The sequence below is a fragment of the Larus michahellis genome, chromosome 9, assembly GCF_964199755.1.
Source record: "Larus michahellis chromosome 9, bLarMic1.1, whole genome shotgun sequence".
Taxonomy (NCBI): domain Eukaryota; kingdom Metazoa; phylum Chordata; class Aves; order Charadriiformes; family Laridae; genus Larus; species Larus michahellis.
Genome location: NC_133904.1, coordinates 23,545,005 through 23,649,103, shown reverse-complemented (window position 1 = coordinate 23,649,103; position 104,099 = coordinate 23,545,005). Strand labels below are relative to the sequence as shown.

The following is a 104,099-nucleotide window of genomic DNA, read 5'->3' as shown; positions in this document are numbered from 1 at the left end:
GATGCAGCTTTCCAAACACTGCCACGTGGCCACCTCCTACCCGCTTGCCATCACCCCTAGCACTTTTACCCGGCGTCCCCATACCCATCGTCACTGCATCGTGGGCTCAGTCTCCCAACGGCACCAGACAAATTGCCCATTCACAGAAAAGCAGGCAGGAGCGCAGGGTTTTCTGGTTCAGTTCCAAAGCATGTACTGCATTTTGATCTCCTAGGAAATTAATTCAGTTCAGAGCAGGCTACCTATCTGTAAATATTAGTAAGGTATTTTCTTATCAGAGAAAAGTCACAGGGCTTTTCTTTTCCCTAGCAACACCTCTGCAAGATTACTTTCGCTATGGCTTTCATCAATTCATGATTTAAAAAAAAAAAAAAAAAAAAAAAGAGTTTTATTTCTAAAGCTTTTCCTTAAGGTGTTTTCTTCAATAAACTCAAAACCCCACACTGCAACAATAAGCAAACTCCATGTAGGCAGCACAGCAGCAACAGCTCAGCCAGTATCAAGTGCACACGCAAGGGAAATCAAGCGGAATAAATACCCGGGCGACGCCGAAGTGGAGCTGCAGTACTGCAGGACAGGATCACCATGTCCCAGGGAAAGCGGTGACACCACAGCCCAGCCATGCATAACTTCAAAAGATCTCGCACCAGTGAAGAACAAACCACAGTGAAGAACAAACCGTGCCCGGGCCATTAGGTACTCAACCCGTTTACAGGCAAGATAAGCTGCAAAGGATTCGTGCCGCTCACAATTTGTGTGCACACAAACACCAGGTTTGCCCAAAAGCTGCACAGACTCTTAATGCAAACTCCGAACGGTTGACTCAACACTTTGCAATTTCAAAAGTATGTGAAGTCGGCCAAACCTTATAGCAGGGCGCGACTGAGCTAATGCAAAGCTTTGTGCAATTCCTCCACCAAATAGAACCTTAATCAGCCACGGGGCCGACTTGATGTAAACAGTGGGGAGTCTGAGGCTGCATTAGATACTAATACTAGACCTCAGCTCCTGCCTGGGAGATGCCCACCAGAGACCACGCAGGACCTGGCAGAGGTGCTTGGCAGCCTCCACCACCCGGTCGTCGCTCACCATCTGCCGCGCGAGCTCCTAAGGCAGAGCCCACTGGCAGCCTGCAGATGGACACACAGCCCCGACCCCTCCTGCGTAGCATCCCCACCGCTCCAGCAAAAGCTCCCACAGCACACCAGCATCCCTAAGGGAAAAGGAGCACAACGCCATTAGCATCCCTGCTGTTAGACACACCAAATATCCCTTTTAAGCCCAGTTTCCTTGGGAAACTAAGTGCTGATCACGTTGCTGGCCATCCTTCCTCTCCCCAGGAATGCACTAGCAAACTTTATTTAAGCCTGAACCAAGGTCGAAGCCTAAGGGGTGGTTTGGTTCCTACCAGCTTGGGTTGAAATTCTGCAGAAGAGGGAGTCGGAGCAACACAGGCAGCCTGGGGTGGCAGCAAGCTGCCCATCACCTGCTCCACCCCAGCCATATTCTGTGCCATAGCTGTCCCGAGCAGTCACGGGGGAGGAGGAGTTCTTACAGTGGTGGGACAGGGATGAGCCGAAGGAAAATGAAGCCTTGAGAGGGCATAATCCCCATGCTGCTGCTCCCGGAGCAGCTGATTTTAGAAAGCCGAGCGCTAGTGCACCACATTTCCAGACTCACCCACACATTTTTGGAGCCCACCCTGTGCTGCGCAGAACAGAGCTTTTTCCAAGAAAAGCCCTTCCCAAAGCAGCTCCTCCATCTCAGCACCATCCTCCTCCTCATTCTCCTCTTCCTCTGAGGCAGCTGCCAGCGAGGCAGGGAATATGGCAACTACAGAAGTCACCATGAAGCTTGTCTGTGGCTGATGCTTTAGAGTTATAAATTGCAGCTGTCCCATGGCAAGGTATCAAATGTGTCACACACAAGATGCCACGTTCGCACCATTATCCCCATCGCAGTCCTCCCCATCGCCATCTGTTTGGAGCTGGGCCCCCTCGACAGGTGGCTGGTGGGACGGCAAGAGGAACCGTCAGCTTTTTAGAGGATCTTGTAGCACGGGATACACCGACTTTCTCCCAAATATCCTGCCGCCTGCTCAGCAACAGTCCCACAAGGAGATTCCCACTCACGAAGCCAGGCAAAGACGTTGTCACGACAAACTGAAGATGAGCTCTTTGTTCCCCCACGCTTTCACAGCAGCTTAATGGGCTTTGTGGGAGGTTTGCAGCATGGACCACCTTGTCCCACAGCAGGACCCACCTGGGGATGCGGCCACAGGTCCTACCTGGCCTGCCCAATCCAAGCAAAGCCCCACCAGGAATACAGGTAGCTTCAGGACAGTTATTTGAGCTCGTGCAAACGCATTCCTGTAGCAGCTTTTTGTTTTTTTAACCTTTAGCCTGTGGTTTGTTTGCGCTGTGCTCAAAGTGAGCCTGAGGAAGGGCAGATGTCAGCAAAACCTGAAATAACCACATACCTCTGCACCCTCCTCATCTGCTTTTTCTGGAGACCACGTGGCCTCCAGGACCGAGGCTTATCTGAAGTTTGGAAAACATTCCCTAAGCCCACCAGCATCACAGGGTACAACGCCGCGTGCTGGAGCCTGGTGACCCTGGGGAGGGAATTAAGGGTGAAGAGATGCTCCTGGTCACAGCTGCACAAGCACCCACCTCTGCTCCTTGTACCCCAGCCTTGCTGGAGCACCACCATCCTCCACCACCCACCCAACCACGGTCTTCAAGAGGCAAACCAGCCAGGACTGCTGTCAAGGACCCCCAGAGATGAGATTTCCAGCCTTCCTGCCCCTCTCCAGCCTTTCCCAGACTTACCGCTTGGTCCTGGTGTTGTCCCAAGTTCAGAGCCAGTTCCCTCTCCATGCACACACCCCCCAGGCTCAGCATCTCTCTATATGGTCCCTTTTAACGCATCCTTTGCTCTTCTTTAGGGGTTGCCCAGCCCAGTTTATCATCTTTTTTTCCAAAACTAGTTCTGCTTTCTAAAAGCACATGGGAAGGAGGTTTCAGACTTTCCACTGAAACGGGCTTTTTCCTCTGCCTGTGCTTCCCTAGAACTGTAATTCAAACAACTTTAATTGTACATTATTTTCTTTCTGAATTGCCCCTAGGGATAATTTATCTTCTTTTAGTGTAGCTGTAGGGAGTACAATCTTATCTTTCAGCTCCAGCAATGCTGACAATTTCCTATCTTCTGATGCCTTCTGCTCTTTACTATGTTGGGGCTTTGTTATACAGTTGATTAAAGCAAAATTGCTTTTTGCTGCAATTTTACTGCAATCTAAGCCAGAAATGCCCAAAGAATCATAGTCATCTTTCACAATGCTCATCTGTTCGCTGCTATAAACGTCCTCCCTGCTCAGTCTGGAGCCTCTCTAATTCTATACCAGCCATAACGTTCGCCATCAATTAAACCTCCCCTATTGACACTCCTCGGAGCTTTTGTAGGTGAGATCCTGCAAACACTCAGCTGAGCCCATGGTCACTCACTGCTCTCCCTCATTGTTCATTTCCTCCTAGAGATAAGAAGTTCTTCTGCTCAGAAATTGCTTTTCTTTTTGCTTTGCCCAAGCCCTCTCCACCACAGCTTCCTCAGTAACTTTTGTTTCTCAAAGGTGCAAAAAAGTCTGAAGCGCAGACATTATCACCAATGTAGATGAGAAACCCCTAATTCTCCCGATTTAGCTCATTTCCAGGCCTTAGCAATGCATGGCACTCACTGACCAACACAGCCCCAGCCCCGAACTCAGTTCTTGGGGGTTATAAAATACTTTTTGGGTACTCTAGGTGATTCAGGGAACCTTGGCTATCCTCAGTCACCTGGGAGAAGGCTTCTGGATCTGGATAGTGAATCCCCAGCAGCGTGGCCAGCAGGGTAAGGGGGGGGATTCTGCCCCTCTGCTCCACTCTGGGGAGACCCCCCTGCAGTGCTGCCTCCAGCTCTGGGGCCACCAACAGCAGAAGGACAGGGACCTGTTGGAGTGTGTCCAGAGAAGGCCACATAGATGATGCGAGGGCTGGAGCCCCTCTGCTGTGAGGACAGGCTGGGAGAGTTGGGGTTGTTCAGCCTGGAGAAGAGAAGGCTCCGGGGAGACCTTATAGCAGCCTTCAAGTATGTAAAGGGGGCCTACAAGAAAGATGGGGAAGGCCTCCAGCAATAGGACAAGGGGTAATGGCTTCAAACTGGAAAAGAGGAGATTTAGATTAGATAGCAGGAAGAAATTTTTCACAGTGAGGGTGGTAAGACACTGGCACAGGGAAGCTGTGGCTGCCCCATGCTTGGAGGTGCTCAAGGCCAGGCTTGACGGGGCTTTGAGCAGTCTGGTCTAGCGGGAGATGTCCCTGCCCCGGGCAGGGGGGTTGGAACTAGATGATCTTTAAAGTCCCTTCCAACTCTAACCATTCTATGATCATACCCAACTTTCTGGAAGGTTTTCAGCTGTCCTAGGCTCCATCCCTCCTCTTCCAGCTCCTAAGGAGGGGCAGCCAAATGCATCATGAAAACGGCCCTTTTCATTGCCCTGACAATCCCTTGGAATCCGACTAGGTGAGCCCAACAAGCCCAAGCTTGCTGCAATGGAGAGCCCAAGCTCCCACCTGCAGGGGAAGCGTTATGTCAGGGGGCACAGCTTGCAGACCAAGAGGCACTGCACCAGGGCAGGATGCTAGGAAGACCCTACCTGCTAAGCAGTAACACAAAAAACACCATTTCAGCCACCAGCACGTTACTCCTCACTGCTCAGGCAAAAAGTCAAGTCCAAGGAGTTGCTCCTGTTTCAGACACGGGGTTTGAGGCTACTGACAGCCCCCCAGACCCCACACCAAGGGATGGCCATACAGATGAAAAGCTGGCTTTTGAACAAAACCAGACCCACTGCCTTTCCCAAGTGCCAGTGAGGAACGGGAGTAGGATTGAACTAAGAGCCAAAGGTGACCAGAGCACAGGCAGGGACCTCACCAACAGGGAGCATCCTGCAGGACCCAGGGAAGATGCCTGTGTTGGGGGGATCCAACCAGGAGCAGCAAGACAGGGCTACCTACAACAGATATTGAGAGCCAACCCTAGAAGGGCCAGCCTGGGAGCCCACGCTAGGACAGACTCACCCACACTCCAGCTCAGACCAAGAGCAACTACCTGGCTCTGAGCTTCTATGGAGCAACGGGCAGAGGGTGCATGGGCGGGGGTCCCAGGTGAAGCTGCTCAAGGTCATTAAAGTCTATTAATGCCTGCATGACCAGACCAAATTCTTTCTCATGACTGGCATTTATTTTAGATGTCGCACTCTCAAGGGAGAAGGGAGCCTCAGGTTTCATCAAATCACTTTTATTAAACTATTGCATCATTGGCTAAAATAAATGTGTCCCAGGCCAGCACAGACAGCCCCATCTCAGGAAGCCTGACCAGTGAAAGCCAAGAGACCTGTTAAGGCGAGAAACCCATGTCTAATCCGACCTGCATCGTACAGGATTAGGAAAATAGGTTGAGCTGAGCTAATTGTATCATTTACCATACTGTAAAGGCCAGCTAATACCTTTAATTTTGATTTAGCTATTAAAGGCTGACCTGTAGGGGATGCTGAAAATAAATGTCACGTATGATTTGACAACCAGCATGCGCAACGCGTCCCCCACTGCCCACCATCACGAGCAATTTGAGCTGCCACAGGCTGTTGTTTGTCAGCTCAGTAATGAACTCCTGTTCCCTCTGTTGTTCCCCCCAATGATCCAAGCCTGATTGTCTTCATTTCATTTTAATCATCAGCGTTTAGTCAAATGTATCGGCGTTTCTGCCTGGCTGGCTGCGCGTGGCTGGGACCCAGGGGGAGGCAGCGAGAGGACTGCGGTCGATGTGAAGCCATGATAGCACGGCTGTCATCGACATTCAGGTCACTGGGCTGCTCCAGCCCCTCTAAAAGCAGGCTTGAGCACCCCCTTAGTGATGCCCATATGTGGGTGCTCCTTTAGGAAGAGCCGTACATCATGGGGGAGCTGGGATCGGGAACCACGAGGCCAGGAGGGAAGAGCAGAGAGCCAAATGGCATGGCCAAATACAGACCTAACAAGGAGGTGACTGAGGTGTCCTTTGATGCAAAACCCAGTATGGGTATGGGACAAGCTCTTCTACCTCTTGAGCAACCTATGCCTGTAGGCTAGGTGACAAGTCCTGCGGCCACTAACGGCCCTGAGCAGCCCCACCTGGGACTCACACCTGCCCATGGGCTTGGGAGCCCATTAAAGCTCAGCCCAGGGCCCTCAGCCCTTGTTTGAGCTGTGCCCCTGGGGTGCTGGTGTCTAGTTCAGCCCCAGCTGCATTTGTGTCTAAACTATGGCCCCTGTTAATCTGAACCCTGATCCAGAGTGATTTCCCATCTTGAACTTGGGTCTGTTTTGTCACCTTGGACCTGCCTGGGGGTCACCTGGCTGCGTCTGAGCCTGGCTGCCCTCATCAGGATTGATCCTGACTTGTGGATTGATTTGTCATCTTGATCTCAAGCCTACCTCATTGCTGTGAACATCCCTGATGACTGGACTCTTGGCTGACCCTGGCTGCCTCCTGCTCTCCTTACTCAGGTACCTTGGGGCTGGTCCTTCCCTACCAGCCATGGTGTTCCCATCCCTTAGGGAGTGGTGCCCTTGCTGCTCCCTCCTTGCTGTGGGCACCCCTTGACCAAAGCCAAGCCTGGTCCTCAGGCTAACAAAATGTGATGGGAATAGCCTGAGTGATAAAGTGCCCCAGGCCACCCCACACAGGAGGCAGAAATGTCCCTGCATGCAATCAAAAGAGCCCATTTCCCTGCTCTTCTTCCTCTTCAAGGAGATGAAGCTAAATCCTGGCTGCAGGCATCGCCCAGCCTGCCTTGTGCTCACCCTTAGCAAGCCCTGTGCTAATCCATGGGTGCCACCTGCCGTCTACTTCTGAGGGCATCACCCACATCTTCACCTTTGCATCATGCAAATTGCTCCAGACGTTCAGGTTTTCCCCTGTGCCTTCTCAGAGCTCTTGCTGGGATGCCACAGCCTGCAAGAGTAAATTGGGATGCAAGTGTAGCTGTTCCCATGCATCCTGCCTGTGGCTGGATGGAGCTGCTCCCAATGACAGCAGGAGGATAATATGATCCCTTTCCTCACGATAACGAGGTCAGGGAATAGCTCTTGTGTATCTGTAGCTGGAAACTAAGCTATTGGACCTGGTTCCCTAAAAAATTGGGTGGAGAAAAACATTACTGCACGGCTGAGCTGGATGAAAAATCTGCAACTGAGAGAAATAACTTTGGGGTTGGGTCAGAGAGAGGAAAAAAACAATTTCTTTTTGTCCTTCTTGCTCCTTTCCTGCAGAAAATAAGGTTAGACAAACCTCAGATTTTTGTCATAACAAAGATAAAATCAAATATGCCAATATTTCTCATTGGACTCTTTGTTTACATTACAAATCATCCTGACCAAAAATTACCCTTTCTGTCACAATGATTGTTTTGCGTGAAAAGACATTTCTTTCCAGAAAAAAAAAAATCAGTTAAAACATTTTGACCACTTCTGACAGGAACATTTGAACACGTAGGAGGATGGGAGATTGCTCGAAATAACCAAACTGCCATTACCCAGTGGGGTTGAGATGCGTAAAGCCAGTTTTCTGCAAAATAAGAAAGCACATCTATATTCTCTTCTCATTACTACCCTGGGGTCTTTCTTCCATCCCCCCCCACCCCCCCGCCTTTTTGGTTTGGGGTTTTTTTTTTTTCCCAGAAAACCTATTTCTCTATTATTTTTAGAAGCTTTTCTTTTGCCTCTCATTCCTCGGAGCACTACTTTTTCAGTTCAACCTTCCTCCGACTACTTAGGATGAAAGCTTGTAAGGAGTCCCCTGTAAGAAAAGCCGGGGAGGCTTTCTGGTGACTCACTGGGATGGGTGTCACCTCCATTCTGTTAGCTGATTAGGTTAATGGTGTTCCCCACCTGCCATTATGCCTTTGGAGAGATTAATAGACATTAATCATATGTATAACTGGAAGGGCCAGAGCTGACTCTTGGGATGCCTTCCCTCCCGCTCGCCGCAGATCTCTGAACAGCAAGTAACGACCACCGAGGGCCAGCAGCCGGCGTTTGAGTCTGGTTGGCCTTGTATAACGTATATAAATGCACCCATGGACTGCACTGTGCTTGCTCACTCAGCGCTCCCCGGCACGTACAGAACACAGAGCGTCACCTTCATCATGCACTTCATGCAGTCTCACGACACCAAGGCATCCTGGTTTGCCAGGATGCCGTGTGCATGTGGCTGTCGCCCTCGAAGTATTAACTGATGTTATTTATTCAGCGTTTCTCAGCCCTGAGAACAGCTGCAATAGCCAAGTTTCACTGCTAGACGTCAGCGAGTGTTTCGTGCTCTACCCTACATTCTCAACTTGCCAATAATAGATTCAAAAGAAGGCGACTGCAAGGAAGACTTCTAGAGGCAAAGCTTCCTTCAAGTGCCAAAGTGTATCAATAAACACATTGAAATAACAGGGATCTCTTAAACACTTCCAGTTGCAAGAAGACAGGCTCAAAGATTATACAGGGGGGAAAAAAAAGGATGATGCCTCTTTGCTGTTCTGCAATGTGAGAATTGAAACTCTTTCCTGAATTTGCTGCTGCTGTTTTGTTGTTTTTTGTTTTTTAAATTTCTCTGCTTATTTCAAATCCAAGATTTTCTGTCCTGCTTTTGATGAAGTCCCAGTGAATAATCAGAGAATAATCAAAACTGAGATATCCCACATGAAAAGAAGTTGGGTCTCGATTGAAGGAAAAATGAGTTACAAATGATTGAAGGGAAGATTTTGAGTTACTGTATTTGGAAACTTTGATATGTCTGAGTCCCTGCTGCCACTCAGGAGGTCAGGAATCTCCCTACCCACGCAAGATTCTTACAATCTGCCTTTGTACAAAACCTCTTTCCTCACTGTCGAGCCACTGTGTTGAATCCAGTGCTGGCAAATCCTATTTTTCTCCACAACTCTACTGTAAGAGCAACCTGTTGTAAAAGGATATACTCCTGCACGGTAGAACAGCAGGTTTTTACTCTAAACTAGCTGTGGCTGGATACATGAGTATGTCAGGAATAGATTCTCCTATAAATACTAGGGACCTGTAGGAACCCTGTTTTTTGTGTCCCCCAAAAGACTCTTGAAGGCAACAGCAAGCTTCGGATGAGGTCCATCAGCACAGCCCTCTTCTGGTCATGGCCATCTTCTGCTCTTCTTGTGTTGTATGTTCACAGCACCTCTGTGTCAACCACAAATCCACCGGCCAGCTCAGTCTGCACAGCACCTTCGGTAACCATCTCTGATAAGAGTCTTCGAGGGAAACCTCAGCAGCCATGGCTCCGTGCTCGGGCAGAGCAAAGCTCCCAGTGAGCCTGCGTATCGGGGTGAAACCAGTGGTAAGCAGGGCAGCGTGTCCCAGGGTTGTCCCCAGGATGGAGTCAGAGGAATGCGAACATGACGGGGGAGTTATGCAATTGTGGGGAGAAGATCTCGCAAAACAACAGTGTGCTGAGCTGGTTACGGAGGAATAAAAAAAAAAAAAAAAAAGCCTTCTGATAACTTCGGCCCAGGCCTCTGGCAGCATGAGTCACTGTGAGCTGCCATGGTTACGAAACAAGTATTACTGTGCAGATACAAACCATGCTCAGAGGCAAGTACATCGCTAACTAGTTCCAAACTTGGAAAACAGTCGAGTGTAGGTAAGGCCTAATACCGAGTGGGTGTTTGCAAAGAGGAGAGTGATAGCAAAATCCTCTGGAGCTAACATTCAGCAGGCAAAACAGCATGCAAAAGGCAGAAAGAAGGACACCACCGCGTGAAACCTTGATTTCTGGATCTTTTTGCCTATTCCTTCTGTTTCACAAGTGCTACTGTCAGAATTGTTCCACAGAGAAGGGGAAAAAGAGGATGTTTCTACACCATGGCAGAAAAACAAATAGTAGTGTCACAGATGATTCAGCTGGCATGAACAGTGAGTCATGGAAATGCACCATGGAAGTTCTCCAGCGCAGGATGCATGGCACAGTGGAATATCTGACGCACATCAAATCTAGTACCACGGCATCCTTGGAGAGCAAGAGGCAGCCAGGATTACATACAGCACTAGCACATGCCCAAACATTTCTCACATGTCACTTCAGTCCTGTGAAGCAGCAGTCGTTAAGCTCACGATGATCATTATTCAAGTCCTGAAGCGCTCAAGCAGCTATTTCTTACTCTTGTATCTCCCCGTTTTGGGTGTGCTCCCCATTAGAGCACACCATTAGAACAAGCAGCTTACGTTCAGCAGCAGGCTCCAGCCGTTTGTGTCGTCCTGTGAGAGAGGGCAGCCAGAAACCCGGCTTAAATATCTACATCAGGTTTACCATCAGCTGGGGTCACCAGTGCAGCACAAAGGACTGACCCGGTATCTGCATTTTGCAGGCAGTGAAATAAAGAGAAAACCTGCCCAAAGCTCATCAGTGGCAGTTTTTCATGACGTTTGGCAGGTCCAGTGAACTGGGAGTGAGCTTTTCTGCTTCCTGCCCCCAACTCCAGCACTAACCTGGGGCAAACACCTTCGCTTCTTGAGGCCTTGGTTTCCTACTCGTGCAAAAAGGACAGGACTCTTGAAAAAGCACATTAACTATTTTATTTTTTTTTATATATAAAGGAGTAGTGGTGATTGATAAAATGGTGTTTTAAATAATTTTGGTCTTCCATGGTGCACGGAACTAAAGCTGAGCACTTTGAGATGGATTTTGCATTCCTCCTTCACCCCCCCCGGCCCCTGCAGAATGGCACATAGAACTCCTAAATTACCCTTTTCAGTAAGATTGGAGCAAAACTACTGGCTCTTGGCCTGCCTTCCCCTCTATCTGCCAGTATTTTATGCCCACTGAGGCGCATGGCATTCCTCAGACTGCATCTCTCTGGGCAGCAGGAGGGACTCCGCCATGCCGCCCACAGAGCCTCTGAGGGGACCAGACCCTCAGGTGGGACCCCCATCCTGCCTGCAGGGCCCCTAAAGGGACCACAGCCTCAGGTGGGACCCCCATCCCATCTGCAGGGCCTCTGAGGGGACCAGAGCCTCAAGCAGGGCCCCCATCCCTCCAGCAGCATCCAGGGGGACCCCCATCCCATCTGCAAAGACTCTGAGGGGACCAGAGCCTCAGGTAGGGCCCCCATCCCACCAGCAGCATCCAGGGGACCCCCGTCCCATCTGCAGAGACTCTGAGGGGACCAGAGCCTCAGGTAGGGCCCCCATCCCGTCCTCAGCATCCAGGATCAGGAGTGAGCCCCCATCCCACCCACAGGGCCTCTGAGGGGACCAAAGCTTCACGTGGGGCCCCATCCCGCCTCCAGGGCTTCTGAGGGCTCGACAGCCTGAGGCGGGGCCCCCATCCCGCCAACAGAGCCCCTGAGGGGACCACAGCCCCTCAGGTGGGACACCCACCCTGCCCACAGCATCTCTGAGAAGACCGCACCCTCAGGCAGGTCCCCCATCCAGCCCGCGGGGCCTCTGAGGGGACCGGGGCCTCAGGCGCGGCCCTCAGCGCTGGTGCGAGGCCGGGGCAGTCCCTCCGCCGGCCCGGTACCCCGGTGCCTCAGAACGGGGAAGAACAGCAGCAACATGGCGCCTGAAGGGAGGAGGTGGTGGGGTGTGTGTCACGTGTCACGCCCCACGCCCCTCCCGCTGCCGCCCGCCCTCCCGCCCCCGTCAAATCTCGCGAGAGGCGGCAGCGGCGTCGCGAGAGCGGGCGCTGCGGTAGGAGGTCGGTGGAGAAGGACGGAGCCGGAGCCGCTTCGCTCCCGCCGCCGCCCGCCTCACCCCCTCCCCTCCCCGGCCCCGCCGCCCCCTTCCTGCTCCTTCCCCGGCCGCGGTGAGGAGGATGCCGCGCTCTGGGCCGCTCCCCGCCGCCCTCTCCCTGCTGCTGGTGACCGCCGCGCTCCTGCCCGGACCCGCCGCGGCGCAGAACGGTGAGGGCGGCGGCGGGGGGGGGGGTGCGTTGCTATGGGGGCGGCTGGTTGCTAAGGCGGGGGACGAGGGGCAAGTGAGGGGGCTCCGCGGCCACCCCCCGAGCCCGGAGGTGGGGGGGCTGAGTCGGGTTTTGAGGGGGGGAACCTGTGTTTTCGGGTCCCTCGGGGAAGGTGGGGGGGGCTGGCAGGGCCGCGCCGCGGCTGTTCCGCCCCCCCCCCGGCTTCTCCTGAGGCGTCTCGTGCTGCCGGTAAAATGGAACATCTCCTCCCGCCTACTAAACCTGCATCTGCCGGGGCTGCCTTAAATCATTTATAATGCGATAAAAACCGTAGTTCCTTAGCAACTGAAGAGGTCCTCTGATAGGAGCGTAAAAGAAGAAGGAAAAAAAAAGGAAAAAAAAAAAGAAAAAAAAACCTCTTCTCTCTTCCTTATAGGATAGCATGAGCTAAATGTAGCGCGGCGTGCCGCCTCCCTGATGAGTTTGCAGCCAAGTGCATGACAATTAGTGGCAGAAGGACGTGGGGCCCAGAGTCCAGCCCAGCCCAGGGCGAGCCTCCTGCTCGGAGGAAGGTCCTGCGGCGCTTCTCAACGTGCAGGTCTTGTCCTGACACTCGAAGGCCACAGCAAGCTGTGGAGGCAGGTTTTATCTGCCCCAGAAGCTCCTGAGTGCAGTCCTTGGAGTGGCTTTTTATGCAGCATCATCATAGAATGGTTTGGGTTGGGAGGGACCTTGATGATCATCTCATTCCAAGCCCCCTGCCATGGACAGGGACACCTCCCACTAGACCAGGTTGGTTAAAGCCCTGTCCAGGCTGGCCTTGAACACCTCCAGGGATGGGGCAGCCACAGCCTCCAGTCATGGTGAAGCTAATGTCAGGGATGCTTTGGCGTGCAAATGCTGTGGAGGGCAGGGATCTTGGCTCACCAGAGCCTCCGGTCTATGTGCATTGGGAAAATTTACCTAGAAGGAAGGGATACCTTACTTATCATAGAATCACAGAATGGTTTGGGTTGGAAGGGACCTTAAAGATCATCTAGTTCCAACCCCCTGCCATGAGCAGGGACACCTTCCACTAGACCAGGTTGCTCAAAGCCCTGTCCAACCTGGCCTTGAATACCTCCAGGGAATATATGTATGCACACATCAATCCCACAAAAGTTTCATTGTTTCATCCTTCTTTCTCCTTCCTTTCTGCTCTGCAGATATTGGCCGTAGTGTTTTCCTTCCATTGAGGTAAACTTTGCCTTGCTTCAGCTTCGTTGGCTGTTTGCTCTAGAAGAAATGTTGACGCTTTCTGCATATTTGACAATGATAGGAGAGATGTAGATGAAAGAAATAGTCCCAAAGGTTCCAGATCAGAATTATTGCCTTAAGGTGTGCAGATTTTGCAGTCTGTAACCAGAACTGAGCCTTCTGTCTGTTAACCAAACAGGAGAAGCTTTGGCTTCCACACTATGTGAATGAAAACTGTGGGCTTTCTGCAATATGAGGAACTTTTTGTGGAGCTTAGAAGAGTCTGGGCAAATTCCACTGGAGTTCTGTAGGAATTAGGGATCTGACTTCTGTGAGCTCCCAAGAACGTGCTAGTTGGGTGTAGTTGTGGAAAAAGTCTGGTTCTGTGTTGCAGAGGTGCTGTGTGCTTCCTGTGGTAGCTTTTCCATCTGAGCATCATCGTGGCAGGGTTAATCTGCTGGTGCTGTGTTTTCTCCTTGTATTTGGGTGAAGCGAGGTGAGCTGAGCCGTCTTCTGACATGCAAGTTAAATGGGTGGTATGCCTAAAGCTGTTCCTGTGCAGAGTTAGCAGGCAAGGTGTCAAATGCTGGCAGTTGGTATAACAATTCCAAATAGCTGGTAGGCAGTGCAAGTATTTGGTGTATGACAATAGTTATATGTCTGGAAGTCAACAATAAAATAAATTTTTGGGATAGATGGAAGGCTTCAGCCTCCCTGTGTCTTAATGATGACTTCCATTCCTGACATGAAGCTAACCAAGCAGTAGCAGATCTTGGCACAAGGGAAGACTGCAGAGCCCAGGTGTATCCTGAAAACTCATTTATTTTTATTTGGTTAACTGGGGTCATCCAAGCAACTAAATGGTAAGGGAGACTCTGAGTATCTGTGCTGCTGTAGGAGTTTACACGGGTGAGTGAAAACCTACTTGGAAAGGAGTAGAAAACTTTCAAGCCAAGTGAAAGGTGAAGATCCTTCTGAGTAAGGTTCATTGCTGCTGTTGGATTTTTTTTTTTTACCACAATTTGAATGTTGTTGTAACAGAGGGGGTAAAAAATTAAAGCTTGTAGGCTTTGCTGCAGAGGAACTGTTGTCTTTCAGCAAATAATGTCCAATGAGACACTACATGAAACAGAACAATTCCTCTTTTGCTTTGGCATTGAAGAATAGGTACAGCCATTTCCTGAATTGTGTATGCTCCTTGTAAGTCATTAAAAAAATGACGTTGTGGTTTGAACAGGCATGTGCAAGTATGTCAGTGGCAACTCCTTTAAAAAAAAAAATCCGTATCTAACACACAGGCGTGTGCTTTGAAGGTATACGAAAGGATCCCAATGTGTAAATGCAAGAACCGTGTTATCTATTATTGATGTGAAGCCATCAGTGTAGTGAAAGGTGATAGTCCAAGTGCTGTTGAACGTACAGTAGCACCACGTGAGTTTAGGGTGACAAAGGAATAGTAATGTACGTATTAAAACTGCAGGGCAGGTCACCACTCACCTGGCACAGAAGGTGCCCTGTGGAATCCTGAGTGTCTGTGGGAAGCAGCCTATTTTCTGCTTCTGACATGGGATCACTGTTGAATTGCTGGTGATTTTCCCCGAGTTAATGTAATTCAGAATATTTTGAATCGGGACTCACCTATAGATTTAAGCTTGCTAAAACTGGAAGTAGGTTTTTGACACTTGTATGGATTATTTTTAAAGCTCTTGCATAAACACCTAAAGATCACAGAAGAGATTGCATGTCAGAAATTTCACTTTTCCTGAATATTCTTCTGAGAAACTTGTCAGGCTCTTCAAGGCTGCATTTCTGATGCATGCTAGCTCATCACTTGTATCCAGAGCATAGTTTAGATGAAGTGACAGAAAGGAAGGTTAGAAGAGAGATGAGGAAGCATGAGGAGGAACAGCTGGAAAAAGCCAGTCTGTCAAGAAGATCTGTGTTAAACCTGTTGTTTCCAACTAGTATTTGTTGGAAAATCACTTTAGTGCTTCAAAACAGACAGCATCCTCCTTATGGAATGGTGCTTGACTTGTTGCTTGGTGATGAATAACATGCCTTTTCCAGTTGCTGTTTTTTAACCTTTGCAATATCTGTTTCTCCAGCTGCTTGTTTAAAATTGAAGACTTCAGTGTACTAATACTTTCACCTTAAGAGTGTTTGCATTTAAAGGAGCGTGGGTGTATTTTTACGGTTGCCTAAAATCGATGCTTGGACTACCCCCATGAAATCTGCAGTGTCTCTTCAGCACACCAATGTGTGAGTTGACTTGCTAGCAAATTTTCAAGTTCTTCCCTTTTCAGAGCTTTGGTCTGGCAAAGTGCACTTAAACCCAGACTTTATTGCGTCTTGTGTAAAGGAGGGAATTCTTAAACATCATCACATTTTTAAAACTGAAATTTGACTTTATAAAATTGCTTGGGTTATTCAAAGCTAGACATAAGTGGAAATAAAAACAAATTAAATTAGGTGGTACTTGTTTAGCTCTGTTCTCTTCCATCTTCTGTGTGGATGAATAAGAAGGAACTAACTAGCTGGCTAAATATAGAACGTGGGTTTTCTGTTGGCAGAAACCAGTATAGAAATGACTATAAAATCAGGAAAGAGGAGCTTCTTAAAATGAGCTTCTTACTAAAAGAGCAAGTGAAAAACCTTGCTTTTATCCTTATGCTGTTTCTGACTGCTGATTCTTATCCATTTTGCACTGATTGTATTCTGATATGATTTTAACGGTCCCCAGATAAACCTGAGAAAGTTTCATACAGCATTTATGGAGCGCGAGTGTGGGCTGAGCATCGAGGAAAATGTTCGGAGTTCTGTTCTCTTTCCCACCACTGCTATTCTCCTTCCTCCTACAACTCCCGCATGGGAAACTTAAATACAAGCAATATGACTAATGTGTATACACTCGAAAATTGCACCGAATTCTGACAGATCTCAGCTAACAGGTAGAGAGGCAGTAACTGCTCACGCTGACATTTCAAACAATAGTTTTAATTATGTCAGGGAAACAGTTCAAAGGGAGAAACTCAGTAGAACTACTTTTCAATGCTGAAACACACTGAGAGTGTTAACTGTTCTTACAACATACCGCTGTATGAAGACAACTACTTGTTAAATTCATGAATGAGGTGCATTCTCTCCTTCATAATGAGCCCTTTCTTTTGCTGTAAGTACTACTTTAGAGGAGGCAATTGTAAAAAATTGCATTGTAAAGGACAATGCTAGCCTGTGATTCATCCTTGGGTTGTAAAGCCAGAGTGTTCAAACTCTTTTTAACTTCAAGTGCTGGAGGTGCTGCAGCTCCCACTGGTAAGATCTTCCATCTTTAACAGTTAGTTAAACCGTTCCTGCTTATCTGTTAGCTGGAAAGTTCTGTAAATCTAACCTAAACCTGTTTTCCTGTCGTTTTAGGCTTTTTGTTCTTTTTATCTATGCATTTTAGAGTGGGAGGAGGGTGTTACCTTCTCATCAGCAATTATTCTGTACTTCTCCATGTTAATAATCGTGGTAGTTCTTGGTAAGTTGTATTTTTCTGACTGTTCTGATGCTTTTCTGTGGATTTTCTTCAGTCACGTTTTCTGAAATGTGATGGGTAAAACTGGACATGCTTCCAGTTGGGACCAGACCAAGGTTCAGTGGAGTGGAAGGATCACTCGATGTGTCTTGCATATGGCATTCCCGTTTGCGTCACAAGACAAATGGTTTCTTACAGTAAAAGATTTTTTGACTTGTTTCCAGTGGGATCCTTTATAGTGGTCAGATCTTATATTGCAGGACTGCTACTTTGTGTTCCTTTACTGGCTAAACCAAGTAGTTCTTAGGCGTTCTTATTAAGTGGCATCTCGCTTACTTCTGATGTTTCCCCCCAGTTGTCAAAAGTACTATTTTATCTTCTCGGGCATGCACCCCTACTTTAGCTTGCTTTGGTTTTATCAGCTTAAGAGACCCTCTAGCCCATCATCAGTCTTACTCTGTTTTCCATCTACTTGTTCGTGTATTGTATCTCAAAAAACATGCATGTGGTACACCAAGCTACATTAATGAGATTTTATTTTTGGTTTTGAGGCTCTTGTGTAGGGCAGTATTAAAAGCTTTACTAAAATTAGGAAAACTGTGTCTCCTCTTTCTCCTCTGGGGTCACCATTGGTTTTTATTAACTTTATAGTAGGAGGTCAGATTGTCACGTATCAAACCACAGGAAGGCAACGCAGCTCGGTTCTTCCCTCCCCCAAGCCCTTCTCCTTTTTTGAGCACTTCCAAGCAGATTTCTTCTGTTCTTTATGAAGACTGAAATTGGATCTGCCATTCCAAGTTTTCCATTTTAATGTTTTAAACATGGGCACTGTCTGCCCTTTCCTGTTCACCCATCTTCCATGAGTACTGCAGGAAGAGTGGAGTTAAACCCAGTAGCTTGGCACTCCCAAACTTCCCAAACCAGCCTTTAATTTGGTTTTAGTGCTTCACCCCCCACCCCCCCCAACACACACACACACACCTGGCCCTGAGACTGATTATCTGTGATTATACTTCGTTTGGAATGGCATGTGATGGCAGGATCTCCTTCCAGTCTTTTCCTGAGCTTTCTGCCCATGCCAGAGTTGTGCTGAGGTGGTTCCCAGAAACCCACCAGTGGTACAGGTGCTGCTCCTGCTGTCAAGCTGGGGCCTGAATGTGCAGATTTAGCATCTGATCCTGCACACAGTCCATTTGATGCTTGAGAAAAGCCCTTATGTGTTCAGGCAAACTTCTTAAAAACAAGCTGCTTATCAGTGCTTTGTAACAATTGAAGTGGCTTGTTGTTTTTCCCGGTTAATTCTAGAATATGAAACCTGACTTGTATAAAGTTGGAGGAGGGAGAATGCCTGTTAAAATATAACTCAGGAGTTACAAAGCTCCATCTCGTATATAATATCCAGTTGTTCAAATCACTATAATTATCTGAAACATTATTTGTGTGCCTTTAAAAATCTTATTTGAGATGTTAAATTTGTTTCCACTCTAAGTTAAACACTTTTTGGATGTCTCTTACTGCATGGTCTTTTCTCGGTGTTGAAAGCAGATTGAGTTTAATCTAAATATAATTTCAACCTGGATTTAATGTCTGTATCTGTGTCAAAACTTGAAAGTATGTATCCCCTAGTAAGATAACTACTGCAGACTTTTAAAAATTCATGCCCTGTTGATAAGCTTGAAGCCTATTTGGGTCATCCGTGTGGTTGAAGTCACCACTTAGGCACTGACGCAAACTCATTCACGAAAGAAGACAATAACTTTTGAAGCTGTGAAGGCTTCTTCATCCCATGGCGTCAGAAGCTGTAGATCTCTGCTATAGTTAAGAATGGGAAGTTTTTTGAGAGCAAGATGGGTTGTTTTTTTTCCTCTTGAGAATACAGTGGAAATCGGCACCATTGTGTCAGCGTAATATTTTGGCTGCTGGAAGGTGTGTATGTGTGGGGGTAAGTGTGAACAGTGGGCTCTGATCCTGGAAAGCAGATGTCGAGTAAATATGATCCCAAACAGCACACTGTAAGGAGCTGTAGGATAGGAGAGCCTTTATCATTTTTTAAATGGCTTTAGTGTTGAAATGGGGTAGGATGGCAGAGATATCTCTGCTTTGCAGCTGCTTTTGAAGGAAGGAGGAAGAAGCATCACGTCTGTCTTCAGCTCTTTGGAGGTGTAGTTGGAACTGCAGTGTGTCAGATGGAGTCTCAGGGAGACAATGTTTATCTCAGCTGTGTTAGCTTTTGATATCAGGTTGGAAGCTTTTTGATACCTCAAAAGAAAAAGCAGGGATGTTTTGAAAGAACAAATTTTCCAGATGAGGAGGAGGAGGAAAGTGCCCAAGACAGTAGGTGACTAGCTAAATGGGTTTGCATTGTGAGACCTTTTTGTAGAGGAAAATTAGATCATAATGTCCTGTTCTGGTTTGAATACGGAAAAAAAGAAGGTCTTAGATTGCTCTAATTTGTATAGGCTTGTTTTACATTACATGTTTTAAAATGCCACATTAATGAATCTTTTGAGCCAAAGTGCTACTTAGTGTAGCTAAGTAGGGTAGCTACTCACTTCTTCCCACATTTTGTGGATTATTGCTAGCTTTGGGTGCAGACAGGGATCATGGTGGCTCTCCCTAGAGCTTGTGTGTTTGTTTGGAAACCTAAATTAAATGCATTTTTTTAACAGGCATATTGAAGAGGAAGGGGAATATAATGGACTAGAAAAGGGAAGGCATGAAAAGATGCAATTGGTCCAAAACTTCAGCAGTAAAAGTGTGTGGGGAAAAAAGGATTTAATTCTGGGAAGCTAATAAAACTGACAAAGGCTATATTTTAAATTAGAATAGAGAAAATTGAACTTAAATGCTTAGAAAAGAGCTTGACACGGATTTTGGCAATGCGGTAGGTTCCCAGCAGACATCATGGCAGACCAGAGGCAGACTGAAATAATTCGGTGAAGGCGTACAGCAGGAGTTTGAAAAAACAGATGCTCAAGTGCGTTTTTAAAAACTGAGGAGATACCATATTGACTGCTCAGTCTTGGAATTTTTTTGCCTAATTTGTTAGAAAAGCTTTGTGGTAGTTAACTAGGATAACCTACTCTAGCAGGTTCAAGTTATAAATGTAGAAGTATTTTAATTCCTATTGTATTTGTTCAAAACTCCTAATAATGAATGGTGCTAAACTGGTTTAAATGCAGTTATAAATTGGAGTTTGGCTGCACTGTTTCTGTTAGTCTTGTTAAATTCATGCAAGTGTTGTAATGTTAAGAAGCTCTTGTCTTTCTTTGATGCTGAACATAGCGTATGTAATGACTGACAAAATATTATGTGATACCTTTTTTCTTGAGGAAAACCTGAAATTAACATTACAGTCCAGAACTTAAATGAGAATGATGATTGCTCCAGAAATGGTTGTGTAAGTTAAAGTTGCTTGGGTTGGAAAGGGAAGGAAGGTGCCTTGATACAGGACCTGAGATGGTGAAAGACGTCATGAGAATTGGATACAGGTGGTTTGTTTTGTTTTTTAATTCTCGGTACAGTGAAGGATAACTAATAGAACTGCAGTTGAGAAGGGCAAAATAAACACTACATAGGAATTACTTTGATCTGTGATACGTAGCTTTCCGTGGCACTGTGAAAGCTGGTCTCTTGTCTTGGGCACAAGACTAACAAGATTAGCCAGGCTACTGTGTGTGCAAGGGTCATCTTTTCCCCTGAATTATTGGTGGGTGGGGGTAGCCAGGTGGTGAAAATCCATAGTATTACAGAAGATGGACTGATTTTAATCAGTCCTGTTTGAGCAGGTTAGAATCATTGTTACCAGGAGGTAATGCAGGCTGACAGCAAAGATGAGAAGCTCCATAACATACCGTTCTGCAGTTTGTTGTTGATCTTGTGTTCTGTATATCTTCAAGCAGGGGCAGCAAGTTTCTGTTTGTGATACTTGGGTTTTTATTTTCTGCTTGAGCTCTTCTAACCTGTATATAGAGATAGTTTACCTAAAGCAGCCTTTTGCAGGGAACTTAATATCATTTCATCCTCTTTCCTTTGCCTTAAGCATCCAAGGTGGCAAGCAGCTGACTCCCACTCATGCATTTTATACCATTACATATCTCTCTGATTTTTATAGAAGTGTGATGACATTAATTCACATCTTGGGGTCTAGTTTGAAATGGGAAAAACTTGTATAGAATTGTAGAATAGAATCATAGAATCATTTTGGTTGGAAGAGATCTTTCAGATCATCAAGTCCAACTGTATCACAATACGTAACTTGAAATGTTTCTTAATTCTGCACTGATTCTTACTCTGTGCAGTCCTGTGTAATCTTTATTTAGAAAGAGGAGGGTATAGCAGAAAAAGATTGAAAACTATTCCAGCGAGGTTTGAGGAGAGAGTTAAGAGGTTGAGATCAAACAAAGCCAAGAATATATGACATGGAGTAAAGAAAAAAAAAATATATCTAAAGCGAGTCTGCTGGATTTTGTATAGTAGGAAATATGGTAACGAGGTGTACAAATTGCAGTTTTAAGCCAGGTAGTTGCCAAATAAGCAAACTTTTATTCTGAGTGTGAAGCACTATACTGTTTCTCGAGTTTGTAGCTGAAACTTGCAGTATAGGCTCTGTCAGGCAGCTTAGTTTACACCTGTGATAGATTACCTTAATGACTCTAGGAAATAAATAGGAAGCTCAGAATTTGGAGATAACACTTTATTCGGCATTTGCACATGTTCTGCAGCAAACTTCTTCCTCTTGTTATGACGGCCAGGCTACATAAACAGCGAGTTCAGCAGTTGGTTGCTCACCACGTAACTGGAAGAGGGTTGCCTTGGGGAAGCATTTGCAAAATCCCGAAGTAGCTGAACCTCGAGGTTTTGTGACTCAGAGCCAGTATGCACCTGGTCTTTGGAAGTCTCTGAATGGATTCCTCTTTTCTGTTTATGTATGTTGGGAAGCTAGAGGCTTGGCTGGTCTGGCTTTTTTGGGTTTTTTCCACTGCTTTTTCATGCTGAGGAAGAAAAAGGCTGACAAAGTGAGCAGAGCTGATATTGGTGCTATGCTATATGTGACCACCCCATTAGAAAAAAGTGATTTGTATTTAACCTAATAGTAAAATCTGGGTGTCTGAGGCATATACTGGAGGAGTTGGACTAGATGATCTCTAGAGGTCCCTTCCAACTCTGAAATTCCATTAGTTGATGCAGATACTTCCAAACTGCAGTTGCAAGAATTGTCTTTGGCTGTTGGTTGAACAAATAGATGTTTTTAGTTATACTTGCTGAGCTTTTCCTTTGTACAATTGCTCTGAATCTGCACTAAAAGAGAAACACATTCAGGTTGCTGCTCCCTTTGTGCTTAATTTTGCTTTAAAAAGTAGTATATTTGGTCCCTGTTTGGTCCCCGTAATCTAGAAATTAACACTGCCAGTTATTTCTGTTTATCTTATTTCATTAGGGGTACTTGCCGTCTTGCTCTTACAAGCCTCCCCGCTTTGGGCAGGCCTTGGGATGACCATTGGTCTCTGGTCTGACACCAGTGTTTCCAGAACTGTCAAAATAGTCACGTTTCACAAAACTGTCCTCTCTCCTACTATATTTGGGGTTGTGTTTCTGTTGATGACTGGCACCCATCACAGAATGCTTTAGATCACATTCACCTTTGGATTTCCCTTTCCACTGTAAGTGCTGTCACCTCTGACCCATGTATTTTTGATGTATTTGAGCTTTATCCTAACTGTGACGATTCTTTCTTTAGTCAAAATGGTTGGGAATGATGCTTGAGTACCTGGCTGTAACCGTTTGGTACTGTGAGAGCTTTTTCTGCTTGTTGTCGAGCATGATGTTAGTATAAATGTGGTTTTTTTATTTCCTTCTATGTGTTATTTGTGTTAAGATTGGTTATGGTGCAGGTCTCCCCGTTTTTCCCCCTATAACTTTGAGAGAGGACAGCATGGGGTAATGCAGCATTCCCTTCCTGGCTGTTTCCTTCCAGAAACAAACTGCTTGAAGCAGATGGGACAGTTTGCCTGTCTCCACAGTTTTGAGGGTACTGAACCTAGTATGAGACCTAGATATACAGTATTGATGGTTTGCTTTCAGATTTAATTTGTTCAATTTTTAACTGACAGGTTTTTCAGCACTTTGCTGCAAGTTCTATAATGTTCAGTAGCAACGTATGGTCTCACTTAAGGGTACAAGATAGATTTAAGCAAAGCTGCATGTTTTGGGTCTCAGACTCCCAAAGCTCCTATTTTTAGCAATACAAGGATCAATTTAGTGACCCCAATCTTAAGCCATATGGAGTAAGAAAAAAAAAAAAGTTGGATTTAGTTTCTGAGAAGGGAACTAGTTGGGAGAATGGAGCAAAAATGACAGGACAGAGAGAAATAGCTTTTAAGGGGCTATAAATAACGGCCGAGGCAGGAACTGTAAAAGGGCATGGATGAATACAGTACTGCTTAGAGTATTCTCTTTCCCTGTACAACTCCATCTTCAGCTTCTCAAATCTTGCTTTAAATAAATACAGTAAGGTTTAAGTAAATACAGTAAGGTTTTTGAGTAGACAGTAAGTGTCCAGGAGTTATAGCTGTTTGTCAGTGGCCTAATTCAGACTTTTCAGCAAAACGTTCTTTTTGTTGTCCCTTTATTTATGCCTCTTCTAGGCAGCAAATTAACTGCAGAGATGATTTATCCTTTTAACAGCACCTACCAAAAGTTAACCTGGCATTGGCTGCCTAGTCAGTACCAGTAAGAACATGCCTTGTCCTGCATTGCTGCTCTCCTGTTTTGGGGCCTCAGTGTGACAAAAAGTAGTGGATTTATAGTTCCCAAAGGGTTTTCCAAGTATTACACCGTTGTCCTCTTTTTTGTGAACAGAACCAGAGCTCTTGCCTCTGAAAAATGGAAAATTACTAAATAAAGCTTTTCAGTTTCTTTGTGGAAATGTAAACTTGCTCTGAGATGGCAATGAAAACATTACCTCTGGTTTAGGAAAACCAAACTTGAGGTTGGCAGAAGATCACTGTGTTTGCCCTGTTGTATTCTTGCCGTGACCACTACTGTTAAAGACCTGGTACAGGATAAATTCTTTCACTGGTGTCTGGTAAAGTATTTAAAAAACACCTTTTAATGCTGTCATAAAATGACAGCACAATTGAACGTGGTCTTAGGTTCTAGAGCATGTGAAAGACTTCTTGGTGTCATCATCACATTAAGTATGACAGTTCTTCAACAGTCCTGTGATATAAAGTAGATGAAGTACCTTTTTTATTTGAGTTCAGGGAGATGATTCAAATTAGATTTTAACCACATTGTTTAGGGCACCAGTTATGTTTTTCTCAAACACCAAAAAATCTCGGAGATTTAGTTAAGCACTCAGTTAACTCTCTCAGCTGTGAGTCTGGATCCTCTGGTACCTTGAATAGGCTGAAGTTGAGTTCCTCTAATGGTATCAGTTTTATAGTGAAGACATCTCAAACCCTTGCCTTTCAAGCTTCTAGTTTTTACTCCCATCAAGCTATCTGTGTAATACATTGTATTGGTGATGTGGTGGTACTGTTGCTGATTTCAAAGAATGAGAAGATTTTCCGAATTAGTGTTTAAAGACTGCTTAGTGAACTGCTAGGGGGTTCACTTCTTTCATTCTTGCAGAAGCCTTACAGCAGATACAGTTTTTGGATTCCCCTACTCTATAGTTAGTATTGGTAACACAGTGGTGGTGTTTTGTAAATTTTCTTCTTTATACCGAACAAAGGAACAGTTTTCTGTCAGTATTTTGTGTCAGCTCCCTATTGTGCTGCCTACTTGAAGAGTCCAAATCTGCTTGGCCGTTAATTGGATTGCTGCTTTTGCTGCAAAAGAAACAGGAGTGGGAGAGCCTTTGGGCAATCAGCACAAGAGGGCTTCGAGTTGTGATTAAAGCTCTTAGCTAGAAATCTCAGAACCTCAAAAATGGCCCCCTTTAGCCGTAACTGCCATTTTGGGGGGTTTTGTTGCCCTCAGCATGTAACTGGTGTGGGGACCAAGTCAGGAGATGTCGGTGGCTCAGCTCCTTGTGGTGAGGAGCCCTTGGCTGCAAGAAGGTGGCTTCGGCCTGTGGATTAGGATGTGCAGTGGGGGTGATCACCATTTAGACTCACATTAATCTTGGCTGATACCAAACTTGAATTTCATCTCATAAATAGCGACATTTGATGCTGTAGAGAAGCTCTAATCAGAAGTTTATTTTTGTACTAATAATCTAAGCGGTGTCAGTAGGCCATGCGAGATTAAACCCTCAGTCCAAGGAAGGATCCGATTTATGACACAACCCTGATGCAGCTGCGTGTACTGGCACAAAGTGGTGGGAAGGGCAAGGCTATTTCTCTTGGCATGTCCTATGTATGACCGATGGGTGTTGGTAGACGACTTGATGTGGATGGCTGAGTTAGCAAAGCCTTCCTGTGGTCAAAGGCATGTTTTTAGACATGTCAGGGAGAAGCTAAACTGCACTGTAGAAATGGCTTGCGGGGGAAAAAATATTACTCAAATGCAACTTGGAACAACATCTCTCAATTTGCAAAGGAGCGTAAATCTGGCAAACAAATTGTGGCATCTCAGCTGCTTTTTAATACATCTTCTTCCTCTTCCCTGTAACTGGAATATAATCGTGTTCTCCTGGAGAATAGCCTGTCTGTGGGCTGTCTGCTGCTGGTTGTGTACACTGCGGGGCACATCTGACCAAGGAGATGAAGACCTCACCTGCTAGAGATGTGTTTACTCTGAAATTAGCAGTCCGTAGGCAGTAGTTCTCTCCGTAAGAGAGCATAAACTGTTAAAGCACATAAAGCATCCTTCCTCTAACTCCATCTCCTGCAGTGGGACCACTATTTTACATGTTATTAGGCAAATCTTGCTTTGTTAAAAGTTGAACTCTGATTTACATTTTTAATTTTTCTGCTAATAGCATTTCTTGTGCATATAGAGGGATTTTTTTTTTTTTTTTGCTGGATGGCTTGTTCTCAGCCCTGCCTGGGATTGTGTGACCTCTTGCATAATCCGACAATTCTGTAAAGGGCATTTCTTTTAAAAGGTCGGTGTATTAAAATGTCTGGCTTCTTCATCATGGATGACAACAAGCAGCTCGTACTTCTGCAGAATGCATAAAAGGGGAAAAAAAGAGGTTTGCCATTCAGCATGTGCTTCCTTCATGCTCGAGAGAAATGTAATCTGTTTCCTTTCAAACAGAGGTTTGTTGGATCCAAAAAGGTCAAAGCAAAACCTTTAGCCCTCTAATGGCATAGTCTGATGATTTTAAAGAACTGATGTGAACACCAGATATTTTTTTGTTATCCTCACCAACATTTCTGTAGTGTTTTTGATAACTTTAGGGTGCAAATCTGGTGGTCTTAAATTTTTTTTTGAGATCTTTAGCTTGAAGGTGTTGGTTGCTGTGTTACATGTGTACACTGGACAAATTTTAATTGCTGTCTACTGTAACTCAGCGTTTCTGCGTTGTGAAGCTGAATCCCTTCCCACTTATTTCCAAGGAGTGGGTTCATACTTGTTAACAATTACTTTTTTTGTCAACGTACAGGAGCTTTTCTGCTCCTGAGTCTTTCTGTTTTAGAGAGATTTTTGTATATTCCTTAGCTGCAGTAGTAATATTTCTGTAGTGACTTAAAAAAAGGAATTAAAACTAATAAATGCTGGCTTATTTAACTTTTTTTTTCCTCCCTGCATGGGTGATTGTAAGTCTTTTTGTCCCCAAGTTCTGCCACGGAGAAGCATAAATGCTAACAGGAGAATAATGCTTGCCTTTTCTGAGGATGATGCAAGCTTAATCTTTGGAAAAACCTTTGAGAAACTAGTCTACAAATTCTCTGTGGAAGAAAATCTCTTGTGGTAAATGCTTCTTGATGTGTTCAAACCAGCTTCCTGACAGCGTATGCTCTTTTGAGCAGCCAGGCACGCGAAAGCAGCATTTGCCACGCAATTAGATGGCTTTAAAAAGGCTTGGTGTAGCATCCTGTGCTATGCCAGCATCAGGCAAGCACCACTCCCAGCTCCTTCAGGTGATTAGGTTGGGTGCCTGCTACCAACAGCCAGTTTGAGTGTTTGTTCTGTAGATAAAGGGATTTTTTTCTTTTTTTTTTGCCTTCGGATTAGAATACTTTCTAGCTCAAGGCCTTACTAGAGGGAGAGCGTGGATACTTAGTGAACCTGATTACCGCTTTTCTGTCTGCTTTGAATCCTTAATCAGTTGAGTAGAGAATGAAGACTGTCTGAAGTCACTTGACTCTTGCATCAGTCCTCCAACAGCAAGCCCTTCAGTCTGTAGTCAGCCCAGGGGAACATCTTCTGGTCACGTGTGTAGCATTCAGGAACGTGATAAGGACAAGCCTCTTTGGTATTTTAAGATATTTTAATATTAAGACCGGCTTGTGTTCTGCTGGTGTTGCCCTGAATTGAGATGGGTGTCCTCTGTGAGGAACAACTTGCCACTTTCCTGGAATTGCTCAAATGGCTCTGTCATCCACGATTGTTTAATTGGTGTTATGTAAGTTATTGGTCCTCGTGCACTGCTGAATGAAGTTACCCAGACTTGCCTTTTTTAAAGCACGTGATTGAAATGCCACATAGCTAAATATAATTCTGTTTAGGATGTCGTCTTCTGTGCTACTTGCAGTGTATGTGAGCTACTTCAGAGGTGGCGAGGAGTGGGTCTTGGCTGATGTCCTCTAATGTGCGTTTTAACGCACTGAACAAATGCATGGACTTGCTGTTGAGCTGGATACCATTAACTGTTTCACAGGCAAGTTAACGTGTGCTTCAGATTGATCATAACTGGCTTCATAATGTCTCTGTCAATCTATTGTTTATTTGGAGAGCATTGCTACAAGCGTTATAAGCAAACAAGAGATTTTTCTATACTTCCTGTAGAAGTGAATGCTTTAATATCATGTCTGCAGTGATATTAAAAAATGTCTGTCCAACCAGCATGTCTGAAGCAGAGAGAATCGCTTTAATACATAAACTCACAGGGCAGAGAAGCTTGGAGCCTTCTAGTTTATATTCCTTTAAGCAGATGGGCATAAAACAAAAAGCAGACTTTGATAAGGAAGAAGCTATAAATTGAAAATAGAGCTTGCACTCAGTATAAAATGAGCTATGATAGGGACTGCAGAACGTGCTTTAGGGACAAGCTTATGCAAAAATAGCATCTTTTTATGCCATGTCTGCTCCTCATATGTTATCTGAATAGTTAGCTTATACATGTAAACCACTGCTTCAGTTATCAGTGCTTTTAAGTCCTTTGCAGAAAAATAAAGGAATTGGTGAGTTAGAGATCCTTAACGAAGACAGCAATTAAATGTTGATATCAGGCTTTGCTTACTGTTTTGTAGTGGAATGTATTTCAGTTTTGTTCCATCATTTTTCCAGTAACTAAGTGAAATACCAAGTTTCCCAGTTGTTTGTAAAAGACCTAAGTCGTGTTCCGGTTACTTCTTCAGACTATGCTCTTTTACAGTACCCAGAGAACTATAAGAACTTTGTTCTTTCCAGCTAAAGAACTAAGAAAAAAGATCTGTGAACTCCTACATGTCAAAATGTGACTATAGCCATCAGGCTGACGTCGATATGGAGCCAAAAAGAGGGAGTAAATATTAATTTCTTGTTCTGACTGTTCTTCTCTTGCCAGATTATTTCAGTTTTGAATCTACTTTCACATATCAAACATGCAGGTATGAGGTTGTTGCGAAAGTAGAAGAATTGTAAACACTGTTCACAACTCATGAAATTGTGTGTGAATATGAGAAAGATGTCCGGAGAAGGTTTCTGAACCCAAGGGGCTCATACAATGAGAATGTATTTGAGGTGAAAGTAATTTCCAGAAATTGAAAGTGCATAGCTGTAATTGCGATAACACGCCAGTGTCTCTTCTACCCGGTAGTGTGTCCGTGAACCGTGCTTTGCTGCATTTTTTCAGTGAATTATGGTTACTGAGATCAGTTTTTGCACAATAAAAGCGACTGTAAAATAGCAGTTGCACTCGAAAGTCATTGCAGTGTGAAGTTAAGCATTGCTTTTTTTTATTCCAAGGAAATTCTTGAATAAAAGCATCCGTGGTGTGAAATGTGGGAGAAGATGAATAGGCAGGTTGAGGGCCTCAGCCTAATCTAAGGGTTTTATGTTTGGGGAAGGCGGTTGGATCAAAGGACCTTCAGAAATCCTTTCCAGTCCGAATTCTCGGATTTATAACCCAGAAGCTGATCACTGTGGCCTTTCTCCATCCATCTGTGCAGAGAAGTGTCTCTTGGCTACTCGGGGCATGTTCCCAGGATGGCCTGGCAACAGCGAAGGCTCTGAAACCATTTACTTAAGGACTCTCTGAATTTTACTTCAGCAAACAAATGAAATTAGTTTGTTCATAAATCTTTTTTGTGTGTCAAACTAAGCAAGGTTTTATAATGCACAGAGCAATGAGGAATGTTGGTCTGAATCCAGAAAATGTTAATCCTCATGTCTGTGGACCTGGAGAAAGTAATCCTCAGGCTTCCATCTCCGTGAAATGAAGCTATTGCTACATCGTGGGCTCATGCATTTTGTATGATGCTCTCTGGGTAGTGTTTTCCCCTGTATCAAGTGAGAACCTACCTTCAGCTATATAAAGCTGCAAGATGAGATGGCAGGAATTAATTTCATGTATTGCTGCAGTTCTCAGTATGCTTATAGGCAGTATAGGCTCATCTGGATGTCTGATAGGAATGTCAAAGTGATGATTTTAAAGCTGCTTCTGTAGTTGGGTAAAGAATAGGACAAAGCAGAAAAAGAAGATTAATGCCAATGTTTTTTTTCGTTTATGGAAGTGGTGTGATGCAGTTAGGAGACTATAGCCAAAGGTTAGCTGGTGATGCATGATGGTTACGGGTGCTACGGCGGCTGGTGAGTCATACTCAAAGAGGACAGGGAGTGCACTGTGAAACTTAAACCCGTCTCTTATCAGTGAAGTGATTACGACCAAACCCATTTCTTATCAGTGATATTATTAAAAACCATGCTCCCTAGTGATGAGAGAATGGGAAAGCATCAAACCTACTAGATGATAGGTGAAAACAGGCAGGATGCTTTAGTGCTTTCCATAGGATTGAGGTGTCTTCACCCTTCTCCTCCAGCTGGCGTGCTGGCTCTCACTTTTTTGTAGATTTGACTAATTTCAAATACTTTGGTTTAGTAAAGGTGAGCGTTGGAAAGAAACTAAACGTTAATTAGGCTGCCTTTTTTTCCATCCTAAACGAAGTACAAATGCAATACTTTGACAAAGTGATGGTGACTTTTTTTCCACCCTCAAAAAATTTGTCACTTAATTAACAACCTTCAGTGAAGAAGAAAAAGGTGTTAATTAGAGTACCAGTTTAAGTAGCAGGGGGAAAATGGAGAGGGGAGAGGAGGGGGGCAGCTTTTTATTGTAGTTTTCTTTGATATTCCGGTACAAGTTATAAGTGAGACTGTTGCCATGTAATAAAGGTGAAAATAAGCTAAAGTGAGGGCCAAGCGAAGACAGCTGAGAGGTGCTTTGTGGACTGCTCAAGATCATCTGTGCTTTTATATTTTAATGAGGTTTTTACAGCTAGCACTTAGTTGCATCCCCTTTCCTGAAAGCGCAATCTGTCTGGTCATTCCCTGGAGCTCCGACCGCACTTTGTACCCCCCACCCTGCCCCGAGCCCTGGTGTCACCACCAGATTTCCTTTGGAGGGAGGTGGTTGCCTCTGAGACAGTACAAATCCAGCGTTTCAGGAGCACGGGAAGTGTTTGCATCTGGTTATGTTATATTCTTCCCTTTTGAATCCTCATAACTGCAGTTTTTTCTTAATTCCAAGATCAAGGGATTTATCCAGTTGCTCTGAAGCTTTACCAGCAGCAGTAAAGCTTTGCTTCATTTTACCTGTGCAGAGCCTTGGGTACTTGCAAAAGCTGAAAGAATTTTTTTAAAAAATAAACCAGGGCTGCTTAATTCATAATATCAATTAGGAAAAAGGTATGAAGACAATTTAATGAAGCTTCAACCCTAATGCCTGTCTTTGGTGGCAGAACTTTGGTACCGAGGGTGGTGTATTTGCTAAGTACAGTATCAGTATCTCACCTGGAGGATTTTGGCTAACACTGATCTATAGAACATATAAAACTGCACTTTGGCAAAGATATTTGGCTTTTTGCTCTGCCATTTAGGACAGGCATTCCCAAAGGCATGTATTTACAAAAATGAATTACGCTATATTAATAAGGAAATTTTTAATGGGTTTTCAGAAGCAAAGGGAAATAAAAAAAAAAAGGGCTAGCTTAGCTCTACTTTATTCAGTCTATAAATAAGTGGAATTGCAGGCAAAGCTCTCAACCAATGCGCAGAAATAAAATCTCCAGAACTGTGCTAAAGGCGCAAGAGAAGTGGAGAATCAGTGAAATACAGACATATGGTGGGCTAATGGGACAAATAGGAAACATCAGCCTCTTGCTGTTTACATGATGGTTTTCATTGTAAATATACACAATCTGTAAAGCACTCAGTCCCTAAGCAGTCTACACTTTATCTGTGTATTGTGGGTTCATTTGAAAATCAGGTTTCTTTTTGCACTAGCTTTGCAAACTTTTTTTGAGATTTGAATTGTGTTTTCTTTCTTCACATAAGTGGAATTCACCGCAAGATAAAGATAGGATCAGGATAGGAGAGGAGCATTATCTTGCTTGACAGAGATGTGCACAGTGTTGCCCCCGACTGTAAAATTGCTCTGTTACCACTGTATTCCTTGTGGTTGAAAATGTCCTTGGAAAGACATTGCGTTTCCTTCATTTGGGTCACCTTTGTATGTTCTTGGGCTCGTGTCCTGCTTTGAACTGCTCCGAACAGCCCCTTGTGCTCTTGGGCTTCATAGCTCCTTGTTCCCGATCTTTGCAGACTCTGTTTTCAAAACGGTTTCCTCTTGCTATTTGATGCTGATGGGCTTGTGCTTATTTTCAGCTCTAATCTTCATGCTTGATAGACATTAAACCTAGAGAAAATAACGTTTCACATTGTTGGGGCTTCTTTCTACTGGGACTGCTTCAACACCCTTTTCCTCAGATAGCACTTATCTACACTTTCTTAAGGCAAAACCTAGCTTTGTTTTTCTTTTTTCTTTCTTTAGACCAGTCTTTAACTTGAGATGATCAATATTGCCCCTGCTTTGCTTCTCCAACAGCGTTCGCATTGATTCTTTTGCAACCTAGTGCATCTTGTGCTAAATGTCAGTAACAAAAAGATATTTAAATCAGTAGCGCAATCATTTCTGCAACTCAAGGATGATTTTTATCAGGTATATTCTGTATATTCTTAGACTGGTAGATTGCTGCTAGGATATTTTATGCTAATTGGTGATATCTGTATCAAGATCCTTTTTTTGTGTGTCCGTTCTGGCAGGTGAGGAAGTTGGGAAGCTCTTTGGTCATTGTGATACTGGTTTTAAGGTATTCAAGAATTGTCTTTTTGTGCTGCTTTTTCATTTGGGCTCCAGCCAAGGTAGGATACAAACTGCTCGACAGGCTTCAGAAGCTGGTCAAAATTATGGTTAAATATTTCCACGTGTTTCTAGTACGTAAAAATTTCTGGCAGTATGCTACGTTTAATCCTACAGTTCCGTGATCGCATCAGCAAGAGGATAAGCCTTGTTCCTTCTCCCACTGCACCTCTTCCAGAGGTACTGGGTTACTGGCTCCTCTCTGGCTTCTGTCAACAAGGGAAATAGCTGCAGTTGGAAAGGGTGCTGCTGCCGCGTGAAGTTGGAAGGGGAATTGCTAGGATGTGAAGCTCTGATTCATTTATATGCCAAAGCTGGAATGTAGTTTGGCTCGGCCTCGCTTGCTTTTGGCCAACAGGTAGCTCATACATATTGGCAGAAGAAAAATTAATCTGAAAAGGTGTCTTTCATTGATAAAGCCTCCTTAATGAAACCAGTTTGCGCACGAGCTGTAAAGCTAAGCTTTTACAGTCATTTAAACTCAGCATCTTTAGGCTTCTTGTCCACTCTCCTCTTCTGAACTCAAGATTTGTTTAAGATGGAGCTTTTCCAGCTTTCTGGCTCAGGAAGTCTGCTGTACATGTTTCTCTTACTGCATATGGAAATTTTTGGCTGCCCTTTTGAATAGCTCTTAGCTTCTCCCCCAATCTGAGTTCCAGTGCACCTGTCTTTCAAAATGCATTTTTTTTTCTTAATTTGGATTTAGTGGTTCTTCACTACAATACAAATTTTAACATGCAGAGTTTGCAAATGTGAAGAGCCCAGCTGCACGCTGGATTTTATTCGTCTTTGGCAGAATTGTATGTGGAAACTAATTTGTTGCTCTAGTTTTAGAGCATTATTTCATTGCATTTCTCACCTTTATCTTCACAATTGGTGCCTGAGATCAAATCTTCAATAAACAAGTGTCACTTCAGAAGTGATTTAATATTGCCACTTGTCCTTCATTCTGTCCTTCAGGGAGATAACATCAATTAATAACAAAAAAAAAAAACTGGTTGGAAACATAATAGTGTACTTGAATAGCTGCACCTGCTGGAACACAATTTTTCTTGCATTCGGGTGTATCATGAAGATTAGTAAAGACCTTGTGAGGGATATTTAGCAATAGACTTTTTCCTTTGTTCTTTTATGCATGATAGCAATTAGCTTTAAAAATATCCAAAACCTGAACAACCCTCCCCCTCAAACACCTTTTTTTTTATGTGGAAAACTGACTGTAACAGAATAACTCATCTATGGCTGTAATGAAATACAGCTGTCAATATAATAAACTTACAGTATCAAAACTTCATAAGAATTATTTTCCTGTAAACATTTTTGAAGGTGCTTATTCCTGCTGTATTTGGCATTAAGACTGGGGCTATTCTGCTGCCTCCCATGGGTCTATATGGTTTTAAGGTATGATCTGTGGATTATTGCCTCCTTCCTCCACCCTCCCCAGAGCCCTGACCTTTGCCAGCTTTTGAGCATTGGCTGCAGTTTTGCTCTGCTATTCTGTACGGGGCTGATACTTGCAAGCTGAAGCCGAAAATCAGTCCTGCAACCAGTGCTTCCTACAGCTTACACTGTGGAAATAAGAGCTTTAAATTACAAATAAGGACAGGCTTTCAGTTTTAAATGGGTAGAGTATAATCACTGTAATAAAACCTTGACCTCTTGGCTTGATCTGTTTGTATTTTGATAAGTCTCTGTTCTTTTGATGCTCCCGTCTCTAGAGTTGGGCAGAATGTGGTAATAAGAAAGCAGGGAGTTCTGTGCTTGGAGAAGACCAAGTAAGGAAAGTGTTGGGCTCCAAAAGCCTCTTATGTAAGCAATGAAATCTGTACAGTGTCATTTTCTGTTTGGTTTTGAACAATTACGGAAATCGCTGCCAATTGCCAAAAAGCAGCAGTGTTTCAGTTCCCAGACTCCTGTTGCGTTACAGGGAGCATTGTCTGTAATATTTAGCCTTTTTTTTTTCCTTTTCTTTCTTTTAAACATGTCAGCTTGGTACTGGCAGATTTCAGCTCTTTTTGCAGCTTCTGGATAGATATCTTAATCGGAAATGGCCCTCTGGCAGATGTACTGTAGCTGGAAGCATCGCCTCAACTTACTGATGCTGTTTGATGTCTTGCCTTTGCTGTTTCTGAACAACTCAAAATGCAAAACATTAACCCGAGACTCTTGTGTAGAGTTTTTAATAGCACTGCCAGTCCTTTGTAATGCTAAGTTTTTATTAATTTGCATATGGAGGCTTTTCTGCCACCTTTATTCCTGTTTGTCCTTCCAGGATTTTATTCTAACCTGGAATACCTTTTTAAAGAGTGGGGTCTTTTTAATCTTTTGGTGGGATGGGGAGGGCCACCAAATCCAGTTTGTGTTTTTTTTCTTTACCACCATTATGGAGTTATCTATGCTGACAACACCTCAGATGAGGGTAGTGTGTTGCGTTGAAATTTATCATAATCTGAGACGTTGGTTTTCAAGAGGATTTGAAACTGATGGAAGCGTAGGGTTTAAAACTTAAACCCAGAGAATATTTACTAAAGAAATCTTTTGATGCAGTTGTCCAGTTTAATATTTTTAAAATTTTTTTAGGCTTTTTGCAAAAGTTTTATAATACTTTTAACAGCTTAGCGAATGCAGAATCAGATTCAAAACCGAAAGCTTTTGACGGCTCGTTTTATGCAATTTATTGATACTCCTTTTAAGAGGATTTACAGTATTCTTTCATACCACGTATGCCTGTTGTGTAGCCCCAGCAGCAGTGCAGCTAACAGTTGTTTTAAAATACACAATTACAACCCTTCATCCCTGCCACAAAGGCCAGGTAGGAAGCCTTTCTTGCAGAAATGGTTGCTTAGTAGCTGGGACAGCTGGAGAAGTGGGATTGACTTGGGTTTTGCGTCGCTTGGCCTTTGACTTGAGGGATGTGTTTCATGCCAGGGGGAGTTCATCATCTTTGTGCATCGGTGTTTAGTGGAAACTGGGAACCTGTAGAAAGGGGATCGCTTTCTGAGCAGTCTTTCCTGAGCTACCATCATCTCTGTTTCAGTATTATGGTGGAAGGCAGGAAAAAAAGGCTGTAGTGTGAGAGAGAGAACCACTAGGATTTGGAAAGAAGTAAGCCTATGCCATGTGCTACCGCTTTAGCTTTTTGTGTCTAGTAAACCATGTTGAGAGAGGTGCTGGTCTCACTGTTTGATTTATACCTCTGTGGGAATACAAGGTCTTCCTCATTCAGTGTCCCTTGAAATGCGGACAGTCCAGCAGAGCAAGTTCATAACCCGGTCTCGTGTGTTGCCTCAAGCAGCAGTGTGGAAACAGTAGGATCCTTGTTAACCTCAAGAAACAACAATGGTGGTCTTAGTGCGGTTTGTAAGTGTGAGTAATTAGGGCACTTGTAGTGCAATAGTTTTTCCTCTCCCCCCACTGCAGCAATGGATCGTTTGCTGTGGTATTTCTACTGAGCATAGAGCTCACCTCCTTTAGTGCCGGAGTACAAGGCTTTGTCAAATTAGTTGGTAACTGCGATGATTTCTGGGGCCAGTATTTTTTGGTTTCGAGTGTTTGTTCTTGTAGCTGTGGTTTGCAGCTACTGCACAAGGGCTGTGCCAGCAAAGGACAGTTTCTGCTTGTGCTCTAGAGACTCTTGGTCTTGCTTTCTTGCCGAAATGGTTCTTTAGAGGTGCCTGTATAATGCAAGCTTCCCATGTAACTGTCTGCCAATGTACAACTGCTTGTTTCACTATTTTGTGAGCGTGGCCAAACGATGTGGGAGGGAAAATGCTATTTAATGAGCGTGCGTCAGAAACTTTACCAGGGCTTTAAGTCCACCTTTCTGTTCTCTAAAATCTGCTGAATTGTCTTTCAATCCTCTTCCTGAAAATAAGCTGAGAATTTGAGGAGAGGGATGAAACAGCCTATGAGCTGTGTGGCGCACTGCTTGCTGATGAGAAACCCTGCTGCCCGGGGAACACAGCAATATGACGGGTTTTGCTGCATAATCTGTCTGCCCAGCTGTATTCTAATCTTCTAGGTTTTTGGGGGGGGGGGCTGGCGGGGGAAGAGACTAGCTTTAAGGCAACACTGTTTTCGATAGATACCTTTGAAAATAGGATTGAAGGACAACTTAGTATGTCTGCGCTCTTAACACATCTCTGAAGCTGGTAAGTATTGAAGGATCTCATGCCATAATAAGGATATTTTGGCCCGGTCACAAACATCAGCACGGCATCTCATTTCAGAAGGCAAAAATCATGGTGTCTGTTGGCAGTACCTTTGCTGTCTGCTTCCCAACTAATGCCGCAGTCTTGTGGCCTGTGTGTCTATATACCACTGAAATTCCCTTTGCCTTAGAAGGTTGTGAGATTCCTGGAGCTGTGGTGATCCAACTACTTCAGGCAAATAGGTCACGTGTATCATGGGGAATTCCCTGCCTCAGAAGTCCAAAATAGATGGAAGAAAAAGTCAAAGCAGAGTTCACAAGTGTGAGCTGCATAGGGCAGAATGGTAGGGTTTTACCCTTTTTCCCCCTGTAGATAGGTCATAAAAAGCAAGAAGGCTCTTCAGAGAAAAGACATGTGTCCGTGAACACTTAATGCTTGCTAATTACAAGGTCCACACAACTGAAAAAGGCTTGAAAACCCATCAGTCTGTTCTATGGCTTGGAGGTACCTCCTAGCTGGTATGCATTGCAGCCCGTAGCTTCCCAAGCACAGTGGCCACCGATGGATCCCCAGAGTGGCCAGGACAAGCACTTGGTGCCATGGAGCCTTGCTTCCCATGAATATTCTGAGTGGGAGTGCGCTGCTCTCAAACTATCGACTTTCATCAGCAATTGCTCTGTGTTGTGCTTTTTCTACGAAAGTTGTGTTATTGTAGATGCTAATGTCTTATCTAACTCTTTGTTTTCTGCACCTCATTGCTTTGTTCTTTATAAGATCTTTTGTTTTCTGCCACTCTGTCACTGCATTTCTGCTGCCCCTCCCTCTAGCTGGGTTTGTCAAGTCGCCCATGTCAGAAACTAAACTCACGGGGGACGCCTTTGAACTGTACTGTGATGTGGTTGGGAACCCCACTCCAGAGATCCAGTGGTGGTATGCTGAAGTCAACCGGGCTGAGTCTTTCAAACAGCTGTGGGATGGCGCTCGGAAGCGCCGTGTCACCATTAACACTGCCTACGGGGCGAATGGGGTGAGTGTGCTGAGAATAACCCGCCTTACCTTGGAAGACTCTGGGACTTACGAGTGCAGGGCCAGCAACGATCCCAGGAGGAATGACTTGAGGCAAAATCCCTCCATAACGTGGATTCGAGCCCAGGCTACTATAAGCGTCCTTCAGAGTGAGTCCGGCACCCTGCAGTAGTGGTACTGTAGTCTCTAGAGGCAGTCTAGTGACCTTCACCCTCCTGTCACCCCCATGAAACCCTCTGCTCCCTTGTGCTAGTGTTTTGAACCCCAGACTGTTCCTCCGCCTGTAGTGCTGACCTTGTCTGCCATCTCTGTCTCTCCTTAGGATCAAAGGACTTGGGAAAATCTGTGGATCCATTTTATAATAGCTTCTGTGTGAAAACAAGCCCAGTGTTGAATTTGTGTTTCTTCCCCTACCCCCTTTAGTTTTGTAGTAGGTTTCCAGCCACCTTAGTGCTGGCTTCTCCATGAGTGCCTTTATATTTGATTTCTGTGTTCTTCCCAGGTTTAGCTGTGTTATTTAATTTCTTCTGTTTTCTTGAAATTTCTCTGAATGCCTTCTCATGTGGTTTTAGTTACATATATGCTTTTGTGCAAATCCTTTCCTTTCAGTTACATGTGACCTTTAATGTTTAGATTTTTCCATGAAGTCGTGGTGTTTCTTTTCCTTTCTGGACAGCAGCATGTTCCTAATGAGTTCTCTGATGCAGCAGCACCGAACTGATACAGCTATTCTTAATCCAGTCTATGAAGTGTGTGTGGGGAAATATCCTCCCCCAGTGTTGAACTAATAACTTTAGCTAAATGGCTTTCATCTGAGAGTGCAACTTTTGTCAGCGGAAAGAACTTTTGAAAGCAAGAGAATATGGTTGACCCAGAATTGCTTTTTGTTCTCTATTGTTATAAGGCTTTTCCTGTGTTCAGCTCACTTTTAAAGCAGTCCCAGACGAGTTTGGAAATTTGTATCATCAGACTCAGTTGAGGAGAACCCTGTTTCATTTTGTGTAAGATGCAAAACTCTTGCATTTGCTAACAAGATGAAGCAAGCGTCTAATGAGTTACAGGTAGAGTGAATTAAATCTGCAACATGAGCCTGCTGTGTGGAAGTATAGGAGAACTTGCTTTCTCGATGTCCTAAGGTGGCAAGGAATAGAACATAGGTGCTGTCTTGGTATTGTGCTCTGTGCCTGAATAAACCTTTTATGTACCACTTTGAATTTTGTCTGGGTACAAAAATGTCAAACTCTGTAATTATGTCTCAGTTAAGTTTTTTTGGATACCTTAAAAAGACACATCCCTTAAATGTGGTGCTGCAGTCGGCACTGCTGGATCAGAGCCCTTCCCTCGGGAAAATGGAAACAACACTGATCTGTGTGGAAAAATAGACAGTGAACCCAATGATGTGGATTGACTCTAAAATTTAAGTAGCATTGGGTTGTTCAGCTCAGACCTGCTCATTTTTCAGTCCTAGTGCCTGATCCCTTCTTTGTCCTTTGAGGTCCCAAAGGACTTGGATTGGTACGTTGCTTTGCATGACCTACAACAGCAAGAGCCATGTAATTTTAGGAAATAATACTACCTTAAGGCAAAGCTAAAAAATTTGTCTTGGAGGAGGGAATGTCTCCTGGAAATCCCCGCTGCCCCTGTTAAGACCTTTAGTTTTTCTTGAGTGTGGCGAGTCTGTGGTGGTCCTGTGCTCCTCTCTTTGTGCTACTCAGTTTTAGTAACCTACTGAGGAAGAAAATCCTTTTCATATGAAAAGTCGTCATTTGGGAATGAATTACTATGAAGATATCTCCATATGGAAAGAGGGTTTTTCCTCTCTCTGGCCATTGATACTAATACAACCTGCTCCGGGCATTGAAGTTTAACCTTTTGTCTTCCTCCTCAGTTAACGTGGTCTTGTTGCATCTGGTGCTACTAATTCTGGAGTGTGTATCGTGACTTCATTGCTACGTGCCTTGTGCCTGGGATATTTCTTCTGCTTTTGTGTTTTACTTATGGGGGGGGAAACATTGAACAGAATACTTTGATGCTTTTACTCTGTAATATTCTGTATGTTGAGAGATGACCAGCTGCTGCTTGGGAAACAGACCGCTTGGACATCAAACTCCTGCGTGGCCATGCTGGAAATGGAGATAAGGGGGGGGAGCAGGTTTCCAAGCCATCCCTGGAAGATGGAGACCATCTTAAGTGGCCCAAAACGTCTTAGCATTAATGCAATTTGTCTTTGAAATGGGAATTTTCTGCCTAAACAGTGTTACAGTTTCCAGTTAATGGTGGCCATTTTGCTGCTGGCCTTATTGAACGTGAAGAAAGAGAACATTCAATTTATCAGAAGAGCACAACCTCTTTTCACTGTCCTTTAAATCACAGCTTGTCTCAAATACAAAAACTTGAATGCAAAGAGGTCAAGTGCAACTTGATTTATAAGTTAGCACTCAAGAACTAGTTGTCCAGCTTCTATCTCATTCCTAGTTTGGATAAAGAACTTCAATTATGGATATATTTTTTTTATTTAAAAACCTGATCCTACATAAAATGTGCAGTTTAAGTGCTGTGTAACAAGAGACTCTTCAGCATCTTGCTTTTTAAAGTGGGCATCCTTCTTTGGATGTTGCTGTCCTATTAGTATTCAATTTGCAGTTTATCTTCTAGAGTTAAATCAGGCTAGTACTGCCCGATTGCTTTTTATTTTTTTCTTTTTAAACAAATTAAAGCAACATAAATGCAGGTAAAAGATGTAAATGAGATTGCAATTGCCTTTAATATGTCTTTTTATTTAACCTAAAACTTAAGTTGCAAGTCAGACACAAAAGGCCCCAGCAAAGCAAGCTTGAGACAGCCGTAAGTATTTTCTGGACATGGCGGCTTAGTGGAGTTGTAGGTAAGAATAGGTGTGGATTGGCAGAAGGAAAAGAAGAAACCTGCTCCAGGCAGGTTTTATTTGTATGTTCTGCTTCATCAGCGTTAGAGGCTGAAGAGTCCATTATCAACAGAACATGAAAGAACAGAAGATTACCACTGTCAAACACCTTCTGGATTAAGTCTTTAACTTTCCAGTTTCTGTAGAGACTGAATTCACTTTTTTTTTTTGTGATTTTGTGTAATGCTTTCTGATGGCAGCATGTATGCTTTCCCATTCCAGGATTGCTGCAGGCTGATCACACCACTTTTAGGTTGTGTCTCGGCATCTGTTATAACAGTGCTTGCTAGATATGTCGTGGTCTTTGTTACAGCAGCCTTTAAGCCCTTCTGAAAATAAAACTGCATTTATTTCGCAGGCCACAGACTTGAAGATGCGGCTTTCATCATCAAAGAAAAATGTTTAAAACAACCCAGTACTATCAGTGAATTCTAGCAAAAGTTATTTCTCTAGATGAGTGTTCTGACGCTAAATTACTATTTCAAACGCATTACTAAAAATATTTCCAGGTACCGTTTTTCTGAGAATGCACACAAGCTCTTTGGGGAGGATGGAAAAGCTTACAGGGCAGTCCAGTAATGGCTGTAGTAAAACAATTTTGCACCCTGTAGGACCCAAACAGATCCTTGCGTGGATCAAATTCCCAGCATGGGAACAATGAGGCAGAAACACAGCTGAAAATGTGTGATAATGGCAAAGTGTCCACGAGAAGTGTCAAAAAACCCCTCTGTTACTACAGTACCTGCCAGTTTTTCTGCAGTTAAATGATAGTCCTAGTTTTAAATAGCTGTGAAAAGAAGCTATATAGCCAGCCTGCTGAAGACCGGGAGAAAGAATATACAGGACTCGAATGACTTTGTCAGGTTATTAGTAGGTAGATATTTTTTCTCCCTGCCTCTCTGGGCAATAATGTACTGTACTGTTGGATAGATGAATGTTTTATGTGATGAAAAATGCAATGTTTCTTGACGCTACTGGTATTTTCCGCTTCCCCTCGTTCTATTTAATAACTTGTTTTCCAAGTGCTTTGCAGATGAATAACCAAAAGACTGCATGGGTATGACTCAATTTGTATTCCAAATATGTCACCACAAGGCGTAACAGAAATTTCCAGGATTAAAAATCCTTTGCTGACTTGCAAAAATCCCAAAGACCCTCATTACTGACTGACTTCCTCACCCTCCTGCACTTTGCTGCTGACCTACGAGAATGCAAAGGGGGTACTGGGAGAGGCTGGTGCTGCAGGAGCGTGGTGGGGAAACGAGCAGCTGGCAACAGCTACCTCTTTGGAATTCATTTCGCCCTTTAAAGTAAGAAATACATCAAAGGCAGAGGACACAGCAGCATTTCCATGGCAGAGACTGCTACAGCAGTGGCCTTTAGTTCAAGCCGAAACTACAGCCAATACTAAATCTAGATATTTTTAGAAGACTAATAGCAAGAATTCTTAAATTTCCTTTAAGCTCTGTCATCCTGTGTTCAAGTTTTGTTACAGAATACTTGAAATGAGCTGTGAGCCATCAATAGAAAGGTCTTTTTTTCCAAGTTTGGGAAGAAACTTGTCTCCGACTATTGTAAAAATTCATCAGCCTTATTTGTTAGAGAGTGACAGCCATCTGCACGGTCTTAAGAAAACGTGGTTATGAAATGAAAGGACAGTGCCCTCATACTAATCTTAGCACTTTTGAAAGGTTTTCCCCTAAAAAAAAAACGTGAATTTGATGTTACCAGGTAAGATTGTAAGGTGGAACAGCCTGGGTTCAGTTCCTGTTGCAACCAGCAAAGTATGTAACTCTTATGGTCTGTTTATGCAATGAAGCTCATGGGTTTTTTCTTCATAAATGTTTATGTTTAAGGTTACTTTAGAAACAAAATGGTTCCCCACTCTAATTTTAACTTGGTGCGTATTCTTACTTTTTATTGTTAAATGTTAAGGGCTTAACAGTCTTTATTCACCAGACTTGTGCCTTATTCACACTGGGTGTTTGCTTGGATTTCAGACATCAGAAAAGTTGTATTTGAACTAACTTGTGTGTGCAGGATATTTTCCTTAGGTAGACATTAATCTTTTTTCAGGGGGAAGTCCAGAAACATTATTCAGAAAACTGTCTAGCTCTGAGGCCTGTTCTGTATAGAAAATGGGTTTGCTTTAAACCTCAAAGTAGAGGAAGCAAGCAAAGCCAGAAAGTTGCTTCTGAAGGACTTCCTGATCTCTTGTGTATAGTCACAGGACTTGTGTTTTCCCGGGAAGACTAATGGTGTTACGTAGAAATCTGTAGCGATGTTCAATGTTAAAATAAACAATCTAAAATAAAGAATTCTCTTTTTTCCATATAGGGGTGCTATAAGGTGTTGCCTTCACTAGTGGCCAGCTGTTCTGTTGTGGCTTTCTTGATGTCTCCCAAACTAGTGCAGTGACATTCCTTGTGTAGTCTTTTTCCCTTCCCGATTCCCCTTTGGATTTTTTTAGACTAGTGTGGCACAACTGCCAGTGAAGAGTTGCTATTTAATGTGTCCTTTGTTTCAGAGCCCAGGATCAATGCCAGCGAGGATGTAATCATCCATCTGCATGGGCCGGCTGTCACATTGCAGTGTAACCTCACCACAAGTCCCAGCCCCCTTTCTGCCAGTTACTGGGTGAAGAACGGAGAGGAGATCCCTGGCACTAGAAAACCTTCAAACACTACAGAATACAAGTAAGTCTCTTTGGAATGATCTTTATGGTACACTGGAGGATGACAAACCTGCTAGACATACAGCTTTGGAATAGACGATGGGATGTTGGGACTCCAAGATCCCTGGTTCACCTTCACGGTGGTCAAACAAATTGATTTGATCTGCATTAGAGGCTCCACAAAATACATGTCTGTGAGTAGTGTTAGGGGAATGATTCTGGAAAGATTGCTGTCTATGGCTGTCCCACCTCGCTCATGTAAACATAATGTCAACAAAAACATAATGTAAGCTTTGCTTTTCAATCTTAACTCATTTAATTCTTCTCTAGAGTATACATGATGTGGGGACATAGGCACAGACACACAGTCTAGTTTTCTTTTCCTCTGCGTATATCGTGCAGTCTCTGTCTTATCTCTACATAAAGACAGATCTGCAGCTGTGCATTTTTATCGTGGAGGGAAATGTAGCACATAAATCACTGCTGAAATCAGCTGGTTTAGTCATTTTCTGGCCTTGGGAGATGAAAGATGGCGTTGTCTGAGTTGTTACTGATGAGTCATCAGACCACTACTATGAAATGATACCAAATCTTGATTAAACCACTACAGCTGTATCACTTGTGCTTCTTATTTGTCACCACATCCCCATTTGCAGCACTAATTTGTTCCACGTGCGCATGCTCTGGCGTTGTTTTTGCCTTCCACCTAAGGGTGTGACGGAGAACAGAACGTGTACAGCCACCTCTTTAGTTTCACTGTAGCTTGTGTTGCGTGGAAATCCTTTGAGGGTTTCTGTATTCCTGAAATAGAGCTTTCTTGCTGTGGAGTTGATGAGAGCGTATGAAGCTTGCTCAGTGGTGTCATCGGAGATCTAGTTAGTGTGATTTTCTTGCGATTTTTTTTTTTCTTTTTCCCTTCCATTTTCTTCACTTGATGCCAGCATGGATAGCAAATGCAACTTTCTGGTCAGTGTTAAGCTAAGAACTCTTAAGGCATGTTTTAACCACTGGTGTAACTAAGTCTTTGGAGACATTAGACCACTTCTGACCCTCTACTCGGCTGTTATGTCAGAAAGAGGTGCTTATGTCTGGTCAAGGCTCTCGATGTGACACTGCATCTGGCTTACCTGTACCTTGTCCGTACACCAAAGCAAGGAAACATGCCTGCACACTCAGCTGGCTTTTCTGTCTCCAGCAGAGTACTGTGGGCTCTTTATAACTCGTATGGGCACAGGATTAAGAAATACTCAAGGTTTTCATTGCCTTAGCAAAGCATCCTTTCATCCACAGGATTTTGGAAGTTGTGTTTGGTTCTGATAAAGATGTGTCAGGTTTTTCCTTTTGTTTTCCACTTTAGCTCACTTTGCATTATCTTTTCAGTTTTTCAAAAAAAGTCTCATTTAGTTCCGTAATTACATCCTGTTATTTTCTCAGTACAATATTTAACACTAGTTCTGAGTTTTAAAGGCTCTGCTTTCTTATCTAGCAATTAACTTGATGAGCAGTCTTGTCCAAAAGCAATAGTCTGAGTGGTACAAAAGGCATGTTGCATTAAGCTTACTGAAAATCACACATTATTATTCAGGAAACTAAGTATTGAGGCTGACTTCTCTATAATCTGTTCCAAGCTAGGGAAAATCTTTCTTTTCAAACTCCTCTGTAAAAGAAAGATTAAACTTGGCTTCAGTTTCAACTTCCCGGAGAAGAAAGAAGTAAGGTGGGCAGACTTTGTTCCCAGCGGATGAAGGGTTGGTAGAACATGCTGCAGCCACAGCACAGCTTGAGAATTTAGGAAAACTTGCATTTGCAATGTAGACCTCAAATTCCTGATCATTTATAAGCTGCTTTGCTGTATATTGTGGCTTTAGGCTTTCTTTATTGCGTGTGGTCATGCTGCATTTGATTTTTTCATTAACTTATAATTTGATTTGGTTTCCTAGTTGTTTGGCTTTTTTTTTTTTAGATCCACAAATACCAAATTCACGCAAACAATGTCAACATCGTTGTCGTTGAGAGGTTATTTAACTTCAGCATTTTTTTACATTCTACTTTTTTCCCTAAAAAATGTTTCAGGTTCTTGGTGTTTCAGTCATTAAGATGTGTTGTTTTGCTCTGAAATGTAGTTAGTTCATTGAAGTTCAGTGTTTACCATTCAGAAAGGTTCAGAATTTGTAAGTTAAACTACGTATCTTAAAAATCCTGCTTCATATAACAGTAGAAATTAAGCACATCGTTCCTAATTCTTTATTCAAACTTGATGTAGCTGCTCTTGCTGGAAGGCAGCTATAGTAAGGAAGTTCAGAGTTAAGTGTAGCTCTTTTAGTTCACTATTTCTGATTAAAAATGAGCAAGAATTACTTGTAGTGTATTCTTTTACAGGCAGGAAGTGCTTGGAAGTGGTTCTGGCCATCCTGTGCTTTAATTCTGGAGACCTGTCACCAGTCTACATTCATAGTTTGGAGGAGAAAAATAGGGATTTCTTTCTGAATTGCTCATCAGTTAATTCAGAGTTGAGTAGCAGGTTACTGAGCTAAACTGATGAAAATGGGGTTTTTGGGTGTTTGTTGGGGTTTAACCTCAGCCAGCTGAAATAGGACAGTGTTTTTACATCTGCTGAGAAGTCTACATCTACGAAAAGCTGGGCTCTTCCTAAAAGCACAGGACTGAGGGAAGCTGTTGGCTGAGCAAACTTGTTCCAGGTGCTTGTTTGTCTCTAAAACTTTGTGGCTGTATTAGCTTACACTTGCTTTAATGATTTATGGTAATAACACGCTAGCAGAGGCTGCCATACTTTTACACTTTAAAAAAGAAGCTTATGTAGAACTGAAAGAATACAGTGTCTTACTTCCCCCCCCACCCCCCTTAAGCATTGACTATAGTGGCTAAAAAGCTGTGGTTAGGGTATGATTATTTAAATATTGAGGTCCAAAACACAGTTAGAGAGAGGCAGGTATTCTCTGCCTTCCCTCACTATTGCAGAGTCTCAGGATGGCTTAGTAATGGAAACAGCTGGGTGAGGTTGTCCCGCAGCAGGCAGGCGAGGAGTGCCAGAAGTGTGTGTTTGCCAGCGGCGGCGGCTGGCACCAGCGTTCCCGGGCTGTGCGCAGTTCCCGAGGATACTCTGCAGTTCAAACCACAGTCACTGCTTTGATGTTTGATGATTCTAAATGATCATTCTTTCTGTCATTAAGATAATCTTTAATTTTAACTCCGTGAAAAGTGGGTATATTATTGCTTATTTAAAAGACGTATTAACTTTATTACTCTGTTTAGACTTTCACCAGTGACTCTGGGAAGTAAGTGCTGAAGGCTTGCGTCAAAGTATTGTGTTAAACTGAGCAGCTTTTTCCATGTGTCTAAGCAGTTTCCATATGTAATTAAATTATTTTATTATAGTGCTCTTCTGCAGGGTTTCTGTTTAGCTGCATGCTATTTACTTAATGTGTTTTTAAAGCTAATAATAAAAAAAGAAAGCCAAGAAACCTTGCAGTAAAGGGAGGGAGGGATGGGGAGAATTCTACCCTATTCTGTGCTATGTGGAGATGTAAATTCTGCATTGCATCATCATTATGCTGCTCTAGTCCAACATGTCTTTTGTAGGTAAATATCTGAAGAACATATGCGTGGAGCTTTTAAGTCATTTGTGTCCAAAAGCTTTTCAAACGATGGCAAAAGCTGGTGGACTTGAAGCTTCCACCATCTTAAGTGTAAATTCATCTTGAGTTTTTTTATGGCTTTTTTTTCGCAATTGTTGCAGCTCTGCTTTCCTTCTGACTGACTTGCATCTGTTTTTCCCCTCTACTAGTAGTTATTGCATTAGTCTTTCCTAATTTTAAGTGGCAGCAGATTCCTCTGTGGTGTCTTCCTTCATGAGCTGACCAGCTCATGCAGGTTTTCCAGATCCAATGTGAATCAGAGAAAACTATTAATGGACCAGTCTCGTATCTGCTATGGAAAAAAAAAGACTGCTTACGCTTTCCCATTGGCCATGTATGACTTTTCAATGCGTATAGTACATACAAATCACGTTTCTCCCTCAATGGGAGGTGATATCTGACTAATAGGCTGGTGACTTGAGGGTGACTTGCATCAAACTGCTGCCTGTAGTGCGTAATTAACAGGTGTCAGGATCGTTCTTTGCTTTTAAAATAAATGCAGCTTCTCCAGCTAAATTTGTACTGACTTTCCAGACTAGAGCTCACTCTTTGTCTAGGCAAAAAACGTCCTTATTTCAAGTAGGCACGTCTGCACAACATACCTTGAATTAACAAGTAATATCTATGAAATTTGGTTAAAAGACTAAAGTGTTGGGGGGGTGGAATCCTAGCCTGCTCGCTTTTGGTTGCTAACACAGTACTTAACATGGCTCATGTGTTTTCTCCCTGTCTGCAGGATTTTGAAGCCCAGAGCAGAAGAGTCAGGGGAATACTTGTGCGTGTTTGTGTTTTCAAACTCTCCTATAGCCAACGCCACTATAGAAGTCAAAGGTACTCTTTTTTTTTTTTGTATTTTGTTTTATTTCCTCTCCTTGAAAGTGAAGTGCTTTCACCGCCTCTGCGCTCAGTGTCTGTACAAGAGAGCCAACTCAAGGGGTCTTTCCTCGTGAAATTAAGGCTGGGTCTGATCCTTGGTTATAATTTCAGGGGAAATCTTGCACACAGTCCTGGGGGAAAGATCTCACAGATACGGGAAATGTGACCATTGCACTTGTGGTCTGCACAGAGAGTACTAAAACACATCTAGCACGTGCTTCTGCGTTCTTTTGGTAAACCTGGCTATCACAAGAGTGAGTGCCTGTCTAGTGGGATAAAGATTGCTGTAGAATATCTCTGCGTTCATGCAGAGAGAACTGCGTTTTCCTCTGGGTTTCACGGTAAATGGGGTCATCTGGATGTATTCAGCGTACCTTGAATTTGCCTGTTCTGAATATGAAAAAAAGTAAGAACCACCATCTCGTGTGGCAGCTCCGAACTGGTATACTTGTAGGTTTTTGTCTGCAGACACTATTTCAGCTGGTGGGATAGCCTGGGTTCTGGTTTTGACAGATGCCCTGTACCAGATTGGGGTTTTCTACTTTCATGCATCTTTTTTTATTTTCTCCCCATTTTGTGCATGTTGGTGCTCTTCTGACATCTTTAGGACCCTAAAGTTGTGGCTATAAAATACAAAATGTGAAAATAGCCTGAAAGAGAATCTTGCACAGCAGCAAATGTGCTGTTTGCTCGGAGTTTCCCTGTAGTTCTTGAACAAAAGAACACTGTTTTAGACGTACACGGAGATGATGATGTTTTATGCAGTGTTTAACTACTGCCATAATACAGTTATTTGTTTGTTAAATAACTGTGGAAATAAACCGACCCATTGCTCTGCAGTGGCTGTGGTTTGCCCTTTATGTGCTGCAGTAAGATGGCATTGATGCACTGGGGCAGCTTTGTTAGTCAAAGACAGATGAAATCATGCAAAAATGCGTTAAAAAGTCTTGCAATCAGTCTTTGTGTGTCTGGGACTTTACCGATGCTTGTTTTATGAAGGTGTACTGTAAACAGGTTTGAAATTTAAGCTAGCATTACTTACTGTCTTCCCTATATCTCCATCTTAAATGTAGAGCTTCCTCTGCTGCTGTTTGAAAATAGCAAATGGGAAGGAGGATGCTTCACGCTATTTCTTGAGTATCCCTGCACCAATGAGGCAGCCTGTCCTGATCTGTTGTGAGTGCTGCTGTTTAAATGAGGTATCGCAGGTCTGTGGCTAAAGCTGAACGCTGACCTCTTCCCTGGGCATTTCTGGTGCCTCACTGCAGACTTGTGTGGTCAGGTTCCTGAATCCGAAGGGAGGAAGTGGGAGTAATTCAGCACTTCTGCATGAAACGAGAAATGCACAGTATCATTCTGAATGCCGTCTTTCCTATCTAGAGGGCCACCGTCTTTTGAACCATACAAACAGTTTCCTGGGGAAGAGAAATATTGCCATATAAATAAGCATTCTGACTGATATTGTACCAAGAAAAGCTTGCTGACTTCCTGTGTCGATTTTACAAGGTTTTTTTCCAATGATCTTGCATAAAACAACCTATGAAAATACACCCAGTGTTCAACCAAATCTGGTGCAGAAGCTATCTCTGCAAGGAAAAAGGAAATCTAAAATATATGCTCACGCGCCACAAGCTCCTGTTGACCTAGGATTAAGAAAAATCTGACTGCACCTCTAAAAATAATTATTGCCTTGCTTACAGCAAATTGAATTCAAGCTTATGTTGTACTTCCGGTGAGCTTGTCTTCTGGGTGTTCAAGGTACGTAGGTGTGGGTTGGGATTTTTTCCCTCTTTCTTTTAGGGGTATTTTTTTTTTTTGCATTCTGCTCTTCCACTCTAATTGCTGAATCTTCTAATATTAAGATCTTAAGTCCTTTCTGCCTTCTCTGGGCTGCTTTGGGTGACAAACCACTTCAAGAGACAGGAAATTTAACTTTGGTAAGAGATTAAGACCTTTTTCAGCTTTCTGTAATATCTCAAAAGACTTTTTAGAAGCGTTTGGCTTAGGGCTTCTCTGCTCTTCGGTGGCAGGTGGGGACACCAAGAGAACTTGGCAGAGAGGTTTACAGGGACAAAGGACGGAACGTTGTAGAAAGAAAAGCCAATATATCTGATTAAAGTACTGGCACGAAGGGCAGAGGGAGAATAACTAATCCTACTAACAAATTTTCACGGGCAATTTATATATAAATACAAATGAGTAGTCATCAGTTAGAAGTTAATGACTGCAGCACTGCTCTTGGGAGGTATTACACCTGCAGCCCGCTCAGCAGTCGCAATTCCAGGACTCGGTGACCCTGTTTTCCAGCTCCGCCTTACAGCATCACAGGAGTGGCTGATGGGCCTTGAATTCCTCCTCGGCAGAGAGAGGGCTTGTCTAGAGTGGGAAGTACCTTGTCAACTCTTCTGCAAAGCAAACTGGAAATTGGAACGCATGTATACTTTTGAACTGAAAAGACACTTTCCTGTCTAACTACTTGGAAGCTTCTGTAGTAATAAATTGGGGCTGCATTTAAAGCACAAGTTAGAGAACTTGGTGGTCTCCTTGCAGCCCTAGTGCTGTACATAAATTCATTGTGATCAGAGTGTACTCCTTGGAGTTACTGCTCCTAGAAGAGCCACACAGCTAAATGTGTATGGTATCGCACATGTATTGGATGTAAGTGTCTGAATAATATCCATGCTAGTTGCAAAGAATACACAGACTTTTTTTTTTCTTTGCAAAGGAAGGCATTCTTTGTGATTCCTCCAGTTTGGTGTAAATATTCTACATGTTCTGCCAAAGCAGTCCTGGTTCTCAAACCAGAACAGATTTTTTTGATACTACTTCATGTGTGGAGATGTTACCTAATTGTTCATCAAGGCATATGTGGTGAATCGGTGATGTGTGAATCTTGTTTGACTGTTGCAGATGCCACAATTCAGTGCTTACCTGCATGTGTGGCCTGTCACAGTATCTGTGGCTAAGTAATTGTATACAAATTTAATTGCTCAATTGCAATTATATTGCAATTTTAAACTGCTGATGCACATAGAAAAGATGGTTCTGAATATGAAAGTGCTTGTGGACCAAAATAGTGACTTTTTGACAACTTGTGAACAACTTTAACAAATGCCTCACAGCAGATGTAATCCAGGATATACCAGCACCATTTGCTTTTTATGTAATGTTGCCTGTTTTCTTCCTGAATTCCTGAATTTTTCTTGCTACATGTGCTATGTAAGAAGATAAAAATGCAGAAACATGAGCATAGCTGTTAAGAGTTGCTAGGTCTGCTTGCATATTTAAAGCAGATTTTCTTGGTAAAAAATTTACTAGGGCAGCGCTAGTATAACAGCAGTTGGAAATACTGTGTTTTAATGTCAGTCTCTCGGAATTCCCAGGAATGGCCTAAGCCTGGTTTCCCTCACACAGTTGGCTTTTGGATGAAGTGTCTGGGGGAGACTTTTGAGTATTCGTGCTCAGATTCTCAGAGCTGTTGGGGGCATTGTGTTGAGTGCAGCTCTAAGCCTGAAACAGGCTGAGCAAACGCTGTTATTGGGAAGATTCTGCCTTGAAATAGGGATCTTCTCCCACCCTTTGCTTTCGCAGTGAAGTCAGCCAGCTGAGAATGTTGCAGGGAAGCAGGCCGTGATGGATGATGATGAGGTTATTTTCAGCAGGAAGAGTGATGATGATCCTGCCAGGCACTAGCAAAGATGCAGTGTGCATCTCCCCATCTGGAAGTAGGCTTTTTTAATTGCTCTGTTGCCACACAGTGGAAATACCTGCAGTGCATTTGCTGTGTTGTTGTGATGCTGGAGCTCTGAAAACTTAAAAGATTAAAAGAAAGGGAAAAAAACTCACCAAAATGCAACCCTGAAGAATTCTGCCCATGCAATCTTTCTGCTTTTATCAAGATCTCATGAGGAGGAGGAGGAGGAAACACGTTTGCCTTTTTGTCTTCTGATACTCTACCAGCTATCATCTGGTGCAGAGCAGGAGCAGTGAGACCCAGATGGGAAAGAACATGCTCCCAGTTCCCTCTGGCTGCCCTGAAGGAATGCAACCATCAAGGAAGGTGTTGATGTATGACTGATGGAGGGTATCTGTTCTCTCAGCGCTGCCTTCCCATCAAAGGCTTCCTCCTTTCTGTGCCCCTGGACAGGTAGAGCTTTTTAATGCCTCTTCCTCTAAGGCCTTTCTGTCACTATCTATCTCAGCGGGGGATTCTTCTGACTTCTCATCCCTTGCCCATTGTCCCCCTTTCTCTTCCGTCCTCCCCAGTTGCTATTGGTTTCCCAATAGCAAGTGCTCAGACCCGTGCTGTTCACTGCTTCTGGGAGACATAAAACTTACCACTTCTGGAAAATGCTTATTATACGCCTGAATTTCAGCTGCGCCGGAGGCTCTTGTTTCCCATGCAATACCCGCATTCAGAATGTTACTCTTCCACTCCTACTCTGGCTCCAGCCCAAGCTGCATACTGGAAAACCAGTGGTTATTTCAGCAGTCTTGGAAGATCTTGGTTTCTTGACTCCTGGCTGTCTTAAGAAATCTCTGCTGCAATTTCACAACGCTGTCCCAGAAATTAAGAAATCAGGCACTCTCTTAGCACAACTGCGTCTTGGAGTGGTCCTAAGCATTACACAGAAAATGCATGTCACGTTCTCCTTTCTTGCAGCGCAGCTATAAAGGTAGACATGGATTAGAATTATAATGCAGAAAAATAAATCTTCCAGAGCCCTTTTACTAGGTCACCCATAAGACATAATAGTTTTTACACACAAGGATATTTTTAGATGCTTTTGCCCTTGCTTTTAATTTTGTCTTTTAATGGGAAAGCTTGAAGAGGTTTTGTGAACTGGGATGTGGTTTGGAGGTGTTATGCATTTTAGTTCTCCTCTCCTCTTTAGTAATGCTAGTAAAATATCTTGAAAATAGCTGGAAATTAAGGGCTGAATACCTCCTCTATATCAAGAAATGGCATTGCATGCCCTGTAACAAGAAAGGAAAAAAAAAAAAAAGAAAAAAAACCAAACCAAAAGAGGGTTGTATTCAGAGCATACTATTCCCAAAGCCCTTGCTGCACGGTGCATTTTGTGCCTATGGGTACTCAAAACAGACAGGTCTAATGCTTACTCTGGCACAGACCCCTTTCTGTTGTGATTCAGTTTAAGACTATCAAAAGAATGATGTTTATCAGAAGTTTACTCTTGTGTCAAGAATGAATAAATCTGTATTTTGATTATTTTTTTTTTAGTAGCAATTAATTTAAACTAACCCTGCCTCTTTTGCTCTTTCAAGCAGACTTTCAGGATTTAGTTTTCCTGTTTCACAATGTAAGGATAAAAATGTCGCTTGCTTTTTATCAGGGGCATTATCTTGGTTTCGTTGCTGTAGGAGCTGACACAGCGTGTCGTGCCCACGTCTCTGCAGCCAACTGTATCTGAACAGAGATGTGGATTCTGGTGCTTAAAAGCTGAAGTGAAATCTAAATCCTTTCTGAGCAAAACCTGCTTCGTTCTGTGCTTTATCCGTTCCTGGCACTGGAGCAGAATGCTGTAAGAAAAATCTTGACTTGAAAAGCTTCACAGTAAAACATCGCACTGTTGCTAAATCTGTGACCGAGGATGATTGCAGCGATATTCTAATTGTCGTTTGTACAGGAGAACACAATTAGCTAAACAGTTTGGCAGAATAAGTACTGGATTAGTATCTCAGCCATAGCTTGAAACTGGCTAGCATCAAATGCCCTGAAATATTAATATTTCGTGTAGTGCTCCCGTCAGACTGCGTACAAAAATAGTCCCTGTCCTAGTAGAGCTGGAAATGACTCCTGCAAAACCGTGCCCAGCAAGGAAGGAGCAGAATGTATTCTTGTCCCTTCTGCTCTCATTGGGATAACCTGGCAAAGATGTCCTCTTCTTAAAGAAATATAATTATCTCTTGGCTGTAGGAGAACAGTAGGTCACCCTGCAGTAGAAGTTAGGGTGTCCTAGAAAGCTTTCCCTCTTTCTTTCTCTAGCAGCAACCTTACAGAAAAAGTGGGCCAGCTGCGGGGTGCTGGCTGCACCTTCTTCCTCTGCAAGGCTCTGCCGTGACTCGCTGTCTGGGGGGGTGGCAGCGACAAACCACATGCTGACAGATGGGGACTGCGCGGGGCTTCATTTTTAAGCTGATGAATCCTTTTTCTTCTTTTTCCCTAATGGGGGTAATTTGCAATTGCTTTTGACGGCCTGTCAGTGCTGGGTTTGGGACTGTGGCATTGTCACCCTAAGTCTGTCTCTCGTGCTCTGCTGCTGCTGGCCTTTCATTTTCGTTAGGCTGGATGTGATCTCTGCGTATCATCCTCAAGTAAGCAAAAACTGCAGGGGAGGCACTGGGCTTACCTCCCTCCTGCCTAAAAGAGAACTTTCCGAGCCTAGCAAGGAAGAGGTGACACCTTTCAGCAGATCATGAGATGAAATTCACTTCTCAAACCACCATCGTCCAGAATAAATTTTATATTCCTCTTCGAGGCTGCAGACAGTGGTTTGAAAGGACATTCATTGCAGGTGTGTATTGGTGCTTGGTATCTTGAAGATGTAATGCGGCATGCTCAACCCTAAAGCTGATTTTTTTTTTTTTTTTTTTTTTTTTTCTGCTTGGAGACCTTCAGCTTGAAAACATAATTTCCTCCAAGTATAATTGCCCCTTGTATGCACAGGTAGTGTGTGATCACTTAGCAAGTACAGAATGTTCTTCCCTTTCCAGCTTGATTTAGTTCCTACACCTGGCAGCTTCTTTCTGCACGAGACCAGAGAATTATGATCTGGCGTCTTCGTTTAGTTCATGGGTTTTGTCTCTCAAAGTATTTTCATGTTCAGTGTCTAAAGATATGTTTTAGGTGTCGGTTTTCTTAAAGATAATTAGAAACCCTAACTCCTTGTTCTTATGTATCCATGGTTATCGTTAGCATCATCTTGCAATTAGTCAGCATCTGTGTGGCTTCATTCCTTGCTCTTGCTTATGGTCACGTATATTAAATATTGTTGGCAAAGCCATTATTTGCCTGTGTGGGTACTTACAGGCTTCGATCAAGTTATTCCTTCACCTTCTTCCTTATGGGATGATAGAATCATAGCATTTTTCTTAGGTAATGAGCGCTTTTTCAGCTCCCTGCTGAAAAGATGTTCACTTAAAAATGGGGGGGAAAAAAAAGAGAACGTGCTTGATATACTAAAATACTTTAAAAAGGCATAACTTCCTTAAGGGCTCTACCAGAAGTCCTGGAGTTAGTTTTAATTTCTGGTGGCTGATATCTCTCCTAAGGAACTGGTCTCTGCATCCTGCAGCAGCATGGAGGATGTGTTCAGCTGGTCAGTGCATACCGACAGCTCTGGCTGCTGCTGAGTTGGAGCAAAGTGTGCGTTAGAAAATGCCATTAAGAGTTAATAATTCTGTAAGAAGCAAGGGCATGTTTCTTTATGTGGCAAATGGTCAGAACTTGTGACATTTTGAGAAAAGCCTGGGCTGATTGGCCTCTCCTGGCGGTGTCTTTTCAGGTGAATACACAGGTACTAAGGAACGCTATAGCTGAAGTGTTCCTACAGCCGTGGGTTTTCTGTTGTTCAGAACCTTATTTTAATTCTGCCTCTAACAACGTTACCCACCAGCTGCATTACTGTCCGAAAAGAGTCTTGCTGGAGTAAGGTGTGGGATGCTTTCTGCATTTGAAAAGCCCTTGCCTTTGAAATACAGTAATTCCTTTAGCACTTAAACTTGCCAAACATTTTCCCAAAGACTTGTGATGTAATTTGGGGGGATGAGCAGGTTCAGCTGATGTTGTCCTGTTCCGCGAGATGTTCTGCTTGGTTTTGTTCGCTGCAACTGATGACAGCTGTGAAATTTGCTGACTTCTTTTAGCTTGCAGCTGCAGAAAAGCTGTCCCAAGCCCATGCTACCTCTCTGTACCTGTCTGTAGGGGTTGCTAGTGGTAAAGACACTTCTCCTTGAAGAGACCCTTATAATAAATTCCAGTGTCTGGGGGTCTTTTCCTGGAGCACTCAGACTGGACTCTGACTGGATTAACAGATCAGTGTCCTGCCATCACACAGCAGGCCACGTGTGACATAATTAGCAAGCTAGAAAGCGAATGGGCTTTAAAGGTGGTCACTACGGCACCAAAGCCATCTGCTTAAGCGAAGGTTGAGCTTGGGCAGTCCATTGATCCACCCTAATCTCTCGTGCGGCATTAGGCTGCAGTGGGCTGCTCTGACAGACATGGCAAACGGCAGTGATGTTATTTATAGATCAATTAATTCAGAAGACCCTCTGTTGATAGTCAGGGCTGTGTTTTTCTTGCAGTTGCCCAGCGGCACCTGCAACCCTCTTTAGAATAGATGTATTTGTGGGTAGGTTGAATGAAATGGTCTTTGGAGGGATTTTGACTTCTGCTGCATTACAGACACCCAGCAGTACCCAGGGTAGTGTCACTGTAAGGTATAACAAGCGTTAAATGTAATGAGTCACAGCGTGTTTGTGGACCAAATCTAAAATCTTGCTGCAAGGAAGAACACCTTGATTCAGCTTTCAGAAATTCATGTTAGGACAGCGTCAGTGCACAGTCCTGACGCCACGGGCAAGTTGTAACCAGACTCTCTGACAGGTCTGTTTCGAAGCTGAAGGTACTGCAGAGCTGCAGGGACCTCCCCAGCGGTGGGGAGGGAGACGTGGATGTTTCTTAGCTTTCTGCACTGGGGAAGGGCTGGGCCATCTTAGTTTTGTATGTTTGTGGTAGGTAACTCAAGCTTGATGTAGAGATTTCTCCCCTGTCCTTCAGTTTGTCTGGCAAACCAAGCCTGAAGGACATTCTTGCAGATCCTCAGTTGAGGTGCTACATGGAGAGACATGAGAATCGCAATTTTTCTTCTGTAAGATGGGCCCAGTGTGGGAAAGACAACAACTTCCAGGGACCTTGTCACTTATTTTCTGTTCAAGTTCTCAGAGCTTGAAACAACTCTGACTTTAATAAGCAGCTTGTAAACAGACTTGTTTTGTTTCATAGCCATTCCTGACATCACTGGCCACAAGCGGAGTGAAAATAAAAATGAGGGGCAGGAGGCGCTCATGTACTGCAAGTCTGTGGGCTTCCCGCATCCCGAGTGGGTCTGGCGCAAGAAGGTCAATGGAGTATTTGAGGTAAGCAAACAGTAAGGGGTGGCAGGCACGTAGTTAACCCGCCGAAACCCCCAGTACAGAAGGAAAACAAGCACCTTGGGTTTAGGGATATGTTATTTAGGGTGCCTTAGAACTTCTTGAAGTGCAGCTCCTCAAGAGTCTGATACACTAACAAGTGAAGTTGAAAAGTAACAAAGTGAGTAAAGTTCAGCAGCGGTGAGTATTAAATGGATCTTTATATTGTTGTTGTGTGAACAGAGTTGCTCATTGAGTTACTGTTGGGTGGAGTTACGAGCTGTGTGGGAAGATGTGATGTTCAGGGTATCTGCTACGAATTGGAAGATGAGAGTTATGAAATGGGAGTTAAAAATGCATTTGGCTTAAATTTCTCAAACTCTTCTCCCATTTTACTGGTTGAGCTCACAAGACTTAATATGAGGCTGTGGTGGCGATCCCTATTAGTGTTTAAGTGATCATATTATTGCCATGCAGCAACTGATCTAAGTGAGAAAACACTTTGACCAGCAATTGGAATAGCAGGAGAGAAGCTGGAGGCTGCTAAATCCTCATCCCACCTATTTTTACGTTGTATGATGTGCCAGAGAGGTAGCAATTTGATTGATACATGAAGAAAAAATGTTAAGCAAATAACAGTGTGGGTTCATTGTTCACTGTTAAGCGTGAGTGTAAATTTTTATGGGAGATTGACTTGCCAAGTGCTGGCAGTCACCAGAGTCCTGTGTGCTGGTGTGCAGATTTCCCTTCACCCTGTCGTCCTGGTGAAGTTATTCAATAAATTCACCCAAGGTTAACTTTCAGGAAGATCAGACATCCATACATTGTGAAAGTTTTGCCCCTTTTAAATTCTTTAAATGTAAGCAACTCTGGAAGTCTGTTTTTCAAAAGTAGAAAGAATATGGTGCCTTGAATTCCAGCTTCCCTAAATATTCCTGAAGTCAGTGGCTTAAGCTGCCCTGACCACAAATCTATGAGCAGTGCATGTTTCTTTTAAAAACATACCAAAGGCAAAATTTTATTAGGGTGGTTATACCTTAAATTGTTAGAAAATGCTATCTAATGCAGTGTAGAAAAATCTTAACTAGTACTACTACTTGTTTTTTTCCCCTTCTATGTTGAAACTGCTTTGTCCCCTGCTAAGGAATGCATCCTCTCTCCTGTTAACTTGTCTCCTCTGTTTCAGCTTATTATTGTAAATTGCGTGGAGTGTAAGAGTTTCTCTTGAAGCAAAAGCCTGAGAACACGTAGCTTACACGATCACAACGACTGGCATTTCATGGCTGATGCTGTTAAAGTAGAATGAAAATACAGGTTTTCAGTTAAGCGGGCATTTTTTTTTATGTTGTTTTGAAGCTCTTTAGTGCTCAAAATCTCACTTAGTGAGAGATACAGAGTAAACAGTAGTAGCGGGCTTTTCCATTGTGTTAACGAACCAGCCTCTCTGCAAGAATCCCTCCACTCTCTCCTACTTTCTATGACAGAGAAAAGGCACTGGGACTTAGTAAACCTCTTGCTTTTTTCCTCTTCCACCTTTCTCCCTGCACCAGGACATCAACAACTCCTCCGGAAGATTCTTTATCTCAAATAAAGACAACTACACTGAGCTCAGCATCACAAACCTACAGATAAACGAGGATCCTGGCGAATACCAGTGCAACGCAACCAACCAGGTCGGCTCTGTCTCAGTCACAACCATCCTGCGTGTCCGCAGCCACTTGGCTCCCCTCTGGCCCTTTTTGGGGATCTTGGCAGAAATCGTTATCCTCGTTGTCATCATAGTTATTTATGAAAAAAGGAAGCGGCCGGATGAAGTCCCAGACGGTAAGTGTGCTCAAAGCCGCTTGTAAGGAGAGAGAAGGGAAAAAAAAACCACAACAGCCAAAGTGAACTTGTGGAAGCAGAACAGAGTGGGGCTTTGTGTCAGGAAGGATCAACAGCGCAGTTCCTTCAGCTCTGAGATCTGCTTTCTCATCTGCTCACTCTCCAAACATTAATCCCAGCAAGCGCAGAGGGTCCAAGTGCTGGGCGAAGTCCTGACACTGGATTTCCCAATCTCAGACCATGGGGTGGGAGGGCAGTTATTTCACTATCTTTAAAGCTTTCGTTATACAAGGTGGGTCTAGTATACCCTAGACCCAGGCTCCTGTCTCTCTCCTGCTGTAATACCCCTGAGAAACCCTGCACGTCAGCCCTGAGGAGCGTAGGGCCGTACAGGGAGAGAGCTGAGGACACTCTAATTCCCGATGGCACTCCCTCTTCCATGTGGCACCTGGAACACACACTGGGCAGGTTCTGTAAGGAACCGTTATGCTTAAAGGGACTGGGACTACAGAGATGCTTCAGAAATAGAACGTTTTCAATCTTAAAAGGGCTCTTATTTTAGCCTGTAACCGAATTTGTATTTAAGGAATGCTCTGGAAACTGTATCTAATTTGTAATAGCCACTGAGTTATATTCCCTAAAGATTAGGTATTTATTATCAGGTTTGGTAGCACTATTTAGTTACACTGTGTTTGGTAGACAAAAAAAGTAGTAACTGTTTCACCTTTGAGCTTCTTCTGCGTACCTTCCTCTTTTTAAACACTGGACAAGGGGCAGTTTGAGGCTAAAATGAATATTTGAAAGAACCACACGGAGAACCAGGCTTTGATGTGACACGTAGCTGCTTACTACAGTGTTTATCAAGAAGACCCATCCAAGGAAGCCTTGTGGCAAGAGGCTGGTATGCCATTGTGCTGTAGGAATGTGACACGTCCAAGTGATGGAGCAGGTGCTGTAGAGGGAAACGGGCTGGATCAGTACGGGAAGCACCGAATCCTTCCTGTCTTCCTGGGCTGGATGAGCTCTCGAGCACGGGAGGGACCTTCCCAAGGGGGTTGTGTTGCAGCTTGTGCAGCAATGGCCAGTTGTCAGGCTGCACGAGGGATCTGTAACAACGCAGCACGACGTTTGCCTTTTGGGATGAAAATATAGGTGCTGATCTGCCTGTGAAATCTGGGCCAAAACAACTTCACAGTTCCTGAGCCATGTTTTAGAAATTGGGGGGAAAAAAACAAAACAAAAAACCAACAAAATAAACAACAAAGCAAAAAACCCTTAAGAAATAGATAATAAATACTCATCCTTTGAGAATGGCTGAGGCTTGGATCACTTCCATAGCAGATGAAAACTGTCTTTAGTGCATACCTAAAGGAAACCAGCTTTTGATGTTAACCACTTGAGTAGCACTCACTAACTGCATACAGAGCATGCATTGAGACTGGTCTAGGTGTGTATCCGACAAAACTGAAACTGTGTAGTGCATGTTCCTCTGCATAACTAACAGCTTCACAGTTGCTAAGGGGTTGATACTGCCAGCACTTTGTCATCAAAGTGGCTCTCAACCAGCCCAGAAAACTTTGAAGACGACAATTTGAACGTTCTCTTGCGCTTCTCCTGTACTGCTGTGCCAGGGTGGCCCGACTTTGATGTTGGGATGGCCGGAGAGAATTTCACCTCTGTGTTGATGGCTGTTCATAGCTCCCTGCATTTCAGACTTTATTTTGATGAAGTTTCAAAACAACCAAAGCAAGATATCAGATTGTAATTTGATATGTAAATATTCACTGCAAGCAGCCTCAAATCAACTTAATCCAATAGAAATTGGCTTTGATGTGACCAGATCATGATGGAACCACCGTGTCTGTGTGATCAGGCACATGCTGGAGGTGAAGAGTTCATGAGCTGTTTTCTTCAGAGACTGAAGTTTTCCTGGCTGGTCTGGCCACTCTTCAGATGCCTGAGGGATCCAGGCTCATCATCTCTGATGGAGGTGTCCAAGATGATGAGCCGAGTAACTGAGGTTACTAAAATTGCTTGCTCGGTCTGCTGTTATTTTAAAGGCAACTAAGCTTGAGTCCTGGAGAGTGATGCACATCTGTGGTGGACAGTTGTCTTCCCCGTCTGCTTTCTTGGAGGACAAAATCTATATCACAGTCAGTATCTGCGTATTAGGTTTGCCTGGATGGAGAGACACAATCGGCATAACATCTTCTCAACCAAAGGCCGACTTGAGTCCTACATTCCCTTGGATACTCACTTTCTGTAATGGCATTTGAAGCTTTCTGTGATATCGTGGTGGGAAACACCCTATAAGCAGGGGCAGTTTACAAATGCATATGTGAGAAATCATTGATAGTCTGCTGATTTCCACACTTGGATGTTCTACTTAGGTTATTCTTAATTTTATTATTTTAAACACATTGTTATGAAATGCCAAAGTTAATGTTTTAATGCAATGGCGTGCTTATCATTTGGAATTCAAACTCTCTGCTTCCAAAATCATACAAATCCGCCTCCGCATGCTGCAGTGAGCTGTAGCGGGTAACATCAATGAGCCTATAGCTGAGCCAGCGACTCAACATGGATATTAGTCTAAACACCACATTGCATAATATAAATATTACTTGGCAACAGCCATGATCTCTTGCAACTATCAGCTGGGTTTCCAAATTTTTATTTTTAATATTAGTTTTGATGTGTTAAGCTTTAAGGACAAGGGTTGTGGTTGTGCCAGATCTTCATGTGAAGCTGCTGCAGCAATCATGATAGAGCTGCTGGTGCCTCCTTGCTAACAGGGGAAAATACCGACAGCCTCATCGGCAGAGTAACCTCACTGCTGTCCCTTCTTGCTGGGATGTGAATTTTGTCGTTGGAGCACTCCAAATTTTCCCTCAGACACTGGAATTCCTTCCTATTCCCTGCCATCACCCCTCTCATCTTCCCATGGTGGAATAATCTGGACCTGCCTTAGTGACCAGATTTCTCTGATGTTCTTCCTTTGCTCTGGAGTAGCAGGTAGAAGCAGCCAAAAACCCCAGCCATGTTGGAGGATGGATGGCCATTTGGCATCTTTCTTTGGACGGCTGCCTGGTGGATCATTAGTGTTTGGTTTGGCACGTCCTCCTGCTGCAGGCTAGCTGTCCCTGCGGATAAGGTGTCTGCTACCAGTAAACAGCCTGAACGTTGGGGTGCAAGTCTCATACCTGCAGTGCTTTGGGGTGGCCCACAGGGTTCTGTAGATCCCACCTTAGGGAGAGGTATCTCCCATGTTCAGGGAGGCTTTTTCCCCTGAGAGTCCTCTGATGTGCTGGCTGATGATGTCTGTCCTGTTGAGGAGCGAGGATTTCTGCATAGGCCTAGTGCAAAGATGACTTATTCAGGACACTGTAAGCATTTCTTACAAAGTTTTGGAGACGAACAGTGATGCTAAATGTGGTAACTCCCCCTGTATACAGAAAAACCAAAGCCTTTCTGTTAACAGTCTAGAAGTATACCTGCAGCCCATGCGGAGCCTGGCTGATACCAGCATAGGATGAAATGCAGGTGAGCTGCATTTTCTTGGGTCTTGCAGGGAGGTGCTGGTGTCCACACTGAGCTCTCCCTCGTGCAGTACCCAGGTGACACACTGCTTCTAGGGCTGGCTCGGTGAAGGCTACACAAGTTACAGGCAGCCCATGGGGTGCGTTGTGTTCATCCCCTTGGACAAAACCAGCCAAGCCAAAAGCTGGTGCAGGATTGCTCCAGTCTCCTTAATTGGAGTCCTTTCCCCTTTCTCAGCTGTACCAGCCTGCCCTCACTGAGGTGCCACCTTCCAGAAACTGCTCGTCTTGTTGCTCTTTTTTGAGAACTGTATTGAACTACTCAGCGTTTCCACATCTCCAAAGAATCCTCTAATTCAGTGCAGCATAAGGGAGCGAGACGGCAAATCCCGAGGGTCCCCCCACTCCCCACTGACCCGACAAAGAACTGGTTTTAGAGGAATAGGATGTTTCTCAGGCAAACCTCAGAAGTGTATAACCCTTTGACAAACCAGAACAGTAATGTCAGTGTTCGCATTCACCGTGCACTTGTATATGCACAAGAGGATATTTGTAAAAACTTCATAGAAAAGTGAGTGGTCTTACAGCTGTGTCAGCCTAAAAAAAAACCATAAGTGAGGCTTGAGGGCTGTACGTTTTTGGTGAGTCTAAACAAAGAAGTGCTAAATAGGACTTTGATAACTGATGCTGAACAGACGCACCCAGTTGCTAGTGGGGAATGTGACTGTTTGGAGAGAAACATTATCTCTCTCCTGGAAGGTGTCTGGGATGCTTTCCAGGGCGCTTGGGAACTCTACCTGGCCAGCCAAAATAAAGCCAACTGAATTAATTCCCTTTCATCTCCATATTCTGCAGGCTAAAAATGACCTGTCTTCGCGTGCCAGCTACCTCATCTCTTGGTGGATGGCAAGAGTGACAGATAACCTTGTTAAATTTGGCGCAGTTCTTCTCAATTTACTGTTTAGCTGCAGAGTGAGGCCATTTATGTTTCAGAGCTCAGGGGACACAGGGCTGTGTGTTACAGGACGCTTTCCCAAGGGATTTGCTGGCCTTCTGAAAGGTGTTACCTCCATCTAGAAGCACTGCCATGCTGGAAGGGCAAGGACACTCCTTTAACTTTGGCATTTCCTGATTACAGGTTGTTTTGGGTTTTTTTGGTTGTTTTTTTTTTTTTGCATGGACCTTGCTTTTTGTCTTTTGTTTATTTGCTTTTTATGCCACGGAACAGGGCTGCTCAGTAGCTCCTTTGCTAATGTTTCCTCCTTCACATAATTCAGATTTGTGAGTTTATTTTTTTTTTTTCTCCTGCTGCTGTATAGCAGAAAAAGGAACTTCTGCACTGGGGAAATCTGTCTTTCCACCAGAAATGGTGCAAGAATGGCATTAGCGAGTGCCCAGTGCAGGTTCTTGCTGTCGTGGCTGTGGATTAGGGGCGTTCTCGTCCTCCTGGGAGGGGAGGTGGCTGCAGCGAGTACCTCCAGTAACCCGCCCACGGTCGCGAGTCCCCTTGCATCCAAATTATGTGCTGGAAGGAGGAAGGGAGGGCAGATGCCGCTTGAAGTTCTGCATCCTTTCAAAATGAGAGTTTTGATTTGCTTTACACGGGGTAAAGCAATATACGGATCGCATTCCTTCTCCAGAGAGTGGCTAGGTTCTGTATAATCAAGAGTGGGTGAATGACGTGCAGCTTCCAGTGGCTTTTGGTGATGAAAGCTGCATGAACGTGGCATGAGGAGGCCAGAGACGCTGGCACATCACTGCATGTACGATGGGAAAGGGTTTCGGCAGGGGACTGCAGAAGCATTTTGCTCAGAACACAAGCTGCTTGGGCTTCCCTTGACAATAAAAGGAAGCAAATAGCTTTTTATTCCTCTGTGGTATAGCTTAAGCTGCTTATTTTTGAGAGACGTAGCAATCAGACATTGTGACCTGAATGTAGTACATCAAAGATTCCTAAAGAAAGTGTTTTTTCTGTTGTTGGATCAAATAGCCTAAAATTAGCAAAGACACTGTTTTAAAGGGTGTGTTCTGGGGTAAGTAGAAAGTAAAAACTTCTTGGCTACATTCCCCCATAGGAATGTAAACAGTTTTTACTTTAAAATCCATATTCTACATGATCTTTAGCTCAAAGCCATGAGGTGACTGGGTTATAACATGTCCTTTTTCATTCTTCCCTTCTCATTTCTCAGCTTAATACAAAGACTTTCCATAAATGTGTTTCTGCTCCAGCTCTGCAGAAGCTCCATCCATATCCCCACATTCTTTCTAATACTCCTCTTTTTTTTTCTTGACTTTCCCTGTTCCTGCTATTACTGTAAGTAATTTAAAGAACAAAATGTTTTCAACTGAAACGGTTTTACCTTGTTAAGAGTTAATTTCTGGGTTTTTTTTTTTTCCTATTACCTGCACCTTTCTCTCCCAAGCTTAAAATTCATCAAGGGGAGAAAACTCAGACAGGCACGTTGTGAGATTGTAGCTATCGACTACGCCTAACAGCCAGCAGCGCTGTATCATGGTGGTAATCGAGTAGCCGGGCTCCTCTGGGCCTTTATATACTAACTCGTTAGATGCTGTTAATGAGAATTCCTCCAGTCTAATGTAAGTAATCCTGGCCAGAGAGTCTCCGTTGCCGATACGCTTGTGCCTTCATTCCATTTCAGAGCAACTGCTTTATTTTTCTTGGTTTGCTTTATGGAGCAAGACAAGCGTCTCCATCCACCTCTCTTTTTTTCCTGCTCCCTCCAAAATATTCCTGTTAATGAAGCTGAAGAGAAGAGTGCTGCTCTGAACCCGACACGGTCGTGGTGGTAGATGCCGCCTTTGAATCATTGCGTGCAGCCGAAGCCCTAAATGGCTCGTGCACGTTGTAACGCTTGTGTCCTGCCAACAGTCACCTTGTGAGACGGCATTATGGTCCTGCGTGGCTGCTTTGAGTGCTCCACGTGGAGCTTTCAGAATGTTTTTTATGAGTTAAGAACTGAAAAACTTATTAAAAAAAAAAAAATTTTTTTTTCCTACTTATATAAAAATTTAGATGTGTTTGTATGTTCTTCTCCCAAAGTTTTCAAGCCACTGCCAGATTTTCTCTTCCCAGAAAGTGAAATCTCGAGCTAGTTTTTAATTATAAAAATTCCCCAGCGGTCTCTGAGCCAGTTCTAAGGAATTGCTTTGCGGACTGTAGAGGTTGCATTGTAACGCAAGGCCCTGAAGCTGCCACAGACGCTGGCTCTTCCTTTTGTGCATCTGAGCAGAAATTGCAGACGAGTTTCAGTTTAATAACGCTCCTGTTCACTCTTCATCTGCAGAGGCGGGTCTGAGGGCTGCCAGGTGCCAGCGTAAGAACCGTTGCTGATGCTGCTGGTCTCTGCTCCTCGCTCTGGGTGTTTCTTTGCCAGTTTTAAAGCACGAGTAGAAATGTAGAGTCCCTCTGGATACAAAAATTTGAATTTTAGCGCTGAAAAGTCCCCTTTAGTGTTTCATTTTTAAGTTCCACCAGTCAGAAAAGGCTATACAAGATTAATTTGATATTAAATATAAATACCGTAGCTTTCCAAAGGAGGTAAAAGAAGCTGAGTAAAATCTAGAATGCCTTCCAAATCATGGCTGAAAGTAAAGGGGGCGGGGGGGGGCACAAAACACAGCCCCTTTCTCAGACTGCTGAGGCATGAATTGCATTCCCAGACAGTTAATACAAGTGGAAGAGCTAAAGCAAATCTGATTGTCATCATCTTACAATTTAAATGTCCGGATATTTTTGTCTGGAAGGATTGATTACACGTGTTACACCATGCGTTAAAGACGGCAGCAATTCTGACACTCAGAAATGCGCTATTTCAGGGCAAGACTAAGCAGATAATTGCTGTCCCCACAGGAAAGACTTGGCCGGTTGGGGTTTTTAAAATCTTGAACTTATATAAACAAGGGGGTTTGGGGAGTCTGCAGATCCCCTCCAAATTCGAAAGGAAATTCCTGCAAAAGGTGGGGTTTAGTGTGGTCATTTATAAAACTTACAGCTCGCCTGGCAGTGTTTTGGGAGCAGAATGGAATGAAGTGGCGTACTGGGAGGATGTTCTCTATGGCCATCGCTTTTACATGCTGTTAGAGACGATCGGTTACTAGAGCAGGTCTTCTGGCATAAAGGTTTTGAGTTATATTGATATTTGTCAGTTACTATGACTTCTTTTTTTTTTTTTTTCCCGCCCCTTCAATTGCATCATACCCTTAAAAAAATGGTGGTAAGTGAGAGATCTGCATGCTTTGGAGTTTGTTTAATCTCCGCTTCAGTCTATACAATGCACAAATCATAATGTTAACACTTTTTCTTAAAACTTCTTCATTCACGTTCACAACTAATTTGGATTTCAGTTTGCTGTTTTTAATCTTTATTTAGTCTAATTTTGTACTTAATTTTTCTGTTGTTCTGTTGCCCCCTGATCTCGCTAAGGTTTCTTTCGGTCTTTGTCTGTACTGTACTGGGGCTGCTTTTCCAGCAGTTAAATGACTGACCAGGATAGTAACGCCCAGAGACGTTTTCCTCTGTCTTATTTTATCTCTGTTTAGGTTACTGATGGGAAAGGGATGAGTGGTGGTGATCCACTATATAATCTTAAGTATTCTAATAGGCTTTTTTGTCGGATCTTTGTTAGGAAAACACTCAATGGCAGCCTTTACTAACGTGAAGCTTTTCTTTTTTTAAAACACTCAAAACTACTTATGTGAAATAGGCATCTAAATATTTTAACAGAGAAGCAAAAAGGTTATTTTATAGCGAGAGCTTGTATCTTAACGGTGCAGTTTGCTAGTCCTGAAGTCCGGCCAAACAAACTCTCAAAGATGTCGATGGTGCTTGTTAGAAAGCCAAGATCACCCAGTCTGGAAGCAGAGTGGCATTGGTGGCAGGGCTGGGCTCGGCTGGGGCGGGGGGGTGGGGGGGCTCCCGGCTCTCTGTCTGTCCCAAGCTCTTCCCCGCCAGTGCGCGGAGTGCGTAGCGCAGCCTGCTTTAAAGATCTTTTGTGAATCAAAAGATGTTTGTGGAGGGAAGTTCTAGACTTTACTGTGCTTTGTGTTTCAGTACCTGATGTGTCTCTGTATATCTCCACTGTATATACAACAGCACATTGATGTCTGGTTGTCCTGACTAGTCCTAGTTCTCTCTGTATCTTGTCCGATAGTGTACTGTTGCTGGTAATGGACTTCTGTGGACACTGGTGTGTCGCTAGTGTGTTATTTTGGCTGTAAAGCTCTTGGTTTGTGGTTAGTTCTTTATTTTTTTTGAAATATTTTTTTGTTCCGGTCACTGTCTGTGCTAGCGGTGGCTTTGCCTATCCGTTGCCTTGAAGGTACAGGTGGAGTAATGTCCCCTTTGCCCGACATTACTCCCAGTGTGTGCTCATGCGGATGCCTACACTGTTAAGATTGTAATTTCCATAACTGCTTCATGTGCACTAAGCACCCTTGTGGAATCCTGCTGAGAGTTTCTTAAAGACTTCAGTGAAAAACACCTCCAGCGTGAGGTGGGAACAGCCACTGTTTGAGTGCCAAAAACAGCAGGTCCTGAATTGGTGTGTGTGTGTCATTCCCCCCCCCCCCCCCCCCCAAAATACTTCTACAGGAGTGTTAACTTTCTGGATTGATTTTTGTACTGATGTTTAAATGCACTTCTGTCTTCTGTAGTGCAGCTTGGGAGCAAAATAAGGTGTTTTATAATATTACAAAAAAAAAAAGTTCAATTGGTCATGAAAGAGCTAATGCGAAACATGACCCATTGGCAGATCTTATTCCAGTTCTTAAAAGAGAATCTTTTTGCCGAGAAACGCAGGCAGAACAATGCTGTCAGTCTTCTGTAGCTGAAGTCTGTGGTGTCCGGAGGTATTACAACACCCCTAATTCCTCCCGGTGTTTTGAGCCCTGGGCTCTATCGGACGCACGCGCAATGCCTGCTGCCACCCAGGGACTACGTTTGGATACTCAAATCAAGTATTGCCCCTTCAGCCTCCCCCCTAACCTGGTCTGTTCTAATCAAACATGGAGAAAAACGGAATATGTAGAGGTTGTGCCATCCGGGGGGGGAAGATGGTGTATATGCTGTTCTGTATATACCAGTAATTACCCATCAGCAGTTAAAGAACTGCTGAAAAAAATTTTAAAAAGGAAAAAAATATATATATTAAAAAAAAAATAAATCAATGCAAGAAAACAACCAGCAGGATTTTACAACTGAAACGTTGGTTTGTCTTCTCATCTATTTTTTATGAGATTGAACCACTGGAACTTGGGGACAAGATGAGCCTGACATTATTGCACCAATCTGTCCGCTACAGTTGCAGTTCTTCATGACAAGCATTCAAAGTGTTAACTAAAACCATTGAAGCAACATACCTGCCATTAAAACTCGAATCCAGAAAAATAACTCCATGAATCTTTGCACTACCAAGTGGAATGGCCTTTAATGCTGTAGATAGCTGGGTTTGCTGTTTGCCGTTCAGCGGGGTGCGGTGCAGAGACTGACTCTCTTTTTTCTTTCCTTTCCTTGTCTTTCCGTGGATCGCGTCGGAATTCTTGCTGCAGATGATGAACCAGCTGGGCCAATGTAAGTGCCTTTTAAGGGAAAAAAAATAAAAAAATAGACCTTGGTTTAATCTGAGGGTTTATTGGAGTTCATATTACATTACATTGATATTATGTGTGACATTACTAATGGTAACGAACCCTTTGGTTTGTTAAGTTGGGAGTTGTTGGAGTAAAGTGATACCTGCAAGGTCCTGGCTAGAAAAACAAATATTGCTGAAGGAGTTGGAAAATAAACATTTGTGCTGAAGGCACCTGCGGTCTCCCTGACTGCCTGGTGTAGCAACTTGATATGCTTTTTACAAATATGATAAGCAAAAAGGGGAAAAAAAACCAAACACCCAAACCTGCTTTAGTTGTAAAAAGGAATCGGTAAAACCAAGAGGCAGAATGATGGATGTAGGAGGGGGAATCTCACTGGGCAAGAGGATGGGAAGATACAGAGCTGAGAAGTTGTGTTGTTTTTAGCCACTTGAGTTCAGAGAAAGAATAAAATGCCATTTAACTCTGAGGTACAAAGACTTTTCTTCCTATCCTTGTGATTGATTTTGCATTTTTTTTTTTCTTTAATTCTTTCTTTCTCCAGGAAAACCAATTCTACAAACAATCATAAAGATAAAAACTTACGCCAGAGAAACACAAATTAAAAATGCTTATCATGTAAGTATGACTCACCCACAGCTCGGAAAGGGGCAGCCTGAATCCTCCTTTTTCTGTAGTGGTTGGGGTGTGGAAAATAACCAGTTCCATGAATTGGGAAGTTCCCAGCTGCTCTGAGGATGGCACGAGCCATCCCGCCACGCGTCGGGGAGCACCCGGGGTTATCAAAAGATTTCTTTCCTAAAATAAGCAGGTAGTTTAACGATCTGTTGAGCTCTATATAATCACTACTATTGCTAATTAAAAACCACCCCAAATCCTTCTTCATTCGATCATAAAACCCGGAAGCTAACCTTGGTTGGGAAGCCTCTATCTCTTAAGACGGAGAAGCAGATGTTAAGCGCTTTGATTGCACGCTGTTTTGGCAGGTGACGTTGCAAACGCAGCTGGGCATTGACTAGCACCTTTTCTTGTTTCTTTTTTAGAGCTTTAAGTTTCTGAGAGACTGATGGCAATATGACCTGCTAAATTTAAGGGTTGGAACTCTTGGTTCTAGAACTCCAGTTCTGTCTGATTTTTTTTTTTCAAGTGAGCAACAATATGACTGTCTAACGCATGCCTTATTTAGCCTCTCCTGTAAGGATGACCTAGCCAGATAAATTTTAATAATGCTTCAGTGTAGAAGGTGTAAACTATTTTGGGCTTGATGTGCTGTGAATGTTGCTTTTTTTTTTTCCTTAATCTATTTAAACATTAGAAGTAGTAAGTCAGTTCACGCATGCGCCATTTTTTACTTCCTGTAGCTGTTAAAATTGGCAAAGCTCTAAAACGCACTGCTGCCATCTAGTGAGACTTTTTGTAAAGTACAGCAAAACTTAAAAATATATACAGTATATATTTATATTTTGGGGGAGGGGGAAACCAAAATACAGTAATTGTGTTTCATTTTTAAGCTGCTGATATTCATTCCTTACTGTATGTCTGGAAGATGAGAGAATTATACTGTTCTGGTACTTAGAGAAGTAATATAAATTGAAATTATCTTAAGGGCTTAACCTATATAGAGAGACTTGGGTGTCCTATAATCAGACTTCAAAAGCTGGGATGGTTCGACGTGGTGGTGGAATGCAGTTGAAAACGAAAGCAGAACTTCAGTTTATAAATATATATATATATATATGATTGCTTTTTAAGTGATTTTTTTTTTTGTTAACTCATGTAAATTCTCAAGATCCTTTTGCACTGATGTGTTCAACATATTCTTGTACATTCAATTCAGGCAAACTTTTATAAGTTTCTTTTTTGTTTTGTTTAAATGATGAAATGTTACAGCATGGTGATATTCTATGCAACTAGTTATACTCTTTAGTTTGACACTGTAATTTCTCATGATTTAAAGATTGTAGAAATAGACCTAACAGGGTTCTCACGATGTGCGTAACTGTAGATGCATGAACTCGTGTTCTGTGTATTTGTTGAAGTGCAATGATGTATAAAAAGTGGATTCACCTGTTTTTAAAAATAAAACACTGACAAAAAAAATATGAGACTTCTTCAAATATTTAATCACGCTTAAGCTTGTGCATCCCGAGTGCTGGGTATCCTGGAGCATGAATTGCAGTGGTAATAAGCTGGTATTTCTCAACCTTCTGTGAGTTTTTTCAATTCCTTCTCCACATCTTCCACAAAAGCTGGGAAATGCTGATCCATAAGGCATAAGCGAATGAAGGGCCCCAGCTCTTGTGCTCGCCAGGCTGAATGCCGATACACAAGGGGGAGCTCAAACTTCTTTTTCAGCACAGACTGCAAAAGGGGAAAAAAAAACCCAAAGGTGTTGCACTGATCTTGGACATAAAAGGTACCGTTACATGTAGCAGTGCAGCTACGTCAGAGTTATCAGTATTTAATAAAGATGCATCTGCCTTATTAATGCTGTTTGAATATTTTCTATCACATACGATTTTCATTTGTAATTTTTTCTCTGCTAGCTAGCTTCAATTCCACTACAGCTTTTGTGCAACTCTTGAATTCCTTTGCAGTTATTTATATCAGAAATGCCAGTTCCCTGGGTAACGTGGCTTCCTCATGAGCATCCATTCTGTCTAAGAGAAAAGGATCCTGTATGAAGCGAGTAAGGATAACTCAGTATGCGGTTCTAAGCTCTTAATTTAGCGAGATGTCTTTTAGAAGTAAATTATGGGACTTTTTAAGGGTTAAACCAGCCTTTTCATGCCCATTTAATCCCCTCCCACAGCTTTTTCCCTTGGTTGTGAGTGAACTATGTCACTTTTCAGTGTAAAACAAGCGGCAGCGGAGTGGGAGATGTCCGAGGAGCCGTGCTGGGGTTGAGGCAGCCTCGATGGCCTCCCAGCACCCAGAGGCGATGCTGCTCTCATCCACAGGTGCACCGGAGAAATGCACGAGTCTCACGGACCGGTAGGTTATCGGGCAACTTCTGAGCACTTTCTGTGCTGCAGCTCCTGTGACAAGAAGCTGAAGCAACTCGACTCAAACTTCACTGTGGCGGGCTGCCAGCTCTCCTGCTGCGTGTCAGCCGTGTTAAAGACACAGTAACTTCACAGTTCCAAGGCCCTGCTGCAGCCAGGGCTGCTGCTCGTTGTGAACCAGGTTATTTATGCCAAGTGCTAATGACTGAGTGTTTGTACCAAAGTTTTTTCCACCCTTCTATAGACCTCCCCACCCACTCAGCCTTTAACTTTCTTTACCCGTCTGTGCTGAAGTCCTTAAAGCTGCAGGATCAGTTACGGATGCTTTTTGGGTACTTTGCACGGGAGAAGCGGAAGGGAAGGAAATCACTGTAGTGCTACTTTCAGGATGAGGTAGGTGTGATGTGCAGAGGTGATGCAAGGTGAATGGTGGTAGTACTAGTTAGCCTGTATCTGGCTTTAAAAAAAGAACAAACCTTCAAATGCCTTAGCTGGCCTCTTTTTTTGATGTGCTGGCGTGAGAGGCACAGGCTAAACCAAGCCTCTCCATCTGGGAAAGGCAGGATTGCTGTTAGGCTCACCCAGGCCCTAACTTCTGCTGCTTGAACCTGAAATGGTGCAAGAGAACCGGCAGATGGGCCGGGCCTGCTGACAGCTGGAGCAGAGCTGTGCTTCACTTGTGAGACGAGGAAAAAAACCACCCTTAATATTTTTGCTAATCTTATTGTTGGTTCACATTGCGGCGTTGCTCCTTTCCTGGGCCATGCCACAGTCTTGACTGGAGAAAAATACCTTTTAAAGACAAATTGAAGACTGCTTAATGTCGTTTAAAAAAAAAAAAAATCTGCAAGAAAACACTTAAAACCAGTGCTTCTGCTAGCTTCCTGACAGGTTGGAAATGGAGAAATTGAGCTCTAGAGTGTTGCAGAGCACCAGTTGAAAGGATTTGTTTCTGACGAAGTGGGGAAAAGAAGTCGCAAAGCAAGCCTGCGGGCCAGGGCACAGGAGATCCCAGCTTGGAGCACGGTTGTGTTAAGCTGACCAAGAAGCAGAGAGGGATGTAGGAAACTACTACACCACCGAGTCTTTTTGTGGCGGGGAGTTTGTTAGTAATTCATGGATCGCTGTGTACAGCAAATATAGGCCTCGCTGGCAGATTTGTTCAGAAGCAGGTATCACGCACTCGCCTTATACAGGGACCAAAAAATAGCAGGTTTTAGAAGATAAGTCCTTCTTCTATAATGCTAATTTATATTTCCTAGTATTGCCTCTTAAAGCAGAGATTGGTCACGAAAAATACAGTTGCTAAAGGCAAACTGCTTGTTTGATCCCTCTTGCTTGTTGATGCACTCTCGCTGCATTGTACGAGGACAATAACAAAACCATTGGGAATCAACAGCAGGGTGTGTAATACAGCTCTCGCCACTGAGAGGAGGGCCCAGGGAGCTCTGCTGTCTGAAAACAGAGGTGTTTAACGGGCTTTTGGGTTTAAGAGATGACAGATTTGCAATAGGGAGCATAGGAATTGTCCCTTACACCAGTGATGCGAAGAAACACTGAAATCATCATCCTATCGCTATGGAAAAAAGGGTAAGACAGACCCACTGGGAACCCTTAGAAGCCACTGCACAAAAACAAGAGGTTGGAGAGTTTTCTCCTCAATCGTCTGGTTCTGTACGGTCCCAAATTCACAGCAAACAAACAGCAAACTTCCAGTTATTTTTAAACAGCTTTACCCTGGGTTTTGAGTTAAACTGTCAATTGCATTATGAGATCTTTTGCTGTGGGTGACTGATATGTCCAGACTTAAGCTATGACTGCAGAAGTCATTTATTTGGGTGAGACCTCTGGGTATTTGTTTGCTGTTGGTGTGTGGTTTGTTCTTATGCAAATGGAGTAGTTACACCGTGAAATACCTGGGTTTGCTGCTAACTTCCTAGCTCCAGATCATTACACGAGATCCTCTGTTTTTGTTGGTACAGATGATGGCATCCTGGTGTGCCGAGAAGACACTTACCAGATGTTTACAACCTATGAGATAGCTTGTGCTTTCTCTCTATGCCAGAGAGATTCGGTTACAAGATCTAAATGTTAGGTTTTATTTTTTACCTGCGCTAGCTGTGTTACAGATCTTCTTTCTCCAAGGCTTGTGCAGGAATCTGGTAGAGGATCATCTGGCTAGAAAATATGAAATGCAAATAAGGGCTTGTTACCAAGCAGAGTGTGGGTATGTGCAAGAAGGGAAGTAGTTCCATTTTTAGAGATAACAGGAAGAGAATGTGCTCAGCTACCTTATGCAGTAAAAAGGCATCTTTTTATGGAACCTGAATGCACATCTGCTCAAGTCTTTAAAAGTGAAAGACAGGAAATAATGGGCCTGTAGTTAAACTGTCAAGTCTAAACTAAGATAACTTTTAAACTACTTACTGGAAGTAACTGTAAAAAATGCTATGTACAAATGCTCAGCAGGGATCATGCTTTTTTCCTTCCCATGGGTCACATTAGTGAAAAGATGTTTTAAGCTGTCAATTCTATTTTCTTAGCAAGGTTTTCCGTCTTAACTTCTGGAGCCAAGAGCATTATTAACACCAAGAGTATGACTGGTGGTGTTCGATAGCATTCTGCCATTAAATAGTTCACCTTTCTTTATCTTATCAGGGAATGAACAAAGCCCAAAGTATAGGTAACCTGCTTAAAGGAACAAACAATAAATCTTGATTATCAGCTGTTGAAGGTCTCCCATAGGCCTTCATGGAAATGGTGTGAGTCAAATCAGCAATACTTCCCCCCTCTCCCTGCACTTTCTGTACCAAGAATGATTCCACTGCCCAGCAGAGTACGGCTTCCTAGTCCTGCTGTGGAAATGATGTGGCTGAAAACTGACATTCCTTTTCGAGGTCTCAGTCTTGGTCACAGTATTTTTATCACGTTACCCAAGAGGTATCCTGGCTAAGTTAGCTGCAGGGGTGCTTTTAGAGCTGGTAAATGTGATCCTCTGGATAACGAAGAGAGCAGAAATTTAAGAATTAGTCACCCTCAGAAACACTATCTGTCTCTTCCATTTACCTTAGGCCTTTGTCTTGGACAGGGGAAACATTCCATTCCTACCCTGAAATTGCTTTTTAAATGCGTCAGGTTAACCTCAAATTGATACAGTTGCATATTTACAGTTATTACCACTGCAAAACAGGAGGAGGTAGTAAACAGAACACAATTTACAGTTACTTAAAAGACTCTTACAATTTTTCTTACTCTGTGGAATTTATTTGAAAGTTTGACAGGTGGTTCCCAGCAGACTTAGCTGAAATCCACGCTGATGAAACTGTAGGCATGTTTTTTTGAGAACTATTGAGCTCTCATCCTCTGTCCCTATTCTTGTTTATTAACCTCAGCAGAAAGCATCTAAGTCTTCACCAAACCATACCGCCATCTGATTGGGAACTGATAAATAACACTTGGCTGCAGCATCTGTGACTGTTTCTTTTAACAGTTAGTGACTGCCTGTGTTTGCCTCAGCCTGTTGTAAATTGTTCATTTCCAGGCTCCCTATCTAAGGAAAAGTTCAATCCCCAGAGCAAAGCTTTTTTTTTTTTTTTTCCCCCACCTACAAATCTCATTCCATAAAATTGCTAATATTCTTCCTATGATGGCACAAAATGCGTATATCAATTTTGGTTATTAGTGACCTCTTAGAGGCTAAAACAAAGGCATCTGATTGCTCTGAGATATGCTACAATAAGCTTGAGGAGCTAGAACCACGTTTTTGAGCATTGTTCTGTTAACTTTTTTTAAGGTACACTAAGAAAACGGAAAGACAATAGCCAGCTTCAGCAGCTGACTTCCTGAGTAACTCTAGCCCTGTTCACTAACTAGGTTTCCCTGCATGTAAGCTGAATTTTGGGTTTCCCAAATTGTATTTTGTATAGATGGTCTCACAGTTGCAAGAAACTTCCTTCAGAAGTGAATTTGTCAGTTACAGTTGATTGTTTTTCTATTTTTGTGTCTGTATGCTCTTGCTTACTTACTAAATGTAGTACTGATGCATTTTGCTCAGCGTCCTTCTCTTGACTTTCACCGTTAGCCAGCTGATTGAGACTGTGATAGAGCTTCTGGCTTTGTTCATCAGTTACTTCAACCGGTATGTACTCGGCAAGTCTCTGAACGCAACTGCAGCAGTGTTCCAGCATCTGGTCTTTTGAGTCTCCACCAAACTGAACACGAAACATGCGGCATTCATTCTGCTCAAAAACCAAAGAGAAATTAAATTAACTGTGAATCCCCTCAAACTATTTTGATTTAATTAAATTCCTATTTGTTATAGTTAGCAAGAAGGCGATTAATTTTTGGATCACACCACCAACTGAAATACAAAGAAACAATTTTTCCCTGCTCTATCTTCATTTATCCCAGCAGCTAAACCACAAGAGTATGGTTCCCCATTTGAAAATCAGTTAAAAAGTCCAAGGAAATAAGGGAACGGGGCCACTTGCGAATGAATTAAAGGTCCAGCCAAGCGAACAAACCTTGCCCCGACGACAGGGTTTTTACAAGTATAGCAGGGAAATTCAGTTTTTATCTATAAGGATATGCCAACTCTGAAAAGTTATTTGTGACGAAAAATGAAACGACTCTAAAGTAAGCCTAAGTCGACTTTGGAATCTAAACTAAAAAGTTCTGCGAACTGTATGTTCCATTGGGGATTTATGTTACTGTCTGCATCAAACCCAGCCTTACCGGCCCACCTACCTGCTCTGCCTGCACGTAGCTGAATGTACAAATTCAGTTTGGCACTCCAACTGAGTGCTGCTGTGCCTTGAAGAGATGCTAACACAGTTGATCAGGAGTGCAAGAAGCTCAAATGCATTACTTAAAATAGTGAAATCATACTAAAAATAAAAATCTGGATAGAACTGACCCCCAGTATAGGTTGTCGGGCTGTACTTTAATAGATATTTTCTTAAGTACCTGAGGTCCAGCAAACAGCCCTAAAAAAGGAGGGCTGGAGAGTCTGTCGTGCATGATAAGCTTGTCCTAAGCACATTCAGCTGATGTAAGGCAGATCCGTATTGAATGCTCTTGTTCAGGGAGTGAATTAAGAGGACTTTCAGTTTGATCTTGGAATTTCCAATTTAAAGCCCAGTTAAAGTACTAGAAAAGAAGCAAGTTTTCCTTGGACAGACCTAGCTTATTTGAGTCTTCATCCTTCAGAGATTTCAATGTCAAAACCATTTTTTTAATGACTAGACACGCTGCCAGACTGCTGATTACATGAATACAAGGGCATATTTCACTTTGAAGATTTTTGTCTCAAAGATGAGCCAGCTCTTCATGACAGCCTGTATGTTTACATGCACGTTATTTTAAGATGCCTCTATTGCATAAAATGATTTTTAGGACATTGTAAGCACAAAAGCTTGTCTCAGTGCCTTCTAAAGGGTAAAAAAAAAGTCAAAATAATTCAAAATGTAGCACTCATTTTACCAGTGCCCAGTTATGTTTCCTCTAATTAACTAAGATGTCAACTTAACTGGGTCAGCTTCATGTAACTGAGTCCTGATTTGTGGATATGCCAGACAGGTGAGTTCTCATTAAAATGACAGAAAGGTAACTTGCATCTTAATTTGAAGTCCTTTTGGAGACTTTAAAAGAACACTTGTTTTAGTTACCCCTACAATCCCTACATTCATTTTCAGTCTGAGCTATTTGTATTGCACTCTGCTTTTTCATAAGGAATGTTACAAACTGCAGTTTATAAAGAAAAACAGACATTGTGAATAAAAAAAAAAAGTCTTTTATAAAGACTTTTTTTTAAAAAAAAAAGTCTTTTATAAAGAAAAACAGACTTTGTAAATTAACTTTTTTTTCCTTTATGGAAAGAGAAAGCACTCAAATTCAGCTAAGGTGATGCCGAGTTTTAGCATAAACTGAGTACTGAGCAGTAACAGCTGAGCTGTACAAGAGATGAAGTATCAAAGAACCTTGAGGTCACTTGGATCATCCAATTTGCACCTCTTCCCATGCTGGGGCCGGGGGGCGAGCTCAATGAAAACAGCACGAACGGAAATCACGTACTACAAGAACATTAAGATCATTTGTCTTGCTACTGCTTACAGATTGTTTCGTATAAAAAAGTTTTTATACATAGAGGCACATCAAAGACTAATGCAAGATAAGTGATTACTAGGGATGCCTAAAGGGCAGTCACAGCCACACAGCTCTTTCTTTCAGCTAAATGTAAGACACAACCGTGCATCTGACGGTACGGCTTCAGAATTAGACATCTGTGTGCTTCACTGAATAAAGTTGCCACTAGCATGGCAAATTTCACTATTGAAACTCACAGCTGAGTTTCAATAGTGATCTACAACAGGTATCTTCTACACATCTTTTTCCTTTAAGTATTATTAACACTAAGCTTCTCAAAATATAGTTTAGAAACTCATTCTGCTAGCTGAAAGTGCACAATGCCCTATTAAAGTAATATTCCTCAGGAAATTAGTAAGTTTCGCTATATGTGCAATATTAATGACTTAGAAACATCAGTTCACTCAGTTTCTTCAGAAGTACACGACTCCAGTGATTAACCTCCATGTTTCTTTGACATAGATTATTCTATAATTGCAAAGCAGGTAACATGCAGCGAAAAAGGCAAGGAAGGAAAGAAATAAAATAACTGAGAATGAAATAAAAACACAAGGTAAACCAGAAATGATAGTGTAGTATTTAGTTCTGCAGGCCCCTTAGTTGCCCTGTGCACTCAGATATAGGATCTGGATTTTGAAAACCTAGCTTGCTTGCTTCTACTTAGATGGCTTCTCCTTGACTTCAGCTACAATTTAGGATGTAAAGGAGACAAACTGTATGACAGAACCACTGCAGTGCCACTAAATCCAGTTTAAGTTATGTGAATTTATGGTAAGTAAACATTTAGATGCACCAAATTCATTTAAGACTATGTTAATGTTCCTCCTCTTTTGAACTGTCCCTCAGAGCTTTTTTCAAGCCTCAAAGTGACTGCGATGTTGATTTTATATTCCTTGTGAGATGCAGCAGAATCCCTGAACACTGTGCTGGGCAATGGGTTCTGTTAACTGTAAAGGAAACTGGTGATCTACTGATTCATCAGAACTAATTACTGCAACAGCTCGATAGTTTTCTTGAGTGATACTCCACGTTTTGTAAAAATGTGATAAAAACCAGACAGCAAAGGTGTTTGGTTTCAGGCAAGCATAACCAATGAATTTAAAACAGTTTAAGATACTTACTTACACAGTTCCTAGTGCCACCATTAGACTAGGCTTATTCTGAAACAAGATGAGTCCTCATATTTAAACAATGTTTATTATGCCTCTCATCTGCTTTTATCTTGCAATTAGCAAGGCATTCTCTCCTCTGCAAACCATATTGTTTTGCAACATCCTATGAAGAAATATCTATGCGTCTTTCATAAAAGAAATCCAATAAAAGATCAAAATATAACTAAAGAGGAATTTTTACAGTTTTCAGCTATTTTGGATATTGCTATTACCTGCAGTTACAATAACCCAGTCTGTACCAGAGTTCCTGTCAGGGGAGAATGCCAGAACATCTCAGAATACTCGAGATGTTTTTATGCCTTATTAGTTCTGTGAATGGCGCCAAGATTTAAAACAAGGGGCTCATCCTCTTTTCCCAGAATTCCTGTTTCTAACTTAAGAGATGAGTTCTCTTGTCAAGTAGAGACAGTTAAACTAGAGGCAGCTGTTTCTGCTGAAACCACAAAGCCTAGAAAGTATCAGGGGAGAAGGGAGCGGTCTTATTTTGAAACAGGCTTTGTTTCTGGAGAAACCTGGTGAGTGCTCCGTGTAGATGAATAAGGAACTTCTCAGAGTTCATCTAAGAACCAAAAAACTGAGATTTACACCTAAGGTGGTAACAAGCAAGTGCTGTTTAATTATTTAAGGGCTAACCAACCACTTTTCATGAGATCTGAGTGGTAGACCAAAAACCTAGGACCCTCTCATTGCTTTGAATACCAAATGCCTGAATCACCAGCCTGCCACTACTGTGCCAGGTGTCGGGGGCACAAAATGGCTAAATAATTGTTTGCTTAGGTGGTTGTTTGCCAAAGTGGAGTATGACTCATAGGTAGCATGCTTCTGTACATGTAAAACAATCGCTTCATCTTTTTAATTGTTAGCCATGGCAGGTAGACCACTATTGATTTTAGAATCTCTCTGGTTTAGTAGCTAACTCTCAGAAAGCAGTCTAAAAGACTTGAATATTAGCAGTTAGAAAAGACATGAAGGTGATTCAATCCCTTCTTGTTTAACATCTAGAGTGAAAAAAAATCCTTTTAATTTATGTAGACAATTTACAGTATCTCACAACTTGTGGTTTAATTTATCCAATATTAAAAAATCTTATACAGAACTGTGGTAGCTATTAGAAATATTCAAAGCAACTCAACTTACCTTTGATTGTGCACGAAGCAGCAGGCAGTCTGCTCTTCTTACTATCTTTAACCACTTGTGGGCATCGATTAATGAAAAGCCTTCCTGAAATAAAGCACAACACAAACTACTAGGAGAGCAAACATCCAACGCTCAGAAGTACACGCTCAAGTTATGTGATGTAATTTAATCCCTAATGAAGATTCGTTATCTGCATATGTATCTGTCAAACAATTGCCTTTACGTAATTTTTGGCACACTAGGAATTAAATCTGAATCTGTAGCTCCAGTAACAACACTATGGCAAGGTACATTCTGATTTCTGCATACATTTTACATTTATATTTGTGCATGTTATGAAAGTCTCCATGAAATGCATAACAAATCACCTGCAACAGAGAGCTTTAAGTTCTTCTGCATCCCATGAAGTCGCCCAAGAGGGCAGCAGAGGGCAGGCAAACCTGAAGAATGGGACAGCAGCTGGTTTATTAAAGAACCAGAGAGGCTTTTTCTCCAGATGGAATGCAGGTAAACAAGCAGCAGCTTTGATAACTTGATAAAGATGTTTTTATACTCCAGTTGTGTTAACTGTCAGTCTCTTCAAACAAGACTGAGTGCTCAGCATTCTATGAAAATACCCCAGGAAACTGAAAACATGATATAAAAATTGCAAGGCAATGGACTGTGTCTCCCAAGGTACTTCCCACAGACTGCCACAGAGTCATTAGGCAGCGAAGTCGGGGAGGGGGAAGGGAACCAAACAAATTTAAGGGCACGAAAGGAATTACCAAGCTGTTTTATCTGAACTCATAATGCTTTAAATGACCATGGCTTTTTGCATAGGCTGCTTTTCATAGGTGTCCTAAGGGTCAAGAACCACAAAAGTCATGTCAATCCTGGACTGCCAGCAGTGTGTTTTTGCCAGAATTACTATCCGTCTTACGCAGGTCTAGGCTGGGAAACCATCTGCCATTCTATTTTGGTACGAGAAGTCGCCTCGGTAAGACACTGCTCTCTTAGCGTGCTGGCACTGGCTTTATAGTCTCATGCAGCACTTGCTTGTAGGTTTTTAACTGAACTTTTAGGAGAGGAATGTCTAGAAAGCATTGAAGAGCTGAAGCAAAGGCAAACTGGATGACAGACACACAGCTGATGAGATATCTGCTATGATAGACTGCAGAGTGTAAGACAGTATGCAAGTATCATTCCCAAAAGGTCTGGGGTCAGAGGGAAGAGAAGAATTTCCCTCTGCACTGTAAAAACAGGTGCTGACAGCAGGTAAGGCAGGCCAGTCACTTGCAGCACGTCTGTATGCACTGAGCACTCCCAAAATGTCTCAAGGTAGGACTTGCTAAGCTGTGAAAGGCCTCAAAAATAGAAAGTCCTCACTTTGTAAATGATGGGAAGTACCAAGTTATCCTCTACTCTTACAGGAATTAGTAAAGGAATCTGGATCCTAAGGGACAAACTGCAAACGCTAGACCTCACAACAGAAAACAGCACCTTTCCTGGCAAGATGGTGTTCTCCATGCATACTACATGATACAACGAGACGGCTGAAGCGGCGGAGCAGGAGGCTGTGTCCAGCACACTGAGGGCACTGTCCTTCCACATACAAAATCCTCTCTGATGTCAAACAGCAGGAAGTCTCTGAAGGTCACTCTGTCGTGTAATGTGAATTCATGCCTGACACAGTAAAGGAAGCCCTTTACTCCTCTGTACAGTTGGCATTTTAGCACCCCTCGCTTTGCGGGGGTGCAGTTTTGTCTTGTGTATCAAAAGAGGCTAAAAATTTGGTATGTATGTGGACATTGAAGTTCTGGAGGAAGAAAAACGCAGGGAAGAGAAGATACTAAGAAGAATGCTTGAGGAATGAGACGAGATTAGTAGGTTAAGAAAAGCATGCAGCACTGTTAGAATATTTCTAGAATGAGCAGTAGCGCTTCACATGTCATGTTTTCAATTGCATGGTAGAATATGTTACTCTGAAATCTGGCTACAGACATCCATAGCTGTGCAGAGTTTGGCCCCAAAATATTGTTTAATGCTGAAAATAGAAAAGCATCAGCAAGTTAAGCTAGTGATTGTGCGCAGTAGAAAGTTATGTCAAAAGTCAAGAAATTTCAGTCATGCCAACATAATGGAAATAGCAAGCAGCATCTGCGACGGCAAAAAATCAGCATTAATTGTGCATGTGCATTGCAAAGAAGTCTCAGTACATGGCTGTACAAAACACAAGTCTGCAGATCTGTTTTGTGTACATGAGAAGTACTTTAGAGGAGACATGGAGTGACATCCATCTGTGCTGTGCCTGTGCTGCCATAGTTGCTAGAAGGGATCTACTGAGGAAGCAAGCAAAGAAAACCGAATGGAAGTTAGAGGAGTAAGGAACATCCCACTGCATTCAAGACGGGAAACAACTGGTTGCAGAAAACATACACAGCGCAGAAGAGTTTGAACGGGGTAGGGGATAGGCTCTCAAGTCAGAATAGAGAGAAAGATGGGCTATGTAGAACCGGAATATATAAAGCAGAAAAAACATTTAAACTGCCCCTTCCAGAAAGGGATGTTTATACAAATAATCTGAAAGTAAATATTCTCACTGTTTGGAATGCAGTAGACCAAGTGCAATTATGTTTATTTCTGTGAAATAAACACAAACTAACATAAGGTGAGTTTCATCTCAGCACAAGGACTTATTTCTCTTACTTAAAGCCGTAAATGTTGAACATCTAACGTACTTATACTGAGGGGAATACCCATCCCTTCTCAAAACACACAGGCCAGTTCAGAACTGCCCACTTTGGATAAGCAGCCAGGCTGAGTCCTGGACAATCAACCAGCCTTGGGAATGATCTCTGTTGGAGTACGACGGCTGCCTGTGCTTACATGCATAGTGCTTTCTGCCATAGGGAATTTTTCCACTGCCACTTGGTCTTCCTCCTATAGCACTACCAAGCCCCAAAACACTGTTAGTGAAGCAACTCTTAACATCTTATTTTTTCACTGGACCACTTTAACTTGTGGCCACTTGTGCTTGCTCTGTTCATTTCAAAGTTATTATTTTTGATATACCCAACTGTGTTGGTTTATATATGTTCCCATATTAAGTCTATTTTTATAGTGTTTTTCCTCTCACTGTAAGATGTAGGTTGAACAAATGTTGTCTCCTTAAAATAATAACTGTTTTCAAAGAAATCATAAAAGGCAGCCAATGTTTAACTTTCCCACCAACTATTTGATTGATGTTTCCCAGGTTGTCATCCTTTTAATGTCCTGTTTCTGAGGTAAGGCACGCTGGAAAAAAACAGCATTTGGATTTTTTATTTATGTACTCCTAATTATTCAACTCCAACCCCAAAATTTGATTAAATGAAATTTCATTTACTTCAAGTTTAATTAACTGAAGAACCACGCAGAAAGTATTTCCTTTCCTCTTGCACCTTTCGTTGATTGTACATTGCCAAGCAGAAACAAATAACTAAGAATAGCTAAACCAAATAGAAAAACTCAGTGCAGTACTGGAGCAATACGAAACAGACCTGATTTGGCACAAGCAAGCTACCTGAAAAAGGAGAGGGAATGTTTTAGACAAACTCAGGTCTGCAGAACTCCATCGTTAAATTGTTTACATCAGTAATTTTCGCTACAGTCAGGATTCTCTAAATTTTCCTCAGTTCTAAGCAGCAAACAAGCCCAATTTTGCACCATGTTAAGGCGTGTGCTGTTCCTCATGGCTTTTCCAAGTTACCTCAGTCAGCATAGACTGTATTTGAGGCTGCCTGAATTAAGGGAAAATCAGATTCTTCTTAACAATGACAATTCTCTCTTTTGTCAACAATGAAATAGTTATGAGTCTGCATATGAAGTTAGGTAAATTAATTCAGAGCAACAAGGAGGATGACCGCAATGCAGGAGCTAGTGTGCGGTAGATCCTGGAACCTGCATGGCAATATATTGAGATTATAATCCATTTGTGCCTTTCTAGAGATAATGAATTGAACTCTAGATCTGCTCTGGACATAGGCACTGACAAAGAAAGAGGCAGTAGTCCCTCCAGATTGCTGCTGCCACCATGCTGACAGAAATACAGAGAACAGAGCAGCTGTGGTCACTGTTCCCCTTGGGCATGCTGTATCCACAGGTCTTTTACATTCAGAGTTGGGCATTGCTAAGCAGTATTGGGCATGAGCAGAGACAGATGGCAGTGTAAGATTATCAGGAATATAGACAAAAAGGTGACCTAGAACTGGGTAGGAACATAAGACCTCAAATATTTACAATTTGAAGAGATAAATGTCAGCGCTTTTCTAAGTATGATCATTAATGTTCAATCATGCATATACTTCTTATGTCATTCTCCAGGATCATACTTGTAACAACACTGTATTAAAGGAATACAGTTGCATACATCTCTGACAAAAATCAGAGGGAGGACCCTGAGAGGAATTAAACTGAAGGAGAAAACAAAGCAAGACATTTGCCAAATATTTTGGAAGCAGGCAGGATGCGACCACACCTTACGTGAGGCTGAGAAGCCAATGCTGGTCCAGCCTTAGAGCCATCTAGTCTGTCATTAACTGGGATATACTTTTGTTCTGATTTTACATTTCAGCATTCAAAAAGCTGCTGGATAATGAGGCCTGTGATTTATGTTGGAAAGTATTGCATGTTATTTATGAATATTTTTATTATTGTATCATCTAGAAACCCCGTGCTGCTAGGCAACGTATGAACACAGGAACAGATTACGCATTTTATGTTAGATTGCAAGGCCTTTAGGCAACCCCATCAACTAAAAATTAATATATATTTAAGAAATGTTATTTGTGTAACGGTTCAGCTATGCTGGCTTGCATCAATTAGTTTGGATTCATTCATGAGACAGATGTTTTCAAATGAAACTGAACTATGTGTAAACAATAGTTTAGGAAGAAAAACTTTCTTTTTACCACAAACTCTGCCCTTAAACTACAAACAGTATTAAAAAAGACAAACAAAAACCCAGAATGCCACACGAAGACACACATTCTGCAGTTTTAGCTGCTGCTTATAACAGGCTCATGAAATGCAAATAAAACAGTCTGTTCTCAGAGTTCACAGTTCAGAATGAATGTATGCCTTGTATAATGTAATGGATTAAGGAGTCATCTGGGTATCCCACAGACTGGGAATGTGCGTTTGCAAGAAATTATGAGTTCAGCATGAGATCAAAGGAATTTTATTGTATTAATTAATATCACAGTGTATAGCTGTTAGAGTGGTCCTGTCTGATAATGAAGGAAGATGGCAGAAGAGAAAAGCTAAAGGCCTCTCGGACAACATCCCACTTGCACCATTCAGATTGAGGCTGTGCAGCACCGTGGTACGCAATTCCCCAGAAAACAGAGCAATCTTCTACTTGCAAAGGCCATGCTCAGTTTCCTGGGAAGTACCTGTGACAGTTCCTTAATCCAATCATTTCCCAAGGGAAGCTACCAAGACATAACTGTGGAGGTAAAACTAGCACAGTACCCCTCATGGTGCCTTTGCAGGGCAAAAGAGCTTTGGGAAAGCATTTTTCTGGGGAAGGGCAAGATGCTGTGCTGGCCTGAGCACCCCACTCGCAAGCTTGCGCAACACTGCACAAACCCAGCAGGGATGGCTTCAACCTGCCACTTTCCCCAGCCAGAGAAGCACTGCCCTGTTACTGCATCATCCTATCCAGAACTCCATGGGTCTACTTGCCACACTGAGGATGTAAGGTACAGTAAGAAATCTTTTCATAAATAATATTCACTATCTAAGTTTTAAGTGGGATTTGTTAAGTTAAAAACAGCAAGATTTTTTTGACCTCTAATATACTGGGTACTATTATTATTTAACATTTATACTGAGTAACACTTTGCTTATTCTCAGAAGTGACTAGTTCGGCAACAAAGGAATGGTACTATTATTTCCAGGTTAATACATCTAATAAAAGCCTACAACAATAGAAATATTGTAGTTGAGAAGACTGTTATTAACCGTTATCTCAAGAGACAGTAAAAATAAGGATGTGAGAGCGGACAGTGTGAAGAAGCTTGTAAATTATGTTAAAGTATTATACTGAATGCAAAACTGAGATGCTTTCAGAAAATTAAGTAAAATTTGAAAACGCCACAAGTATTTCCTTGAATCTTGACATATAGATTATAAATCAAATGCTTGCATGTATCTGAAAAATACCAATTTTTAACACCTTGCCTTCCCAAAAGAGAATGAGTTGCCATTTTACACTTTTTAAGTTAGAAAACTGCTTATTCTATTAAAAAACTGAAAAGTTTTCCTGACATTAATGACTGTAGAATAAAACTGTAATTCCAGCTTAAAGTTAGAAGTTGTGAAAATTAAACTTTGATCATAATTCAAATCAAATCTTCATTACTGCTTTGTAACGCACCTAGAAGTAAAATTTTCCTTACTTGTATCTTTCTTCAAGATCTAAATAAGACCAAATATATTAGATTTTATTCCTGCAGTATGGGGTGTCTTGAAAACTGAGTCAAGAGTAGGAGTGTCAGCGTGACAAAAAAAATAATTCCCAAACATGGCAACTCGTAGAGTAGGGAAAGCAGAAAGTTGTCCCTGCAAAAGTTTCAAAGCTATGTGTCAGTATCCAAATGTGTCATGTATAGCATCGTTGGGTAGATAAGAGCACAGCAGAAACCACGTGCTGTATGTAACTTGGATCTTAGTGTAAGCATTAGCCATCACAAACAGATCTGCAGAATATAGAATAGGAAGTGGAAAGAGGTGAAAGGCCAAAAAAACCCCCACCATCTGAGGCAGACAGCAAGCTAACTGGAATAAGGAATAAAAGGATGTTAAGCTCTGCATTATGTTTTTGCATGCAATTTTTTTTTTATCCTCAATCTCTTAGAAGCTGGATCTTAAATCTTGCTATTAAGCTTGTCTGTTTGCAGAAAAGAACGCACTGGGGTTGAACTCATTAAACAGAGTGCTCTGTGTCTACAGAGGCAGGAAAGCTAAATGAAGTAGCAAATACAGGACACACACAGCCACTGTGCCCAAAGGACTCAGCAACCGATGGATGTCTTCTGCCAAAGTGCAAAGCGTAGGGTGCGGGAGCCTGTGCTGCCAGGTGTCAGCTCTCTAGAAAGAGTTCCCAACATGGGTACAAACTACCACCCCTTGAAGGAGTGAAGACCAAAGATAAGCCCCTAACTCAGGACAAACCTTGATATTTCACAGTGAGAGCCTGAAATTTTTATTTTCCTAAACTACACTTTAGAGCAGTGACACTTGACCAGGGACTTACAGAGGTGAGCTGGATGCTCATGGGTTTAGCTGGCTAAAGCTCTTCAGGGCATCCCATTAATAAGTCAAGTAAAATAATTTCTTCTTTAATTCCTGATACAAAGTATATACTTCCCTAGATCAATACTGTATATTAAACTCTAATTTTAGGGTAAATACATTTCATTAATCACTACTCTTTAAGAACTGTTCTAATAGTTGGGTTTAGAAGAATGGAGGCAAGAGAAAAGATTGGAAGCCCGTAGAACTCTTTACTGCTGCTAATCATCAATACATAATCATTATACAACGGGAATGTATCATATCAAATATAAATGGGGAAGCTAATGCAGAAAGATATTCAGCTTGTCAAAAGCACATGTCAAGAGCATATATTTAAATAAATAAACTAAAATTGAAATTTTTGAGTTAAGATTGTGGTACTAAGTCAATAAAAAATAAGATTCCTTCTACTCTTTCAAATAGTAATCATAGCATCATTGATAAAAAAGACCAGCCTTCCTCTAGCTTTGCAATGTACTACCGCTAAGCAGCATTAGCAACCTGCTCACTTCCCTCAGTTTCCATCAAATATCCTCATTTATTGCACAGGGACCTTCATCTACCCAAGGCACTGTTGTGAATATCATTTCAAAAATTTGGTGCATAAGTTTCAGGCACTGCAAAGAGAGCATCAAGAATGTCTGCTGAATGCTTGCCTAATTAATGAGTTGGAATCTAGTGTATCCTAAGCACTGTTAGCTTATTAGAAGTCATGAGGGGACCAGGAGGGCACTAAGGACATTTAGTCTACACTCTGAAAGATCAGGTCACAAATCAATTACTCTGGATTAATTTTATCCTATTTAATAAGTCCTCTTCACAATTTCAATTTGCTTAATTTGTAGGATATTAACAATTCTAGCACTGGAATTAATTGCACTGAATAAAACACCAAAATATAATTTTCATGATGTGCTGATTTGAAGGAGGCAAAGGAAATAAGAGTTGTGGTAAACAGAACACGATGTATCTTGAGAGTATGGTCAGAAATTGACAGAGATGCTGTTGAGATATTCCTGTTAAAATTCCATTATCTAGTGAAAAATATGCAGTCTGTTAGGCAACACTGAGCAAAAACAGGTCCTAAAAATACGTTATGTAACTTAATTCCAAATGAAGAACTTTGTTAAAACAAAAAAAACCCAAACAACAACAACCAAACCCAACCACCCAAACAAAACACCCTTGATTTGCACTACACATTAGGGATTTTTATGTTCCACGCTTTGAAGTTCCATTTACCCTCCTCTTCATTTGGCTGGTCACAAGAAGTAGACTGTATTTTAAAAGGAAGACACTTGTTTCCTTGTTTAGATAGTTTCAAGTATATCTCTGGCAGTTTCATTAAAAAATGTTTAAAGCAATCTTGAACTCCTATCCATTCCCCAGAATTTTAGCCATTAAAATAAATATGTTTTCTTTGAGCAACTGATGGAAACACTGAACGTGTCCACAATTAGTTGTTGTAATACCACGGAAGTACTTTAATGACCAGTTCTGGAGCATTCTCAGACACCGTACTCACTTGTTTCAAAGCTACTGCACCTCACCACCTAGCACTGTCCACAGGACAAGGTATTTACTAATTGGCCTGGTCTAGAAGAGCTGAGACTCAGTGCATACATTGTAGCATTCTTTTTGGCAAGAAAATAGCATTCCAACTGCCATGAGAGAAAAGACTGCTAGAAGGGAATTCATTAAATAGTCTACTATTTTAATTATTGCTCATTAAAATAATTCTGTAGTCTTTTGTATGTATTAAAAAAATGAGTTGTTAGGATATGTGAATATTTTATTGCTATTTTATAAATGTTATTCTTAGAAACAGATCATAGAAGAGTCATAGTCTCACTCGACTCTAAATACTAGCATTCTTTAAAGAAAAGCTTCTTAACACCCCTGCTCTAAGAAAATAAAACAGACTGAAAGAATACATAAATACAGCCATAATAGAGAAAATATTTTCATATCAAGTCAGGAACACTTGAATATTCTTCCTAGTATGGATCATGTTAATGCAACCGTCAATGCAATAGAGATCTCCATTTCTACACAACTCTTTTCACCTCAGTTTTGGGCAAATGGAGTTGTAGTCAATGTTGCGCGTAGATGAAAAGTAGACACCAAAGAAGAGGATTGACTAAGTAAATAACTCGCACAAAATCTATCTCCTCTTGTTTTCAAACTGACAGGAGAGTGTTACAGAAAATATTTATTTTAGTATTTCATAAATCATCACAGGAAAAAAGTTTGATGAAAGAATTATCAAGCGATGCAACAAAATATGTCTTTGTCCCAAAAAAGGTATTTGCTGGACCCATGCTCACTAAGAGAGTGAACATTGGGAGGTACCACTAGCACATTGGCCAAAATAGGTAAGTTTAGCAGAAAACTATGAAGCTGATCAGTACCAAGTTCAGGCAAGCGTTAGTTCAGCGAACACCACTGTTCACTGCAGAAGAACAAACAATGAAAAGCTCTACATGAAACAGAAAGCAACCAAATCTGGAAGTTTGCGCTTTTCAGTACATGACACTGATTTTTTTCCTGGACTTTTTAAAAAGCATCCACCCACAGTATTATCAGCATAACACAGAGCTTGCTGGCAGCTAAAAAGGTTCACTTTAGCTTTTGTAAAGTGTACACACCACTGAAGAACAGATGTACTCTGACTTTTATCTTCCTAAAGAAAATAGAAGGTACAAACCAAGATAGTTTGCATCTAATAATGCACTGATTTTACTACATTCCTTGCCAATTTTAAACCAGAAGAGAGAAGACTATATCATTCTATAGTACAACCATTTTAAAAGCTTCCAATTAATAAGTTTTCTTTTTTACAGATGCTGGATGAAAACTTTTTTTTTTTAAAAAAGCTATTACTTAGTATGATGATGTTAAAATTCTTGGAGTGAGGCAAGGATTCCTGCTCTATCATTACTGCTGCAGTCAAAAAAAAGTTAGAAACATTCACCACTGAATGAATTCTTGTTCTTAGTTAGCAGTTCATCTCATTCTTGGATTACTGTTAGAGGAGAAAAAAAAAATACCTTTATTACTCATCCACAGAAGTTTTAAAAAAATACAATATAGTTATTCAAGTTGAGAAGGAAACGGTCTCCCTGTGACATAGATCTTGTGCCTCACTGTGTTCCTATGCAGACGTACAAGGTACAAAGCTACAATAATTGTTATCCAGTTCCCTCAAAACCAGGAGCGTGTAGTACATCAAAAGCTCTGAAAAGTAGGGATTAGAAGATAGATCAAAAGACTAGACATCAACAACTTAAAAGATGCAGTTACTACATAGTAAGAAACAGTTCTGTAAGTACATCAGAGGGAATTTCAATGCAAGTGAGTAAGGCAGCACGTACATGTTGGAGAAACCCTTGGCAATAAAAACGAAATACGCAGTAGCCCAGGCCAACAAGTAGAAATCAGCGTACAAAGTAAAAACATAAACTGAATCACTCCAACAATTGCAGCATTCTATCAAATTTGATACATTCCCTCTGGACCAGAAACTTGTGCATTATCCTCTGTGACAAAATGTCCGTTATAATGGAGCCCCACTGAGAGGATTTGGTCTGTGACAGATTCAAAAGAACTATATGTACTTAGTCGTGCAAAGCATTTAAATAATGAGACAAGTTTCTGACAGCTCCTGAGAGCTGGCGACTAGAGGGAGATGGAACCACTGAGATTAACCATTTCTAGCGTTGATTATTTCTACAGCAGTAACACAGACTGCACGGTATCACAACTTTTTTGTTATATGGCATCTCGATAAGGAGTATGCAAAATTTCACCAGTGGCCTGTGCAGTTCTGGCTGGCTTTGAGTCTACTGCATTGCAAGCTGCTCCTGCTGTCCAGATCTTGTTGTCAACAGGTCTTAGAAGATTTCTGTCCAAGGACCATGGTGTAAACTGTCCTTGGACAATGACACTGAGTTTCTAGTGTCCCTGCCTGCTACTTGAAGAAAACCATTCAGCAATCCAGCAACGGTCATACTTACTTTGATATCAATGCTGTTATCAGCTACTGGCCAACAGAATCACTGCCTGTGCTGTCCTTTTCATGCATCATCCTTCTGTTTGATGACACTGGCTGCTTTACTAAAGAGATTCCACAGACTGCTCTTCAAAGACTAAAAAGATACCTGCAGATGGAGGTTGTCCCAGGAAGAAGAATTTTATCACTGCATTGCAGTCTTCCCGCAGCGTTGGGAAAAGGGACCCACTTCTGGGAGGGGATGTGCTTAAGGAACAAGCCTAAGCGGCAAAGCTAAGCCGGATGTGCTGTACCAAATCCCTTGTAAACAGGAAACCTAACACAGTTCTGAAGATGCCCACCCATGCTCAGGACTAGCAGATTGGGTATTTGCTAGGTTTTTCAGCAAGTCAAGTATGCTTAAGAGGAACAGAGGGAGGACTGCAACTGCTCCAGTCTCTGAGAAATATAAACAGGCATAAGGCATGTTGTACCAACGCATTTCACACTAGGTTAGTTCTGTATGCACAGAACACACCTGCAGCATGATCCCAATTACATGAACTCAAAGAAGTCTACCCAAAAGAATTGAGAAAATAAGTGTGTTTTTAAAAAAAAAAACCTGCAACTTTTTTTTCTTTTAAATTCTTTGTATTAGATATCTGCCACATTTACCAAGCATGTCTCTTCCACCTCTATTCTGCGCTATTCTTAGGCTGTGATCATTACTGCAATATCTTAGTGCCTCTTAGAAGCTGAATCAGACTTGATAGACCTCACCAACTTCTCATCTGGCATTTCAAGCAAAGCAGCTGCCTGAAAGCTTCACTAGCCACTAAACCCAAGAGCTGCAAGAAAGCGCTTTTCTCAGCCAAGTCTTTATAAAGCTTTTCTTATATTTCCCGCACTCATCCCTTATGACAGCACACTTTATCTGCTCATTGTTACTTGCCAGATTCAGTCTTTGCCAGACCCAGTCTCTGAAGGGCTACTGGTTTTGTCTGTGCCTTTTTTGCTCTTTAGTTTGTCATTACAACTTACTTTCAGTTAGCCTTTATATGGTTATTTCAAGATATTCTATAAAGTAGTATGAGCCTACTAGTTACTAAACACCTGTAGCCATCTCATTGTGCTACTGAAAACAGGACCAGCCTCAGGAGAGGTGCATTCTGCACTGATTCATTCCAAACAGAATTTGTCCAGAGATGGCAGCAAGTCTGATTTCAGTTGCATTTCTTTTGCCTATCTGGACTTTCAATTACTCCATTCCTTTTTCTTATTCAGCACAACCGCTGAAATACTTTCCATGTTCCATTTTTACCTCGTCCAAGAACATTCAACTTGTCCTCACAAAATATGCGAGCCAAAACCCATGTCTTGTACGAGGGATATCCAGACTGACAGTTCTCCGCTAGCTCATTCATTACCTATTCAATATTCTTGAATACTCACAGGCCAAAAAAATTCAATGGTATCCTTGGTTCTCCTCCTATAGTTACAAGATATTTCTGTAAATCTCAGACCTTTCAAGAGGCACAGCAAAAACTAACTTCTAAGCTTATACCTATTTAAAACTACAACATACTCTCTACTCTCTTACATATTCTGTATTAAAAAAAACCCTCTTTGTTATCTTAATACTGCAGCATCTTCCAGTGGCTCATAATAGCTTTCTAATCTATTATCAGCCAATTCCTCCTGGTTATCATCACTGAGCATCAGTGATATGCACTGAACACACTTGATTCCACTTTCCAGCACAGGCCTTCTCTGTCATGAGCATCAAACCAACTCCTTCTAGATGGAGTGTTTCTGGTAACCTCTTTGGTGTCACTGTGAAGTCTTTACAGTTTAGTAGCTGGTCATGCTTAAGTACAGGCTGCAGGAAAATCCGTTGACACAACTTTGAAGTTGTTATTTTGTCTCTATGAGTGTAAGTTGTATGTTAGATCACATTACCCAACACAGAAAAAACCATACCCTTTGATAAACCAAATTATGAAAACCAAAATACTAACAGGTCATTGGCAAGAAACTATCTGGATCATATAGCAAATCTTATAGGAAGTTATAGTTATACTTCTATTTATTTTTTAACAGTGTATTTCCTGTTTTCTTAGGCAGAAGAATCATGAAAAAAACACATGTATATTTCAACATCAGCAGCACTTAATATTACGTCTTAATCTAGATTTTTAGAGCCAGAGAAGAAACACTGTTCCTCAGTACGAAATAATGCATTTAGTATTATTCTGACGAACACAGAAAGAAAGTCGGACATGAGAATTTCCATGAGCAAAATAAAATTGGCAGTTTCCTTTCAGCAAGAGAGAACATGAAACTGAGAAGGAAAAGAAAGTTCATACTGATGCTAACATGAAAGGAGAAACATTCTTTATACATGAGAAACTTACCAGTACTGTTCGCCCTTGGGAAATAAAGAAATGGCCAGATATAACAATGGTAAGGATAAGATGGCCCGAGTCTTCATTTGATTCAAAAACCTTTAAAAAGATAGGCAAAATAAAAATCTATCCCTATAAGCACAAATCTACATTTTCCATTTCTAGTGCAAAACAAGGTTTCAAAGGTCAGTGCTAGAAGTCAGGTGTGTAATTTACCTCTCAGTAATGCAACTTGCCCTCCACTCCCACAAGACTGGAGGCACATTTGATAATTTTTTACTAATTATAACTCCACATACAGATTTAACTGCTTTAAGCAACCATCTGGACCCTTCCAACTTGATCTACAGTTTTTAATACAACAGGTCACTGCCGATGGAAGGAATGAAAAAAAAACGGGTCACTAACTGTCAAATCATTGACGTGTTTACATTAATTCTTGAAGCAAAATCTCTTCTGATTCCTGCATTAGCTCTGCACCTGCACAAAGATAACTGCAAAGACCTCACTTATTACTGCTTGCTACACAGCAGCCTCCTAGACCCCAGTTTCAGCAAAACGAAGCAGTCAGCCCCCGTGCGCCACCTGTCACCTTCCAAGAGGAGGTGTTTTGCCCTTCATCGTCGCCGTCCGTCGGTGGTAGGAAGCGGCCGTAGCGCTTCAAGGGCCATGTCGTGGCGCTGCCGAGGAGGGAGGTATCGCCGGCGCTGCCCGGCGCAGGAGCCTGCCCCGGCCCGGAGCTGCGACCGCCGCCCGCCACCGCCATCCCCGCCCTGAGCGGAGAAGCGCGGCGGGCCCAGAGGGGCTGAGCGGGAAGCAGGAGCCAATAGGAGGGAAGAGAGAGCGCGTGGGGGGACGTGTTCACCAATCAGGGAGCAGCATCCGGGTGCGCTGGTGAGGCGGGAAGAGAAGCGTGGAGGTCGGGGTACGCGCGGGCGCCATTTTGTGAGGCGTGAGAGAACGGTGTGAGGCACGAAGGAAGCGGCAGTGGTGTTGCTGCGTTCAGTGAAATGACTGTGGAAGCTGGCCACGATGTCAGCATGCATGATTCCTCAGGTGAAATATCTCCAGGTCCCTGTAGAAAAGCTGTCCTAAACTCTAAATTGCCTTTTCATTTCTTAGTGCAAGGTGCTGTGCTTGCTTCACAGAACTTCAGCAGTGCTTTTGTGGTAGCTGAAGTGGGGTTTGTGTTAAACGTCAAAAAGCTGCTTTCTTTTCAGTGTGTGTTGCGTGTTGTTAGCCAGCCTAGGTGTCTGCAGCTGGTTTAATACGTCAAAATTGCACTCCTCTCTCCCTTCCCGTTTTGCTTCCTCTCTGTTAAGAGGTTGCTCCAAGAATTATGTAATGCTACCCTTTCTCTAGAAATAGAGTGATGGTGAAATGACTCATAATAAGACTGCACTTGGGTACTCCATTTATAATATGTATCTTGGCCCGTTAACAATGAAAGTATGTGCATTAGCCAGCCAAGGTCATTGAGGGGGGTCATAGAAGAGCCAGTTACTGTTCAGGAAGATGTGTGTCTGAGTCTACTGACCTGGGTGGATTTAGGGATGCTGGTCACCACTAGCCACTGTTAAACCATCTGTATGCTTGAAGGTACTCTGCCAGTAGCTTTAATCCCAGTTCTGAGTATTGCCTACTGCCAGCAGCACATATTTGATCAAGACAAAGCTTGGCTAAATAGTCACACTTCTTAAGCTAAGCAGAACAAAGAATTTTATGCCATTTTTTTTTTCTTTTTGTTACTTTTATGGTTTGCATTTACGTTGCTGGCTTGGCTGATAGGATTAAGATTAAAATGGAGTGAGTAACTGCATCTCATCTGGAGTAAAACCTTCAGGTACAAGGTTAACCTATTGCTTAAACTGCGATGGTTTCATCTGTTAGAAAATATTAAATTGACATTTATATCATGTAGCAATTGTGTTTTTCATCTGATGTTACACCCCCAGAGCCAGATTCTGGGGGACTGTTTCCGTAATAACAGTTTTACAGTATTTTCAAAAGGAAGTTGTTTATCTGGATGTTTTGCAGATAGGGAAACACAGGCAGAAAGGCATTAAATGTCTTGACAAGGTCATCCAGAAAAATCAGTAATGAAACAGGGAATACAGCGTGGGCCTCCAAGCTGCCAGTTGCCTCCTCCAATCACTGCTTCCCCAGGAGGATTTCTCAAATTGTGTTTGTCAAACATTCAGAATTGGCCTGTAGACTTGGGACTTTCTTGGAAACTACAGAAGAAGCTAAATATTATTGTCAGAGAAGGTAGTATGAGTACATATATTGAATCTATTTTCCCCTAATTCAGCTGAAGTTCTGTGAAAAATGGTTTGTTTGCAGCATTTTCTGGTGTCTAGTTTCCAAGGGTGATTTCTGGCAAACGTGCTAAAGGCTTCTGTAGGAGGAAAACAAAAAGTCAATCTTTTGCCAAGACAAAAAATTTCAAAAGGTGGTTTCAAAAGAGGCAGAAGTAAACCAAAAGCATCAGATGCTCCCATGAAATCCTTTAAAGATAACGTCTTATTGAAATGGCACATGAAAAGAAAGTTATTAAGGGGATATAAAGCCAGCTGCAGTGTGCAGAAGACTATACAAATTCTTTCCTTCACAGCTTTATTAGGGCATCTCAGTAGCGTATACAGTACCTGCAGTGAAGGAGCTGAAGCTCAGCCAGTACAACTCAACCATGATTGGGCAGTATCTCCTGCTAGTCTCATCTAGAGGTACCAGTCACAGCCATGTTTACTTTGGATGCTGAACCTTAAACATGATTGTAGCACCCTTTCATTTTCTGGTCATAGGTTTTTGCTTGACTAGGGTCTACCAGTTTGCTTCTCATTTTTGGATATGAAAGCATTATGTTTTTATATGTGTATAAAGTGAGGTTTGAACGAGGAGAAATGAGCATTGCGTTAAGACCGATACACAAGTTCTTGCTGATTCTGATTTCTGTGGGGAATTGCATGATTAGTTCTGCATTCAGAGAGTAGACACGCAGGAAGATGGTTAAAATGTGTTTTTGTAAAAGGCTACAGAGGTTGCCAATTTTTTAAAATGACAGAATAGAATGTAGAAGAAGGAGACTGGTAGGTGAGCCTGACAGATTAAAATGTCTTTCATCAGGGATGAGATAGCAAATCCCATGTACGTGCCGAGGGTTTATCATTGTGGTGTACTTCAGATTTGCTTGAGACTTCACGGACTGCAGTAGTAAAAGTTAATTCTCTCACTACAAAAGTACATAGCCCTGTTAATAAGTTAGAAAAACTCTGCCAGAAGCAGAGAGATCTGTGCAGGAAGAGAGATCTGGTCTGTTCCTGCACAATAAGGATTTGATAATGTGCTAATAATTGTTTTTTTCCATAGAGAAGATAAGGGATTTGTTATTATTTGGGAGTAAAGCAAAATAATGCAGTGATTTACTAGTCTAAATTATATAGACTGTATGTATGTCAGTTGGTTTTGGTACTAGGTATTTCACTGTGCTGTCTACATTATTGATTTGTAATAATAATGGTGGTGATAATAGCAATAATAAAATCATATCACCATAACTTTACTGTCAGATGTGAGTGTAGATTTGCCACAAGTGCGAAGGATGAACTTGTGGCATCCTTGGAGTAGCTTACGCAAATTGAACAAATAATGTATTAACAAAATAGAGCCTACCAGATGCATGAAATGGATAAAATAAGCAACAAAAGGTACATTTTAGAAATTCTAGAGGTTTCCCTGTGATACTGACAACTTACCATCTGGTTCTACCCAGCTGTGTTAAAGGGATAAATAGGATTACTCACAGTGGCATAAATAACAGGCTAGTGAAAATGTTCTGTTCGGAATACTTGATTTATTGCTTTGATTTTTATAATAAACAGTATTACCTTATGCTTTAGTTGCTTTGTTAGTAGTTGTGAGACTTCCTCAGTAAGTGTCAGGTTCATTCCATTAATCAACGTTTCACGTAGTTAGTTGTAGCTACTTTCATCTGAATGTGATCTGACAGTCAGCAGCCTCACTGCCCAGATCTCTCAGTGCTAATGAGATTACAGCAGCTCGGTATTTGATTATTGCATAGCAATTCTGTACCCATTACAAAAATATCTTCATCCAATTCTGTTCACATATGTCTGCATTGAGGGAGATGGACTTAGAGTTTTCTTATGCAGAAATTTGCAGCTGAGGAGCATGTGGTGGTGTGGGCTCTGGTATGATGGCCTCTGCTGTTCCTCTGGTATGTGGCCTCTGCTGTTCTGAGGAGTGTAAGATGTTCACACCCCTATTAGGAGACCTCATTCCCCAGCTGTTGTGATCTGCAGTCACTGAATTTTACTCATTGGTTTTATCCTCTTTCATTTTTTTCCTTGCCAAAATCTACCCCTTGCAATGAGCTATAAATTTTTAAGTGAAAACCAGAAACCAAATCACTGCATTTCTGACTGTACTTTAAGTATTGTTGTAAGGTAGGCAGGAGTGAAGTCTGATGACTTGTATCAGGCATCAGTCTCAAATTGTAACTTGCAGTTATATATACCTCATAGTCTCTCTTTTCTTTTCAGTGGCCATATCAAGATTAAGATTAGATTGAGAATCCACACTTTAAGCACCACAAGAATTAAAGAGTCCTTCTGACTCAGAGTCTTTCAGAATTTTAAGCAGCTGATCCTTCTCATTTTCCGAAGTCAAAATGAAATCTTCAATTGTCCCGTTTTTTCAGAAGTCATTCAGTTTTAGCGTGTCTCCAGAAATTGATTCCATAAGTTCATGTATTGTTTCTGTTTATCTAATGATGACATTTCTAACTTGTCAAGTGTTGTATACCTAAATGACACCTTCATTTTACTCCCTAAATTATGTTATTTGTGAGGACGCTTGAGATTTACAAAGAAGCTGTGGAAGCTCATGTGGCAGCGTATGTTATGTGACAAGAAAAGTAGCCATGTAGTTTTGTGGTTTGTACATCTTAATTGTCACTGCCATGGTATTTGTTGGAGTGTTTCAAATTGAGTCAGAAGCTTTAAATAAGTTGGTGGATATAGATGTCAAAAAAGTCTACCTGCACGAGGTCTCTGTGGCTGGTGTGCAACAAGTGGAAGAGCCCTGTGCCAGGTCTTTTATGAACAGCCAGTGTCGATAGAAAGCAGAGCTTGTCCACAGTCAGAAGGGACAAACAAAAGACAACGTGACTGAATTTGCATGAAGACGACTGACTGAATGATGTCTTTGGCCTTGTTATGTATTTTTGAGACTATTCTATAAAGTCTTAGACTTCTAGGGAAGGTCATATTTATTCAAAGCATAATTTATTTGCATTCCCTTTATTTCCTTTTAAGTTTTATATCTTTGTCACTCATAGCACAGATGAAGGAGCTTGTGCCTCACAGATTTTCCATTTACATAAAAAAAACCCACCCACAAACACCCTTCACTTTCAGTGCATCCATTTTCCTGAGTGCTTTTGATTTTCCATGACCTTGAAAACATGAGGGTGTTTATTAATTAACTCAAATTTACAGATGGGTGGAGGGGAGAATTGCAGATTTGAGATAAGCAATTTTTTGTATGCCCCTTATTTGATGAGGATTGTAGAAGGAGAAATAGTCCTCACCATTGCCAAGATCTCCCATCCCAATCAACTGTGGGTTTCACTTAACCACTGGCTGAATAGTGACCCTAGCAGAAAGAGTCCGGACTTAAATTAATTATTGTAAACTGAATTCCTGACAGTCTTGGATATGGACAGGAGCTGTAATTATCTCTGCTTTTTTAACTCTTGCGTTGATTAATTCTGGATGTTTCCTAATGTAAGCCTGTATATAGTGCTATAAATGCAACAATAATGGAAGGGACTTCTGACTTCCGCACAATTGTGTCAAAGTTTGTTTCTGCTCAAACATATACCAGGACCATTAAGAGACTTAGTAAAGAAAAAAAAAGTAGATCTTTTACCTCAGGCTGCATTTAACTGATTTTAGCAGTTCTTGCAGTGAGCTTGTAGGGGAAAATACCTCTTTGATTCTCTCTTTAAGTTTCAACCCCAAAGCTGATGTCAGTGAGAGTTAACGTGTGCATAGAGAAGGAAGAAAATAGGTCTTGAACTTCTGTGCATTCTCAAAGAGGGTATTCTCTCCCCAACACCCACCTTAATTCTGAATTCACTTTCTAGTCTACTGGATTATCATGTGTAGGACTTACTGGAGCAGGTGAATAGAGGACTCTAAATATATCTAGCTACTGTAGTATATCTGTGCCTGTTTCTTCATGCCTTAAGAGAACAGAATAGAGATTTCAGTTGGAACAACCTACATTAGAATCACTTTAATGAAAGTTTAATGATAGATAGGCCCAAGACTCAAAGCATCCTGTTCCAAATAAACAGCCATTTAAAGTAGAGAAAAATCTTTTCCATCTGTTAATGACATAAGGTGTTGACATGCAACTGACGAGTTGCTATGCCTCCCAATAAAAAGTGTACTGCGTGGTATGCTTAAACCCACCTTGCCACGTTCAGCTGTCCCTCTGACATATAACCTGGACTATGTACCACATGAGAAGGAGCCTCCAGACCCCTCAATCCCACACTGTTTAGGAAGCAAGCAGCAGAACACTAATAAATTTAATTTGCTTGCTTAATCTTCCCTGTGTTTTGTATTAATATGAATAGTATTATAGGAGCAGGGGTGTGCTTATATAACAAAATGTTCTCCTTCGTCTTAAGGTTAATGTAGTTACTCATATGTACAACACATAAAATGGCGGTCTTAATCTCCCTCAGCTGGATACAAGTAACTTCCGGGAGAGTTAGTTACATTCTATGCCAGTAGCCTCTGAGACAGGGAGTGGGATATGAAGTATTTGTAGTTTCCCCATATCATTTAATGTTAGATACTGGAGACATTTCTGTCTCACCAAAGATGACAGAATCAGTATGTGTAGAAGAAGAATATTGATCAGAAGCATGCAGTGTTATGGGAAATCTTTGTTTGCTCTGGTAGCCTAAACCAAAAATTAACAGACGTGTTCCTTCTCCAGCTCTCAAAGACTTCTGCTCTGACATTGTATTGCATGTGGTGCCATGTAGAAATTATGCTATCCTGTAATGTACACTGTTGTTTTCTTGTTAATTAAAATATGTGGAATTCATCATTTTTTCCTGTCAGTGCTTTGTCTCCGGTTCCCTTTAGCCCGTATTGATGATATCTCACTGGTAATAGTAGACTGAAACAGCATTACAGTCTCTCAGCATTTGACTGACTCAAAGACATAAGGGACTCAACATAAGGGAATATTCTATGCAATTATCTTTTCCCAGTCAGTATTAGGCATATGATATCTCCCTATTCTTTAGTGCTATCTTTCTGTATATCATAAGAAATTAATCTGTTAAATTGTGGTAAGTGCAAATATCAGTCTCTCATGCTCCTGTATGATAAAGGTGGCCAAACATAACTCTCCTCCATTGGCCCTGATTTCATTTGGGCCATTTGCCAAATTGGCAAGCATGATTAAGCTTTGGACATTTCTTCAAGAGGTAGTTTTATAACCCATTTATAACCCATTTTCATCTCTGAGCCTGCCTTAGTACATCTTGGACAGGAACTTGTTTTGTTTTCCTGTGTTTTTATAGAGCCAAGCATAGTATCACCATTTCATAGACATGGAATGTCTTCTCTGTACTACTCTATGTTATGGTTTTGTTAATTTTAATACAGCTGCTTAGTCAGTCTAATTTTATTGCTGCATGAAAACTAAGAGATCTCTGTTGTCATTCTTTGTAGAACCTGCATATGATTCTGATTGTCCAGCAAATTCACAGCAGAACAGTTTTGCCAGCTTCGGCTGATTTCTTCTTGATGTTGTTTGACAGAAGGTAAGAAAGAGAGCCTCTCTCAGTCTTATTTGTTGTTGTTACACAACCTGAATAGACAGGGATGCAAATAAACACAATCTTAGTTGTTATTCTCAGCAAAAAAATCAAGTGTGATAGATGGAATGCCATTTGTGATAGAAGATATTTTGTTTTCCTATCTTAGCATTCCATAGATAGGGTATTTGGTAATATTTAACAATGGCCTAATGTCAGTGGAAAACTGGGATGTCATTTCACATAAGCTTTCACATTAATCAAGAAAAACATCATTTCTAAGAGATATTTCTGCTACCTGAACAGAAGTGAGGCATAGGGTCACAGTGGAAGGTTGCACATCATTCTCAAGCTGCATTTTCCTCCTCACATGCTTCAGAACAATGTTTGTCAAAACCAGCCCCTTTCCGAAGTTAAACAATTTCATGGTTCCACTGCATTCATTGTATTCATTGTATTCCACTGCATTCATTGTAAAGGTAATTGTAAAAATGTCTTAATTAGAACAGTGCTAATGTCAAATAATTGGTTTGTGTCTGTGTTTTAAGAAGCTGACAGAATATTTTAACTTGAAGGGTAAAGGACTGTAAGAGAATGGTATTAGATTGTGCTAACATTTTCAGTGCCTGAGAGTCTGTTCCATATTCTGTGTCACTCTGTGACCGAAAGCCACTGCTGTAGAGAACCTACAAATCACCTAAACTTTCTACCACTATGGGATTTCTTCCAAAAAAATTATATTGTTTTGATATGTTTTGATATTCCACATATTCACCATGGATTTCTTCATGCTCCCTGCGTGGTCAGGCAAACCTGTTAGAAGTAAGGTATCATAAAGGCTACTGCATTAAACTACCTTCAAAACAGAATGAGGCTTGCTGGCATGCTGGTGAACTTTGCCTATTTGTCTTTGTACTAACAGCCTGAAAGTTGTTCTTACGATTTATAGTTCTGCCCATGAAGGTCCATTCTACCTGTGTCTACTAAGGATAGTTTAATGCCATATAGAAAGTACTGGGCAAGATGACCCTGCTTATATCATCATGAGTGCTGTCTTTTCCACTTGTAGATATCTCACTAGTGGAGTAAAAGCCATCATACCAAAGAGGCTCGGTACTTAAAACAATAACAAATTGAAAGTATTTGGCAATTTTGAAGGTATTATGGGACAGTGCACAGCAGAGAATACTTAAATTTTGGTGTATTTAAAGAATACTTTGCTTTTTGGTGTAAGTGCAGACTCATATGCTTGCAAGTAAAGCTAAGCACTCTCCATATTTAGAAGAAATGATCCGTTAAATCTGCCTGGGCTTTTCATTTGCATTCAAAGGAGCATAGCAAGGTGATGCAATCTGTGTCTTTCCTTCTCCAGCAGGTACGAATTTTGTAAGACTATTATTTCTTCAGGTGTAGACTGCATTAATATGACAGTTCCTGGTAAAACAAAGAAAAATGTATTTTCATGTGTTTAAAGGTTTTATTCTTTTTAAGAAAAATGTATAAAAATACAGAACGCATACCTGACTACAAGAAGCACGCAATTCATCTGTGAGCCTCTTTGCCATAGGGTGTTGTGGATGCCAAAAGTTTGCATGGGTCTGAAAAGTAACTAGACAAACGCAAGTGAAAAAAATCTGTGATGGGTGGTTAATTGTAGAGATAGGCCTTATAGCCGGAAAGTCCTTGAGCTGTAGCTTGCTGGAAGTTTTGAGAGTATAGCAGGGAAGTGTTTTTATAGGGTATTCTCGTTCTTATACTTTTCCCCAGAGATCCACTGCTATTTACTCTTCGCACGATTCCTTCCCTTAAGAAGGATAGCGGGTGCCCATTCCCCTTCCTTCCCTCCAAAAAGCGGGGAGAGAGTTACAGGAAACAGAGACCAGGAAGACGTGCAAAGACAAATGAGTTCAAGGGACAACAAATGAACAAAGGAGAAAGCGGTGAAGGTTAAAGAGTGAAAAATACAGGGACAAGAAAGCACATGGGGATGCTGAGCAAAACACTCCCAACAGTGCCCACTGCTCCCTCAAGGTATCCAGTGAGATGGTGGATGCTGAGAGAGGTTTCACAGTCATTTCATGGTGTTATCGTGAGGATAAAAAACAGAGCTGAAAGAATGCAGCCTGGCACACTGAATGTACACATGTGGTCTTCCTCAGAGGAAACATGAGTCAGGAGACCCTGTGAACTGCGTCATGAACATGCCTTCTGGCTGCTATTGGGGACTGGACTGTAGCTAAACAAATCTTTAGTCTGCACCTATATGTCTGTTCTTCTACTGTGTGATCCTTTTCTTAATTCAAAATAATGTTTTTCTAGTTGCTTCTTTGACTAATAGAAACCATACAGAAATACAT

The 104,099-nt window shown here is 42.2% G+C and overlaps 2 protein-coding genes across 3 annotated transcripts; one reads left to right on the top strand and one right to left on the bottom strand.

Annotated features, from left to right (window-relative positions):
• The first annotated feature begins 11,759 nt into the window (after nt 1-11,759).
• Nucleotides 11,760-70,793, top strand: NPTN (neuroplastin). Of its 2 annotated transcripts, none has more exons than XM_074599846.1 (8): nt 11,760-11,998; nt 42,895-43,063; nt 47,434-47,528; nt 56,602-56,735; nt 58,280-58,553; nt 68,672-68,681; nt 69,246-69,319; nt 69,745-70,793. In XM_074599846.1, exons 1-7 carry the CDS (start codon nt 11,911-11,913, stop codon nt 69,304-69,306), a joined length of 831 nt encoding a protein of 276 aa, XP_074455947.1. In that variant the 5' UTR covers nt 11,760-11,910; the 3' UTR covers nt 69,307-69,319; nt 69,745-70,793. The 2 variants fall into 2 exon arrangements, with proteins under 2 accessions (XP_074455947.1, XP_074455946.1); XM_074599845.1 differs by having other exon boundaries at nt 68,660-68,681.
• Nucleotides 70,794-70,804: 11 nt separating this feature from the next.
• On the bottom strand, nt 70,805-94,644 carry REC114 (REC114 meiotic recombination protein). Its single transcript, XM_074599847.1, has 6 exons — nt 94,468-94,644; nt 93,885-93,974; nt 80,160-80,243; nt 75,732-75,944; nt 73,816-73,884; nt 70,805-71,062 (listed from the first exon to the last, which is right to left on the bottom strand). Exons 1-6 carry the CDS (start codon nt 94,639-94,641, stop codon nt 70,901-70,903), a joined length of 792 nt encoding a protein of 263 aa, XP_074455948.1. The 5' UTR covers nt 94,642-94,644; the 3' UTR covers nt 70,805-70,900.
• Nucleotides 94,645-104,099: the final 9,455 nt, after the last annotated feature.

Bases quoted from the DNA above. Each gene is read 5' to 3' on its own strand.
- NPTN (XM_074599845.1), top strand. From the start codon at position 11,911: ATGCCGCGCTCTGGGCCGCTCCCCGCCGCCCTCTCCCTGCTGCTGGTG. The intron at 11,999-42,894 runs GTGAGGGCGGCG...CCTTTGTTTCAG, and splicing joins ACCCGCCGCGGCGCAGAACG to AGCCCAGGATCAATGCCAGC. The intron at 47,529-56,601 runs GTACTCTTTTTT...TTTGTTTCATAG, and splicing joins CGCCACTATAGAAGTCAAAG to CCATTCCTGACATCACTGGC.
- REC114 (XM_074599847.1), bottom strand. From the start codon at position 94,641: ATGGCGGTGGCGGGCGGCGGTCGCAGCTCCGGGCCGGGGCAGGCTCCT. The intron at 93,975-94,467 runs GTGACAGGTGGC...ATCTTTTTAAAG, and splicing joins AAAACACCTCCTCTTGGAAG to GTTTTTGAATCAAATGAAGA. The intron at 75,945-80,159 runs GTAAGTTGAGTT...GTTTTTGAGCAG, and splicing joins TGCTTCGTGCACAATCAAAG to AATGAATGCCGCATGTTTCG.